At 30.1% G+C, this 144,179-nt stretch overlaps 3 protein-coding genes across 4 annotated transcripts; 1 reads left to right on the forward strand and 2 right to left on the reverse strand.

Moving 5' to 3' along the window:
* Window positions 1–6,482: 6,482 nt before the first annotated feature.
* On the reverse strand, window positions 6,483–19,902 carry LOC142239665 (uncharacterized). Its single transcript, XM_075311452.1, has 3 exons — window positions 19,529–19,902; window positions 6,923–6,983; window positions 6,483–6,614 (listed from the first exon to the last, which is right to left on the reverse strand). Exons 1-3 carry the CDS (start codon window positions 19,900–19,902, stop codon window positions 6,483–6,485), a joined length of 567 nt encoding a protein of 188 aa, XP_075167567.1.
* A 50-nt stretch (window positions 19,903–19,952) lies between these two features.
* Window positions 19,953–20,552, reverse strand: LOC142239666 (uncharacterized). The gene has a single exon (XM_075311453.1). It carries the CDS (start codon window positions 20,550–20,552, stop codon window positions 19,953–19,955), a length of 600 nt encoding a protein of 199 aa, XP_075167568.1.
* Window positions 20,553–25,087: 4,535 nt separating this feature from the next.
* Window positions 25,088–121,068, forward strand: LOC142238061 (tubulin beta-3 chain). 2 transcript variants are annotated; one of them, XM_075309582.1, is made up of 4 exons: window positions 25,088–25,484; window positions 108,900–109,008; window positions 118,307–118,551; window positions 118,615–121,068. In XM_075309582.1, the coding sequence occupies exons 1-4, from the start codon at window positions 25,428–25,430 to the stop codon at window positions 119,566–119,568; spliced, it is 1,365 nt and encodes a 454-aa protein (XP_075165697.1). In that variant the 5' UTR covers window positions 25,088–25,427; the 3' UTR covers window positions 119,569–121,068. The 2 variants fall into 2 exon arrangements, with proteins under 2 accessions (XP_075165697.1, XP_075165698.1); XM_075309583.1 differs by having other exon boundaries at window positions 118,310–118,551.
* The last annotated feature ends 23,111 nt before the right edge of the window (window positions 121,069–144,179 follow it).

The following is a 144,179-nucleotide window of genomic DNA, read 5'->3' on the forward strand; positions in this document are numbered from 1 at the left end:
GACGACTTTTCGCATGGTTATTAAATATCATATACTAATACCACGTACCAAATTTCAACCAGATCGGATGAATTTTGCTTCTCCAAAAGGTTCCGGAGGTGAAATCTGGGGATCGGTTTATATGGGGGCTATATATAATTATGGACTAATATGGACCAATTCCTGCATGGTTGTTAGAGACCATATACTAACACCACATACTAAAGTTCAATCAGATCGGATGAATTTTTCTTCACCAAAATGCACCGAAGGTCAAATCTGGGGATCGGTTTATATGGGGGCTATATATAATTATGGACTGATATGGACCAATTCCTGCATGGTTGTTAGAGACCATTACTAACATCACGTATCAAATTTTAACCGATTCGGATGAATTTTGCTCTTCCAATGGGCTCCGGAGGTCAAATCTGGGGATCGGTTTATATGGGGGCTATATGTAATTATGGACCAATATGGACCAATTCCTGCATGGTTGTTAGAGACCATATACAAACATCATGTACCAAATTTCAGCCGGATCGCATGAAATTTGCTTTTCTTAGAAGCTCCGCAAGCCAAATCGGGGGATCGGTTTATATGGGGGCTATATCCCTTTCCGACCGTGTACGCACAATTGTGCGGGTAAGTTTAAGTCTCTATAATTTCTTTAATATATGACGTACCGCGATAAGAGTTGCAAAAAAATAATGGTGTATGCCCTCTCTTTGTCTAAGAATGTGAAGAACCGTTATAAATATTTGCTTTTCATATTAATTTTGTAGTTTCAGCAGTGTACTTTGCGCATTTGTAAAAATGAGTGGAAGATTTAAGTTTGCAAATATATTAAAATTATTTAAATTGTGGAATATTTCATCAAACAAGTGTTTTCAATAAGAAAACATTTTAAATATTGTATGCAAACAGTAACTTCGTGATTATTTTGTGTTTTTTGATATTTTTACGTCCGGACTTTTACCGGAATTTAACGGACAGCAACAATTGTACGTATCCTGAAAAAACAGGATACAGGATCAAACTGAACAAACTTAATAATTTAAAATGTTCTATGTACACATAAATAACAGATTTGAAAAATTTAGGAAAATCTATCACGTGGATCGGCTATAGGTCGGAAAGGGATATATAATTATGGACCGATATGGACCAATTTTTGCATGGTTGTTAGAGACCATATACCAACATTATGTACCAAATTTCAGCCGGATCGGATGAAATTTTTTTCTCTTTGAGGCTCCGCAAGCCAAATCTGGGGATCGGTTTATATGGGGGCTATATATAATTATGGGCCGATGTGGACCAATTTTTGCATGGTTGTTGGAGACAATATACCAACACCATGTACCAAATTTCAGACGGATCGGATGGAATTTGCTTCTCTTTTAGGCTCCGCAAGCCAAATCAAGGGATCGGTTTATATGGGGGCTATATATAATTATGGACCGATAGGGCCCAAGTTTTGCATGGTTGTACCAAATTTCAACCGAATCGGATGAATTTTGCTCTTCCAATGGGTCAAATCTGGGGATCGGTTTATATGGGGGCTATATATAATTATGGACCGATATGGACCAATTCTTGCATGGTTGTTAGAGACCATATACAAACATAATGTACCAAATTTCAGCCGGATCGGATGAAATTTGCTTTTTTTAGAGGCTCCGCAAGCCAAATCGGGGGATCAGTTTATATGGGGGTTATACGTAAAAGTGTTCCGATATGGCCCATTTGCAATACCATCCGACCTACATCAATAATAACTACTTGTGCCAAAAAAAAAAAAATCTTCAAAAAAAAAAGGTTAAAATTTTGTATTTTTCGATATTCCAAATTGTGGAGTCTACACATAGGGACACAATTTTTTCTTATAAAATTCGTCAAATTTGGTGTTAAGAAAATAAAACGAGAATCCGTCCTAATACGGACCTTAAGGCCCAAAATACTGATCCCATTTTGTTAAAATTTTGCAAAAAAAAAAAAAAAATTGTGGGGCCCATATCTCGCGACCTGTATAAGATATAGAGGTGTACGCGTGAGCGGAATTTCAATCGCACTCACGACCATTCACGAATTAAAATATTCATTCACGCACGATACGTGTGGTAGCCACTCACACTCACGCACATTCACGAAATGAAAACCAGTTCTTACGGACGAACTACTTTTAAAGACTCATGCTCACGCACGATTCACGAAAATTCAAGTGACTCACGACAAATTCACGAGACTCACGACATTTTCCAACTGGGAATGAGCAAAGATAAAACAAGTATATACGGCCGTAAGTTCGGCCAGGCCGAAGCTTATGTACCCTCCATCATGGATTGCGTAGAAACTTCTTCTAAACACTGCCATCCACAATCGAATTACTTAAGTTGCGGTAACGCTTGCCGATGGCAAGGTATCTTAAAACCTCCTAACACCATCTTCTAAATTGTATGTAAGTCCATACGTGGTATATATTAAATCAAAAAAGATCGATCCAATACGTATATAATTCAGTTTGACAAAGTAGACATAACATTTTGACAAAATTTTCTACAGAAATAAAATTTTAACAAAATTTTCTATAGAAATAAAATTTTCACAAAATTTTATATAGAAATAAAAATTTTGACAAAATTTTCTATAGAAATAAACTTTTGACAAAATATTGTATAGAAATAAAATCTTGGTAGATTATTTTTGGCTCGAGTGGCAACCATGATTATGAACCGAATAAAATTTGAACAAAATTTTCTATAGAAATAAAATTTTGAAAATCTTTCTCAAAATTTTAACAAAATTTTCTATATAAATAAAATTTTGGTAGGTTATTTTTGGCTCTAGTGGCAACCATGATTATGAACCGATATGGACCAATTTTTGTGTGATTGGACCAATTTTGGTATGGTTGTTAGCGACCATATACTAACACCACGTTTCTATGGGGGCTATATATAATTATGGACCGATATGGACCAATTCTGGCACGGTTGTTAAAGATCATATACTAACACCATGTTCAAAATTACAACCAGATTGGATGAAATTTGCTTCTCTTGGAGACTTCGCAAGCCAAATCTGGGGATCGGCTTATATGGGGGCTATATATAATTATGAACCGATGTGGACCAATTTTTGCATGGTTGTTAGAGACCATATAGCAATATCATGTACCAAATTTCAGGCGGATCGGATGAAATTTGCTTCTCTTTGAAGCTCCGCAACCCAAATCTGGGGATCGGTTTATATGGGCGCTATATATAATTATGGACCGATGTGGACCAATTTTTGCACGGTTGTTAGAGACCATATACCAATACCATGTAACAAATTTCAGCCGGATCGGATGCAATTTGCTTCTCTTTGAGGCTTCGCAAACAAAATCTGGAGATCGGTTTATATGGGGTCTATATATAATTATGGACCGATGTGGACCAATTTTTGCATGGTTGTTAGAGACCATATACCAACATCATGTACCAAATTTCAGCCGGATCGGATGAAATTTGCTTCTCTTTGAGGCTCCGCAAGCCAAATCTGGGGATCGGTTTATATGGGGGCTATATATAATTATGGACCGATGTGGACCAATTTTTGAATGATTGTTAGAGACCATATACCAACACCATGTACCAAATTTCAGCCGGATCGGATGAAATATGCTTCTCTTAGAGGCTCCACAAGCCAAATCTGGGGATCGGTTTATATGGGGGCTATATATAATTAAGGACCGATATGGACCAATTTTTGCATGGATGTTAGAGACCATATACCAACATCATGTACCAAATTTCAGCCGGATCGGATGAAATTTGCTTCTCTTTGAGGCTCCGCAAGCCAAATCTGAGGATCGGTTTATATGGGGGCTATATATAATTATGGACCGATGTGGACCAATTTTTGCATGATTGTTAGAGACCATATACCAACACCATGTACCAAATTTCAGCCGGATCGGATGAAATATGCTTCTCTTAGAGGCTCCACAAGCCAAATCTGGGGATCGGTTTATATGGGGGCTATATATAATTATGGACCGATGTGGACCAATTTTTGCATGATTGTTAGAGACCATATACCAACACCATATACCAAATTTCAGCCGGATCGGATGAAATATGGTTCTGTTAGAGGCTCCACAAGCCAAATCTGAGGGTCCCTTTATATGGGGGCTATACGTAAAAGTGGACCGATATGGCCCATTTTCAATGCCATCCGACCTACATCGATAACAACTACTTGTGCCAAGTTTCAAGTCTATAGCTTGTTTCGCTCGGAAGTTAGCGTGATTTCAACAGACGGACGGACGGACGGACGGACGGACGGACATGCTTAGATCGACTCAGAATTTCACCACGACCCAGAATATATATACTTTATGGGGTCTTAGAGCAATATTTCGATGTGTTACAAACGGAATGACAAAGTTAATATACCCCCATCCTATGATGGAGGGTATAAAAAATCATAAATAGAATATAGTTCGACAGTTAAATTAATCTCAGTTAACATATGAGTAAAAACTAAATTTTGATTTTTTTCGTGAGAGTGATTTTGCAGAAATTTTTTATTTACGCACATTCACGAACCGATTTTATTTCTCACGCACGCACGTCATATTTTCTTTAGTCCCATTCACGAAAAGGCTTCAGATTTTGTTCACGACTCAGGTGATACATGCGTCAATCACACGTGTAACTTTCGTGTCACGCGCACACCTCTAATGAGATAATCGCACACACATACGTTCTTTTTGTAGCGTTTTATAAGTTCTTTTCAACAATCACCCAGCAAAAAAGCGTCGCCAAAAAAGTAATGAAAATGTTATTTTTGGATCCGGAAGTGGTGCAAAATTGACGGAGAAGCGATGAATTTAACATGGGCTTGTCATAGGATGGAAGTCCTCCATTTCAACAGCCGTTGCACTGAATTTGCATCACTTCTTTAGGTGTGATCCGAATTCAATGTTTTGGATGTAAATTAAAAAAGTCAAAAATTATTTTTATAATTTTTTAAAATTTTTAATGGATTCTAACGCTTGTCGGAAATGTTTGACCTCAAATATTTTCAAAAATTCACAATTTTTTTCAGATTGGATTTAGCATTTTTTTCGACAAAATTTAAATGATTTCTACCATTTTATGAATTCTTACCCTGCTTTTAACCTATTTGAAACAAAAAAAGTTAAAATTACCCATTAAAAGTATGAAAAACCAAGATATAAAAAATTGAATTAAAAGAACTTCCTAGGTAGTTAAAATAAAGAACATCATTGGGAGTGCATCTTCTGGAAGTGCTTTTAAAGTTGTGCCTTTGGAAGAACTTCCAATTTTTTTTTCTGGGCATCGAAATCGGTTCATAATTGCGGATTTAGCAGTTAAACCAAAATTTCATATACCCGAGGTGACTAACTTTCAACGCTTACAGGTCAGCCCTTGGACCCACTAAGGACCCACAAGTTGCAGAATTATTTCCAACAAAGCGATTTGGAATGTACAGTTAAAATCCCAGCGGATGTGAAAATTTTATTTTTTCTTTCATTCCGCTATTTTTATTTCTTTTCAATTATTTTGTGACATTTAATTGGAAAGAGTTTGAAATTGAAAAGACTATTTTTTTCTTGTCGAACTTTTAACTCATTCACAATATTCTGAAAAAATTGTCCATAAAACAAAAATTGTTCTTTTCTCTTGGGACACATTTAAAGTAACATTAGGAACATATACAAAAAATGGATAGGGATAATGATGGCCTTAAAATGTCAAAGTTTTCGTTGAATAGAAATTCTGGAAAATATTTAAGAACACTGTCGAAAGATACCATCAACCAATTTCTCAAATCTCATCATGTATGAATGAAAAGGCTGTGGATTAAGGAGCAGCTGGTTTACCTGTAGAGGTGGTGTAACTGTCAGTCAAATCAAAACATGGAGCAAACCGACAGACCGATGGAATATTTATTCTCGAAAATCATTAGAATATTTGTCAGCAATAGGGGCGTTTGTGGTAATGTTCATATTTTATTTTTTTGGGACCATTCAGAAATCTCATTTGTGCGAAAATAGTCTTGTGAAGAAAATGAAGAACTTGGTTTCGACTTTCCTTTCGCTATTCATGTTTGAGTTTCATTAGAAAAACAGGAAAAGTCATTACATTTCTATAAAAATAGAAATGATGTGCCATCAGTTGCACGATTAGAAAGAAGGATGGTGGGGAAGGGCAAATGGGAGGGAGGGCATATCACATGCATATAGCCGAGATACAGAACTTGGGGAATATCTACAAAATATGCCCCTACTTGAAATGATAATGTACACACTTGTATATGAATGTTTGAGATGGTGCCATGCTCCTCCAAATACATTCATTACATGTATGCGTGTGTGCATGTGTGTGTGTGTGTGTGGTCGCATCCGTATGTGAGTTTAAGTGTATCTAACCATCCAAGTGGATCTGTCGGATGCATTTTGTGTTAGCACAGGGAGTTTATCATCTCACCTATATTGGTGCATTTGCTGCCGATATGTGTGGGGATATTTTGGGATTCAATAGTCTGGGTAGGTTGATTTCGGCTAGCATTCTTGAATTTTGAGATAGATGGATGCGTTGTTGTTCTATTTTAGTCATAGTCTGTATTTTCGTTTTTTGGAGACAAAATTTATAATATCTACACTACAAGGAGTTTTGTTTAAGGTAAGGCTAAGGCAAAGTAGAGGCCTTGAAATTCTATTCGCACGCCGTATACATTTTACTAAGAGCCTCCAAAATTTCCAAAAATGACAATTCGTTTTTCGTTTAGTTTAACATAGTGTGGGCCATCACTCATTGATACGCGAGAAGTTTACTTTTTGCTTGCAAAATATTTATTCTTTGCTCTCAAATGAAAATCAACAAAAATATAAAAGTTAATTAAGAATATGTTAAACAATTTTACATACCATAGCGTTATCAAGCGGATAATTGTGACGCACGGCCGTAGTACGTAAATCGGGTTCTCCCCTGAACTGTTAATTTCCAGGACAGATGTTCAACGAAGTGGGTATAGAATGATTGTTGGGTATATTTTTATCTAATTTGAAAGAAGCGACTTCAAAATTTCATAAAAAAAACTTATAAAATTCACACTGAAAAAACAGGCATGCCCGGTCCCCATTGACGGAGCTAGGCAATTTCTCTCTTAGTCCACAGGAAATTTTGAGTTTTTAACTCAAAAATTTAAAACGAAAAAATTGGCGTGATAATTAAAATTATACACTCAAAAAAAGTTTACTTGGATCCAAAGATTTTGACCTTCCCTTAAGGATTTTGGTATTGATTCCGAGCCAAAGATGCGGCTTCTTTAAAATAAAGACATTTTTTAGCGACCTAATATATCTGGCTTTAAATCTAGGACCAATAAAATTAAAATTAGGATACAGATCTCATTTATCAAATTTTCAGTCTATTTTCGCGGTTTACTAATAAAGGTACTCACGTACAAACAAATGCCAGTTTAAAAATCCAAATTATAACGGATGCTTCAAAGCAAAAAATGTTTTCCTAAGACGCTAAATTCTCAAAATAAGTCTTAGCCTATATTTGAAACGTTTTTATCGTAAATCTAAAGTTTCGATATTTCAGTTAATTTAAGGATAATTTCTTTAAATCAAAAATGTGTTTTTTTTACTTTAAGGAAAATTAACCTTAGTTCAAAGACATACGACTTTAACGGAGTGGGTCCCTTACAAATTTAATTAACAAAACTTTTGAAGCAAAGATTATAAACTTTATTTTAATTAAAACTTTATTATTTTAAAGAAATTTGTCCTTAATATTTTGTAAATTTCGCATCCCAAAATTTAGGTTGCGTAATCTTTAATATCACGTAAATATTTTTCTCAGTGTACGTACATAATTTTTACACATAATGTGTTTAAGGAGAAAGTATCCAAAAATTGTACGTACACTGTTAGAAAAATATGTTTTTCATATGTTCCGATATAAACAAAATGTGTTTCGGGCAGAATTTTTTAAACACAATATATTTAAGTGCAAAAATGTAATGTTCCTAAACTAGCATTAAATGTTTGGGACATATATGTTAATATGTTAGAATATATTATGTTTGGGACATGAATGTTTCATAAAAATAATATGTGTGAATATAAACATATATAAACTAACTAATTTTAAGTATTTTTTTATTCAGAGAGCAACAGAGAGAGAGAGAGAGTATAGAGATGGAAACCGAGAGGGTTGATGAAAGACATAGACCTTTTAATACATAGATGATCCACTATTCTCTTTAAAAAAAAATGTGTCACTTCCAAAAATTAATTTTCTGACATTTCGTTTTGATTTTTTCGTAAAGAGTCAGTCCCAAACATTAAGTTTCGTGCATTTGCTTTTGTATTGTTCGTAAAGAGCAATGCTGCTGAAAATTAAATTTCGTATTTTCGCGATTTTCGTCACAATTTTTTGTTCAAATATGAACTTTTAATATATTAATTTATTTATTTATTTTAATTTATTTATTTATTGCATCATAAACGTTCTAATTTTGTGTAAAATTGGCAAACTACAAAAAGGAAAACGAAAGAGATTGTAAGCGTGCTCTTATTTTTCTCGTTTATTCTTAATCTTCGGAACTGTCAAACATCGTTTGACACCCATGGCTCATCTATGTATTAAAAGGTCTATGAAAGATATCAACATAACACAGCGAGAAAATCAAAAGAGAGCAATTCGAAAAACTGTTTTATGAGTTCATTTGTTTTGGCTATGTGCTTGGCATGTTAATAAGGCTTCGCCAAAAATTTGATATGCTTAAGTCTAAATATTATTTACTTTACCGAATGTCTGTTCTCTTTACTCCGAATACTCAGAGTAAAAAGAACTGACATTCGGAACCAAGAGAATAGACATTTGAAAAAACAACAAGTCTATACGGCCGTAAGTTCGTCCAGGCCGAATCTTACGTACCCTCCACATTGGATTGCGCAGAAACTTCTACGAAAGACTGTCATCCACAATCGAATTAATTGTGTTGTGGTATCTTAAAACTTCTTATCATCGTTTTCTAAATTGTGAGTTAGTCCATACGTGGTATATATATTAGGCAAAAAAAAGGTATGTATAGGTAAGTCTACAAATAATTACGAATCGATTACGAATTGAAATATGGGGGTCGCTTATATGGGGGTTATATACAATTATGAACTTGATATGTACCAATTTTTGTGTGATTGGGACACTTACAAGATGAATCTGAGAGCATATAAACGAGAACTGAGAAGGTCTCAACAAAACTCTTGGGATGATTACTGTAGCAGTATTGAGAATACGTCAGAGGCTTCCAGACTATGGAAGGTACTACCATCCACTAACACCGCTCCAGGTTTCATTAAAACATCGTAGGGAAATTGGACAACGTCCAGTGAGGAGATGTTGGAGGTACTTTTGGACACACACTTCCCTGGAAATCAGACGGTTGAACCATGTTCTGGCGCTGTAACAGAGGCTCAGCGGTCATTTCCTATCGAGGAAATTGTGTCGGAGTCTAGAATAAAATGGGCTTTAAATAGCTTTGGACCATTCAAATCCCCCGGACCTGATGGAATTACTCCGGCGGAATTACAAGCAGTGGCTGAAATAATTATCCCCTGGTTGACGGTGATATATAAACGATGTGTAAACTTAGCATATATTCCAGAAAAGTGGAGGGAAACAAAAGTCGTCTTCATACCTAAAGTGGGAAAAGCCTCTCACTCGAGTGCGAAGGATTTCCGACCAATCAGCTTATCCTCATTCCTACTTAAGACCCTGGAGAGGATGATAGACATGTATCTTAGAACTAGCGTGGATTCAAGTTTGCTCTCGAAACGACAGCAAGCATACTCGAAGGGCAGGTCTACTGAGACCGCATTGCATGAACTAGTCAGCTTTATTGAAAGCTCACTATCTGTCAAAGAATACACAATCGTGGCGTTTCTAGACATCGAATGTCCATCCGAGCTCGAATTAAATGGACTGACAACTCTGAATGTTGATCCAGGTATACTTAGGCTGTTAGAAGAACTTCTAATAAAGAGACGTATTTCAGCCACACTAGGGCAAGCAAACATACAAAGGTATGTGAACAGAGGCACTCCCCAAGGAGGAGTTCGATCACCTCTTCTTTGGAATGTTGCTATAAACAACCTTCTGGTTTCCCTTGAAAAAGAAAGGATAAAAGTGGTGGCATACGCAGATGATGTGGCGCTAGCAGTCAGGGGAAAATTCCCATCCACAATCAGAGATATTATACAGAGAGCTCTCCGGATGACTGAGAAATGGGCGAAAGATAATGGTCTTGGTGTAAATCCAGCAAAGACAGAACTAGTCATGTACTGCAATGATCGCAAAACTCCCACGGTTAGGCCCATTTCCTTAGGGGGTACTGAAATTCCCTTTGGTGAGTGTGCAAAATACCTTGGCGTTATTTTGGACAGGAAGCTGAATTTTAGGCTTAATATTGAAGAGAGGGCGAGAAAAGCCACGGTAGCGTTGTACTCGTGCAAAAAGGCAATAGGAAAAGAGTGGGGACTAAAACCAAAAATTGTGCATTGGCTATACACGGCAGTAGTTAGACCTATAATGCTATATGGTGTTGTAGTCTGGTGGCCGGCACTTCACCAGCCGACAAGTTTAGACAAAGTTCAGCGTATGGCGTGCTTGTGTATCTCAGGTGCATTCAGCAAGACAGGAACAAACTCCCTTAATGTCATACTGCATCTATTGCCTTTAGACATTTTGGCCAATCAGTCAGCTGCAACAACGGCTGTGCGGTTGCGCGAGCTATCGCTGTGGTCGGAAAAAATGTACGGTCATAGTTCGGTCCTCAAAGTAATGCCAGATGTGCCTAACGTAGTGGATTACACCGTGGCAAAACCACTTTTCGACAAAAAGTTTGAAACGCTTATTCCCAACAGTTAGGTGTGGTGTACACAGACCCCGGGGAATAAAAGATATATAGAGTTCTATACTGATGGCTCCAAATTGAATGGACAAGTGGGGTTCGGAGTATATTCTAAAGATCTGGAAATTCGAATAGCGAAAAGATTACCTAATCACTGTAGTGTTTTTCAGGCTGAAATATTGGCAATAAGAGAGGTGGTGAATTGGCTGAAAAGCAGCGTTGCCAATTTAGCTTTTTCCCGCTAGATTTGGCTTTTTTTGAAGACGTTTAGCGGGAAAAAAATTCATTTAGCTTTTAGCTTTTTTTCTGGCTTTTTTTCATGACCCTTTTAGCTATTTTTGGCTTTTTTTTATTTTTGACATGTTCCTATTGAAATATGGATAAGACTTCGTTTTTATCTGAATTGTGAAATGTGAATTGCTTTGTACACTGAACAAATATTTTCGTGAGGCCGAAGATTTCATGTCCTTAAAATATGAACGCGAATTTTGGTTATAAAGCATTGGTGAATTTCTCTTATATAAACTGTTTTCCTTGTCCAAAAGCCGATAAAGTCGTTTTGTCCTTATAGTTAAGTGATTCAACTAACAAATGGGTATCTTTTCATGAAACATGAAATAGGCTTTAAATATGTGGAGTTTTTGTATCTTGACCACAAACCAAAATAGCGTTCTAAAATAGAAGAGTTTTTTTTAACATTTTATTTTAAAAACGTAACATAGAATAATTTCTACTTAAAGTCGAGTCTGAATATGGAAATTTAAGTTGTCGTTAGCACGTTTTTAAAGCATGATAGCTCATGAAGAAAAAGCTGAAAAAAACAAATAAATTCAAATTTGACTCGGAATCAATACCAAAATCTTCCCAGCAAAAACTCTCATTACCCGGTAATCTTGTAGGTAAGCCTATTTAAAAATTAATAACCACTTATTAATTGGCATCGCTTCGGATTACATTTACATACGCATGTCCTAGGAGGGAAGTACTTCTTCCCATGCATACTATCGGCCATAAAATAAGTAGTGCATTTAAAGCATATAATCACCTAATATGTAATGACTTATTCGTAGATACACCAAAACTTGCAAAATAGCCACTTATTGTCTCAGGCAACCAAATCTCGAAAATATTGATTTCTATCGCCGATTACAATGGATCAAAATATGGCGAGTGGTGCTGTAATAGGAGAACTACTTGAATAGAGACGAATATTGTATAAATAAACAAAAATTCTAATAAATAATCTAAATAAGATTACACTCAAATTAATTTCACACTTAAAATAGAAATAAATGTAGGTTGTTTAAGGTAGTTGGATTCGTGAATTACGATACAATATATCCAATAGCCAATTCACATAAGGTTCGAAATCTACTAAAAGTGGATTTTAAGTCTCTTTTTTATAAGGCAAATGACATTTGAAATTTAGTTTAAACGCATTTTGGAAGTGTAATGTGAATGAGGTATAAGAAAGCATTTATTTAAAGCATAATATGATAATGTCATTAAACACAATTATTATGAAATATTTGTGATAAAAAATTCCTAACGGAAAAATCTTCAGAATTACCGTTACATTACATATTCTTTTTGATTTTTTATGTAAGTGCTCGATTATGTGAATAATTATATTAACTACAACTGCCTAAAAATTTGAGAATAACAATTCGAAAATTACCGAGAAGTATTTATTTTTGTCATTACAAGTTAGTCATTATAACTCGCCGCAATGTAATGCAACGTGTAATGACAGCTTTACTCCTGGTAATGTCAATTGTAATGAGATGTGGTTACCTAGTTTTTGCTGGGTTTAGTGTACAAAATCTTTGGAACCGAACATAGAAATTATATAATAATAATAAATAAATTAATAATAAAGTTTTGAATGTGGTATTATTTTTTTAACATAAAAAAATGCAATAAAAAAATTCGTAGTGATAAGATCAAAACAAATCTGCTATTTATTAATGGAAAGGATTTACATTTACGAAAATTGGACAACAATAGGTTTGTATGGGAAATTTTCGAATAAAAGTTATTCAGTATAAACTTGCAAGACAGTTAGAATGGGTTTTATTCTCTTGGGTAATATTAGGAGGTGTACACGTTCACGACTTTATCATTAATTCAGTTAAAACGAAATATATTGATATTTTCTAATGCAGTTCTATGTGACATTGTGCAATATATCGCATATTGGACTTGTTGATGATTAACTAGCTGATAATCGCAAGTTTATTGGGAAAAATGTGTTTACTAGGAAATATAAACGAAGGACTTCCAGTAAAAATTTGTGATAGTAATCAAAATGTATCGAGTACGCAAACATAGCTAATATAACTTAGATTTTCTTACAGTCTCACAGAAATGAAAATAAAATGAATACAATTAAAATAATATGCATTTTAAGTGAAATAAAGCCATTAAGTTTGTTAAATTTCAATCAAAAATGTGATTTTTGAAACAAAAAAAAAAATAGCTTTTTTTATACCCTCCACCATAGGATGGGGGTATATTAACTTTGTCATTCCGTTTGTAACACATCGAAATATTGCTCTAAGACCCCATAAAGTATATATATTCTGGGTCGTGGTGAAATTCTGAGTCGATCTAAGCATGTTCGTCCGTCTGTCCGGCTGTCCGTCCGTCTGTGGAAATCACGCTAACTTCCGAACGAAACAAGCTATCGACTTGAAACTTGGCACAAGTAGTTGTTATTGATGTAGGTCGGATGGTATTGAAAATGGGCCATATTGGACCACGTTTACGTATAGCCCCCATATAAACCGATCCCCAAATTTGGCTTGGGGAGCCTCCCGGAGCAGCAAAATTCATCCGATCCGGTTGAAATTTGGTACGTGGTCTTAGTATACGGTCTCTAACAACCATGCAAAAATTGGTCCATATCGGTCCATAATTATATATAGCCCCCATATAAACCGATCCCCAGATTTGACCTCCGGAGCCTCTTGGAGGGGCAAAATTCATCCGATCCAATTGATATTTGGTACCTGATGTTAGAATATGGTCTCTAACAACCATGCAAAAATTGGTCCATATCGGTCCATAATTATATATAGCTCCCATATAAACCGATCCCCAGATTTGACCACCGGAGCCTCTTGGAGGAGCAAAATTCATCCGATCCGGTTGAAATTTAGTACGTGGTCTTAGTATATGGTTTTTAACAACCATGCAAAAATTGGTCCATATCGGTCCATAATTATATATAGCCCCCATATAAACCGATCCCCAGATTTGAACTCCGGAGCCTCTTGGAAGAGCAAAATTCATCCGATCCAGTTGAAATTTGGTACATGGTGTTAGTATATGGTCTCTAACAACCATGCAAAAATTGGTCCATATCGGTCCATAATTATATATAGTTCCCATATAAACCGTCCCCAGATTTGACGTCCGGAACCTCTTGGAGGAGCAAAAGTCATCCGATACGGTTGAAATTTGGTACATTTTGTCAATATATGGCCTCTAACAGCCATGTAAAAATTGGTCCATATCGGTCTTTAGTTATATATAGCCGATGACTTATTACACAAAAATTGGTCCATATCGCCAAAAATAATCTACCAAAACTTTATTTCCATAGAAAATTTTGTCAAATTTTATTACTATAGAAAGTTTTGTCAAAATTTCATTTCTATAGAAAGTTTTGTCAAAAGTTTATTTCTATACAAATGTTTGTCAAAATTTTATTTCCATAGAAAATTTTGTCAAAATTTTATTTCTATAGAAAATTTTGTAATCTACCTAAACTTTATTTCCATAGAAAATTTTGTCAAATTTTATTACTATAGAAAGTTTTGTTAAAATTTCATTTCTATAGAAAGTTTTGTCAAAAGTTTATTTCTATAGAAATGTTTGTCAAAATTTTATTTCTATAGAAAATTTTGTAAAAAAATTATTTCTGTAGAAAATTTTTTCAACATTTTATTTCTATACAAAATTTTGTCAAAATTTTATTTCTATACAATATTTTGTCAACATTTTATTTCTATAGATATTTTTGTCAAAATTGTATTGCTATAGAAAATTTTGTCAACATTTTACTTCCATAGAAAATTTTGTCAACATTTTATTTCTATAGAAAATTTTGTCAAGTTTTTATTTCTATAGAAAATTTTGTCAAATTTTTATTTCTATAGAAAATTTTGTCAAAATTTTATTTCTATAGAAAATTTTGTCAAGGTTTCATTTCTATAGAAAATTTTGTCAAAATTTTATTTCTATAGAAAATTTTGTCAAACTAGATTATATACGTATTTAATCGGCCTTTTTTTGTTTAATATATACCCCGTATGGGCTAACTTACAATTTAGAAGACAGTGTTAAAAAGTTTTACGATACCTTGCCATCGGCAAGTGTTATCGCAACCCAAGTAATTCGATTGTGGATGACAGCCTTTAGTAGAAGTTCCTACGCAATCCATGGTGGAGGGTACATAAGATTCGGCCTGGCCGAACTTACGGCCGTATATACTTGTTTCTAGCTATTTTTTTAACATTTTTTAGCTTTTTTTGGCTAGTTTTTTGGACAAATCTAGCGGTTTTTGGTGAAACAATTCTGGCAACGCTGCTGAAAAGTAATGTTCCAACAAATATTGGCATTAATATATAGGTTAGGTTAGGTCATAGACTGCCGCAAATCTCTCAACGAGATGGCTGAGCAGTACAATATTCACCTAATATGGGTGCCTGGCCATAGGAACATACCGGGGAACTGCGAAGCAGATGTGTTAGCAAGGCTAGGAACTACCTTACATATTCCAGGGGAACTAGAATCTGTTGATATGACTCTGGCCACCTGCAAGCTCTTACTGCGTGCGAAGGCTGTTATGATGGCCAATATTCGATGGGAGAATTGCAAGGGTTGTAACGACACCAGGCAAATATGGCCCCATTTAAACTTAAACCGCACACTAGATATGCTAGTGTTCTCAAGGTGTCAGATAGCACTCCTGATATCTGCTATAACGGGTCGCTGCCTGATAGGCGAATTTGCAAAAACTATAGGTGCGAAGTATAATGACTATTGTATAAGCTGTCATGACGTGGAGGAAAAGGAATCAATGAAACACCTCTTGTGTGAGTGTCCTGCTTTTTGTGTAAGGCGTAAGCGAATTTTAGGAGCATATAGCTTTAGATTACTGGCGGACCTGGAAAACGTTAACTTAAGCAGTTTGTTAATGTTTTTGAAGCAATCTGGTTGGTTCCACAAAAGTAAATAATAGAGAAGGTTCAGTGGTTAAGACTAGAAGTGCCCATATGTAATAGGTACTTTTAGTTAAATGTGGTATCACAATGGACTGAATAGTCTAAGTGAGCCTGAAATTTAATCGGGCTGCCACTTTAACCTAACCTAACCTAACCTTGTGTGATTGGGGATCGATTTATCTGAGGGCTATATATAACTATAGGCCGATATGGACCTAGTTAGGCATGGTTGTTAACGGCCATATACTAGCACAATGTACCAAACTTCAACTGACTCGAATGAAATTTGATCCTCCAAGAGGCTCCAAAAACAAATCTCGGGATCGGTTTATATGGTGGCTATATATGATTATGGACTGATATGGACCACTTTTGGCATGGTTGTTAAATATCATATACTACCGTGGTGGTAGTACCAAAATTCCACCAGATCGGATGAATTTTGCTTCTGCAAAAGGAACCTGAGGTCAAATCTGGGGATCGGTTTATATGGGGGCTATATATAATTATATGACTGATATGAACCAATTCCTGCATGGTTGTTGGATAACATATACTAACATCACGTACCAAATTTCAACCGAATCGGATGAATTTTGCTCTTCCAAGGGGCTCCGGACGTCAAATCTGGGGATCGGTTTATATGGGAGCTATATATAATTGTGGACCGATTTCGACCAATTTTTGCATGGGTGTTTCAGGCCATATATTAACACCACGTACCAAATTTCAACTGAATCAGATGAATTTTGGTCTTTCAAGAGGCTCCGGAGGTCAAATCTGGTGATCGGTTTATATGGGGGCTATATATAATTATTGACCGATGTGGACCATTTTTTGCACGGTCATTAGAGACCATATACTAACACCATGTACCAAATTTCAGCCGGATCGGATGAAATTTGCTTCTCTTAGAGGCTCCGCAAGTAAAATTTGTGGGATCGGTTTATATGGGGGCTATATATAATTATTGATAGATATACACGCAGAGAAGGTTATCATATACCTTATCTGCGTGTATATTTATCGGTATGCCGATATTAGAATCCTGGGACTTCGGCATATGACTTTAATCTCCAAACAGCTCACCTAATATTATTCTCCATATTGTTATTACCATATTTAATTTTTCAACGGTGTATTATACATATTTTAGTTTTTAGTCTGCATCACAAGTGTTTGGTTTAATGTTGAACTATCTTCACTTTGTGGTCGACAATCTTCCCTGCTGCAGTTCGTTGTTTTTCTTGTTTATTTTTTTTTTTTTTGTAATTTGCCTTTCCTATGGGGTAATTGTTCCTGAAATGGAAATTTGTCAAAATGGAACAACAACTTTACAGAAACGAAATAACATCAATAAATTTTAATTTTAATACCTTAGGCGGGTAATAAAAAATAAATGGTGTCATCCTCTGTAGAAATTCTATTGCATTGTAGAACTCTTTTTCCCGATTATATAATGAATGTATAAAATATTTGAATAGAAAAGGTAAGAACCGAACTAAGTTCAGTCGTCATATAACCTCCACCATGGATTTGAGTCATAAGCAGGGATTCAAAGTGGCCAATTTTTTCCGCTCCGCTCCCGCTGCTTAGAATAACATTATGAAGCGATACATATGTATTAGACATATAGTAAATCTGAAGTATTTTTAAAGAAAATATTTCTACTTAGGGTGTACATATACGGGGTGGCTGGCATGTATTGGAACCAACTTCAACTTGCTATTATTTCTAAGCCGCTTGTCTAACAGCTGACAGACTAATTTGAATTTGATATATATGGGAGCTATATCTAAATCTAAAATAGATTTTATTTTAGATTTAGATATAGCTCCCATATATATCTTACGACCGATTTTGATTAAATGTGACCACCGGGAGACAAAATTTCAGTCCGATTTACTTGAAATTTTGCACTGTGGGTAAAATTACTACCTTGAAAATGTGTGCCAAATTTGGTTGAAATCGTTTAAGATATATACGTTCTCGTTCGATAAAAGCTTAAGACGTACCCTCAGTTGGTGTTCTATGAGAAAAAATCAAATAAATTGTGGAAAATGTGGAAAAAAATATTAAGAAAGAAAAAATGTACGTGCCCTTTCCTAAAAAATAGTCAAAAATCGGTAAAGATTTTTTAGGAAAGGGCACGTACACCCTTTCCTAAAAAATAGTCAAAAATAGGTATTTTTGAAATTCCAAATTGTGGAGACTACAACTTTTAATTTAAACCCCATAGGTACACAATGCGTAGAATTTTGTAGGAATGCAGTTTATAAAAGAAAAAAGGGATCCGCCCAAAAATGGTGCTTCTTGGTTCAAATTCTTGCCCCACTTTATTAAATTTTTGAAAAAAAAATCAAGTAAATATATACGGCCGTAAGTTCGGCCAGGTGGAATTTTGTGTACCCTCCACCATGATTTCTTTAGAAATAAAATTTTGACAAAATTTTCTATAGAAATAAAATTTTGAGAAAATTTTCTATAGAAATAAAATTTGTTGTTGATATTGTTGACCTTTTTATTTTAATTTTTATTATTTTTTATCTCATAATCTCGGCTATAGGTCTATAAATTAAACTTGAAATTGTTGGTTTCTTGTATTTTTATTTTCCGATATTTCGGTTGACTTCGTCAGAACCGTTTTCAAGGCTACAAATTACAAAATTGTATCGTATGCCGATATATTCTCGCGCAGTTCTCAATATCTTTCTTATAATTTATTCTCTCGTTAATTGGAGTGTTAATGATGTGTAACATCTCCAGAGTAAATCTTCGTCTGTAGTTGTTTTCCTTGCTTAGGATTTCTACGTCGTTTAAGTTAGGTTTGTGACCAGTCAAAGTACAGTGGGCCGCAAGTGCTGTTTTTTGTTCCATTGGCTTGTCTGTTGTTTTTAAATCCGATTTATGTGAAGACAATCTTATTTTTAATTTTGTCATTGTTGTACCAATATATGTCTTTTGGCATAAGTTGGATTTGTCACCGTTGCATTTTATCTTATATACTACGTTGTGTTGGTCTTCATCCGTTTACTGTATTAGTAGTTTTTAACGCGAGTTGGTATTTTTCTTTATTGTATATATTAGACTTGCACAGTCTCTCGGAGAAGTTTGGTATATACGTCACTGGTTTGTATAATTTTGAATCCTTATCATTAGTCAAGTTTTGTTTGTTATGCTGGTTGGCTTTTACTTTCGATAAAAGTTGAAATATCGTTCGTTGTGGGAAATTGTTGTCTTGGAGAATTCGTTCAATTTTATCTTCATTTTCAGAATGAAATTCTGGATCACTAATATTAAATATCCTTCGTATGAAATTTGTCGCGGTATTGATTATTATACGTTTATTGTGCTTAGAGTAAAAATTAAGCAGTCACCCCGAGGCCGTTGGTTTTTGGTACCAATTTAGTCTCAGTTGGTTTCCTTGTCTATGTCTATTGTCCTGTTCTAATTCCTTCGTGAATTGAATTTGTCTATTATATGAGTTTAAGGCCTTTAATGTTTCGTCGACTTCTGATGCCTTGATGATTGCGAAGATGTCATCAACGTATTTAGTTAAAATCGGTGGTTTTGTGATATTTTTAAATACGTCATCAAAAAGTTCCTCCATAATAATGTCTGCTACAATTGGTGAAGCGGGGGAACCCATGAGCATACCTTTTAACTGCTCATAAATCTTGTCCTCGAATTTAAAATATCTGGTGTCTTTAATGCAAAATGTAATTAAATCTATAAATAAATCCTTCGTCATGTTTGTATACTGCTTAATTGTGGTCCATTTTCTTTCAATCGTCTGAATTGCTAGTTTTTCCGGAATGCTTGGAAATAATGACACCACGTCAAGGATATTAAAACTTCATCATCTTGAATCGTAAAATTTTCCAATCTTGACTTAAAATCTACCGAGTCCTTCACATTATATTTTGAGTCAAGTGTAATATTTCTTAGTATACCTACTATGTATTTACATAAATTATACGATGGCGAATTTATCGAAGAACAAATGGGTCTCAATGGTGTGCCATCCTTATGTATTTTTGGAAGCCCGTAAATCCTTGGTGCTATTGCGGTCCTGCTTGTCAATTTGTTCTTCTCTTGTTCAGTAATAATATTGAGATTGTAAAGTGTCTCCACTAATTTGAGTCTAGAGGTGGGATCAATTTTTATTCGCTTATATGTGCATATATCTTGTAATATTTCTTTCATCTTTAAGTCATAGTCAATTTTGTTCATAGCAACCGTTTTTCCCCCTTTGTCAGCACGAAGAATTAGAATGTCATCATTTTCCTTTAAATATTGTCGTGTCTGGAACACTGTGCTTGATATGTATTTATCTCTCAAGCTCATTTGCGATTTTCGTAAATGATCGTCTATCAACGTTGTCAATTTTGTTCTCGCCATCTCTTATTCCTCTCTACTCACAATTGTCTGTACACAATCTTCTCCTTCGGCGATAACTTGTAATAGTGGGAAAGTTTTATTGGTGTGCGGGAGAGCATGTTTTGGACCTAGTGAGAGAATCCACTGCACTTCTCTCGGTATGTCTTTCTCCGTCTTATTCACAAACAGACAAAATTTTCTATAGAAATAAAATTTTGACAAAATTTTCTATAAAAATAAAATTTTGACAAAATTTTCTATAGAAATACAATTTTGACAAAATTTTCTATAGAAGTAAAATTTTGACAAAATTTTCTATAGTAATAAAATTTTGACAAAATTTTCTATAGTAATAAAATTTTGACAAAATTTTCTATAAAAAAAAAAAAAAAAAAATTTGACAAAATTTTCTATAGAAGTAAAATTGTGACAAAATTCTCTATAGTAATAAAATTTTCTATAGAAATAAAATGTTGGTAGATTATTTTTGGCGATATGGACCAATTTTTGTGTGATTGGCGATCGGCTATATATAACTATAGGCCGATATGGACCAATTTCTGCATGGCTGTTACCGGCCATATACTAGCGAAATGTAACAAATTTCAACCGTACCTTAACCTAACCTAAGAGGCTCCGGAGTTCAAATCTGGGGATCGGTTTATATGGGGGCTATATATAATTATGGACCGATATGGACCAATTTTTGCATGGTTATTAGAGACCATATACTAACACCACGTACCAAATTTCAACCCAATCGGACGAATTTTGCTCCTCCAAGAGGCTCCGGAAGTCAAATCTGGGAATCGGTTTATATGGGGGCTATATATAATTGTGAACCGATATGGCCCAAGTTTTGGATGGTTGTTAGAGACCCTATACTAACACCACGTACCAAATTTCAACCGGATCGGATGAATTTTGCGCCTCCAAGAGGATCCTCAAGCCAAATCTAGGGGTCGGTTTATATGGGGGCTATACGTAAAAGGGGTCCGATATGGCCCATTTGCAATACCATCCGACCTACATCAATAAAAACTACTTATGCCAAGTTTCAATTTCGGAAGTTAGTGTGATTTCAATAGACAGACGGACGAACGGACATTCTTAGACTGACTCAGAATATCACCACGACCCAGAATATATATACTTTATGGGGTCTTAGAGCAATATTTCGATGTGTTACAAAGGTAATGACAAAGTTGATATACCCCCCATCCTATGGTGAAGGGTATAAAAATAAATAAATAAATTGTGGGGCACATATCTCGCAAACTATAAAATATATTCGCACACGCACGTGAACTTTTTTGAAAGGTTTTACAAGTTCTATCCCGCAAACAAAAAATCATCGAAATTGTTCATAATTGCGGAGTTGACAGCTAGAACAAAATTTCATACCCCCCGAGGTGACCAACTTTCAACGCCTACAGGTCAGCCCGTAGACCCACTAGGGACCCATAAATTTGCAAACTTAAGGGAAATGTAAACCTAATCATAACAACATAATTTTGTGTGAAAGCTTTTTATCAAAATTTGCAGAATTATTTCCAGATAAAAACAGCGATTTGGAACCACTATGTAGTGCAGGGTATACAAATTAAATTGTGCTAATAAAAGAAAATATATTTAAATCTCTCAATTCAAAGTAACTCTCAAGATATAATTTCGGAAGCGAAGCATTGAGAATGTAGACATCTACCGCTGTGTGAAAAGCTCACGTAATATTCATAGGAAGCCACTTTTTGAGGGAATTTTTATCTTCTTATTCTTGTTCGCATATGGAATATCCTAGGCTTTTTTGGAAAAATCCATTTCTCCACCGAACTGCTCACTATGCTAAAAAGTTCCCAGTTACCACACAATCTTATATCTACAAGCTATCAAACATCAATCGCAACACTGCAATGAACAGTGTTGCCAGCATTTTTCTGGCTCTTGTCCCCAAATTATGATGTTTTCGTCCCCAAAAATCCCCAATTTAAATTTAAATTCCTCACAAAAATCCCCGATACATTTTTGAAAATTTTTTTGAAAATAAAAATAAAGCAAAAGACTCTGTTGAAGAAAATCGGTAACAATAACCACAACACCAAGGGACTGGTGATCGTCTTCCAAATACTGGAGATATGAAAATGCGAGTTTGGAGTTCCTTGTATTTATGAATGAATATAAGACACAAAATTTGAGAAAATTGTCTATGTAACAAACAATGTTTTTGTCAAAATGTTCTATATATAAATACAATTTTGACAAAATTTTCTATAAAAATAAAATTTGGATAACACTTTCTACAGAAATAAAATTTTGACAAAATTTTCTATAGAAATAAAATTTTAACAAAATTTTCTATAGAAATAAAATTTTGACAAAATTTTGTATAGAAATAAAATTTTGACAAAATTTACTATAGAAACAAAGTTTTGACAAAATTTTCTATAGAAATAAATGTTGGACAAATTTTCTATAGAAATAACTTCTTGACAAAATTTTCTATAGAAGTAAAATTTTGACAAAATTTTCTATAGAAATAAAATTTTGACAAAATTTTCTATAAAAATAAAATGTTGACAAAATTTTCTATAGAAGTAAAATTTTGACTAAATTTTGTAAAGACGTAAAATTTTGACAAAATTTTCTATAGAAACAAAATTTTGACAAAATTTTCTATAAAAATAAAATTTTGACAAAATTTTCTATAAAAATAAAATTTTGACAAAATTTTCTATCAAAATAAAATGTTGACAAAAATTTCTATAGAAATAAAATTTTGACAAAATTTTCTATAGAAATAAATGTTGGACAAATTTTCTATAGAAATAAAATTTTTACAAAATTTTCTATAGAAGTAAAATTTTGACAAAATTTTCTATAGAAATAAAATTTTGACAAAATTTTCTATAAAAATAAAATTTTGACAAAATTTTCTATATAAATAAAATTTTAACAAAATTTTCTATAGAAATAAAATTTTGACAAATTTTCTATAGAAATAAAATTTTGACAAAATTTTTCTATAGAAATAAAATTTTGACAAAATTTTCTATAGATATAAAATTTTGACAAAATTTTCTATAAAAATAACATTTTGACAAAATTTTCTATAGAAATAAAATTTTGACAAAATTTTCTACAGAAATAAAGTTTTGACAAAATTTTCTATAAAAATAAAGTTTTGACAAAATTTTCTATAGAAACAAAATTTTGACAAAATTTTCTATAGAAACAAAATTTTGACAAAATTTTTCGATAGAAATTAAATTTTGACGAAATTTTCTATAGAAATAAAATTTCGATAGAAATTAAATTTTTACGAAATTTTCTATAGAAATAAAATTTTGACAAAATTTTCTATAGAAATAAAATGTTGACAAAATTTTCTATAGAAATAAAATTTTGACAAAATTTTCTATAGAAATAAAATTTGGACTAATTTTCTATAGAAATAAAATTTTGACAAAATTTTGTATAAAAATAAAATTTTGACAACATTTTCTATAGAAATAAAATTTTGACAAATTTTTCTATAGAAATAAAATTTTGGCAAAATTTTCTATAGAAATAAAATTTTGACAAATTTTTCTATAGAAATAAAATTTTGATAAAATTTTCTATAGAAATAAAATTTTGACAAAATTTTCTATAGAAATAAAATTTTGACAAAATTTTCCATAGAAATAAAATTTTGACAAAATTTTCTATAGAAATAAAATGTTGACAAAATTTTCGATAGAAATAAAATTTTGACAAATTTTTCTATAGAAATAAAATTTTGATAAAATTTTCTATAGAAATAAAATTTTGTCAAAATTGTCCATAGAAATAGAATTTTGACAAAATTGTCTATAGAAATAAAATTTTGACAAATTTTTCTATAGAAATAAAATTTTGACAAAATTTTCTATAGAAATAAAATTTTGACACAATTGTCCATAGAAATAGAATTTTGACAAAATTGTCCATAGAAATAGAATTTTGACAAAATTTGCTATAAAAAAAAAACATTTTGTTTAAAAAGATTAAACCGATTGCTCGAAAAAATCCCCAAATTTACGGAAATTACCCATCAAATCCCCAAGTCCCCAACACGAAAAAATATCCCCAATTTCTGGGGAAAATCCCCAATACAGGCAACACTGGCAATGAATATTACAAATCTCTCCAAAAGATATATTCACCACTTGGTGAAAACCTCAGCCTCAAATACACCACCACAGTTAAATTCAAAATATTTTTGGAGACTTTTTTTGTTCATGTTGCCCCAATGCACAATATGTTCGTTCATTCTATCTGTGGTTCAAGCATTCATCGTCATCGTTTCATACAACATCGTAATGAATACACGAATGAGTTCGGTCATTTGTGGTAGTGGTATGATGTGTGTGCAATGCATGAAGTATGAATCCCATCAACACAACAGTAACGAACCGACGAACAACGCTTGAATGGCAACGAAGATGAGAACAGTGGCAACATCAAAAACAACAGCAACAACAACATGGGGGCATTGAAATTTATGAAGCCGGCAAAAATGCTTCTTTTACCAAAGCACATATCGTTGCGATCAGTTGAGTTTCGCTTGTCGAGTGGATATCAAGTGTGTGGCTGCCTTGCATTCTAGCTAGCTCTTTTGTCTCTGAGTGCTGACTGTGTGTGGAAATTAAAATACAAGAATCAGAACTTATCTGTAAAATTAACCAAAGAAGAAAAGGATTTATACAAAAATTTCCGCTCTTGTGAATTTTAAAGCAAACGAAAAGTGTTTATTCGCAAAAACTGTGATTTAAAATCTGAGCTAATTTTGCTTGTTTAAAAAAAAAAAGAAACGCCTAACGAAATTTGATCACTTTTTTTCTTTAAACCCCCAAAAAACTCGAAACCTTAAATATCAACATGAGGGAAATCGTCCATTTGCAAGCCGGTCAATGCGGTAACCAAATCGGTGCTAAGGTAAGTGGCTTTTTTCTCGTTCTCTCTTTCGGAACGATCTCCTGTCGCTATGGAGACATGGAGTGGAGTTTCAGAAGCTCTCATATTCTTTAGAATTTGCGCAGTCGCAGCGGTTGGGTTTCCTTATTTTGCAAAAATCAGCAGTTATGCGAACTATTGATCTTGTTGGTGATCAAGGGGAACGGCGAAGGGATCTGCCTCAAATGTGGCATTTGTCGAAGTGGTGTTGCTTTGTATTTTGGTGTTTTTTTTTCGCAAATTGAATTTTAATTTTTTTCTGAATTTAATTATAGTTTTTTTACGTTTGTTTGAAAAAAGGCGCTCCAAAATCTAAATGGGCGATTGTATTGTGAAAAAAACAAAAAGTAAAACTGAACCATAGTAAAAAGCACACCACATGGAATCCAGTTTGCAACGAGTTTCCTTACAGAAATGTTCCAATGAGTGATGGTGGTGGTGCTGATGTCAGCCTGTGGCCCATGGCTACCAGCCCCCACCCTACGTTTTGGACATCATCACTTGATACAAATATCAATGTCAGGGTAAACCAAAAATTTCAAAACTTAAATTTTGTGTTTGCCATGAATTCTCTGGCTACGTACGTCTACAGCGATCTTTTAAGGAGTTTTCAACTCAATTGAACAATTACACAAAAATTCTCAACAAAATCTCATCTAGAAACGAGACGTGAAAATTTAAGCACACCAACCTAATATGCTACTACGCTACTACCTCAAGTCCATTGTCTGATTTTTTTTATATCTAGAGAAAATTAAGCAATTTAAATTGATTTAGAAGAATTTGGACAAAAGGTTCAGTCGGTTTTGTATCACACTTATGCCTTGCCTCGCCTTGCGATACCGTCCAAGGTATCTTGTATCCCAACCACTATCAATCGGAAATGATGATTAACATTTGAACTCACACACGCACACAGCCAAATGTTACTTGTAAGTGTTGGAGATATGACAAAGGCCATCTATACGTCAATTTTATAGCGAAATGTCACAGATTATTAGCACTTTTTATAACTCCAATAAAGATTAGCACTCATTTTGTGTTTTGTGACATCTGATAAAAATTATTAATCATTGTCTGATTATGACATGAAATTTGACATTTACAGGGAATTGTGGTATGTGAAAATTTACCAAATGAAGGTTAGAAAGGATTGATCATATATGAGATCAAAGTGATGATTGATCTCATGTATGATTAAATTGGGTGTTGCGAGCTCTACCATATTGTGAAATCACGCAAACAAAAATAAATAAAATGTTTGGAAACATAAAAATTTTAATTCTAAAATCACACTTTACGCCGCAAGTATTGATACATCTTTATATGGCAAAAATAAAATTTTAATTTGGAAATTGTACCAAAAATTTGGAATATAGTATAAGCCCTCTAATCCGGATACTCCATAGTCCGGACTATCCAGTAATCCGGACAGCTAAAGTTTTCGGTTATTATTTTTTTTTAATTTTTCCTCTGTAATTCGCACAGTTATTTGTTTTTGTTTTTGTCGCAGCATTTGTCCGTTCGTTTGTTCACAAACTATAACAATATTAACAAAAGGCAAGGCAGAAGGAATGTCAATTTGCGTGTTGTCACCAAGGTTGCCACTCGAAAATTAATCTACCAAAATTTGGAGAAAATTTTAACTAACAAAAAAATATATTTCTTAGAAAATATTGTCAAAAGTTTATTTTATCACATTTTTTTTACCCTCCACCATAGGATGGGTGGTATATTAACTTTGTCATTCCGTTTGTACCACATCGAAATATTGCTCTAAGACCCCATAAAGTATATATATTCTGGGTCGTGGTGAAATTCTGTTGAAATCACGCTAACTTCCGAACGAAACACGCTATCGACTTGAAACTTGCTACAAGCAGTTGTTATTGATGTAGGTCGGATGGATGGGCCATATCGGACCACTTTTACGTATAGCCCCCATATAACCCGACGCTCAGATTTGGCTTGCGGAGCCTCTTGGAGCAGCAAAATTCGTCCGATCCGGTCGAAATTTGGTACATGGTGTTAGTATATAGTCTCTCACAACCATGTCAAAATTGGTCCACATCGGTCCATAATTATATATAGCCCCACATATAAACCGATCCCCCGATTTGGCTTTCGGAGCTTCTAAAAGAAGCAAATTTCATCCGATCCGGCTGAAATTTGGTATATGGTGTTAGTTATGGTCTTTAACAACCATGCAAAAATTGGTCCACATCGATCCATAATTATATATAGCCCCCATATAAACCGATCTCCCGATTTGGCTTGCGGATCCTCTAAGAGAAGCAAATTTTATCCGATCCGGCAGAAATTTGGTACATGGTGCTAGTATATGTTCTTTAACAAACATGCAAAAAATTCTGTAGAAAATTTTGTCAAATTGAATCGGCCTTTTGCACTCAAATCGATGATTTGACTGTGGCATAGGAAAAGAGATATGTTTGTACGAATTTATTTCGGCATAAGCCGGCTATCATGCAAAACCTTTTTTGGAAGGTTCAAGTGTGGTTCATTGTGGGATTTAATGATCTGTCTGAATTTATTCTGATAATTGGTTGATAGTTTTGCTGCAAGTAGAGGATGCTGATGAGGAATGTGGTAATTCCGAAACGTGCGTCCATCCAACCATCTTGCAGTCTATAGGGCTTTGCCCAAATAAATTTAACAAACATTTTTTTCCTCTGTTGGTTAAGCTACACTTGTAGTTTAGTCAATGCATGGTTTTAAGCTGAAATCAAAAAACAACAACAATGGCCTTTTTTTGTTTAATATATACCCCGAATGGACTAGCATACAATTGAGAAGATGGTGTTAAGAAGTTTTAAGATACCTTGCCATCGGTAAGTGTTACCTCAACCCAAGTAATTCGGTTGTGGATGACAGTCTTTGGTACAAGTTTCTATGCAATCCATTGTGGAGGGTACATAAGATTCGGCCTGGCCGAACTTATGGCCGTATATACTTGTTTTCTATTGAATTTCGTTAAAATTTTCTATAGAAATAAAATTTTGACAAAATTTTCTGTAGAAATAAAATTTTGACAAAATTTTCTGTAGAAATAAAATTTTGACAAAATTTTCTATAGAAATAAAATTTTTGACACAATTTTCTATAGAAATAAAATTTTATCAAAATTTTCTATAGAAATAAAATGTTGACAAAATTTTCTATAAAATAAAATTTTATTTTAGTTTTAGAAAATTTTGTCAAAATTTAATTTTTTTTTTATGAAATTTTATCAAAATTATACTTTATATAGAAAATTCTGTTAGAATTTTATTTCTATAGAAAAATTTTTCAAAATTTAATTTCTATAGAAAATTCTGTCAAAATTTTATTTCAACAGAAAATTCTGTCAAAATTTTATTTCTTTTTTGTTGGAATTTTATTTCTATAAAAATGTCAACATTTTATTTCTATGGAAAATTTTGTCAGAATTTTATTTCTATAGAAAATTTTGTCAAAATTTTATTTCTATAGAAAATTTCGTCAGAATTTTATTTCTATTGAAAATTTTGTCAGAATATTATTTCTATAGAAAATTTGCGAATTAACATACACTCAAAAAATGTTTTGAGTGTATGTTGTTTTCAGTTTTTATTGAAATGTCTTCCATATCGAAAATAATGGTACCAATCACAGTTTTAATTGGACATAAAAAATACTTGATTAAAAAATTAATTGATTTCATTTGCAAATTTCAATCAATGTTTTATTCAATTAAAAATAATTGAAATTAATTAAAAAAATAATTGTGGTACAGGGTATAATAAGTTTGTGCATTTGTATGTACAGAAGTACACGCAAAAAAATAATTCTTTCATCCCCAACGAAATTTTAGACAAACAAAGTTCGTATATCATTTGCTTTAAGGAAGTTTATTTGGAAGAAAAATATATACTTTTTGTGATAAACGGATGTAAAAACAATTTCATAAAGACTAACTCAAAAAAAAAACTATCTTTTCTGGCTAATTGCATTTTTCCTTACATCTTTCTCACTTCCACGAAGATTTTTAGTTCGTAGCACCTTTTTCTTCTGTAATACAAACAATGTAGAAGAAATTATTCGATTTTATAAATTTTTTACATTTTACCTTTCGCCTGGATGGAGAATCGAACCGCGGACCATGCAATTTCTAAGCCAACACACTATCCACTGAGCTATGCAGCTGTTATTGTCATCAATAGACATTTATCTATATAAGTTATATTTATATAGCATAAGCTTGCGGCGCCGACGAGCCGATTACACTGGCAGAAAAAATTTTCGTTATATTAATGAAATGTGTCATTAAAATTGAGCCAATGATACAAATTCATTGATATAACGAAATTTTTCGTTATTATAACGAATTTTCTGTTAGTCAATGTGTAAACAAACTTTATTTAACAGAAACATACATTTAGTTGGGCACCGTGGAGCAGTGATTGGTACGTCCGCCTTGCATACCAAGGGTCGTGAGTTCGATCCCAGCTTCGACCGAACACCAAACATTTTTTGTTTGTTTTTTTTTTTACATATATTCCAGATATGTTCGAAAGATTCCTAAAAAATGTTCCACATTACATACTACTACACGTTTTCCAAACATTTTTTTCTTCGCGTGTAAGATTTATCTAAAGGAATTCACTTAATAATCACTAATTTACACAAGTATGTCGTATGTAAAATGAGCCTAAGGTTCAATTTAACTAAATGTGAATTCTATTCCTCAAAAAGACAATCATCTCATCTGATTTGAATTGCTTCCATGGAAATGAGGATACTCAGATTGTGAACAGATATATGCATCTTTGAGTTCACTTCTTGTACAACGTATTATTTACAAGATATTTTCATATTGAGTTCTCTGGTGTAAAAATAACCTAAATGTATGAAATTGAAAAAAAAATCCGCCCTGGATTATTCTTTTCCATTGGTCCCTTATCAAGATTTTGAGAAACTATTTCATTATATATTTCATATATTTCATTATATCTACTAGTCTGATTGCAGTACGTGTTGATATTTGATGTGAAACATTTAAAATTTTTCAAATAATATCAAAATATTGCATAGATTTTGAGAATAAATTTCAACTTTGTTAAAGATAAATTTGTCAAAGTTTATTCATTCATTTGATTAATTTAAGCACATATGCATATTTAAGATAAGTTAATAAATAAATAATAAAATACCAAAAATAAAGATTAATCACATATTAATCATATGATGCACTTGAGATAAAAGGGTCATAGAAAAGTTACGTGTTCTAAAATGGTTTCTATTTTATCGTCATGTATTTACGTATGAAGTGTATCATTGGTATTCTTGGAATCAGAAAAAATGTTTTTCATATTATGCAGAAATAAGGAACTACACGTTTCATCCATCAGTGATAACGGTCACCATATACAAGAGCTGAACTCTTGTGGTGTAAAAATAATGTTTTAATATCATTAAGAGAGCAAATATATGGGCTTATTCATTACAATATTTTTATCATTTAATATTTTTTCTTAAGATTTTTTCTGTCCGCTTTTCGATTTAAAAATAATTTGGTTTTGTAAATATAATCAAAGTAGAGCGACAGTATTGCGGTTTGAATGATTGTGATTTTTACACCCATCGACACGATGAACTTGAGTTTGTAGTCATGTCTAGGTTATAAATAATTGAATTAAAATCTTGGGTAAATTCCAATGATTATACCAGAAATAAATGAATGGAATAGAGGGTTATGGGTTGGTAAGGGAAAGGCTGCACACGAAATTAATTGATCCGAATAAATTTTTTAATTGAAATGTCTTCAATCGCAGAAATAATGAGAAATGATAAAACACAGCAGTAAGTTCGGCCGGGCCAAATCTTAAATACCCACCACCATGAATCAAATATACTAGTTTCCTTTGAAAATGTCAGGGGAGGTTTGATTGCAGATATTTTCCCAAGCAGATTAGTTCAACCACACGCAAAAAAATAATTCTTTCCTCCCAAACGAAATTTTAGACAAACAAAGTTCGTTTCTCATTTGCTTTTCGCTGTAAGGAAGTGTATTTGGAAGAAAAGTATATGCTTTTTGATAAACGTTTATTCTTTTCCACGATTTCATAAAGACAAACTCAAAAATAAAAAAACATTGTTTTCTTGCTAATTGCATTTTCTCTTACATCTTTCTCACATCCACGATGTTTTTAAGTTCTTAACACCTTTTCCTGCAATACCAACAATGTAGAAGAAATTATACGATTTTATAAATTTTTAATTTTTTTTACCTTTCGCCTGGACGGAGAATCGAACCGCGGACCATGCACTTTGTAAGCCAACACACTAACCACTGAGCTATATACCTGTTATGGACATCAATAGATAAATATCCATATAAGTTATATTTATATAGCATAGCTTGCGGCGCCCACGAACCAAATAAACAAAGTTTATTTAACAGAAACAGACATTTAGTTTGACACCGTGGAGCAGTGGTTGCTACGTCCGACTTGCATGCCAAGGGTCGTGGGTTCGATCCCTGCTTCGACCAAAGTTTTTTTATTTTTGTTTTTTTTTTTGTTAACATATATTCCAGATATGTTCTGAAGATTCCGAAAAAATGTTCAACATTACATTGTAGTATATTAAATTTTGAACTGTAAAATGTGTCTTATTAAAGACCTAAAGTCAGAAAAGAACAGTGTTTGATATAAACGAAATGGACTGTGTTGTTGTTTCCAAAATAACTTTTTTTATTGAATAAATAAAAATTTTGTAACAAACGAATTTTTTTGGTGATAAAAGTTTAAAATTTTCGGAGCAATTCAAAAAACCCTAACAAAAGAAAAACGTTTTCGGTACACGTTTTCCAAACGTGTTTTTTCTTTGCGTGCAGTACGCTTCCCTTAGATAAATGTAAAGATTTTACCTATGAAGACTAGATCAAATTCTGAATTTTTCAAATCTATTTTTTGTTTGCGTTTTAGAGGAATCATAAACATCTCTTGTAAGTGTACAAGAAATTGATGAAATAACGCCTTGATTTAAAATCTAAAATATATAGATATTTACCCCTAGTATTTAAATGATTACGAGAAGTAAAATCTGGAAATTTTGCATTCAGTTACAAGTAATTTTCATGACCAGTGCACGTCAAGATCTAAAATCGGTCTATATGGAGGCCTCAACAATCGGACCGATAACAACTAAATCCGATACACTTTTTTGTTGGTCTAAAATGCCAGTATATTTTCTATTTGTGGCAAATCGGATAAAAACTACAATTTCTAGAAACCCTAGTAGTTAAATCGGGAGATCGGTCTAATGGGGACTATGCCAAAAACATTGAGGGATACACACAATATTCAGCACATCTAATTGTAGTTCTAGAATCTAGACCCCAAATCGGAGGGCCGTATTATGAGGGGACTATATCAAAAACTGTACCGATACACAATATATTCGGCTCACTTCTTTTCTAAAATTAGACAAAATGTTTCTTTTTGATGGGTTCACTATCTTTTTTTCAGTGTAGTATCAATTAAAAATTTAATTTAAAGTCAATTGAAAAATTAATTGATCCAATTAAAAAATTAATTTATACTTTTAATTTTTGTGCTTGATTTTTATTTCAATTAAACAAAAATTGTTAAATCAATTAAATTTTTAATTGAATATTTTTTAAAACTCAATTAACTTTGTGTCAATCGCACTGTCCTTTTGTCAGAGCTATTAGAGTAACTAGGGAAATTGAAAATCTTCACCACATATTTTTATGATTCTTAAGTGTTAGATGAAATGCATGATTTTTATATATTTATTGTATTGAGTGCATACACTCAAAAGAAAAAGATTACTAGGATCCAAAATTGTTCACCTTCACTTAAGGCTTCTGGTATTAATTCTGAGTCAAGGATGCGGCTTCTTTAAATAAATCAAAATAAGCTTACACAAAAAAAAAATATCACCAAAATATTTCCAATTAAAGGTTGATTCAAGTTGAACAATTTTTCAATTAATAAATTAATTTATACAATTAACTTTTTAATCAAGATAGAAACATTAAGTTAAATAAGTCAATGACTGAAACTTTTAACTAAAAATAATTAACTTTTTAATCAAACTCGGAAGACTAAGTCAGTTAAAAACAGTGATGGATTTTTTTTTTTAATTTTTAATTAAAATTTATTTCAAACAACCAATTTTTAATCAAATTAAAAATACTAAGTTAGTTAAGAAAGTAATTAAAAATAGTTACATTTTCAATTAAAATATTAATTGATTTTTGCATTCAACATCAATTAAGTTTTGAATTGAATCAATAAAAACAAGTATATACGGCCGTAAGTTCGGCCAGGCCGAATCTTATGTACCCTCCATCATGGATTGCGTGGAAACTTCTACGAAAGAATATCATCCACAATCGAATAACTTGGGTTGTGATTTCTTAAAACTTCTTAACACCTTCTTCTAAATTGTAAGTTAGTCCATACGGGGTATATATTAAACAAGAAAATACCGATTAAGTACGTATATAATTCAGTTTGACAAAATTTTCTATAGAAATAAAATTTTGACAAAATTTTCTATAGAATAAAATTTTGATAAAATCTTCTATAGAAATAAAATTTTGACATAATTTTCTATAGCAATAAAATTTTGACAAAATTTTCTACAGAAATAAAATGTTGACAAATAGAAATAAAATTTTGACAAAATTTTCTATAGAAATGACATTTTGACAAAATTTTTTATAGAAATAAAATGTTGACAAAATTTTCTATAGAAATAAAGTTTGACAAAATTTTCTATAGAAATAAAATTTTGACAAAATTTTATATAGAAATAAAATTCTAACAAAACTTTCTATAGAACTAAAACTTTGAAAAAATTTTCGATAGAAAAAAAAAACAATTTGGACAAATTTTTCGATAGAAAAAAATTGACAAAATTTTCTATAGAAATAACATTTTGACAAAATTTTCTATAGCAATAAAATTTTGACAAAATTTTCTATAGAAATAAAATTTTGACAAAAGTTTCTATAGAAATGAAATTTTGACAAAATTTTATATAGAAATAAAATTTTGACAAAATTTTCTATAGAGATAAAGTTTTGACAAAAATTTCTATAGAAATAAAACTTTGACAAAATTTTCGATAGAAAAAAAAAAAAAAACAATTTTGACAAATTTTTCGATAGAAAAAAAAAATTGACAAAATTTTCTATAGAAATAACATTTTGACAAAATTTTCTATAGCAATAAAATTTTTGACAAAATTTTCTATAGAAATAAAATTTTGACAAAATTTTCTATAGAGATAAAGTTTTGACAAAATTTTCTATAGAAATAAAATTCTGACAAAATTTTCTATAGAAATAAATTTTGACAAAATTTTCTATGTAAATAAAATCTTGACAAAATTTTATATAGAAATAAAATTTTGAAAAAATTTTCTATAGTAATAAAATGTTGACAAATTTTCTATAGATATAAAATTGTTGTAGATTATTTTTGGCTCGAGTGGCAACCATGAATATGAACTATAACTATAGCCCGATATGGACCAATTTTGGCATGGTTGTTAGCGACCATATACTAGCGCACTGTAACAAATTTCAACCGAATCGGATAAATTTTGCCCCTCCAAGGGGCTCCAGAGGTCAAATTTGGGTATCGGTTTATATAGGGGCTATATATAATTATGGACCGATATGGACCAATTTTTGCATGGCTGTTAGAGACTATATACTAACACCATGTACCAAATGTCAGCCGGATCGGATGAAATTTGCTTCTCTTAGAGGCTCCGCAAGCCAAATCTGGGGATCGGTTTATATGGGGCTATATATAATTATGGACCGATATAAACAAATTTGGGCATGGCTGTTAGAGACTATATACTAACACCATGTACCAAATTTAAACAGGATCGGATGAATTTTACTCACCCAAGAGGCTCCGCAGGCCAAATCAGAGCGTCGGTTTATATGGGGGCTATAAGTAAAAGTGGCCCATTTGCAATACCATCCAACCTACATCAATAAGTAGCGTGATTTCAACAGACGGAGGGACGGACAGACATGCTTAGATCGACTCAGAATTTCACCACGACCCAGAATATATATACTTTATGGGGTCTTAGAGCAATATTTCGATGTGTTACAAACGGTATGACAAAGTTAATATACCCCCATCTTATGGTGGAGGGTATAATGAAATCAGTTAATTTTTTAATCAAGTATTTTTTTTTGTTGTGCCCAATTAAAACTGTGATTGATATTATCATTTTTGTGATTAAAGACATTTCAGTTTAAAAATTAATTGGATCTGATTGATTGAATCAGAAAAAAAAATTGTGTAGGATCCCAACAAAAAAATTTGGAAGTGCTTCTGATGGCATGACTTTAAAAGCACTTCCAAAAATTTCCTCCCAAGGTTGTTCTTCATTTTAACTACACCGGAAGTTCTTTTAATTCAATTTTTTTATAACTCGATTTTTTCATATTTTAATGTGTAATTTTAATTTTTTTCTTATAAATAGGTTAAAAACAGAATAAGAATTAAAGAAGTGGTAGAAATTATTCAACTGTTGTCGACCAAAAATGATAGGTTAGGTTAGGTTAGGTGGCAGCCCGATGTATCAGGCTCACGTAGACTATTCAGTCCATTGTGATACCATATTGGTGAACTTCTCTCCAAAATGATAAATCCTTTCTGGGACAAATAGGATTTAGCCTATATTTGAAGCGTCTTTGTCTTATATTCAAAGATTCAATATTTCAGTTAATTTAAGAACGATTTCTTTATTTTAAGGAAAATGTGCCTTTATTCAAAGACATGCGACCTTAACGGAGGGCCGCAAATTTACAAAATTTGTGTCCTAAACTTAATGAAAATAAAAATTTGAAGCAAAGATTATAAATTTTATTGCAATTAAAATTTCATTATTTTAAAGAAATTTGTCCTTAATATTTAGTAAATTGTGCATTATAAAATTTAGTTAGCGTAATCTTTCATACCCAGCAAAAAAATTTGGAAGTTCTTCAAAGGTACAACTTTAAAAGCACTTCCAGAAGATGCTCTTCCAACGATGTTCTTTATTTTAACTACCCAGGAAGTTCTTTTAATTCAATTTTTTATATCTTAGTTTTTTCACACTTTTAATGGGTAATTTTAACTTTTTTGTTTCAAATAGGTTAAAAACAGAGTCAGAATAAAATAAAATGGTGCAAATTATTTTAATTTAGCAAAAAATGCTAAATCCAAAAATCACTAAATCCTATCTGAAAAAATTGTGAATTTGTGAAAATATTTGAGTTTAAACGTTTCCGACAAGCATTAGAATCCATTAAGAATTATAAAAAATTATAAAAATTATTTATTTGACAAAATATCACGGAATTTTTTAATTTACATCCAGAACATTGAATTCGGATCATACCTAAAGAAGTGATGCAAATTCAGTGCAACGACTGTTGAAATAGAGGACTTCCGTCCTATGACAAGCCCATGTTAAATTCATCGCTTCCGCGTCAATTTTGCACCACTTCCGGATCCAAAAAGAACATTTTCATTACTTTTGCGGCGACGCTTTGTTTGCTGGCTAAATTTGTGTAATCTTTAATATTATGAAAAAATTTTGTTCAGTGTACATTTAATAAACTTCCCATCGTAAAAAATTTCTAGAAAATTTTTGAAGTTTTTTTTTCTTAAATTTCATTGTCGTATTTGTTGTTTTCATATTCATGAATCAGCTATTTACAAAATAGAAAACACACAAAGTAAAATAGTTTTTCCACCTCACTCCGTTTTGGACATGGAATAAATAGTTTGGAATTTGACAACAGTACCATCAGATATTGTATCTTCATTAAATATTTCCCATTGTATGAAAATGCATTTAACGTCGTCACTACTAAAACACAGGGACCAGTAGTAGTAGCCACTCAATTCACTTCAATTGCTGGAAAACACAATCGTCAAATCATAAAAAAAAGAAATTTAATATTTTTACTCTACATGTGATGTGACAACAAATATGCATTAAACACAACAGAAAAAAAGAATTAAATATAAAACCACTTCAAAAAACGAGTAAAACAAAAAAAAACGTAAATAAATAAAAAGATAGGAAAAATTCTCACCCTTACCTCTCTTCATACATAATTACCAACTGTCAGTTAGTTTTAAACATTCATAATTTCAGGCTTTGTCTGTCTGTCTTTTTTGTGGCTGGTTGCCTGATTTAGCGGTTTTTATGGCGCTTAGTTAACCAAAGCTGATAACAAGCCTATGAAATGGCTAAAATCTACAAAGCCCACCTCCCCCCACCCCAAAAAAAAAAAAATTAATTAGCTAAAGTGTCTTCAATCAACAAGTGTTGGTAATGGGCCAACCCATGAAATCCCACGATCATAAGGCTATGAAAATTGTGGACCCACTTGCAATGAGATTTGGCCAATTTCGTTATGTGGATTCATAAATTTAATTATATACAATTGAATTTGGATTAATAAAAGTTTTGTATTTAATTCGTTTTTCGTTTGGTTTGGAAAAAAATTGAGGAGAGTCGCAAAGAAAGTCCATTGAAAAAACACAAAGCAATTTTGTTGCATGAATGAATTTGCTAATTAATTTCTTTTGAACATTTCACGATTTATGTGATCACGAACTAGGCAACATTTTGCATTTATAAATTTTTCCAGATCATAAATAAGATAGAGTGTATGATTTACTTAATAAAATAAGAAATTGTATTTTTTTTTTTTTTTTGGATTTAGAAGAATAATTAATGATTTGTCTTTTTCAAACAAATTCAAGTAATTTTTGCCAACAGTAGTAACATACGTGAAAAACAAAGGGAAATTTCGTTTATCTAAAATTTTGTTACGGAGGAAAATATGTGTTGGTTGTGTGTAGAGATATAGAATAACTACTGGCCCCATAAAGAACTCTCTACCATCTGTGGAGAAATTTTTGTTTTGAAAGAAAATGGATAAATGACGACATCAACTATTTATTTATCAGCAAACAAACTTTAGCAGAAGTTAAATTTTTTTTGGGGTAGGAGCACGATTACCACTCGAGCCACAAATAATCTACCTAAAGTTGGAAAAAATTTTACCAAACAAACAAAATTTTGTTTTGTCAAAATTGTACTTCTATAGACAATTATATCCAGATTTTAATTCTATAGAAAATTTTGCTAAAATTTTGTTTGAATAGAACATTTTGTAATAATTTTATTTCTAAAGAAAATTTTGTTAAAATTTTATTTCTATATAAAATTTTATTTCTATAGAGAATTTTGTAAAAATTTTATTTCTATAGAAAATTTTGTTAAAAGTTTATTTGTACAGAAAATTTTGTCAAAATTTTATTTCTATAGAAAGTTTTATAAAAATTTTATTTTTACAGAAATTTTATCAAAATGTTATTTCTATAGAAAATTTTATTAACATTTTATTTCTATAGAAAATTTTGTTAAAACTTTAGTTCTATACAAAATTTTGTTAAAAGTTTATTTGTACAGGAAATTTTGTCAAAATTTTATTCCTACAGAAAATATCAAAATTTTGTTTCTATAGAAAATTTGTTAAAATTTTATTTCTTTTGAAAATTTTGCTAAAATTGTATTCTATAGAAAATTTTGTTAAAACTTTATTTCTATAGAAAATTTTGTTAAAAGTTTATTTGTACAGGAAATTTTGGCAAAATTTTTTCAAAATTTTATTTCTATAGAAAATTTTATTAACATTTTATTTCTATAGATAATTTTGTTAAAATTTTAGTTTTATAGAAAATGTTGTTAAAATTTTTTTTCTATGGGAATTTGTATTAAAATTTTATTTCTATAGATAATATTGTTAAAATTTAATTTTGTAGACAATTTTATCAACATTTCTGTAGAAAATTTTGTCAAAATTTTATTCTATAGAAAATTTTGTTAAAAGTTTATTTGTACAGGGAATTTTGTCAAAATTTTATTCCTATAGAAAATATCAAAATTTTGCTTCTGTAGAAAATTTTGTTAAAATTTTATTTCTATATAAAATTTTGCTAACATTTTATTTGTATAGAAAATTTTGTCAAAATTTTATTTCTATATAAAATTTAATCAAAATTTTGATAAAATTTAGTTTTATAGAAAATTCTGTGATAATTTTATTTATATAGAAAATTGTGTTAAAATTTTTACGAAATTTTCTATAGAAACAAATTTTTCTATATAACATAAATAAAATTTTCTATAGATATACAATTTTAACAAAATTTTCTTTATAAATAATATTTTGATAAACCATTTTTATAGAAATATAATTTTGATAAAAATTTCTAAAGAAATACATTTAGTTTTACATATTATATTAATATTATCAAAATTTTATTTCTATAGAAAGTTTTATAAAAATTTTACTCCTATAGAAAATTTTGTTAAAATTCTATTTCTATAGGAATTTTTATTAAAATTTTATTTCTATAGATAATTTTGTTAAAATTTAATTTTATAGAAAATTTTATCAACACTATATTTCTATAGAAAATTTTGTCAAAATTTTATTCTATAGAAAATTTTGTTACAATTTTATTTCTGCAGAAAATTTTGTCAAAATTTTATTTCTATAGAAAATTTTATTAAAAGTTTATTTGTACAAGGAATTTTGTCAAAATTTTATTCCTATATGAAATATCAAAATTTTGCATCTATAGAAAGTTTGGTAAAAATTTTATTTCTATAGAAAATTTTGTTAAAGTTTTATTTCTATAGAAAATTTTGTTAACATTTTATTTCTATAGAAAAAATTATCAAAATTTTATTGCTATAGAAAGTTTTATAAAAATTTTATTTTTATTTTTACAGAAAATGTTATTAACATTTTATTTCCATAGAAAATTTTGTTAAAATTTTATTTTTATAGAAAATTTTGTTAAAATTCTATTTTTATAGGATTTTTTTTTAATTTTATTTCTATAGATAATTGTGTTAAAATTTAATTTCTATAAAAAATTTTATCAACATTTTATTTCTGTAGAAAATTTTGTCAAAATTTTATTCTATAGAAAATTTTGTTAAAATTTTATTTCTGTAGAAAATTTTGTCAAAATTTTATTTCTATAGAAAATTTTGTTAAAAGTTTATTTGTGCAGGAAATTTTGTCAACATTTTATTTCTATAGAAAATATCAAAATTTTATTTCTATAGAAAATTTGTTAAAATTTTATTTCTCTTGAAAATTTTGTTAAAATTTTATTTCTCTATAAAAAAATTTTATTTCTATAGAAAATTTTGTTATAATTTTATTTCTATAGAAAATTTTGTTAAAATTTTATTTCTATAGAAAATATTATCAAAATTTTATTTCTATAGAAAGTTTTATAAAAATTTTATTTCTATAGGAATTTTATCAAAATTTTATTTTTATAGAAAATTTTATTAACATTTTATTTTAATAGAAAAATTTTTTAAACTTTTAGTTCTATAGAAAATTTTGTTAAAATTCTATTTCTATAGAAATTTTTATTAAAATTTTATTTCTATAGAAGACATTTTATTTCTATCGAAAATTTTATCAACATTTTATTTCTGTAGAAAATTTTGTCAAAATTTTATTTATATTATTTAAAATTTATATTATTTAAAATTTTGTTACAATTTTATTTCTGTAGAAAATTTTGTCAACATTTTATTTCTATAGAAAATTTTGTTAAAAAATTATTTGTACAATAAATTTTGTCAAAATTTTATTCCTATAGAAAATATCAAAATTTTGTTTCTATAGAAAATTTGTTAAAATTGTATTTCTCTTTAAAATTTTATTAAAATTTTATTCTATAGAAAATTTTATTTCTATAGAAAATTTTGTAAAAATTTTATTTCTATAGAAAATTTTGTTAAAATTTTATTTCTATAGAAAATTTTGTTAAAATTTTATTTCTATAGAAAATATTATCAAAATTTTATTTCTATAGAAAGTTTTATAAAAATTTTATTTCTATAGAAATTTTATCAAAATTTTATTTTTATAGAAAATTTTATTAACATTATATTTTAATAGAAAATTTTTTTAAACTTTTAGTTCTATAGAAAATTTTGTTAAAATTCTATTTCTATAGGAATTTTTATTAAAATTTTATTTCTATAGAAGACATTTTATTTCTATCGAAAATTTTATCAACATTTTATTTCTGTAGAAAATTTTGTCAAAATTTTATTTATATTTTTTAAAATTTATATTATTTAAAATTTTGTTACAATTTTATTTCTGCAGAAAATTTTGTCAAAATTTTAGTGCTATAGAAAATTTTGTTAAAAGTTTATTTGTACAGGGAATTGTGTCAAAATTTTATTTCTATAGAAAATATCAAAATTTTGTACCTATAGAAAATTTTGTAAAAATTTTATTTCTATAGAAAATTTTGTTTAAGTTTTATTGCTATAAAAAATTTTGTTAACATTTTATTTCTATAGAAAAAAATTATCAAAATTTTATTTCTATAGAAAGTTTTAGAAAAATTTTACTTCTATAGAAATTTTTATTAAAATTTTATTTCTGTAGAAAATTTTGTTAAAATTTTGCTATTTACTGAATATTAAAAACAAATATATTTAGAATACTAATAAAAAAATGTTTATAATCTTTGTTTAAAAAATATTTTCATTAAATTTAGGACTCGAATCTTAGAAATTGCGTCCGTTAAAGTCATATGTCTTTGAGTCGTATGTCCTTGGAGTACAGAAAACATTTTTGATTTTAGGAAATCGTGAACCCTTTAGTGACAGTAAACCGAGTTTTGCTCTATTTTAGTTCATGGAATTATTATGCTTTAAGAAAGTTGCCTTGTTTTTTATAATAATAGCCAATTCGAAAATTTTATATTATTTCCAAAATTTTTTGCTTTTGAACAAAAAAATGTATACATAACCACCAAAAAAAGCGTAAAGCAAAAAAGTGGTGAAATGTTCTTTTTGGATCCGAAAGTGGTGCAAAATTGACGGAGAAGCGATGAATTTAACATGGACTTATCATAGGACGGATGGCCACCATTTCAATAGCCTGTGCTCTAAACTCGCATCACTTTTTAAGGTGTGATGCAAATTTAGAGTTTAGGATGTGAATTAAGAAATTTTGTGATATTTTGACAAATAAATAATTTTTTTAAATTTTTTATGATTTTGAATGCAGTCTAACGCTTGTCTGGAACGTTGACATCAAATATTTTAAAAAATTCGCAATTTTTCTAGAATGGATTTAGCATCTTTTTCGGCCAAATTTAAAAAATTTGTACCATTTTATTAATTCTTAATCTGTTTTTAGACTATTTGAAATTAAAAATTTTAAATTTCACATTAAAACTATAAAAAAACAGTTATAAAAAATTGACTCAAATGAACTTCTTGAGCAGTTAATATAAAGAACATCTTTGGGAGGACATTTTTGGAAGTGCGTTTTGTGCATATAGAAGAACTTCCAAATTTTTTTGCTGGGTAGCCATTTACTTTATTGCCTTACATATCAAATATTTAAAAATATATTTAATTTGCTTTATTTTTATTTTTATCATTTCAGGTGAGCGATTTTAATTTGACAATTACTTAGATTTATTTAAATTGTAAGTATCAGAAATTAAAACCAAATTTATGAAATTGTATAACACGTTATGTTAAAAATATGCTTATATGTACTTTGATGTAGTACACAGAAAAACATTGTTTTTGTTTTCAAACGCGAAATAAATTGATATCAATTTCAAGTAAAAAAAGTAAATGGTAAAATAAAAAAAATTATTGACACAAATCAGTTTTGTCTTTGATTTTGTTTTAATTAAAAAAAATAGTTGACTCAATTAATTTTTGTAGTTTTTATTGAAATTTTGAAAATTCAATCAAAATCGAGCACAAATTCTTCCTATGAGATAAATCCCCCAATTAGCATCTATGGCTTACCCTGCAAAATCTCTCATTACACTGTAATTTTGTATGTGAGCCTACTAAAACCATAAAAACCATTTATTAACTGGCATCCTAGGAGGAAAGTCCTTCATTCCAGGCATACCCTCGGCCATGAAATATGTACTGTATTTAAAGCATATGATCACTTAATGTGTAATCACTTATTTACCATATCACCTATTAGTTTAATTATTTGTACTAAGTGAAAATTAAGTATGAATCACCCAAAAAGACAGTTTCTTGTATTCGTCATAATCGTCGTCACTACATCCAAAAATTTACAATGAAGCCATTTAAATGCTCAAAAGGTATTTCCACTTCCTTCTTCGCCTTCGAGTGTAGTTGCAATGCAAGGCTTTGCATTTCCGTTCTCTTAAAGTTTCTTTTACTTCCTTTTGAACATAATTGATGTAGCTGCTTAGGAAGCCTTTCATGTCATGATTCATGCCGTCGAAATGACACAAACCCTTGAAATTTACTAATCAAACTGTTGTTCAACCGAAAAATGTCAAATTTACATTATGGAAATGAATTATATATTAAATATCTCTTTGGTAACTCGATAACCTCTATCCAAACACTCCTTCAGAATATTTGTCCTTGATGTTTCGTTGGTTTCAAGTGCTACGCAGGTATTTTTTTCAACTGCCCAAATAAGGAAATTTTTGAAGTCAAACACATTTCGTCGTATTGGTCTTATTTCTCATTGTGGTTTCAAATTACCCATCATTGAGGTTACTTGCATGCATGCAATGCGAAGAGGTTCTTGTATTTGCCCTAAGGATAATAAAAGGATATACACAGATGTGTGATGAATCACATGTGTCTGATGTTCCAAATAAATGTATTCAAAATGCGATTATGGCTTCCTTTTAATCGTTTCTATGGTAAAATGGAATGTGGGTCATTTGAACTTAAAATAAGTAAATACGATCTCCATTATGGTTCCCAGGATACATTTTGCTTTATAGATTATTGATGTCAAAGAAACTAATTAACAGTTGATTTTTGTGTAGTGCCATGGATTTACAAATGCCATGTTTTATGTACTGAAATTAAAAGAGAAAATGAATTCTTAAAGCATGCTCAAAAAAATCAAACTTTTTTATAGAAAATTTTGTCAAAATTTTATTTCTATAGGAAATTTTGTCAAAATTTTATTTCTCTAGAAAATTTTGTCAAAATTTTAGTTCTATAGAAAATTCTGTCAAAATTTTATTTCGTTTTGTTTGTTATTGTTGGCTTCTCTTCAATCGTTATTGTTGTTTTTGATCTCAGCTTAAAGCCATGCATTGACTAAACTAAAAGTGTAGCTTAACCAACAGAGGAAAAGTATGCTTGTCAAATTTATTTGGGCAAAGCCCTCTAGACTGCAAGATGGTTGGATGTACAGCTGTTTCGGAATTACCACATTCCTTATCAGCATCCTCTACTTGCAGCAAAACTATCAACCAATTATCAGAATAAATTCGGGTAATTCACTCAACCCAAAGTGAACTACACTTGAACCTCCCGAAAAAGGGTTTGATAGTCGGCTACTGCCTAAACAAATTTGCCAGCATATCTCTTTTCCTTTGCCAAACTCAAATTTTATTTCTATTGAAAATTTTATTAATTTTTTTTTAGGAAATTTGATCAAACATTTTTTTTACATATAGAAAATTTTGTCAGAATTTTATTTCTATAGAAAATCTTGTCAAAATTTTATTTCTATGGAAAATTTTGTCAAAATTTTATTTGTATAGGAAATTTTGTCAACATTTTATTTCTATAGGACATTTTATCAAAATTTTATTTCTATAGAAAATTTGATCAAAATTTTATTTCTATAGAAAATTTTAACAAAATTTTATTTCTATTGAAAATTTTAACAAAATTTTTTTCTATAGAAAATTTTAACAAAATTTTATTTCTATTGAAAATTTTGTCAAAATTTTATTTATATAGAAAATTTGGTCAAAATTTTATTTGTATAGGAAATTTTGTCAACATTTTATTTCTATAGGACATTTTATCAAAATTTTATTTCTATAGAAAATTTGATCAAAATTTTATTTCTATAGGACATTTTATCAAAATTTTATTCCTATAGAAAATTTGATCAAAATTTTATTTCTTTAGAAAATTGTATCAAAATTTTATTTCTATAGAAAATCTTAACAAAACTTTATTTCTATTGAAAATTTTAACAAATTTTTAATTTAACAAAAATTTAATTTCTATAGATAATTTCGCAAAAATAAAACATTTCTATAGAAAATATTGCAAAATTTTATTTCTATAGAAAATTTTATCAAAATTTTATTTCTATAGAAAATTTTGCCAAAATTTTTTTCTATAGAAAATTTTGTCAAAATTTTATCTCTATGGAAAATTTTTCAAAATTTAGAAATAGAAAATTTGGTCAAAATTTAATTTATATAGAAAATTTTGCAAAATTTTATTGCTCTAGAAAATTTTATCAAAATTTTATTTCTATATTATAGAAAATTTTAACAAAATTTTATTTTTTTAGGAAATTTTATCAAAATTTTATTTTATATAGAAAATTGGATCAAGATTTTATTCCAATAGAAAATTTTGCAAAATTTTATTTCTATAGAAAATTTTGTCAAATTTTTATTTCTATAGAAAATTTTGTAAAAATTTTATTTCTATAGAAAATTTTGTCAAAATGTTATTTCTATGGAAAATTTTGTCAAAATTTTATTTATATAGAAAATTTGGTCAAAATTTAATTTGTATCGAAAATTTTGTCAAAATTTTATTTTATATAGAAAATGTTGTCAACATTTTATTTATATAGAAAATTTAGCAAAATTTTATTCTCTAGAAAATTTTATCAAAATTTTATTCCTATAGAAAAGTCTGTCAACTTTTTATTTCTATAGAAAATTCTGTCAAAATTTTATTTCTATTGAAAATTTTAAGAAAATTTTATTTTTTTAAAGAAATTTTATCAAAATTTTATTTTATATACAAAATTTTGGTAAAATTTTATTTATATAGAAAATTTTGTCAAGATTTTAGTTCTATAGAAAAATTTCTTAAAATTTTATTTCTATAGAAAATTTTATCAAAATTTTATTTTTATAGAAAATTTTGTAAAAATTTTATTTTTATAGGAAATTTTATAAACATTTTATTTTATATAGAAAATTTTGTCTGAATTTTATTTCTATTGGAAATTTTAGCAAAATTTTATTTCTATAGAAATTTTATTTTTATAGAAAAATTTGTCAAAATTTTATTTTTATAGGAAATTTTATCAAAATTTTATTTTATTTAGAAAATTTTGTCAATGTTTTATTTCTATAGAAATTATATATATAAATTATAAATTTTGTTAAAAATTAATTTCTATAAAAATTTTTGTCAAAATGTTATTTCTATTGAATAGTTTGTTAACATTTTGTTTCTAAAGAAAATTTTCTCAAAATTTTATTTGTATAGAAAATTTTTTCAAAATTTTATTTCTATAGAAAAATTTGTCAAAATTTAATTTCTATAGAAAATTTTGTCAAATTTTATTTCTATTGAAAATTTTATCAAAATTTTATTTCTATGGAAAATTTTGTCAAAATTATATTTTTGTAGAAAATTTCGTCAAAATTTTATTTCTGTAGAAAATTTCATCAAAATTTTATTTCTATTGAATATTTTGTTAAAAGTTTATTTCTATAGAAAATTTTTTCAAAATTTTATTTTGATAGAAAATGTTCTCAAAATTTTATTTGTATTGAATAGTTTGTTAAAATTTTATTTTTATAGGAAATTTTATCAAAATTTTATTTTTATAGGAAATTTTATCAAAATTTTATTTTATATATTAAATTTTGTCAGAATTTAATTTCTATAGAAATAATTGTCAAAATTTTATTTCTATAGAAAATTTTGGCAAATTTTATCTCCTTTGAAAATATTGTCAAAATTTTATTTCTATGGAAAATTTTATTTTATATAGAAAATTTTATCAAAATTTTATTTTATATAGAAAATTTTGTTACAATTTTATTTCTATAGAAAAATTTGTCAAAATTTAATTTCTATAGAAAATTTTGTCAAATTTTATTTCTATTGAAAATTTTGTCAAATTTTTTTTAGAAAAGTTTATCAAAATTTTATTTTTATAGAACATTTTGTCAAGATTTTATTTCTATGGAAATTTTATCAAAATTTTATTTCTATAGAAAATGTGATCAAAATTTTATTTCTTTAGAAAATTTTATTAAAATTTTATTTCTTTAAAAAATTTTTACAAAATTTTATTTTTATAGAAAATTTTCTCAAAATTTTATTTCTATAGAAAAATTTGTCAAAATATTAAATTTTGTCAAAATTTTATTTCCAGAGAAAATTTGTATATAATACCACAAAAGCTATCTAACCTGTGGGGCCTCATTTGTGGGCCATATTTTATTAAAAAAATGTATTGTATCCTATTTCACTAAGCCAAACCACACTTCAATCCTTTCCCACATCTTTGAAAATGTTTGCATTTCACTTAAAACAAAAAGGTGTTGACAATGATAAGACACTTTATTTTTGTTGCTGATTGAAATATGATGATTGTTTTTTGTAAACATAAAAATTTGTTTATCAACAAATATTTATTCACAAGTATTGAATGATGGGCAAATGGTTGGGTAAATAAACAAACTAGCCACGCATAGTAGCAAACTCAGCAAAAGTAAATTTTGGGGGGAAAAATTTGGTTTTTTTGGTGGCTTTCGTTTGTTTATGGTCACGCACATTTTCATAGGAAATAAAAAAATATGCTGAGAAAGTTTTTGCACAATCGTTTTTAACCTTGTACACATATTTTTTGGATTTTTTCGTATTACTTCTTACCAAGAAGGTTAGGCAAAACGGTTCTCAAATGGGCCATTGCGTGAACTAGGTAATTGTGGAAATACCCATTTAAAATAGACAAAATTTATGAGTTTAGCAAAAGTATTTATTAGCCACCTCATTCAACTATGAGTAATGGTATTAATGATGGATAAAATGTTTAAGTAGAACAAATATTGGAACGAATATAAATTGCCATTATGGATTAATTGAAATAAAGTTGTTGATTGATTTTTGATTTAATTTTGAAAAGTTTTTTTTTTTCAATCACTGGTTCTAGTGGGCTTTAATGGAATCAAATATGTTGCAAATTATAAAACAAAAAAATCATTGCAGTGACACAACAAATAAGCTTTCCTTTTATGAACGGAAAATAAGTTTAGTATTAGGTTTAGAGCTAATATTGTACAATAGTTAGCACCCCAAATATGACGTCATTTCCATAATCCCATATAAAATCCAATAAAATACACTGAACAAAATCCGTAAATTTTACTTATTTCTTTGGTTTTCTTTTTTAAACTTTTTTTTTAATATCTATTTATTTATATGCAAACTATACAAAGATAATAAGCAATTTTGATATACAATATTGAGGTACATGATAAATTTACAAATGACAGGTAGTATTTCATTTCAGAAAATGAAATCACTAACATTAATATATTTTACAATATTTATATTTACATCAACGGAAAGGGATGTCCAAAACGTGCAATCTTTTTAATCGTCTTATTTCATTTCTGTAATCTAGGAGACATATTGCAAGTATATTAGGATGATTACTTAGCCTTGTTAGGTACTTCGCGGAGAAGCGTTTGATTTCATCTTTTACTTGTAGAACGTTAAGATCGTTGTGGATAACATCGTTTTTAACATACCATGGCGCGTTCAGAATATTCCGCAGTGGTCTATAGAAATAAACTTTGGAGAAAATGTTCTTTTGAAATAAAATTTTGACAGAATTTTCTATAGAAATAAAATGTTGACAAAATTTTCTATAGAAATAAAATTTTGACAAAATTTTCTATAGAAATAAAATTTTGACAAAATTTGCTATATAAATAAAATTTTGATAAAACATTCTATAGAAATAAAATTTTGAAAAAATTTGCTATATAAATAAAATTTTGGCAAAATTTGCTATATAAATAAAATTTTTATAAAATTTCCTATAGAAATAAAATTTTGACAAAATTTGCTATATACATAAAATTTTGATAAAATTTTCTATAGAAATAAAATTTTTATAAAATGTTCTAAATAAATAAAATTTTGTTAAAATATTCTATAGAAATAAAATTTTGACAAAATTTTTTATAGAAATAAAATGTTGACAATATTTTCTATAGAAATAAAATTTAGACAAAATGTTTTATAGAAATAAAATATTGACTATATTTTCTATAGAAATACAATTTTGTAAAATTTGCTATATAAATAAAATTTTGACAAAATTTTGAGAAAATTTTCTATAGAAATAAAATTTCGAGCAAATCTTCTATAGAAATAAAATTTTGGCAAATTTTTCTATAGAAATAAAATGTTGACAACATTTTCTATAGAAATAAAAGTTTGAGAAAATTTTCTATAGAAATAAAATTTTGCCAAAATTTTCTTTAGAAAAAAATGTTGACAAAATTTTCTATAGAAAAAAATTTTTGACAAAATCTTCTATAGAAATAAAATTTTGACAAAATTTTCTATACAAAAAAAAAAAATTGGGAAAAATTTTCCATAGAAATAAAATTTTGAGAAAATTTTCTATAGAAATAAATTTTTGAGAAAATTTTCTATAGAAATAAAATTTTGAGAACATTTTCTTTGGAAATAAAATTTTGACAACATTTTCTATAGAAATAAAATTTTGACAAAATTTTCTATAAAAATAAATTTTTGAAAAAATTTTCTATAGAAATAAAATTTTGAGAACATTTTCTTTGGAAATAAAATCTTGACAAAAGTTTCTATAGAAATAAATTTTTTAAAAAAATTTCTATAGAAATAAAAGTTTGAGAAAATGTTATTTTGAAATAAAATTTTGACAAAATTTTCTAAAGAAACAAATTTTTGATAAAATTTTCTATAGAAATAAAATTTTGATAAAATCTTTTACAGAAATAAAATGGTGACAAATTTTTCTATAGAAATAACATGTTGACAACATTTTCTAAGGAATAAAATGTTGAGAACATTTTCTTTGGAAATAAAATTTTGACAAAATTTTCTATAGAAATAAAATTTTGACAAAATTTTCTACAGAAATAAAATTTTGACAAAATTTTCTTTTGAAATAAAATTTTGAGAAAATTTTCTATAGAAAAAAATTTTGACAAAATTTTGCTATATAAGTAAAATTTTGATAAAATTTTCTATAGAAATAAAATTTTGACAAAATTTTCTATAGAAATAAAATTTTGCCAAAATTTGCTATATAAATAAAATTTTGACAAAATTTTCTATAGAAATAAAATTTTGACAAAATTTTCTAAAGAAATAAAATTTTGACAACGTTTTCTATAGAAATAAAATTTTGACAAAATTTTCTATAGAAATAAAATTTTGACAAAATTTTCTATAGAAATAACATTTTGACAAAATTTTCTATAGAAATAAAATTTTGAAAAAATTTTCTATAGAAATAAAATTTTGAGAACATTTTCTTTGGAATTAAAATCTTGACAAAAGTTTCTATAGAAATAAATTTTTGAAAAAAATTTCTATAGAAATAAAAGTTTGAGAAAATGTTCTTTTGAAATAAAATTTTGACAAAATTTTCTACAGAAAGAAAGTTTTGACAAAATTTTCTATAGAAATAAAATTTTGACAAAATTTTCTATAGAAATAAATTTTTGAAAAAAATTTCTTAGAAATAAAGTTTTGAGAAAATTTTCTTTGGAAATAAAATCGTGACAAAAGTTTCTATAAAAATAAATTTTCGAAAAAATTTTCTATAGAAATAAAGTTTTGACAAAATTTTCTATAGAAATAAAATTTTAACGAAATTTTCTATAGAAATAAAATTTTGACAAAATTTTCTATAGAAATAAAATTTTGACAACATTTTCTATAGAAATAAAATTTTGACAAAATTTGCTACAGAAATAAAATTTTAACAAAATTTTCTACAGAAATAAAATTTTGACAAAATTTTCTATAGAAATAAAATTTTGACAAATTTTTCTATAGAAATAAATTTTTGAAAAAAGTTTCTACAGAAATAATTTTTTTTCTATAAATTTTCTATCAATTCAGTGTATTTAAAACTTTTATTTTCGTGTTATTGCATACTATCAAAATCCATTGTTAGTTCTCCTTTTTGGTATGTTAGGTTAGGTTAAAGTGACAGCCCGATTACATTTCAGGCTCACTTAAACTATTCAGTTCCCTTGAGGATACAAGTTAAAAAAAAACATTGAAAATTCGACCCATTTACAAGTCAAGCGATATTTATGGTATATACCCAAATTTGAGCCTAGTAGTAGTATAGTACATAAACTGCTAAAATATAATAATAAAACATTTTTTTTTCGAAGAAAAATTTTTTTTCATTCTAACCACAAAATTTTTTATCGAAAATTTTCAAAATAAGATTTTTTAAATTTGGGAAATTGTCTACAAATGTTGGTAGATTATTTTTTGGTACGTGTGACAACTGTGAATACAATCCCTCATATGAGTCAAATATAGCTTCCTATTTACCCGAGACAACACCCAACTTATCTTGCTATTCAGCAACAATTCGCTCACAATCATTATTTCAAAAAAAAAAAAAAAACAATATCTATATTCCACACAGTATAAATACAGCTGGGCAAAGGGGCATAACAAATAATCCATGACATTTCAAGATTTATATAATTAAACCTACATGCCTGCTGCCTTGTTGTATTTCTGCCTGATTCGTATCCATATGGAAGAAGATGGTCACATTGTAAATGAGTAACGATTGTTCCTATCAATTGTTCCAGCTTTTGTGCCCACATTGATGATATCCCAGCGTACCACACATTGCTAACATATTGAAGAACCAGCATATGAGTGAAGCATGAAGCATATGTACGAGGTGCAATTGGGAATTGTAGAAATTACACTCAATTACTGAGAAAATGTGAGCGGTTTTAGAAATGTAGTTCGCATTGATCTTCATTGAGTTTTCAGATATTGAATCGCAAAAACAAATTTAGTTTTTTTTACTACAATGCGTGGACAAAAATAGAAGGAGGCATCGTAGGAAAGCGAAACTTTGAAGGGACTTGTTGATGGTCAAATCTACACAGAAAAAAAATATCACCAAAATATTTCCAATTAAAAAGTTGATTAATTAATGTTGAAATTTTTTTTCAATTAATAAATTAATTGATACAATTAAGATAGAAACATTATCAAGATAGAAACATTAAGTTAATTAAGTCAATGGTTGAAAATTTAAAATGTTTTAATTAAAAAATTAATTAATACTATTAACTTTTTAATCATACTAAGCCAATTAAAATAAATGGTGGATTTTTTTTTTAAATTTTTAACTAAAAATTTATTTCAAACAATCCAAATTTTAATCAAACTACAAACACTAAGTGCATCAGCCAGAAAGTAATTGAAAATAGTTACGTTTTTAATGAAAAAAATAATTGAGGTTTGCAATCAACATCAATTAAATTTTTAATTAAAATTAATTAAAAAATTAATTGGAATTTGCTAATGAAATCAGTTAATTTTTTAATCGAGTATTTTTTTAATGTCCAGTTAAAATTGCAATTGATACTATCATTTTTAATGTCCAGTTAAAATTGCAATTGATACTTCAATCACGAAGATTGAAGACAGAATTTTTTTTTGTGTGTAAGAAAAATACAAAGTTATCAATACTATCTGATTGCATAGAGTGGTGAGATAACACAAATAGCAAATGTCCGTTCGTTGGTTATAGATTGATCTTGAAATTTGCAAATCATGGTGAGTGAAATTTTGCAAAATTGACGCTACATTTTCAAAATTAGCAAAATATCAATAATAGCAGAATTTTTGGAGTTTCATCCAATACCTCCACAATAAACCAAAAAAATAGTGTGAGAACAAATTTGAGAGATATAATTTTTTTGACGTCCTTTGTAAAATATCCTTTGTAAAATATTTTTGGGTAGAAAAATCCCAAAAATTTAAAAAATTTTCAACATTTTAATTTACTCAAATTTATTTTTATACCCTTCACCATAGGATGGGGGGTATATTAACTTTGTCATTTCGTTTGTAACACATCGAAATATTGCTCTAAGACCCCATAAAGTATATATATTCTGGGTCGTGGTGAAATTCTGAGTCGATCTGAGCATGTCCGTCCGTCTGTTGAAATCACGCTAACTTCCGAACGAAACAAGCTATCGACTTGAAACTTGGCACAAGTAGTTGTTATTGATGTAGGTCGAATGGTATTGCAAGTGGGCCATATCGGACCACTATTACGTATAGCTCCCATATAAACCGACCCCCAGATTTGGCTTGCGAAGCCTCTTGGAGGAGCAAAATTCATCCGATCCAGTTGAAATTTGGTACATGGTGTCAGTATATGGTCTCTGACAACCATGCAAAAATTTGTCCATATAGGGCCATAATTATATATAGCCCCCATATAAATCGATCCCCAGATTTGACCTCTGGAACCTCTTTGAGGAGCAAAATTCATCCGATTCGGTTGAAATTTGGTACATTGCGCTAGTATATGGCCGCTAACATGCTATGCAAAAATTGGTCCATATCGGTTTATAGTTATATATAGCCGATGGCCAATCACACAAAAATTGGTCCATATCGCCAAAAATAATCTACCAAAATTTTATTTCTGTAGAAAATTTTGTCAAAATTTTATATTTATAAAAAATGTTGTCAAAATTTTATTTCTATAGAAAATTTTGTCAAAATTTTATTTTATAGAAGATTTGGTCAAAATTTCATTTCTGTAGAAAATTTTGTCAAAATTTTATTTGTATAGAAAATTTGGTCAAAATTTTATTTCTATAGAAAATTTTGTCAAAATTTTATTTTTATAGAAAATTTTGTCAAAATTTTATTTCTATAGAAAATTTTGTCAAAATTTTATTTCTATAGAAATTTTTTGTCAAAATTTTATTTGTATAGAAAATTTTATCAAAATCTTATTTCTATAAAAAATTTTATCAAAATTTTATTTCTATAGAAAATTTTGTCAAAATTTTATTTCCATAGAAAATTTTTTCAAAATTTTATTTCTATAGAAAATTTTATCAAAATGTTATTTCTATAGAAAATTTTATCAAAATGTTATTTCTATAGAAATTTTTGTCAAAATTTTATTTGTATCGAAAATTTTATCAAAATTTTATTTCTATAGAAAATTTTATCAAAATTAGATTTCTATAGAAAATTTTGTCAAAATTTTATTTCTATAGAAAATTTTGTCAACATTTTATTTCTGTAGAAAATTTTGTCAAAATTTTATTTCTATAGAAAATTTTGTCAAAATTTTATTTCTGTAGAAAATTTTGTCAAAATTTTATTTCTATAGAAAATTTTGTCAAAATTTTATTTCTGTAGAAAATTTTGTCAAAATTTTATTTCTATAGAAAATTTTGTCAAAATTTTATTTCTATAGAAAATTTTGTCAAAATTTTATTTTATTCAAAATTTTGTCAAAATTTTATTTCTATAGAAAATTTCGTCAAAATTTTATATCTATAGAAAATTTTGTCAAAATTTATTTCTATCGAAATTTTTGCCAAAATTTTATTTCTATAAGAAATTTTGTCAAAATTTTATTTCTATAGAAAATTTTTTCAAAATTTTATTTCTATAGAAGATTTTGTCAAAATTTTATTTCTGTAGAAAATTTTGTCAAAATTTTATTTGTATAGAAAATTTGGTCAAAATTTTATTTCTATAGAAAATTTTGTCAAAATTTTATTTTTATAGAAAATTTTGTCAAAATTTTATTTCTATAGAAAATTTTGTCAAAATTTTATTTCTATAGAAAATTTTATCAAAACTTTATTTCTATAGAAAATTTTGTCAAAATTTCTATTTCTATAGAAAATTTTGTCAAAATTTCTATTTCTATAGAACATTTTATCAAAATTTTATTTCTATATAAAATGACAGTCTTTAGTAACATAGAAGTTTCTACGCAATCCATGGTGGAGTGTACATAAGATTTGGCCTAGCCGAACTTACTGCCTTATATACGTGTTTTTACTTCAAAAACCCTCACCAATACCTACACAAAATATTGAACTTGTCTAAAATCGGACCCTTCGTTCTTTTTTACCCCATTTTCGACAAAAAAATAATATTCTAATATTTTTTAAAAATAGTTCTAGTCAATTATAGCAAAATTTATTTTTGCATTCAAAGGTCGATATCACAAAAACAGAAGTTAGAATAAAAATCGGAACACATATTTTTTGCCGCTTTCGAAGCACTGTGCACCGTGTCTTCTCTTAAGCATTTCATATTTCTTGCAACCCAAAAATGTTAATACTACCATCGTTGATTCTTAACCCACTCTCCTACATGGCAAAGCCCCAAATGAACCCTACATCAATTCGATTTCATCCAAAACCTTACTAAAGATTTTATTTATCTACATCTGTATGTTCTACATGTTTCTAAACATTTCCATGTGCCTTGCGTGGATGGACTCTAGTTGAAGGTATCTAAGGAAGAACTTCCTACCTTTGAATGTTGATGATGTTGTTAACATCTGGATATGTATGTTTGTAATTTTTTTTATTTTTGTACTATAAAGGGAACAGGAATAGTGAGTGTGATTCTAATTGTTATTATTGCCTTTTACCAAAAGGTTACCCTTAAATTTCAAACGAGTTATGTTTTTTTGGTGATTTCTTCTTGTTGTTAGTTTTAAGCAACAGCTGGCATAAAAAGTTACCGCGGCCGACGAGAATGGAACGTGCCATTCAGCTTTAATAGGTAACGCAGCAGGGGTTTGTTTGAAATGGTAATGTGGTGTTAGAGTAGCATTTAATTAAAAGCTTCCTGAATTGAGTAAACTCTGATGAAATTCGCAGGAATTGTTAAATTTTAGAAATAACGCAGGGACACCCAGAAAAAAGTGCCTTCGAAACTAAAGGAAAAAATTTTCATCAATATAGTTTATCCATTTTATTTCCATTAAGGTAAATTTTTGTGAAAAATAATAAAATTTACTCGTTTCAGTAAAAAAATCCTAAACTGCAAGCAGTTAGGAATAGTTCATTAACTAGAATAAGGCATGGAATTTTACTCATACTATTTTCTTCGCTGGGTATAAGAATTTACTACTGAAAAAGAAAATTTTATTCACCGATAACAAAGCATTCGTAAAAATAAACAAAAACCGAACTAAAACCAAGTTTCCTCAAAATTAGTAAAATTTCTTATAAAATGATAATTGCGACTTCCTTTATAATAGAAAGTTTTTCATACATACGAACAACACTTGGCATAGAAAAATATTTTAGTTCATTCGTACTAAGAAGTATGCAATCCTTTCAAAACTTAAGGTAACACACTTGTTAGAATATAGGAAATTTTCCTAAATTTCTATTGTCTACCTGTAATCGATACCTGTCATCGTAATCGATGTATTTGCGCGTGGGTGTAATCGATATATTTGCGCGTCGGTTGTTTTTTTAGTTGGAATCGCGTTGTTTTGGTATACGGAGAGATTGTTAAAAAATAATATGGTAAAATAATATAATAAATAACAAATAAAATATATAAAATATTTGTTATTTTAAATTAGTGAGAAAAATTTTCGGGTTTTTAAATAAATCTATCAATGTGCGTGATAGTGTATAAAGAAAGAAAACACCAGCAGAATAACAACCCTTTCATTTGTCTTCATTTTGGAATCTTCAATTATCAGGTAATATTCAGTGACGCTAACCTTTTGGAACAAAAATGTTTTATGATTTTTTATATTTGTAGGTATTGAAATTGTAAAAGGAGGACAAAATCGTTAGGCAGCAACTTATTAAAAGTGAAAAGTACAAGAAGAAGAAAAAGTGCGTTTTACAGTTGATAATATCACACGGAAATTGGAAATAGTGGAATAATAAACTAATATTTCAAAGAGATTCGATGCTGTTGATTCTTAATAAATATATTCAATATATTAATAAAACATGTCTTTTATTGAAGATAAAATTGCTTATAGAAATAAATAAAATTGTATTTAAAAACGAAGGTAAGCAGTTCTAATTATGAAGTAAAAGTTTTACCACAAATGTGTAAGATTTGTCGAAATGAATGAAAAAATTTCAATAAAATCATTCCATATATGAATTCAAATTAGTTAAATTTTTTCATTCTGTAGTATAGTGGTATATAAATATAGGAAAATGTTAACTAATATATGGAATGCATTATTCCTAATTTCTACAAAAATCACATCGTTCAAACAAATAAAAATGTCTTTGGCGCTATACGAAGTTCAACTTTCTTCACAATGAGTTCATTTTAACTTAAAGAAGGGGTCACTTTTTTCTGGGTGGATGCAATGATTTGTTTGTATGAATGAGGCGAGGATGATTAACTCATGCATTAAAAATCTAAATGAGGTTTCCTAAATAAGCATTATAGAAGTTTTAAAATGGTTTAAGCTCCTGCGCCTTTACTAGCATCAATGATCTGATAATTTAGTACACTCCAAAAAACTGAATTCTATATGGCACTAAAGCCAATTTAATTCTATTTTAGTTCATCGAATTATTATGTTTGAGAAAATGTTCTTGACATTAATAATTTTTTTGTACGTTATACACAAAAAAATATTTTTTGTCTTCAATTACGAAATTAATTGATCCAATTAGTTTTTAATTGAAATGTTTTCAAACACAGAAATGATAGTGAAATTAAAAAATTAATTGAATGTCAGTTAAAAATATTAATTGATACAATTTAAAAATTAAGTGATACAAATAATTTTAGTGATGGATTATTGTTTCAATTAACAAATTTGTTAATCAATTAAATTTTTAATTGAATATTTATACCCTAAACCACATAGTGGTCAGGGTATAATAACTTTGATCAACCAAAGAATGTGCCTACCAGAAATATTGATTTTAGACCCCACCTCCTGAGTCGATCTAGCGCTTGGTGTCCGTCCGTCTGTCTGTCAAACCTCTTTCAATGATACCCCACAAATGCTTATGTTTAATAATTCAGTAGCGGTGGTTTAGGGTATGATATAGTCGGCCCCGCCCGACTTTCTACTTTACTTACTTGTTATACCCACCACCATAGAATGGTGACGGGGGTTTTGTTTTGAAAATTATCATAAACTTTAATTGGACAAATTTTCGTGAAAGTGAAAATAGTAACGTCTTTATTTAAACAAATTATTTATAAAATCACATTTTTCAGTGAAAAATTTCGGGACTTTTATTAAACAATTAATTGTTCCAATTAACAATTTAATTAAAAACAAGTATATACGACCGTAAGTTCGGCCAGGCCGAATCTTATGTACCCTCCACCATGGATTGCGTAGAAACTTCTACTAAAGACGGTCATGGCAAGGCATCTTAAAACTTCTTAACATCATCTTCTAAATTGTAAGTTAGTCCATGCGGGATATATAGTAGACAAAAGAAAGGTCGATTAAATACATAAATATTCAGTTCTTGACCACTGTATATTGGGAAGAAATAATTACGGACCGATATGAACTTTTGTGCGGTAATTATGGAGGCAGAATTGAAATATAATACAATAACACCCTAAAAAAATCGCTTCTGTAACATATACCCCACAAGTGGACAATTGTGACGCCTGAAAATACACAGAAAAAAATCACGAAATTTTTTTCAATTAAGATTTTATTTGAATTTTTAAAAACATTCAATTAAAAATTCGATTGATTTTATACAATTTTTAATTGAAACAAAATTCATTCACAAAAATTAGTTGTATCCATTAGCGTAGCGTATCCATTAGCGTAGCGTAAAAACTATAATCATACTTCAGCTTAACTAGACAATTAATTTATAATAAAGCAACTAAAAGTAGTTCCACACTTTTCCCAGAAAAAATTGGGAGTTGTTATAAAGGCACAACTTTAAAAGCACTTGCAAAAATGTCCTCACAAAGAAGTTAATTATTTTAACTATACGGGAATTTTTTTTATTCAATGTTTTTTAACTCGTTTTTTTTCATATTTTAATGGGGAATTTTTCTTTCAAATAGAATAAAAACATAAGAATTAATAAAATTATACAAATTATTTAAATTATGTCGACCAAATGCTAATTCCATTCTAGAAAAATGGCGAATTTTTGAAAATATTTTAGATCAAACGTTCCCATTTCCCATTATTTATTTGCGAAAATATCACAAAATTTTTTAAAGGTGTTTTAGTTATTAAACTAAACATAAATTTAGGAACTTAACATAAATCATAAGTTCAACCACAGTTTTATTTCATAAGTATGAGACTTCAAATATTCACTTATATAAAAATAAAACTATATATTGCCATCGGTAACTGCTACCATGAAAGTCTTCAGCGGAACTTATTTACTTGTTTAAAATTATATAAAAACAATGGAAAGTCGTAAATAGGTTTTCAAATTCTTGGGAGCTAACATTTTTCTGGGGGACTAAGCCTCCTCCCCAAAGGCCTTCCTACGCTTATGGATGTATCAATTAATTTTTTTATAAGCTTTTGTGATTGATACTATCATTTTTGTGATTGAAGACATTTCAATTAAAAATTAATTGGATCAATTAATTTCGTGATTGAAAAAAAAAATTTTTGTGTAGGCAAAAAAAATCCTGTAATGTAAAAAGTCGTAGATTCGGTTGTCTTAAATTCCGGATTATTTGCTCTTAAAAAAGGGCTGTTTCGTTTGTCTAAAATTTCGTTTCAGTGCAAAGTAGTTTTTCTTTGGGAAAATAAAAGGTAATCTTAGTTCGTGTTGTACCACATGGTGGTTTCATTAGCTAAGAGAGTGGGGATTCCCGGTAAATTAATTTTAACTTGTATTCAGTGTTACCGTTGTGCCACTTGGGTTGCGGTAAAACTTGCCGATGCCAAGGTACCTTAAAACTTCCTAACACCGTCTTCTAAATTGCAAGGTAGTCCATATGTGGTAAGTTTGACAAAATTTTCTATAGAAATAAAATTTTGATAAAAGTTTCTATAGAAATAAAATTTTGACAACATTTTCTATAGAAGCAAAATTTGGACAACATTTTCTATAGAAGTAAAATTTTAACAAAATTTTCTATAGAAATAAAATTTTAACAAAATTTTCTATAGAAATAAAATTTTAACAAAATTTTCTATAGAAATAAAATTTTGCCAAATTTTCTAAAGAAATAAAATTTTGACAAAATTTTCTATAGAAATAAAATTTCGACAAAATTTTCTATAGAAATAACATTTTGACAAAATTTTCAATAGAATTAAAATTTTGACAACATTCTCTATAGAATCAAAATTTTGACAACATATTCTACAGAAATAAAATTTTGACAAAATTTTCTATAGAAATTTTGGTAGATTATTTTTGGCTCGAGTGGCAACCATGATTATGAACCGATGTGGACAAATTTTTGTGTGATTAGGGATCGGTTATTAGCGGCCATATACTAACACCACGTTGCAAATTTCAACAGGGTCGGATGAATTTTGCTTCTCCAAGAGGCTCCTGAGATCAAACATGGGGAACGGTTTATATGGGGGCTATATATAATTATGGACCGATATGGACCAATTTTCGCATGGTTCTTAGAGACCATATAACACCACGTACCAAATTTCAACCGAATCGGATGAATTTTGCTCCTCCAAGAGTTTCCGGAGGTCAAATCTTTGGATCGATTTATATAGGGGCTATGTATAATTATGGACCGATTTGGACCAATTCTTGCATGTTTGTTAGAGACCACATACTAACACCACGTCCCAAATTTCAACCGGATCTGGTGAATTTTGCTCCTCCAAGAGGCTCCGGAGGATAAATCTGGGGATCGGTTTATATGGGGGCTATATATAATTTTGGACCGATATGGACCAATTTTTGCATAGTTGTTAGAGACCATATACTTACACCATGTACCAAATTTCAGCCAGATCGGATGAAATATGCTACTCTTATAGGCTACGCAAGCCAAATCTGGGGGTCCGTTTATATGGGGGCTATACGTCAAAGTGGACCGATATGGCCCATTTGCAATACCATCCGACCTACATCAATAACAACTACTTGTGCCAAGTTTGAAGTCGATAGCTAGTTTCGTTCGGAAGTTAGCGTGATTTCAACAGACGGACGGAAGGACTGACGGACATGCTTAGATCGATTCAGAATTTCACCACGACCCAGAATATAAAGGGTGGTTAAAATTTCAAGGGCCGATGTTGATTTTGAATAAAACACAAACTATTTACCAAATTATTGTAATTTTATTTTATTATGATATATTGGTATTACTCAATTATGTATGGAACAAAATATCGGCCAAATGGGCGCCGCGACCTCGGTGGCACACCTTCATCCGATGGTCCAAATTTTCGATGACGCTGAGGCATAATGGAGGTTCTATGCCGTTAATGTGCCGAATTATCTCATCCTTTAGCTCTTGAATTGTTGCTGGCTTATCGACGTACACCTTTTCTTTCAAATAACCCCAAAGAAAAAAGTCCAACGGTGTCAAATCACATGATCTTGGCGGCCAATTGACATCGCCATTACGTGAGATAACACGGCGATTGAATTTGTTGCGCAAAAGAGCCATTGTTTCGTTAGCTGTGTGGCAAGTGGCACCGTCCTGCTGAAACCACATATCGTCCACATCCATATCTTCCAATTCGTTATCATCTCACGATAGCGAACACCATTCACAGTAACTGCCTGACCGGCCTCATTTTGCAAAAAATACGGCCCGATGATGCCGCCAGCCCATAAACCGCACCAAACAGTCACTCTTTGTGGGTGCATTGGTTTTTCGACAATCACTCTTGAATTCTTACTCGCCCAAATGCGGAAATTCTGTTTATTGACGAATTCACTGAGGTGAAAATGTGCCACATCACTGAAGATGATTTTCTTCGAAAATTGATCATCCACTGTTGCCATTTCTTGGAACCATTCTGCCCATTCACGACGTCCATGGTTCAAATTGAGTAAGTCTGAAATGTAAGTCTGATGTGTTACAAACGGAATGACAAAGTTAATATATCCCCCCTCCTATGGTGGAGGGTATACAAATATCAAAAAACAATTTATCTGTTTATTATCTCCAACTGCATGCACTCGAAATAAGAAAATTGAATTCAATTTAATTCTTTTTACAAAATAGTTGAAGATTTTTATATTGAAGATTTTTATAAATTCAAACTCCAAGTTTTTTCTTTGATTTACGAGAAATAATTATTTTATTATATAAGATGATTTACATTTATTTTATTCTGTTAAATATATTTAATTTTCGCTTGATTTCATTTCCAACGTTTGCCACTGAATTTGAAAATGATTTTTAATTCTTTCCATAACTAAATTGAAGAAGTTGCGTAATTTATTTCTTGTGAAGGAAATAATCATAAATTTAATTCTTCGAAATTTATGACCTTTGCTTGCTAAGAGTTTTATTAAGTTTATTGCAAATATAATCTACTTTAATTCACATCCAAGACAAATGCTTTAATTTATGATCAATTTCTTAAAACTTCCTTCACATACTTCTTTTTTTTTTTGCATAAGCCCACATAGCGAGTCATCACTTCAGACAGTTAAAGATATTCCTCAACAGTATCAACTCATGTGGGGCAATTAATGCAAATAATTATCGTGGTAAAATGGGGAATTGTAAATTAAACGGATGACATTAAGTTGCTGTGGCTATTTTAAGATTTGTTTTTAAATTATACATTAGGGTGGGTTTTAGGGATTCAATTTAAATATATGATTCCACTTTTTGTGATTTTCAAAATTGATACAAAGTGGATCTAATCACCTCCTAATGTATTCCCAAACATGGCTTTAATGTTTGCTTACCTGTCGTCATATCCCTAAACTCAAGAGACCACATCAGGGCACGCGTTTTGAGTCAATTGAGGAGATAGAAGTTCAATCGCCCTGATTGCTATATCAGAAAGGGAATATTTAGCATGTTTCAAAGACAGGAAAAGACTTTGAGTAGGTGTAGCCAATCGAAGGTGTAGATTTTTAGCTAACCTCTTTGACAAGTAAACCCGATAATTTTGCTCCTCAATTTGGAATGGCTTCTCTTTGGAGAAAACCAAATTTTTGGAACTTCAAAATATTTATTGCATCTCGCATCTCACGAGTTAGTTTTCTACCATTGCGGCTTGAATTTCGATCAAATCTGGCCTTCACTTTTCGGATCAATTTTGATGTTGTTGTAAGATATTGGGGGTATACTGACTTTGTCAGACCCCAAAAAGTGTATATATTCTGGGTCTTGGTTGTGATTGTGAACTGATCTATCACATTGTGATCTGATGATATATAAATCACTCAAACGAAAGAAGCTATCGTCGCTATGTAGATGCCGTATTGTATATAGAAAATGGGCAGACCAGTTTTAGGTATAGCCCCATACCCGTTTGATATAAACCAATCCCAAGATTTGATTTTCGGAACTTCCTGTAGATACACATTTCATCCAATCCGGTTGAAATTTGGTAAGTGATGTTAGTAAAGGGTGATACGGTCAAAATTTGGTCAATATAAGCTTGACGTATTTCTTTCAATTTTGCATTTAAAAAACCTGAACACCCCTCATTTTGAAGGTGTGTGTGTGTAGAATGTTGCTCCTATTTTGATTTTGGAATTCACTCTTCAGTTGTCAAAATGCCGTCCAAGCAAGAAGAGCAGCGTATCAAAATTTTGCTCGCGCATCGCGAAAATCCGAGCTACTCGCACGCAAAGCTGGCAAAATCGCTAAAAGTTCCCAAATCAACCGTTACAAATGTAATTAAAGTATTTGGGGAACGTTTGTCGACAGCCAGGAAGTCTGGATCGGGGGGAAATCGAAACGAACCGAAAACCGGAAGCAGCTGAGACGACAAAGAGAGTTGCCGGTAGTTTCAAGAAACCCTAACATCTCTCTCCAAGGTGACGCAAATAAGTTGGGTGTATCGTCTACAACCGTGCATCGAGCCAAAAAACGAGCCCGACTATCGACTAACAAGAAGGTAGTGACTTCAAATCGCGATGATAAACCAAATACGACGGCCAAAGCGCGATCCCGGAAGCTGTACACGACGATGCTGACGAAGTTTGACTGCGTGGTAATGGACGACGAAACCTACGTCAAAGCCGACTACAAGCAGCTTCCGGAACAGGAGTTTTATACGGCAAAAGGAAGGGGAAAGGTAGCAGATATTTTCAAGCACATAAAACTGTCAAAGTTCGCTAAGAAATATCTGGTTTGGCAAGCCATCTGTACCTGTGGATTGAAAAGCAGCATTTTCATAGCTTCCGGGACTGTCAACCAAGAAAATTACATGAAAGAGTGTTTGAATAAACGTCTGCTGCCTTTCCTGAAGAAACACGGTTGTTCCGTACTGTTTTGGCCGGATTTGGCATCTTGCCACTACGGTAAAAAGGCCATGGAGTGGTATGCCGCCAACAACGTACAGGTGGTTCCCAAGGACAAGAACCCTCCCAACACGCCAGAGCTCCGCCCAATTGAGACATACTGGGCTATTGTCAAGCGGAACCTAAAGAAGACCAAAAAACTGCTAAAGACGAGCAGCAGTTCAAGGCAAACTGCGGCGAAGAAGGTGGACAAGGTGGCTGTACAAAATCTGATGGCAGGTGTCAAGCGTGAGGCCCGACAATTCGGATTTGGAAAAGCGAAAGCCTAACTGAATATTTTTCCTGAATTTTATATTAATTGAACTTGAAAAAGAAATTTAATTTGATTTTTTAAATAAACGATTTCACCGATTTACACGCGTTTTCCCTTGACCAAATTTTGACCGTATCACCCTTTATGTGGTCCATGCAAAAATCACCATGCAAAAATTGATCCATATCAGTCCATAATTATATATAGGTTAGGTTAGGTTATGTGGCAGCCCGATATATCAGGCTCAGTTAGACTATTCAGTCCATTGTGATACCACAGTGGTGAAATTCTCTCTTATCACTGAGTGCTGCCCGATTCCATGTTAAGCTCAATGACAAGGGACCTCCTTTTTATAGCCGAGTCCGAACGGCGTTCCACATTCGAGTGAAACCACATGAGAAGCTTTGAAACCCTCAGAAATGACACCACCATTACTGAGGTGGGATAATCCACCGCTGAAAAATTTTTTGGTGTTCGGTCGTAGCAGGAACCGAACCCACGACCTTGAGTATGCAAGGCGGGCATGCTAACCATTGCACCACGATGGCTCCCATAATTATATATAGCTCACATATGAACCGATCTCCAGATTTGATTTCCGGAGCTTACTGAACGTGCGAATTTTATCCGATTCTGTTGTAGGTTGACACGTGACGTCAGTATATACTTTCTACTTATCATACAAAAATTGGTCCATATCGGTTAGTAATTATATATAGCGTCCATATGAACCGACCCCAAAATCTGACTTCTGAAGCCTCATAGAGGAACAAATTTCATCCTATCCGAATAACGGATCTACGAATGGCGGAGGGCTCTAACGATAGCCACTTGTGGTTTTCCAGCCATATATAAAAAAAACTTACAATAGATCGAAATGCTTTTGTAAACTTGTAAATAATAAAATGAACTGTCACTGGAATAAATCTTTCAGGTGAGCGATTTTGAAATGATAGCAACTCGAAGTCGGTTGCAATACATATAAGTCACTTGCACTTCTTAACGAGGAATTCGACTTTTCAATGTAGGCTGTATATTTAAATGAGTACCTATTACGATTATATTCAAATAAATTAAAGCCGTAATGGCTACCTATTACGATTTTGGCACGGGGTAATGCAATGTGTCTGTCCTCTTCTCCGACTATACCGATGTCTTCCCCAGTTTTTTGTTGCCGTGTTTGCCACAGGCTGTTTGACAAAATATGTCCAATTAAAATGTTGATTGAAATGGAAAACGAAATCAATTAAAAAATTAAATTAACTCAATTAAAAATTTTAACTATATTTAAAAAAAATCCAAACAAAAATATAATTGAATTTTTTTCGGAAATAATTAGTTTCAATATACAAAATAGAACTATTAAAATTCAACTCAGAAAGAAAACAATAAATAAAATTTAACCACTGTGGTAATACTCGTAAGTATACCTTGCAGAATATATTTGCAAATATTTTTAACACCATAGTTTTTATTTTTCTTATTTTGTCGTTTTCTTTTTCGCGTTATTCTTTTGGCGATATCAGATTTATCAACTACAGACATCTTTATATGCTTCCGACTATTTTTGTGAGGATTGTCGATTGGCCACCCCACAGGCCTGCTTCTCAGACTGCCAACAGCATAAATGCCGGTCAACGACCCTCCGTATTAAGAGAAATTGATTTAAAAACTTACAACAACTAAAACATTGCTGCTAAGACCAAAACACAAAAATACCTTCAGTTCTGTATTAACAAAAATTAGGTAGGATTAAAAAATTACAACAAGTTCTAGGTAACATAAGAACGTTTTTTTTTTTTTGTGTTTTCTGTTCTAATGGTCAACAGTGGAGAATGGAAAAATAGAAATTATTTAGAAAATTTAAAATGGAAGGTCGTTCTTCATCCATTATTGGAACCATTTAAAACAAAAGAATGTCTTAGCATTCTTGAGCCCTCCCACTACACTCTGCATGAACTCTAATATTTATGTAGTACCCGATAGGACATTGCAGGAAGTTTTAACAGACATTCATCGAAAACCAAGAGTCCAAAAATATAAGAAATTTAATTGAAATAAAATTTCTTTAAAAATTATTTTAACTAAATTCAAATTTTAATTTTATTTTATGTTTAAGTTAACATTTTGATATAACTTTTATTTTAAATTTTAATTAAATTAAAATTTTATTTTAAATTTTTTAGTTTAAACTTTTTTTTATTTGTAATTTTTATTTGTAATTTTATTTTAAGTTTTAAAATTTAAATTTTTTTTAAATTTTAACTTTGATATTAATTTAATTTTAAATTTGTAATTAATTTTTTATAATTTTGTTTTTGGTAAATTTTCAATTAATTTTTTTTTACTTTTTTCGTGTTTTTTGTTAAATTTTTATATTTTATATTAATTTTATTTTTAAAGTTATTTTTAATTTTAAATGTATTTTTTTTATATTTAGTTTTTGTTATATTATAATTTAATTTTAAGTTTTTCTTTTAAATTTGTTTTCATGTTTTTTATACCCTCCATCATAGGATGGGGGTATATTAACTTTGTCATTCCGTTTGTAACACATCGAAATATTGCTCTAAGACCCCATAAAGTATATATATTCTGGGTCGTGGTGAAATTCTGAGTCGATCTAAGCATGTCCGTCCGTCCGTCCGTCCTTCCGTCTGTTGAAATCACGCTAACTTCCGAACGAAACAAGCTATCGACTTGAAACTTGGCACAATTAGTTGTTATCGATGTAGGTCGGATGGTATTGAAAATGGGCCATATCGGTCCACTTTTACGTATAGCCCCCATATAAAAGGACCCTCAGATTTGGCTTGTGGAGCCTCTAACAGAAGCATATTTAATGCGATCCGGCTGAAATTTGGTACATGGTGTTGGTATATGGTCTCTAACAACCATGCAAAAATTGGTCCATATCGGTCCATAATTATATATAGCCCCCATATAAACCGATCCCCAGATTTGGCTTGTGGAGCCTCTAAGAGAAGCATATTTCATCCGATCCGGCTGAAATTTGGTACATGATGCTGGTATATGGTCTCTAACAATCATGCAAAAATTGGTCCACATCGGTCCATGATTATATATAGCCCCCATATAAACCGATCCCCAGATTTGGCTTACGGAGCCTCAAAGAGAAGCAAATTTCATCCGATCTGGCTGAAAGTTGGTACATGGTGTTGATATATGGTCTGTAACAATCATGCAAAAATTGGTCCACATCGGCCAATAATTATATATAGCCCCCATGAAAACCGATCTCCTGATTTGGCTTGCGAAGCCTCAAAGAGAAGCAAATTGCATCCGATCCGGCTGAAATTTGGTACATGGTACTGGTATGTGGTCTCTAGCAACCGTGCAAAAATTGGTCCATATCGGTCCATAATTATATATAGTCCCCATATAAAACGTTCTCCAGATTTGACCTCCGGAGCCTCTTGGAGGAGCAAAATTCATCCGATCCGGTTCAAATTAAGAACATGGTGTTAGTATATGGTCGGTAACAACCATACCGAAATTGGTCCAATCACACAAAACTTGAAACTAGAGCCAAAAATAATCTACCAAAATTTTATTTCTATAGAAAATTTTGTCAAAATTTTATTTCTATAGAAAATTTTGTCAAAATTTTATTTCTAGAGAAAATTTTGTTAAAATTTTATTCGGTTCATAATAAAATTTTCATCATTGTCAAAATTTTATTTCTATAGAAAATTTTGTTCAAATTTTATTCGGTTCATAATCATGGTTGCCACTCGAGCCAAAAATAATCTACCAAGATTTTATTTCTATAGAAAATTTTGTCAAAAGTTTATTTCTATAGAAAATTTTGTTAAAATTTTATTTCTGTAGACATTTTTGTCAAAATTTTCTTTCTATAGAAAATTTTGTGAGAATTTTTATTTCTATAGAAAATTTTGTGAAAATTTTATTTCTATAGAAAATTTTGTTAAAATTTTATTTCTGTAGAAAATTTTGTCAAAATTTTATGTCTACTTTGTCAAACTGAATTATATACGTATTGGATCGATCTTTTTCGATTTAATATATACCACGTATGGACTTACATACAATTTAGAAGATGGTGTTAGGAGGTTTTAAGATACCTTGCCATCGGCAAGCGTTACCGCAACTTAACTTCCACTTGTGGGTGGCAGTGTTTAGAAGAAGTTTCTACGCAATCCATGATGGAGGGTACATAAGCTTCGGCCTGGCCGAACTTACGGCCGTATATACTTGTTTTTTTGTTAAATTTAGATTTTTAGATTCTTAATTATTTGTAATATTTATTTAAAAATTTAATTTAATATTTTAATTTTAATTTACAGGTTTAATTTTAATTCTATTATATTTTAATTTATATATTAATAGTTATTTTACTTTTAATTTAAAATGTTTAAAAAAAATTTTAAATTAAAATTTTATTTCATTTTTTTTTTACTTAAAATTTAAATTTTAAAATTTTTTAGTTTAAATTTAATTTTTATTTGTAATTTTATTTTAAGTTTTAAAATTTCAACTTTTATTTAAATTTAAATTTTAACTTTAATTTTAAATTTTTTATTTATTTATTTATTTTTTAATTTTCAATTTAAATGATTTTTTTTCTAATTTATTTTCATGCTTTTTCATACCCAACACCATAGAATGGTGTCATTCCGTTTGTAACACATCGAAATATCGATTTCCGACTGTACAAAGCTCTTGATCAGGGAGAACTTCTAAGACGATATAACTATGTCCGTCTGTCTGTCTGGATGTCTGTTGTTATCACGCTACAGCCTTCAATAATAAAGCTATTTTGCATAATTGTTGCACAAACTAGTTTTTTGTCGCCAAGCAGGTCAAGTTCGAAGAAGGGCTATGTTGGTCCATGTTTTGGTATAGCCCCCATATAAACCGACCCCCCGATTTGAGGTCTTGGGCTTCTAGAAACCGTATTTTCTATCCGATTTTCCTGAAATTGGAAACCTAAAGGTATTTTAGGACCAAAAATAGGGGTGTCGAAAATGAGGTGTATCGGTCCATGTTTTGGTATAGCCCGCATATAAACGGACCCCCCGATTTGAGGTCTTGAGCTTCTAGAAACCTTATTTTCTATTCGATTTTCCTGAAATTGGAAATCTATAATTATTATAGGACCAAAAATAGGGGTGTCGAAAATGAGGTGTATCAGTCCATGTATTGGTATAGCCCCCATATAAACGGACCCCCCGATTTGAGGTCTTGGGCTTCTAGAAACCTTATTTTCTATTCGATTTTCCTGAAATCGGAAATCTATAGTTATTTTAGGACCAAAAATAGGGTTGTCGAAAATGAGGTTTATCGGTCCATGTTTTGGTATAGCCCCCATAAAAACGGACCCCCCGATTTGAGGTCTTGGGCTTTTAGAAACCTTATTTTCTATCCGATTTGCCTAAAATTGGAAACCTAAAGGTATTTTAGGACCTCAAACAGGTGTGCCGAATATGGTGTATATCGGTCTATGGTTTGCTATAGCCCCCATATAGCTTGAGCTTCTAGATACCATAAATAGATGTTCCGAATAAATTGTGTATCGATATGGATTTTGATATATCCCCTTATAAACCCGCGCTCCGATTTCGGGTCTAAATTCTGTAGGCTTTTCAGAACCACAACTAGGTGTGCTGAATTTTGTGTATCGGTGCATAATTTTGGCATAGCGCCCATATAGACTGATTTAACTCCTTGGGCTTATATAAACCGTAGTTTTTTATCCGATTTGCCTGAAATTGTAACGGATTTAATTCCTATATATTATCATTCTATACATTATCAAGTAAACCGGTATATATTATCAAGTAACACGCTACGACGAAGTGTTTTCAAAGGTAACTGTTATACTTGATTCATGGTGGTGGGTACTTAAGATTCGGTTTGGCCGAACTTACTGTTATTTATATTTATTTTGTTAAATTTTGATTTTTAATTTTAATTTCAATTTTAATTTTAATCTTAATTAAATGTATTTTTAATTTAAAATTTTGATTTTCATTTACAGATTTAATTTTAATTTCAATTGTAATTTTAATATTTATTTTATTCTTAAATTTAAATTATTTTTTTTTATATTTTACCTTCGTTAAATTTTCAATTTAAATATTAATTTATTTTTTTTTTTAATTTGTTTTCATATTTTTTTGTTAAATTTTTAATTTAATTTATTACAATATAATTTAAAAATAATATATATTTATTTATTTGGTGTAACTCTTTGAAACCTATGCTCTTTTTGTGCTCATCAATGTTATAGTTTATCATGATTTTGAGATTCATACACTTGAGTGGTTACAACGCAACTCGTTGGCGATCGTCTTTTCATTCATGCAATCACAGAATTTTGCTGTTCCCCTGCATATTGGCTGAATGGGTTCATCGGACGTTCGTTGGGTTAGTCGCATGTTGTGGAAGATGTGTCTACGTACTCTTTCCCATTAACATTTTTTACAGTTTACTGCTTGGCCATCATCAGATTCTCTGTTTTTCGTTTTATCAACTCGGAAATTGGAGTTTTATTTGTGAAGAATAAACGGCAAATTCGAAATTTTATGGAGAATACTGTTGCTTGTTAGGGATGTCATACACAGAAAACAAAACGTAAACTGTTTTATGGGAATAATGAATTTAAAATTTTGTTTCAGAGAATAAAAATTATTTTTTTGCATTGAAGTCCGGGGGTTGTCTACACAGTGTGAGGTACCACTTACAGAGATGAGTATTGAAGTTGAAATCTGAATGTCGTAAAATTGTTGGTGTTTGCCTACATCCAGGATTGAATCCATGCCCCTATACATATGTGCTAGAAAGACATGTTTAACAATGCAACACGCTGCCGTTCAATGTCCACTAGCGAAGTAAACATATGGCGCAGGAGGAACTTGTGAAACATGTGTTTGTGAGCATAACAGCGATTTATTGACGTCTAAAACTCCAAGAAATTTCCGGAGTGGCATTTCTGTTGAATACTGACTGAGGCAAGCAATAGAAGTAAAAGTACTTTCAACTCGAGAACAACAACACAAATGATTTAATTTAGCTAGCTGGAAAAGTATTCAGTAGAAATATGGCCAAAATCAAACAGAAGCAAAATTCTGCCATAACATGGAGTGTAATAAAATAAGGGCTCTCAGGCAAAACTTCAACCAAAGTCACTACTAAATCACTCATATGTGAGCACAGATATACGAGTGTATGGTCGAAAAAAAACCATCCATTCTTCAAACAGTCATCGTCGTTGTCGTCCACTTGGCATAGTCGGGTCGGCATGACAGCCAAAATAATTTAGTGGCAATCTTAAGACAACAAGAATTTTGTTAACCAGCAGGCTGACTGGCACTCAGTCAGTCATTCAATCACCCCATTGGGGCACCACGCATTTAACAAAACAAAAAAAAAAAAATAGCCAACTTCACCAATATTTGTTGCTGCGAAAACTGCAAATTGTGGCTTGCATGAATTCCATGGTACTCCTTGAATGTTTTTGAAGAACAACAGAGTTCTTTATGTTCACTGGCCCTCCTAAGAACAATGAGAAGAAGACGAAGAATGGTTACGCCATTTCATTTTGAAATTGGATAAAAAACTCCAAGCCTAGTTGCAATGTTTTGGTTATCTCTAAAAAAATCTAAAAATTTTATTTCTATAGAAAATTTTGTCAAAATTTATTTCTATAGAAAATTTTCTGAAAATTTTGTTTCTAAAAAAGTTTTTGTAAAATTGTATCTTGTTAGAAAATTTTAGCAAAATTTTATCTCTATAGAAAATTTTTGCAAAATTTTATTTCTATAGAAAATTTTTGCAAAATTTTACCTCTATAGAAAAGTTTTGCAAAATTTTATCTCTAGAAAATTTTTGGAAAATTTTACCTCTATTGAAAAAGTTTTGCGAAATTTTATCTATATAGAAACTTTTTGCAACATTGAATTTCTATGGAAAATTTTGCAAAATTTTATCTCTATGGAAATGGTATGCAGAATTTTATCATTATAGAAAATTTTCTAAAAATTTTATTTCTATAGAAAATTTTCTGAAAATTTTATTTCTATAGAAAATTTTCTGAAAATTTTATTTCTATAGAAAATTTTCTAAAAATTTTATTTCTATAGAAAATTTTCTGAAAATTTTTTTTCTGCAGAAAATTTCCTAAAAATTTTATTTCTATAGAAAATTTTCTGTTTGCTTTTATTTCTATAGAACATTTTCTGAAAATATTATTTCTATAGAAAATTTTTCTGAAAATTTTATTTCTATAGAAAATTTTCTGAAAATTTTATTTCTATACAAAATTTTCTGAAATTTTTATTTCTATAGAAAATTTTCTGAAATTTTCTAAAAATTTTATTTCTATAGAAAATTTTCTAAAAATTTTATTTCAATAGAAAATTTTCTGAAAATTTTATTTCTGGAAAAAATTTTCTGATTTTTTTATTTTTCTATAGAAAATTTCCTGAAAATTTAATTTCTATATAAAATTTTGTAAAAATTTGCAAAATTCTATATGAATAGAACATTTTTGTTTAGAAAATTTATTTCTATAGAAAATTATGTGAAACCTTTATCTCTATGAAAAGTTTTCGCCAAATTTTATTTTTCGACAAATTTTTGCAAAAGTTTATCTCAATAGAAAATTTTCTACAAATTGTATTTCTACAGAAAAATTTTATTCCTATAGACAATTTTCTGAAAATTTTATCTCTATAGAAAATATTTGCACAATTTTTTCTCTATTGAAAATTTTTGTAAAATTTTGTTTATATGGAAAATGTTGCAAAATTTTATCTGTACGGAAAAGTTTTGCAGAATTTCTTTATAGAAAAATTTCTGAAATTTTTATTTCTATAGAAAATTTTATTTCTATAGAAAATTTTCTGAAAATTTTATTTCTATAGAAAATTTTATTTCTATAGAAAATTTTATTTCTATAGAAAATTTTCTGACAATTTTATTTCTATAGAAAATTTTCTAAAAATTTTATTTCAATAGAAAATTTTCTGAAAATTTTATTTCTGTAAAAAAATTTTCTGAAAATTTTATTTTTATAGAAAATTTTCTGATTTTCTATTTTTCTATAGAAAATTTCCTGAAAATTTTATTTCTATATAAAATTTTGTCAAAATTTGCAAAATTTTATATGAATAGAACATTTTTGTTTAGAAAATTTATTTCTATAGAAAATTGTGTGAAAATTTTATCTCTATGAAAAGTTTTTGCCAAATTTTATTTCTCGACAAATTTTTGCAAAACTTTATCTCTATAGAAAATTTTCTACAAATTTTATTTCCACAGAAAAATTTTATTTCTATAGACAATTTTCTGAAAATTTTATCTCTATAGAAAATGTTTGCAAAATTTTTTCTCTATTGAAAATTTTTGTAAAATTTTATCTGTATGGATAATGTTTGCAAAATTTTATCTATATGGAAAAGTTTTGCAGAATTTTATCTTTATAGAAAAAATTTCTGAAAATTTTATTTCTATAGAAAATTTTCTAAAAAATTTATTTCAATAGAAAATTTTCTGAAATTTTTATTTCTGTAAAAAAAATTTCTGAAAATTTTATTTTTATAGAAAATTTTCTGATTTTTTTTTTTCTATAGAAAATTTCCTGGAAATTTTATTTCTATATAAAATTTCTTAAAATTTGCAAAATTTTATATGAATAGAACATTTTTGTTTAGAAAATTTATTTCTATAGAAAATTATGTGAAAATTTTATCTGTATGAAAAGTTTTTGCCAAATTTTATTTCTCGACAAATTTTTGCAAAAGTTTACTCTATAGAAAATTTTCTACAAATTTTATTTCTACAGAAAAATTTTATTTCTGTAGACAATTTTCTGAAAATTTTATCTCTATACAAAATGTTTGCACAATTTTTTTCTCTATTGAAAGTTTTTGTAAAATTTTGTATATATGGAAAATGTTGCAAAATTTTATCTATACGGAAAAGTTTTTTTTTTATTTTTATAGAAAATTTTCTGACAATTTTATTTCTATAGAAAATTTTATTTCTATAGAAAATTTTCTGAAAATTTTATGTCTATAGAAAATTTTCTGACAATTTTATTTCTATAGAAAATTTTATTTCTTTAAAAAAATTTTCTGAAAATTTTATTTTTATAGAAAATTTTCTGATTTTCTATTTTTCTATAGAAAAATTTCTGAAAATTTTATTTCTATATAAAATTTTGTCAAAATTTGCAAATATTTATATGACTAGAACATTTTTGTTTACAAAATTTATTTCTATAGAAAATTATGTGAAAATTTTATCTCTATGAAAAGTTTTTTCCAAATTTTATTTCTCGACAAATTTTTGCAAAAGTTTATCTCTATAGAAAATTTTCTACAAATTTTATTTCTACAAAAAAATTTTATTTCTATAGACAATTTTCTGAAAATCTTATCTGCAAAATTTTATCTGCTATTGAAAATTTTTGTAAAATTGTATCTGTATGGAAAATGTTTGCAAAATTTTATCTATATGGAAAAGTTTTGCAGAATTATATCTTTATAGAAATTTTTTTTGTATAGAAAATTTTCTGAAATAAAATTCTATAGAAAATTTTCTAAAAATTTTATTTCTATAGAAAATTTTCTGAAAATTTTATTTCTTCAGGAAATTTTCTGCAAATTTTATTTTTATAGAAAATTTTTTGAAAATTTTATTTCTATAGAAAATTTGGCCAACAATTTATTTCTATAGAATTGAAATAATCATTGGGAAATGGTGTTAATTTGTTTTTTTTGTATGGAATTCTTAAAAAAACGAACCGTTTGTTTTAATAGCATCTCCATAATATAGAGAGGAATACTTGGTGCATTCACAAGAATAGATTGCTCTATTCATCTACATATCAAACACAGCACAGTACAGGCCTAGGAATGAGTGAGACTATCAATCTTGGAAGTTACTCTTCACTTAAACGCTCTTGAATATAGCTTACACAGCAACAATACAAGACGGATGGATTGACGGACAGACGGACGGAAGTTCCATGTATTACATCACAGACTACTACATTCAATTGCCAAATATGAAGAACAGAGGAAAGCTTATCCATTTGGGTTTGCTATAAACCCATTTAGTCGTTTACTTTCCATCCATGGCCATAGACTTTGGAAGTGCACTAATTACATTCTTTGCTCTATGCTTTTTGTTGCCTTTTTTTGTAGGGCATTAGCCTTCAAACATACTCACATGCAATAGTCGTGCGTTTTTGTGAGATTCAGTGAAACTTTCCCATGAGATAATTCACACTCACGTTCTTATATTTCTACCCAGACTAATGATTTAAACGTTGAGAACTTTGAAAGTCTTACAATTGAGAAAGTGCTAATATATGCACAGTCGACAACATGGAAGGACAAAATTAGGAAAAATGATCGATTTTTGAAATTTGTAAAAGTCAGCTTCAAAATATTTGCAATGGTACACAATTTAGGCTTTTAATTCTTTCCTATATGATAGAAAATTACAAATATTTCTGAGATTAGATGGGAGGTTACAAAAAGAAAAAGAAAAAGAAAAAAAAACAAAATAATAAAATAATCAGTTTAATTAAATCGAATTAAATACATTTAAGGGGGTACACTTTCCAAGCAAAAATTAACCAGATTGGATTTACATTACAATCAAATAAAAAATCGAAATTAATTAAATTCTACAAAACCACAAGGAAATAAATTATTTTATTATATTAAATTCAATCAATTTCAATTATAATAAATTAACTTAAGTTAATTTAATACTTAAAAGACGTAAAATTAAATAACTCAATTTCGTCTCGCATGTGGACGAATTCTTGATGGTCATTAAGTTAAAATAAATTCACATTAACTGGCTTAAATAAAACTAAACTCATTTACGTTATATTGCTATAAATAAAATATAGTTAAATTAAACGAAATTATAGTAAATTATGTTAATTCAACTTAAAAGCAAATTATATTCTATTAAAATAATAAATAACAAATAAATTTGACAAACATTATTTTCCAAAACATTCTTTTCCTTGTAGTTTAGTCAATGTATGGTTTTAAGCTGCAATAAAAAACAACAACAAAAATTAAAATAATTTAAAAATTAAGCTAAAAGAAGTAACATTAATTTATAACATTTCTTCTCTCTTTTGGATGAATAATAAAAATAAATTACTTTAATTTAGATTGAATTAAATCAATTCACTTCGGCTGTCTTAAAAATATATAAAAAATACTTTTTAAAGAAAAGGTTGTCAACATTTTATTTCTATAGAAGATTTTGCCAAATTTTATTTCTACAGAAAGTTTTGTAAAACTTTTATTTCTATAGAAAATGTTTGTCAAAATTTTATTTCTATAGAAAATTTTTATCAAAATTTTATTTCGATAGAAAATTTTACGAATTTTTTATTTCTATAAATATATATTTATTTTACGACAAATTTATTTTTATAAAAAATTGTATTTCTATAGAAAATTCTGTTTCTATTGAAAATTTTGTCTAAATTTTATTTCTATAGAAATTTTTTGTCTAAATTTTATTTCTATAGAAAGTTTTTGTCAACATTTTATTTCTATAGAAAATTTTGTCAAAATTTTATTTCTATAGAATATCTTGTCAAAATTTTATCCACAGAAATTTTTTTTTTTTAATTTTATTTCTATAGAAAATTTTGTCGATATTTTATTTAAATAGAAAATTTTACGAAAAATTTATTTCTATAGAAAATTTTCTCAAAATTTTATTTCTATAGCAAATATTGTCAAAATTTTATTTCTATAGAAAATTTTCTCAAGATTTTATTTCTATAGAAAATTTTCTCAAAACTTTATTTCTATAGAAAATTTTGTCAACATTTTATTTCTACAGAAAATTTTTATCAAAATTTTATTTCTACAGAAAATTTTTACCAAAATTTTACTTCTATAGAAATTTTTACGATTTTTTTATTTCTACAAAAAGTTTTACGAAAAATTTATTTCTACAGAATTTTTGCGAAAAATGTATTTCTATACAAAATTTTATTTCAATAGAAAATTTGCTGAAAAATTTATTTCTATAGAAAATTTTACGAATTTTTTACTTCTATAGAAAATTTTGCGAAAATTTTATTTCTATTGAAAATTTTGTCAAAATTTTATTTGTGTAGAAAATTTTGTCAAAATTTTATTTCTATAGAAAATGTTGTCAAAATTTTATTTCTATAGAAAATTTTCTGAAAATTTTAATTCTATAGAAAATTTTGTCAACATTTTTATCAAAATTTTATTTCTATAGAAAATTTTACGAATTTTTTATTTCTATAGAAAATTTTACGACAAATTTATTTTTATAGAAAATTTTATTTCTATAGAAAATTTTATTTCTATAGAATATTTTTTCAAAATTTTATTTCTATAGAAAATTTTGTCAAAATTTTATTTCTATAGAAAATTTGTCAAAATTTTATTTCTATAGAAAATTTTGTCAAAATTTTATTTCTATAGAAAATTTGTCAAAATTTTATTTCTATAGAAAATTTTGTCAAAATTTTATTTCTATAGAAGATTTTCTGAAAACTTTATTTTTATAGAAGATTTTCTGAAAAATTTAGTTCTACAGAAAATTTTTATCAAAATTTTATTTCTACAGAAAATTTTTACCAAAATATTACTTCTACAGAAATTTTTACGATTTTTTTATTTCTACAAAAAGTTTTACGAAAAATTTATTTCTATAGAATTTTTGCGAAAAATTTATTTCTATACAAAATTTTATTTCAATAGAAAATTTGCTGAAAAATTTATTTCTATAGAAAATTTTACGAATTTTTTACTTCTATAGAAAATTTTGCGAAAATTTTATTTCTATTGAAAATTTTGTCAAAATTTTATTTGTGTAGAAAATTTTGTCAAAATTTTATTTCTATAGAAAATGTTGTCAAAATTTTATTTCTATAGAAAATTTTCTGAAAATTTTAATTCTATAGAAAATTTTCTGAAAATTTTATTTCTATAGAAAATTTTCTGAAAATTGTATTTCTATAGAAAATTTTCTGAAAACTTTATTGGTATAGAAGATTTTCTGAAAAATTTAGTTCTATAGAAAATTTTCTCAAAATTTTATTACTATAGAAAATTTTCTCAAAATGTTGTGTCTATAGAAAATTTGGTCAAAATTTTATTTCTATAAAAAATTTTGTCAAAATTTTAGTTCTACAGAAAATTTTTATCAAAATTTTATTTCTACAGAAAATTTTTATCAAAATTTTACTTCTGTAGAAATTTTTACGATTTTTTTATTTCTACAGAAAGTTTTACGAAAAATTTGTTTCCATAGAAATTTTTGCGAAAAATTTATTTCTATACAAAATTTTATTTCTATAGAAAATTTGCTGAAAAATTTATTTCTGTAGAAAATTTTACGAATTTTTTACTTCTATAGAAAATTTTGCGAAAATTGTATTTCTATTGAAAATTTTGTCAAAATTTTATTTCTGTAGAAAATTTTGTCAACATTTTATTTCTATAGAAAATGTTGTCAAAATTTTATTTTTTTAGAAAATGTTGTCAAAATTTTATTTCTATAGAAAATTTTAATTCTATAGAAAGTTTTCTGAAAAATGTAGATTAAAATTTTCTCAAAATTTTATTACTATAGAAAATTTTGTCAAAATTTTGTGTCTATAGAAAATGTGGTCAAAATTTTATTTCTATAGAAAATTTTATCAAAATTTTATTTATACAGAAAATTTTTATCAAAATTGTACTTCTATAGAAATTTTTACGATTTTTTTATTTCTACGGAAAGTTTTACGAAAAATTTATTTCTATAGAAATTTTTGCGAAAAATTTATTTCTATACAAAATTTTATTTCTATAGAAAATTTGCTGAAAAATTTATTTCTATAGAAAATTTTACAAATTTTTTACTTCTATAGAAAATTTTGTCAAATTTTGTCAAAATTTTATTTCTGTAGAAAATTTTGTCAAAATTTTATTTCTATAGAAAATGTTGTCAAAATTTTATTTCTATAGAAAATGTTGTCAAAATTTTATTTCTATAGAAAATTTTCTAAAAATTTTATTTCTATAGAAAATTTTGTGAAAATTTTATTTCTATAGATAATTTTGTCAAAATTTTATTTCTATAGAAAATTATGTCAAAGTTTTATTTCTGAAAACTTTTTTTCTACAGAAGATTTTCTGAAAAATGTAGTTTAAAATTTTCTCAAAATTTTGTGTCTATAGAATTTTGGTCAAAATTTTGTGTCTATAGAAAATTTGGTCAAAATTTTATTTCTATAGAAAATTTTGTCAAAATTTTATTTCTACAGAAAATTTTTATCAAAATTTTATTTCTACAGAAAATTTTTATCAAAATTTTACTTCTATAGAAATTTTTACGATTTTTTTATTTCTACAGAAAGTTTTACGAAAAATTTATTTCTATAGAAAATTTTGCGAAAAATTTATTTCTATAGAAAATTTTATTTCTATTGAAAACTTTGTCAACATTTGATTTCTAAAGAAAATGTTAATTCTATAGGAAATTTTCTGAAAATTTTATTTCTATAGAAAATTTTGTCAATATTTTATTTCTATAGAAAATTTTGTCAAAATTTTAGTTCTATAGAAAATTTTGTCAAAATTTTAATTTTATAGAAATATTTGTCATATTTTTGTTGTTGAAATTAATTAGTAAATGAGATTGCCCGCAGTTAAGATAAATCATTGTTCTTTGGATTACTTAATGATACTGTATATCGATATATTCTTTCTTTACTCAGATGTTGTGCTATTTCGACCTATACCAAAACACTGTATTGATGGCAATGTTAGGCCAAGTAGTGATAACATGGAAGTTAAAGATGTTGATGACTTCATTGTCTCTATCAAACGAGTATATTGGTTCACTGTAATTGTGCAGACCACACTGAGCTATACAGACTCATACACATACATACAGAGTTGCATTTTGTTATGGTTCGATTATTGAAGCGTAACGAAAATAGAAAAGAATTTGAATTTCAATTCGCATTTACGGGGAAAAAAATCTTATTCTTTAATTGATTTTTATAATAATAAAATGCAGAGAAATTCTTGAAGTTTTAGTGATAGAATAAGGCTACCAAGACATATGGTAAAATTTATTATAAAAACATTAATACGTAGAGAAAAAGACAACTTGATGTGTGTTACATTTCTAATAAACAATAAATTTCTTTTCATTACAGGTAATCTATTCTTAAATTTTAATGATTCGTCATCATGTAGGTAAGCTAACATGTGGTAATAGAAATTTTCCCCAAGACAATGAAAATGTGACAATATAGGATAAAAAGTAAAAGCCTTGAACAGGATTTAATGTGAACATTTTCGACCAGATAAGAGATAAATCATTGTTGAATATTGAAAAAACATTGCCATCGTAGAAAGGCGTTATAATATTTGTGCCATTCCTTTTTAACACCTTATAAGTGGTATATATTTGTGATCAGAGTGAAATTCTGACACGATGTAACGGCATTCGTCTTCCTATTGTAGTCGCTCTAAATCCTTCAATTACGGATTGCAATAAGGATCAAAAAGTCAACTTTCCATCTTTACAAAAGTGGACTCAGTTTTGTCAGTATTTTTCTGGATGTTGTCCCCAAAGTAGGACTCTTTCGTCACCGAAAATCGCCAATAAATTTTTGACAAGTTTTTAGGGAAAAAAATTGTCTCTGCTCTAGAAAATCAGTAATAATTCACAAATTGAATTTGCGAGCTGCTTCCAAATGATCGAGAAATGATAATGCTAAATACCCAAGCAATAAAATTGAGTGGTAGATCAATATGAAAGAGAACCATCTCCATCTTTTCTATCATCAGTTTTCATCACAGATGTTGCAATGTTTAGGTCCAAAGTCCAACGAAATGATTTCACAATTTGATGAAAAATTTTCTAGAGTAAAATTGTAAATAATATCCTGTGTACGTTTCTAGTCCCTTAATTGCTCCAATAACACCCTTTCGTATGCAACGGAATAAAGAGGGTCATCGAGCCCTAATTTGGTATATGAATCTACACTGCGTCCTCTACAGTTTTTGATCAGTGATCCCTTTTGACTTTTACTTTAACTCGATGATCACTTAAAGTGGAAATATCTAGAATTCTGGCAAAGAACCTTCTGAAATTTCAGAACTAGATTCAAATCGTCGAGACCTATAATTTGGTATATAAATGTACATTCCACTCTCTATAGTTTTTGCACAGTTGTCGCTTTCCTAAGGACTTAACAGAGCTCAGTTAACGCTCTATTAATGCTAAATATTCATTAGGAAGGCAATGTTAACATACATTTTAAAGTTAGATTTCATGCCCATGAACATGAAATACCTTAACAACTCAAGTCCCCAAGTCTTCAACTAAGAATATTTATCCCCAACCACGAACTGCTTGCACTGAGTGGATTTTCTATTTATTATTAAACGACGACTTTCGAATTTTTGTATTATTGAAAACTCGGAGAATTTTAGTTTTTTGACTCCTCCCCCTCCCTGACTAACTATCGAAAAATTGAGTATCGAATATTTGCCGAAAATTTCAAGCAAATTGGAGAACATATGCCCAACTTTCAAAAAGTAGTGCAAATGGGAGGTCTTCTCTCGGCCATATCAATTTCATATCTTACCCCCACTTCCCTTGTACATTTCAAGAAAATCGGAGAAGTTTAATTTTTTCACTGTACTTTAAGAAAAAGTCAGCAAATAGGAGGACGCCTTCAAATATTAATTTCATTACCTCCCCCAAGTCCTGTGTACATTTCAAGTAAATCGGAGAAGTATACTTTTTTCACTGTACTTTAAAAAAATTAGGGAAAGGTCTCTCTCCACGATCCAAAAAGTACAAAAAAAAAACATTTTACATTAAAGTTAGGACACAAATTTTGTAAATTTGCGTCCCTCCGTTAAAGTCGCATGTTTATACCCTTCACCACTACTGTGGTAAAGTGTATAAGTTTATGCATTTATATGTAACGCCAAGAAGGAAAAGTCTGAGACCCATCGTTTAGTATACCGATCGTCTTAGAATTAAATTCTGAGTCGATTTAGCGATGTCCGTCTGTCTGTCTGTCCGTCCGTCCGTCTGTCTGTATATGTAATTTTGTGTGCAAAGTGTAGTTTAAGTCCGATCATCCTCAAATTTGGCACGGAGTTTTACATTGGGTCAAAGACGATCGCTATTGATTTTGAAAAAAATCGGTTCAGATTTAGATATAGCTGCCATATATATATTTATCACCGATCTGGTCATAATTGACGTATTTACCAACGTATTTTCTCAAAATTTCGGGCAGCCAAATATTTTGGGGTTTTCGTAAGATATGCAAAATATCAGCCAAATCGGTTCAGATTTAGATATAGCTCCCATATATATCTTTCGTCCGATTTGAACTTATATGGTCGCAAAAGCCAGAGTTTCGCTCTGATTTGCTTCAAATTTTGCACTAGGCGTACGGTTAATAGTATCATTTCGTTGAAATCGGTTCAGATTTAGATATTGCTCCCATATATATTTTTTGTCTGATTTTCACTTATATGACCAAAAAAGCCAGAGGTTTGTCCTTATTTGCTTTAAATTTTGCACAAGGAGTACGTTTAATAGTATTGTTAATTGTTCTAAATTTGGTTGAAATCGGTTCAGATTTAGATATAGCTCCCATATATATCTTTCGTCCGATTTCGACAAATATGGCCTCAAAAGCCAAAGTTTTGCCTTGATTTGCTTCAAATTTTGCACAAGGAGTATGTTTAAAAGTATCATTCAGTGTGCTTGAAATCGGTCCAAATTTAGATATAGCTCCCATATATATATTTCGCCCGATTTACACCCATATGACCACTGAGGCCAAAATTATTCTCCCATTTTTTGCTGAGCTAGCAGGATTATTATTCTAACTATGCATGTCAAATTTGGTCAAAATCGGTTCATATTTAGATATAGCTCCCATATATATGTACGCCAGAGTAGGGGAAATATAATATAAAATATAAAATCGACACTGTTGAGTAGCAAAAATTGTAAATAAAGGGTGATTCTTTTGAGGTTAGGATTTTCATGCATTAGTATTTGACAGATCACGTGGGATTTCAGACATGGTGTCAAAGAGAAAGATGCTCAGTATGCTTTGACATTTCATCATGAATAGACTTACGATCTGCCACAACGTCGAATTTTCAGTGAATGGGCCCTAGAAAAGTTGGCAGAAAATCCGCTTTTTTATCGACAAATTTTGTTCAGCGATGAGGCTCATTTCTGGTTGAATGGCTACGTAAATAAGCAAAATTGCCGCATTTGGAGTGAAGAGCAACCAGAAGCCGTTCAAGAACTGCCCATGCATCCCGAAAAATGCACTGTTTGGTGTGGTTTGTACGCTGGTGGAATCATTGGACCGTATTTTTTCAAAGATGCTGTTGGACGCAACGTTACGGTGAATGGCGATCGCTATCGTTCGATGCTAACAAACTTTTTGTTGCCAAAAATGGAAGAACTGAACTTGGTTGACATGTGGTTTCAACAAGATGGCGCTACATGCCACACAGCTCGCGATTCTATGGCCATTTTGAGGGAAAACTTCGGAGAACAATTCATCTCAAGAAATGGACCGGTAAGTTGGCCACCAAGATCATGCGATTTGACGCCTTTAGACTATTTTTTGTGGGGCTACGTCAAGTCTAAAGTCTACAGAAATAAGCCAGCAACTATTCCAGCTTTGGAAGACAACATTTCCGAAGAAATTCGGGCTATTCCGGCCGAAATGCTCGAAAAAGTGGCCCAAAATTGGACTTTCCGAATGGACCACCTAAGACGCAGCCGCGGTCAACATTTAAATGAAATTATCTTCAAAAAGTAAATGTCATGGACCAATCTAACGTTTCAAATAAAGAACCGATGAGATCTTGCAAATTTTATGCGTTTTTTAAAAAAAAAAAAGTTACCAAGCTCTTAACAAATCACCCTTTATTACTCAAATTGTCCTGTATCTCGAATACATACTCGTTTGCATCGCCCGATAAATCATAAATGCTCTTTTGTTCAATTGCATCAAAATTGCTCTAGCTTTATATTTCCCATATTTTTTATACCCTCCACCATAAAATGGGGGTATATTAACTTTGTCATTCCGTTTGTAACACATCGAAATATTACTCTAAGACCCCATAAAGTATATATATTCTGGGTCGTGGTGAAATTCTGAGTCGATCTGAGCATGTCCATCCGTCCGTCTGTTGAAATCACGCTAACTTCCGAACGAAACAAGCTATCGATTTGAAACTTGGCACAAGTACTTGTTATTGATGTAGGTCGGATGGTATTGCAAATGGTCCATATCGGTCCACTTTTACATATAGCCCCCATATAAACGGACCCCTAAATTGGGCTTGCGAATCCCCTAAGAGAAGCAAATTTCATCCGATCCGGCTGAAATTTGGTACATAGTATTAGTATATGGTCTCTAACAAGAATGCAAAAATTGGTCCACATCAGTCCATAATTATATATAGCCCCCATATAAACCGATCCCCCGATTTGGCTTGCGGAACCTCTAAGACAAGCAAATTTCATCCGATGCGGCTGAAATTTGGGACATGGTGTTAGTATATGGTCTCCAATGACAATGCAAAAATTGGTCCACATCAGTCCATAATTATATATAGCACCCATACAAACCGATCACCAGATCCGACCTCCGGAGCCTCTTGGAAGTCCAAAATTCATCTGATTCAGTTGAAATTTGGTACATGGTATTAGTATATGGTCTCTAACAACTGTGCAAAAATTGGTCCACATCGGTCCATAATTATATATAGCCCCCATATAAACCGATCCCCAGATTTGACCTCCGAAGCCCCTTGGAAGAGCAAAATTAATCCGATTCGGTTGAAATTTGGTACGTGATGTTAGTATATGGTATCCAACAACCATGCAGGAATTGTTTCATATCAGTCCATAATTATGTATAGACCCCATATAAACCGATCCCCAGATTTGACCTCCGGTGCCTGTTGGAGAAGCAAAATTCAACCGATCTGATTGAAATTTTGTACGTTTTGGTAGTATATGATATTTAAGAACCATGCCAAAAGTGGTCCATATCAGTCCATTATCATATGGACTAACTCACAATTTAGAAAACGATGTTAAGAAGTTTTAAGATACCACAACCCAAGTAATTCGATTGTGGATAACATTCTTTCGTAGAAGTTTCTACGCAATCCATGGTGGAGGGTACATAAGATTCGGCCTGGACGAACTTACGGCCGTATATACTTGATTTAATTTTCATCTCTCTGAAAAATACAATGACTTCATCATTAAAGATTTTAATACACGCACAACCCCTCCTCAGTTATAAAGGGTGATTCTTTTGAGGTTAGGATTTTCATGCATTAGTATTTGACAGATCACGTGGGATTTCAGACATGGTGTCAAAGAGAAAGATGCTCAGTATGCTTTGACATTTCATCATGAATAGACTTACTAACGAGCCACAACGTCGAATTTTCAGTGAATGGGCCCTAGAAAAGTTGGAAGAAAATCCGCTTTTTTATCGACAAATTTTGTTCAGCGATGAGGCTCATTTCTGGTTGAATGGCTACGTAAATAAGCAAAATTGCCGCATTTGGAGTGAAGAGCAACCAGAAGCCGTTCAAGAACTGCCCATGCATCCCGAAAAATGCACTGTTTGGTGTGGTTTGTACGCTGGTGGAATCATTGGACCGTATTTTTTCAAAGATGCTGTTGGACGCAACGTTACGGTGAATGGCGATCGCTATCGTTCGATGCTAACAAACTTTTTGTTGCCAAAAATGGAAGAACTGAACTTGGTTGACATGTGGTTTCAACAAGATGGCGCTACATGCCACACAGCTCGCGATTCTATGGCCATTTTGAGGGAAAACTTCGGAGAACAATTCATCTCAAGAAATGGACCGGTAAGTTGGCCACCAAGATCATGCGATTTGACGCCTTTAGACTATTTTTTGTGGGGCTACGTCAAGTCTAAAGTCTACAGAAATAAGCCAGCAACTATTCCAGCTTTGGAAGACAACATTTCCGAAGAAATTCGGGCTATTCCGGCCGAAATGCTCGAAAAAGTTGCCCAAAATTGGACTTTCCGAATGGACCACCTAAGACGCAGCCGCGGTCAACATTTAAATGAAATTATCTTCAAAAAGTAAATGTCATGGACCAATCTAACGTTTCAAATAAAGAACCGATGAGATTTTGCAAATTTTATGCGTTTTTTTAAAAAAAAAAAAGTTATCAAGCTCTTAACAAATCACCCTTTATTTCATCCCAAACTTTGATTGGCTGTCAACAGACAACTTCCAGAAATGTATTCAACCGCGATCAGTTTCTCCAGCTAATATGGACAAAACATATGTTTCATATCAGACAGACGTATTAACATAAATGTTCTCTTTAGATGTAAGTCTGCAAGAAGTAGAAGCCAGCATAAATGGTTGATGTGGCCATAGAGACCATCCTCCAGTCAGTTGGTGCTAGTCATTGTGATCTTTATGATCTTTAACTGGAAATTGTAATAAATTAAGCTTTAAAAAGAGAGTTCAACCCCAGTGTCGAGTGTGTAATGTATATTTACCATTGTAATTTATTTTTGTAATGGGTTTGGGATTGCTAAAAGTGTGCCATGATTATTTTATTTTCAATTGCTTTTTTTTCTGTGTTATTAGCAGAGTTATTATGTCGGTTTGATGGATGTGTAATTGCTTTCCCCCTAGTTAATAATAGCCACTTGCAATGCATAGTGCATTGACTGTAGGGGCCAACTTTCGGTTAAATCTTAGACTTGGCATGTAAAGTTATAAGATTTCGTGTTATTCATGGTAATTTCGATTGTAATTTCTTATGTATAGTAATTATTTTCATTTCGCTAATAGTTTTGTGTGTATTCTGAAAAAATACTTAAAATATTAAGACTAGCTTAATTGCGGCTAAATCATAGTCATTTGTTAATAGATGGAAAATTGGATTTCATATGAAACGGCAAATCTGCAATAAAAACTGTATACAAATGATGTTTTCATTTCTTCTATGGAAAATATAATCTAATAATTGTTAAAAAAATAAAATAAAAAAAAAACTTTTTAAATATTCGAAGATTTTTTTGGGACACATATTGAATTTTGTTTTAACCTTTAAATTCACACTATATATCCTTTAACATGCAACCAGAAAAAAATTCCTACGTCTTAATATGTTGACCGAATTCTACGAATTAGCTGCATTTAAAACATTATAATGCAATTTTAAAAATATATTTTTTCGGAAAGTCTATAGTACTTTTGTACTATAAAATCAAATTTTGCCTAACAATTCAAAAATCTACAAATTTTAAGATAATTCATATTTACCAGAGATAAAATTAGTGTTAGTAAAAAATTTATATAGTGTAACAAAAACGTTTGTAAAGGTGTGGTCGTATGAAGTTGGAATGTTATTCATAATTTTATAGGCTACATTGATTTGGTACCATTTGCAATAGTTCAAGAGCTGTAGTCGAAAAACGGAAAAAATCGGTGAAAAAGTGGTTATTTTCACACATTTTTGGGGTTTTGAGCATGAAGATGAAATTTTTCCAACTTAATATATCCAGCATTTGTTGGCCGAGTCCAGAGCTACAACTTTGCTAAAGATTGCACAAAAAAAATGACAGCCTTTTCGAGCTATGGCCATGCGAAAAATAGAAAAAAAATGCAAAAAAGTGCTCAAAATTTGGCGAAAAAATTATAGAGGCTCATAAAAACGGGCGGCAATCAATTTAGAAAAACCAAGAAATTATTTTACTCCTTTCATCGAGTACTTTTGGCTGGCATAGGGCAGTTTTTGTTTGGAATTTCTGTGTTGTGTTATTATAGCCACCATGTAATCGATCCCCAAATTGAATTTCTAGACCCTCATGAAGGAACAAATTTGATTAGATCCTGTTAACATTTGGCCTCTAATTACCATGTATAAATGGGTCTATATCAGTTCATTATTATACAGGATGGCTGGTAGATAATGCAATAAAGTAAAGCGCTATATATATTTTTTTTTATTATTATTATTTTATTCTTCACAAGCAAAAACTATGGAAAATAGCATCAAATTTTAGATTTGGTCGAATTGGCTACCTTTTCCATGAATTATGGCCAATAAATGTTAGGTTAGGTTAGGTGGCAGCCCGATGTATCAGGCCCACTTAGACTATTCAGTCCATTGTGAAACCACATTGGTGAACTTCTCTCTTATCACTGACTGCTGCCCGATTCCATGTTAAGCTCAATGACAAGGGACCTCCTTGTTATAGCCGAGTCCGAACGGGGTTCCACATTGCAGTGAAACCACTTGGAGAAGCTTTGAAAACCTTAGAAATGTTAATGAGGTGGGATAATCCACCGCTGAAAAACTTTTTGGTGTTCGGTCGAAGCAGGAATCGAACCCACGACCTTGTGTATGCAAGGCGGGCATGCTAACCACTGTACCACGGTGCCTCCCAATAAAGTCATCACACTCTGCACAAACGTGGCTTTGCAGTATTTTAGACCATTCTGGAGATGATCTACCAAATTAAAAAAAAAATCATTTTGATGTTTTTTTTTTATCAAATTTTCGATGTTTGCATGATAAATATTTTTTTCTCCCACATAAATGCTTTCTAGTTAATTTCCAAAGGGCGGTACTATGTTCGCTTTTCGCGTTGAACATAGTACCGACCTTAAACTAAGATGATCTTAAATAAAAATTAAGGTTTTTAATGATATTGACTTAATAGTTCAACATGTTAATTTTGTCAAAATTTCATTTTATTAAAAAATTTCATTCAAATCAATTTTTTCATTATCAAAATTTTATTTCTATAGAAAATTTTGTCAAAAATTTAGTTCTATAAAAAATGCCAACCTTTTATTTCTACACATTATTTTATCAAAATTTTATTTCTATGGAAAATTTTTGTCAAAATTTTATTTTTATAGCAAATTTTGTCAAAATTTTATTTCCATAGATAATTTTGTCAAAATTTTATTTCTATAGAAAATTTTGCGAAAATTTTATTTCTATAGAAAATTTTGTCAAAAATTTAGTTCCATAAAAAATGCCAACCTTTTATTTCTACACATTATTTAATCAAAATTTTATTTCTCTAGAAAATTTTGTCAAAATTTTATTTCTATAGAAAATTTTGTCAACATTTTATTTCTATAGAAAATTTTGTGGAAAATTTATTTCTATAGACTATTTTGTGAAAATTTTATTTCTATAGAAAATTTGGTCAACATTTTATTTCTATAGAAAATTTTGTCAAAATTTTATTTCTATACAAAATTTTGTCAACATTTTATTTCTATAGAAAATTTTGTCAAAATTGTAATTCTTTAGAAATTTTTTGTCAAAATGTTATTTCAATAGAAAATTTTGTCAACATTTTATTTCTATAGAAAAATTTTTGAAAATTTATTTCTATAGAAAATTGTGTGAAAATTTTATTTCTATAGAAATTTTTTGTCAACATTTTATTTCAATAGAAAATTTTGTGAAAATTTTATTTCTATAGAAAATTTTGTCCAATTTTTATTTCTATAGAAAATTTTCTGTAAGTTTTATTTCCATAAGAAATTGTGTCAACTTTTTATTTCTATAGAAAATTGTATCAACATTTTATTTCTATAGAAATTTTTTGTCAAAATTGTATTTCTATAGAAAATTTTGTCAATATTTTATTTCTATAGAAAATTTTGTGAAAATTTTATTTCTATAGAAAATTTTGTGAAAATTTTATTTCTATAGAAAATTTTGTCAAAATTTTATTTCTATAGAAAATTTTATTTCTACAGAAAATTTTGTGAAAATTTTATTTCTATAGAAAATTTTGTGAAAATTTTATTTCTATAGAAAATTTTGTGAAAATTTTATTTCTATAGAAAATTTTGTCAAAATTTTATTTCTATAGAAAATTTTGTCAAATTTTTATTTCTATAGAAATTTTTTGTCAAAATTTTATTTCAATAGTAAATTTTTTGAAAATTTTATTTCTATAGAAAATTTAGTCAAAATTTTATTTCTATAGAAAATTTAGTCAAAATTTTATTTCTATAGAAAATTTTCTGTAAGTTTTATTTCCATAAATTTCTTATAGTCAACTTTTTATTTCTATAGAACATTTTGTCAACATTTTATTTCTATAGAAAATTTTGTCAAAATTTTATTTCTATAGAAAATTTTCTGTAAGTTTTATTTCCATAAGAAATTGTGTCAACTTTTTATTTCTATAGCAAATTTTGTCAAAATTTTATTTCAATAGAAAATTTTGTAAAAATTTTATTTCAATAGAAAATTTTGTGAAAATTTTATTTCTATAGAAAATTTTGTCAAAATTTTATTTCTATAGAAAATTTTGTCAAAATTTTATTTCTATAGAAAATGTTCTGTAAGTTTTATTTCCATAAGAAATTGTGTCAACTTTTTATTTTTATAGAAAATTTTGTCAAAATTTTATTTCTATAAAATTTTTTTGTCAAAATTTTATTTCAATAGAAAATTTTGTGAAAATTTTATTTCCATAGAAAATTTTGTGAAAATTTTATTTCTATAGACAATTTTGTGAAAATTTTATTTCTATAGAAACTTTTGTCAAAATTTTATTTCTATAGAAAATTTTCTGTAAGTTTTATTTCCATAAGAAATTGTGTCAACTTTTTATTTTTATAGAAAATTTTGTCAAAATTTTATTTCTATAAATTTTTTTTGTCAAAATTTTATTTCAATAGAAAATTTTGTGAAAATTTTATTTCTATAGCAAATTTTGTCAAACTTTTATTTCAATAGAAAATTTTGTGAAAATTTTATTTCAATAGAAAATTTTGTGAAAATTTTATTTCTATAGAAAATTTTGTCAAAATTTTATTTCTAAAGAAAATTTTGTCAAAATTTTATTTCTATAGAAAATTTTGTCAAAATTTTATTTCTATAGAAAATGTTCTGTAAGTTTTATTTCCATAAGAAATTGTGTCAACTTTATATTTTTATAGAAAATTTTGTCAAAATTTTATTTCTATAAATTTTTTTTGTCAAAATTTTATTTCAATAGAAAATTTTGTGAAAATTTTATTTCTATAGCAAATTTTGTCAAAATTTTATTTCAATAGAAAATTTTATTTCAATAGAAAATTTTGTTAAAATTTGATTTCTATAGAAAATTTTGTCAAAATTTTATTTCTATAGAAACTTTTGTCAAAATTTTATTTCTATAGAAAATTTTCTGTAAGTTTTATTTCCATAAGAAATTGTGTCAACTTTTTATTTTTATAGAAAATTTTGTCAAAATTTTATTTCTATAAAATTTTTTTGTCAAAATTTTATTTCAATAGAAAATTTTGTGAAAATTTTATTTCCATAGAAAATTTTGTGAAAATTTTATTTCTATAGACAATTTTGTGAAAATTTTATTTTTATAGAAAATTTTTGTCAAAATTTTGTTTCAATAGAAAATTTTGTGAAAATTTTATTTCTATAGAAAATTTTGTTAAAATTTTATTTCAATAGAAAATTTTGTCAACATTTTATTTCTATAGAAAATTTTGTGGAAAATTTATTTCTATAGAAAATTTTGTGAAAAATTTGGTCAATATTTTATTTCTATAGAAAATTTTGTCAAAATTTTATTTCTATAGAAAATTTTGTCTATAGAAATTTTTTCTATAGAAATTTTTGTCAAAATTTTATTTCAATAGAAAATTTTGTGGAAATTTTATTTCTATAGAAAATTTTGTCAAAATTGTATTTCTATAGAAAATTTTGTCAAAATTTTATTTCTATAGAAAATTTTGTCAAAATTTTATTTCTATAGAAAATTTTGTGAAAATTTTATTTCGATAGAAAATTTTGTCAAAATTGTATTTCTATAGAAAATTTTGTCAAGATTTTATTTTAATAGAAAACTTTGCCAAAATTTTATTTCTATAAAAAGTTTTTCCGAAATTTTATTTCTATAGGAAATTTTTCCAAATTTTATTTCTATTGAAAATATTGCCAAAATTTTATTTCTATTGAAAATATTGCCAAATTTTCGTTCTATGAAAAATTTTATCAATATTTTAATTCTATAGAACATTTTTTGAAAATGTTGTCTAAATTATATTTGCAAAAAAAAAAATTGAAGCACCTCTTAATTGAAGATGATTTTTTTACAAAATTTTGCAATCTATCAAACATTCTAGGTTGATGCGTATTGACCTCTTTGGAAAGTAACTCCGATCATTTTGTTTGTTGAAAAAATGCTACGTAGTGCCATCCATACATAGGGTCATTTATTACTCCCATTCATGTTTAAGGATATAGTAAAAAACGAACGCGAATTCGATTTTCGATAATTGGACTGCTCGACTTTTTGATATTTTTGAAAACTGTCCCAAATCGACTTTTGAGATTTTCAAATTGGTGAAAAATTGCAGTGTCGAGAAGGGGAGTTCCAATGCTCCCATCCAAAGGTCTTTAATATGGAATTCTTAAATAGTTTCTATCCCAATACTTTCGAATGACTTTAGTTTAAATTTTTGGGATAACATATGAACGATTTGGTCCCAATCTATAAAGGCAAAAGTAAAAATGACAATTTTTCATGTGCTGTCTTATTTTTTGACACATAACGCTTGACTTGATTTCATTCCTTTCTTTTTTTGGGTAGAACGAGTGGAGCAAGTCATGTAGCCAAAGTGGGAATCTCTCTATCCAACAATGGATGTTGCATATGCAATGTTACATACAAAATTGTTGGGTGCAATGCATATGCAAATGTATGCGTAGTGTTTCTGGTTGGACGCGCTCCTGGGGATCATAATGTTGTGACACTACACACTACATGGCTGTATGGGTTACAATTTTTGTTATATTTTCGTTTTTTTGGACACAGATATGTTTGTTTTCTTATTTTGGACTGATTTCTTGTGGGGCTATGGGTTGGTTCCTTGCTGTGCACAAAAATATCTCAAAAGGGAAATATTAAATTTAACTCATGCAAAGCTGCCAAGATATTTCAACTAGATCAGAATAGGCTCGAAACAAAAAAAAACTTCAATTATAAATTTAGAATTTTTTGTGTATCTCTTTGCCAGAGATTTTAGAAAGCAGAACAACTCGGTTATAATCTAGTGTATGATAAAAAGGCATAATGAAACATTCTGATATTATGAATCATCTTGGAAAGAATGGGTGTAATTTACTCATCGCCAAAAATTTTTTTTTTCAAAATTGGACATGCTTACTTAACTCTTGAAGTTGGTCGGCCTTTGAAGATAAATTACAAAATTTCTATCTATATTTGGCTAGAATTGCATTGGATTTGCTGAAAAAAAAACTTAAATGCTTGTTATATATTCTAAACCAAAAATTAATATTAAGCAAATAAAAAAATATAGTATACAACATTAAGAACACTTTCACTTAAAATAAATAAATTAATGTTTGTCAAGCTCGAGGAATACAAGTTAGTTAGGAAAATAAGTGAAAGTTTTCGCGGTTTTTATTAAACAATTAATTGTTCCAATTAACAATTTAATTAAAAAATTTAATCTATGTTGATTGCAAAACTCAATTAATTGTTTAACTGATTTAATTAAAAAGTTAATTGGAAATTGGATTGAAGTTTAAATAATTAAATTAATCAATTAAGAAACTGATTGAGAATTAAAAAATAATAGAAATGATCAAATCAATTAATGTTTATACACAATAAAAACTGTGTTTGGTACTATCATTTTGGTGATTGAAGACATTTGAATTAAAACAAGTATATACAGCAGTAAGTTCGGCCGGGCCGAATCTTAAATGAATTTCACCACGACCCATGAATCTAATATTATAGTTTCCTTTGCAATTTCAGAGGGTTTGATGACAGATATGACAGTTCAACCAGTACACTTCCCGAAGATAAATTTAAAGATTTTACCTATGAAGAAAATATCGGATTCTGGGTTTATAAGAACCATTTTTGTTTGAGTTTTACAGGAATCATTAACATCTGTTATATGTGTGCAAGAAAATTATGAAATAACGCCTTGATTTGAAATCTAAAATCTGTAGATTTTCACCCCCATTATTAAAATGATTACGAGAAGTAAAATCTGGAGATTTTGCATTCAGTTTTAAGAAATTTTCATAAAAAGTACGCCTTCTGTACCCTCAAGAAGTGAAATCGGTCTTTATAGGGGCCTACCAAATAGACCGATAAAAACTATATCCGATACACATTTTTTGAGCCTAAAATACCAGTATATTTACAATTTCATGCAAATCGAAGAAAAACCAAAGGAGTTAAATCGGGAGATCGGTCTTATGGTCTATACTAAAATATGGACCGACACTTACCGTTTCTGACACACCTCTGTATGGTCGTAAAATACTTCTAGATTTCAAATTTCAGGCAAATTGGATAAAACCTACGGTTTCTATAAGCCCAAGGCCCCAAATCGGGTGGTCGGTTTATATGGGGACTATATCAAAACCTGGACCGATATAGCCCATCTTTGAACTTGACCTGCCTGCTGACAAAAGACGAGTGTGTGCAAAATTTCAGCACGATTGCTTGCCCAAGACTCCAAATCGGGAGGTCGGTTTATATGGGGACTATATCAAAACCTGGACCGATATAGCCCATCTTCGAACTTGACCTGCCTGCAGACAAAAGACGAGTCTGTGCAAAATTTCAGCACGATTGGGTCATTATTGAAGACTGTAGCGTGATTACAACAGACATCCAGACAGACGGACATCGTTATATCGTTATATCGTCTTAGAACTTCTCCCTGATAAAGAATATATATACTTTATATAGTCGGAAATCGATATTTCGATGTGTTACAAACGGAATGACAAACTTATTATACCCCCGTCACCATTCTATGGTGGTGGGTATAAAAATAATTGGTTCAATTAATTTCGTAATTGAATTATAATTTTTTTTGTGGACTATTATTTATAGTAAATTGTATAAATATATTGTAGCCTCCTTAGTAAGCGATTCAATATAGCAATTATTTAATTTTTATACCCCCCACAATAGGATTGTCATTGTCATTCCGTTTGTAACACATCGAAATATTGCTCCAAGACCCCATAAAGTATATATATTCTGGGTCGTGGTGAAATTCTGAGTCGAACGAAACAAGCTATCGACTTGAAATTTGGCACAAGTAGTTGTTATTGTGTAGGTCGGATGGTATTTCAAATGGGCCATATCGGTCCACTTTTACGTATAGCCCCCATATAAACCGATCCCCAGATTTGGCTTGCGGAGCTTCTAAGAGAAGCAAATTTCATCCGATCCGGCTGAAATTTGGTACATGGTGTTAGTGTATGGTCTCTAATGACCATGCAAAAAATGGTCCATATCGGTCCATAATTATATATAGCCCCCATATAAACCGATCTCCAGATTTGACCTCCGGAGCCCCTTGGAAGAGCAAAATTCATCCGATTCGGTTGAAATTTGGTACGTGATGTTAGTATATGTTATCCAACAACCATGCAGGAATTGGTTCATATCAGTCCATAAATATATATAGCCTCATATAAACCGATCCTCAGATTTGACCTCCGGTGCCTTTTGGAGAAGCAAAATTCATTCGATCTGGTTTAAATTTGGTACGTGGTGGTAGTATATGATATTTAACAGCCAAGCCAAAAGTGGTCCATATCAGTCCATAATCATATATAGCCCCCATATAAACCGATCCCGAGGTTTGGTTTTGGAGCCTCTTGGAGGAGCAAATTTCATCCGAGTCAGTTGAAATTTGGTACATTGTGCTAGTGTATGGCCGTTAACAACCTAACTAGGTCCTTATCGGTCTATAGTTATATATAGCCCTCATCCAGCCCTGATCCCCTATCACAAAAAATTGGTCCATATCAAGTTCATAATTGTATATAGCCCCCATATTGCAATTCTGGCTCTTTACCACGTATGGACTAACTCACAATTTAGAAAACGATGTTAAGAAGTTTTAAGATACCACAACCCAAGTAATTCGATTGTGGATGACAGTCTTTCGTAGAAGTTTCTACGCAATCCGTGGTGGAGGGTACATAAGATTCGGCCTGGCCGAACTTACGGCCGTATATACTTGTTGTTTTTAAAATTTTACAGAAAATTGAGAAATCTATATCTTAATTCCAATTTTATGGAAACTTTATTTAACCCTTAAATGCACAAGATCACCGAATCCTCAAAAAAATATATAATATGCGAAATGGTAAAAAAGAACATCTGCTTACCACATTAAAACAATTATTTTTGTTTTGAAAAAAATAGTGGTTGTATCTGAAAAAAATACAGTGCACATTAAATTATGTTTTTATTTACAAATAAACAATTTTAAGTAGAAAATAGAGATATTTTTTACACTACAGAGTTTTTTTTATCAACATTATTTTCAAATCTGGTAAATATTATTTAACTTCAAATTTGCAGTTTTTTGATTTTTTGCTCAAAATTTGATTTTCAAATTTTACTGCAGTTTACTCAGAAGAACTACCAATTTTCTCGAAAAGCATATTTTTAAAAACAGCGTTATGATGTTCTAAATACAACAAATTTGGTTTCATATAATTCGGTCAAAATTTTAAGACGTAATAATTTTTTGCTGGTTGTATCTTAAAAGATACAGTGTGCATTTAAGGGTTAAAGTGGAATTGCTTTCTGAAAATATACATATTTCAAAGTGCCTCATTTTTAGCTCTGCAATGACATTACTCAGCATTACCCAAAAATGCAGACAGAATGTTCTTTTTGCATCCGATAATCTCTCAGAAGCAGTGAGCTTGTCATAGGGTGGAATTCCGATGTGATGCTTCGGATTTCAAATAAAATTAAAAAATAATTTAGTATAATAACTGTAACTGTAAATACCTTCGATATCAATTGTAAATTTAACTTCCAATAGAATATCGAAGGGGTTCTCACTTATCTAGCTATATTGATAAATCTATACCTACATAAAAAAAAACAAGTAAGGAAAGTCTAAAGTCGGGCGGGGCCGACTATATTATACCCTGCACCAATTTGTAGATCTAAATTTTCGATACCATATCACATCCGTCAAATGTGTTGGATGTGATAAAGGTTTGTCCCAAATACATACATTTAAATATCACTCGATTTGGACAGAATTTTATAGACTTTTACAAAATCTATAGACTCAAAATTTAAGTTGGCTAATGCACTAGGGTGAAACATAATTTTAGTGAAAAAATATGGCAAACATTTAAATCTGAAGCAATTTTAAGGAAACATCGCAAAAGTGTATTTATGATTTATCGCTCGATGTATATGTATAAGAAGTTTAGGAAAATTAGAGTCATTTTTAAAACTTTTCGACTAAGCAGTGGCGATTTTACAAGGATAATGTTGGTATTTTGAGCATTTTTGTCGAAATCAGAAAAACATATATATGGGAGCTATATCTAAATCTGAACCGATTTCAATCAAATTTGGCACAAATGACTATATTACTAATTGTACTTCTAGTGCAAAATTTCAACCAAATTGGGCCAAAACTCTGGCTTCTGGGGCTATATAAGTCCATATCGGGCGAAAAATATATATGGAAGCTATATCTAAATCTGAACCGATTTCAATCAAATTTGGCACACATGACTAAACTACCAATTGTACTCCTTGTGCAAAATTTCAAGCTAATGGGGATAAAACTCTGGCTTCTGGGTCCATATAAGTGCATATCGGGCGAAAGATATATATGGGAGCTATGTCTAAATCTGGGAGCTATGTCTGAATCTACATTGCTAAATCTACTCCTTGTGCAAAATTTCAACCAAATTGGGCCAAAACTCTGGCTTCTGGGGCCATATAAGTCCATATCGGGCGAGAGATATATATGGGAGCTATACCTAAATCTGAACCGATTTCAATCAAATTTTGCACACTTGACTATACTACTAATTGTACTCCTAGTGCAAAATTTCAACCAAATTCGGGAAAAAATCTGGTTTCTGGGGCCATATAAGTCCATATCGGGCGAAAGATATATATGGGAGCTATATCTAAATCTGAACCGATTTCAATCAAATTTTGCACACTTGACTATACGACTAAGTGTTATGTTTGTACAAAATTTCAAGCAAATCGGTATAAAACTCTGGCTGCAGGGTCCATATTAGTGCATATCGGGCGAAAGATTTATATGGGAGCTATATCTAAATCTGAACCGATTTCTTCCAAAATCAATAGGGTTATATTCAGACCCAAATTAGGAACATGTGCCAAATTTGACTTTGATCACAAAAATGTGTTCACAGACAGACAGACGGACGGACGGACGGACAGACGGACATGGTTATATCGACTCAGGGACCCACCCTGAGCATTATTGCCAAAGACACCATGTGTCTACCTCGTCTCCTTCTGGGTGTTATAAACATATGCACTAACTTATAATACCCTGTTCCACAGTGTGGCGCAGGGTATAATAAAGAATGAACTACTTCGTACGAAAATTGAACTATACAGTACAGTAGTTAAAGTTTACTATTTTTGGGAATCGTGCGGAAAATTTCTTCTACTTTAGTTCATATTAAACTTATGTTTACGGTCATTGAACTTTATACGCACGTTTAGTTTATGAAATGTTTGAGACATACATAATGAAGGGAAAATTCCATTGGGCTGTGGAAAATTATGCAAAAAATAATAAAATTTAACCACCAGCAATAAAAATAAGTTTAAATAAACGTTAATTTAAATACGGATTTTTTTCAGTGTAGATTATTTATTCTATTTTATTTGCAAATTTATTATAATTAAAATTACAATAAATAAAAAGAAGATTTAAGTACTAGCGACTAAAGCTATCGGTGTAGATATTTTCTCACAATAACCCTATACAAAGTTAATTATAAACATAGAAGATAATAACCACTGCCTAACCTAAGTCTTTTTGTAAAACTAAAGCTTGGGAAAATAGAGAAATTCCTTTTAAAATAAAAGCGAACCTTAATGGCACAATGCAAACAATGGCATACAAAGATTTTGAGATTTTTCACGCAAAGTAATTGAAGGTCAGCCAGATCCAAGTGCTACTCACAATGTGATCAAAATCAGTTACCATAATACATCCTCTGGATAAGAAACATTTTTTCGCCTTTGCCATTGTTGACTTAGTGGATGGGTAAGCGGATGAGTCTGGTGGCGGGCGGGATGGTGATCTTAAAGATCACCAAGATGACTAAACGAGCCGGCCCATGTAATGCAGAGGATTACCATAATAGAGAGGATTATGGTGATGATCATCATTTGCTTTATCGGTACTTGACTATAAAAGGAAACAACAACAAAAACACAACATCAGCACCAGCAGCCACATCAAAAAAATAACAACAATAACATTCTATTCGTATAAAAATATTACAATAACAAATATGCAGTAGCAACAAATTGAAAGATTTATTAGGTTGCGCTTCATTGACGAAGAAGAGACTCCGTATCTGGCTATTGTCCATAGCCATTATGGTAGGCTTAGATCCCTGGTGCATGAATGAAGTTCAGCCATAACAACATTGCCGCTTTAAAGGAGGGGCACTGACGGCTATGCCCCCATGCCTAGGCGCATTCAGAGATATGCGTTAAGGAATGTTGTTTGGATGTGATATTACATGTGCCACTTCACAGTTTGTGGAACTTCCAAACCATCAACACTCCAGCACTCCAGCTACGAAACGATCGATGTGCAACTCTGACTAATGGGTAAAAGCAAAGGCAACTGCATTTGCTACATCAACTTGCATTATATTGTTAATGAATTTATTTATTGTAAAATACAATCATAGGACAGAAAAAAAGAGTCATTACACAAAGAGAGACAAAACCAGAGAAGCACGAGGAGGAGCAGGAAAGAAAAATAACAAGAAACTGTGCTGTGATGTGGAACCATAGTACAGCCCATGAGGCCCATACATAGACTGATTGATGTTGGAGTGCTGCTGGAGTCGAGTTAGTGATCGATGGAAATATTGACTTTTGTCCCCCGGCAGTGCTATCTAAACATTTTCATCACATCCCCATATCTTTTTTTTTTTGCTTGCATTCAAAAAGTAAAATTTATAAACTCGGCCATTGATGACACTCGCCCTAATGAACACCAAGCAGTCTCCCGATTCAAAATTAAATTGACAGACCGACGGGAGGGAATACCATTGGGCTTCCAAAAGATAAGGATTTTAATTGTGATCGTGCATTTTCTGGGATTTGTAATGATTGCATTGATAATGATAAGAAATTTTAATTACTTTTATAGGAATATACCAACATTAATAACATAAAATTGTGTAGAAAATTTTGTCAACATTTTATTTTGATAGAAAATTTTGGCAAAATTTCATTTATATAGAAAATGTTGTCAAAATTTTATTTATATAGAAAATTTTGTCAAAATTTTATTTCTATAGAAAATTTTGTCAAAATTTTATTTCTATAGAAATATTTGTCAAAATTTTATTTCTTTAGAAAATTTTGTCAAAATTTTATTTCTATAGAAAAATTTGTCAAAATTTTATTTCTATAGAAAATTTTGTCAAAATTTTATTTCTATAGAAAATTTTGTCAAAATTTTATTTCTATAGAAAATTTTGTCAAAATTTTATTTCTATAGAAAATTTTGTCAAAATTTTATTTCTTTAGAAAATTTTGTCAAAATTTTATTTCTATAGAAAAATTTTTCAAAATTTCATTTCTATAGAAAATTTTGTCAAAATTTTATTTTTATAGGAGATTTTGTCAAAATTTTATTTCCATAGAATATTTTGTAAAAATTTTAGTTCTATAGAATATTTTGCCAAAATTTTATTTCTGTAAAAAAAATTGTCAAAATTTCATTTCTATAGAAAAATTTGTCCAAATTTCATTTCTATAGAAAATTTTGTCAAAATTTTATTTCTACAGAAAATTTTGTCAAAATTTTATTTCTATGGAAAATTTTGTCAAAATTTTATTTATATAGAAAATTTGGGTAACAATTTTTTTTCCATAAAAAATTTTGACAAAATTTTCTATAGAAAAATCTATAGAAATCTATAGAAAAATTTTGTCAAAATTTTATTTTATAAATTTTTTTTTTAATTTTAGTTCTATAGAAAATTTTGTCAACATTTTATTTCTATAGAATATTTTGTCAAAATTTTAGTTCTATAGAATATTTTGCCAAAATTTTATTTCTGTAAAAAAATTGTCTAAATTTCATTTCTATAGAAAAATTTGTCCAAATTTCATTTCTATAGAAAATTTTGTCAAAATTTTATTTCTACAGAAAATTTTGTAAAAATTGTATTTCTATAGAAAAATTTTTCAAAATTTCATTTCTATAGAAAATTTTGTCATAATTTTATTCCTATAGAAAATTTTGCCAAAATTTTATTTCCATAGAAAATTTGGGCAACAATTTTTTTCTATAGAAAATTTTGTCAACATTATATTTCTATAGAAAAATTTGTCAAAATTTTATTTCTATTGAAAATTTTGTCAAATTTTATTTCTATAGAAAATTTTGTCAAAATTTTATTTTATAGAAATTTTTTTTATAATTTTATTTCTATAGAAAATTTTGTCAAAATTTTATTTGTATAGAAATTTTGACAAAATTTTATTTCTATTTTATTAATATATAATTTTTTTTTAATTTTATTTCTTTAGAAAATTTTGTCAAAATTTTATCTCTTTAGAAAATTTTGTCAAAATCTTATTTCTATAGAAACATTTTTTAAAATTTCATTTCTATAGAAAATTTTGTCAATTTTTTTTTCTATAGAAAATTTTGTCAAAATTTTATCTCCATAGAAAATTTGGGCAACAATTTTTTTCTGTAGAAAATTTTGTCAACATTTTATATTTATATAGAAAAATTTGTCAAAATTTTATTTCTATTGAAAATTTTGTCAAATTTTATTTCTATAGAAACTTTTGTCAAAATTCTATTTCTATAGAAAATTTTGTCAAATTTTATTTCTATAGAAAATTTTGTCAAAATTTTAGTTCTATAGAATATTTTGCCAAAATTTTTTTTCTGTAAAAAAAATTGTCAAAATTTCATTTCTATAGAAAAATTTGTCCAAATTTCATTTCTATTGAAAATTTTGTCAAATTTTATTTCTATAGAAAATTTTGTCAAAATTCTATTTCTATAGAAAATTTTGTCAAAATTTTATTTTATAGAATTTTTTTTTTTTTGAAATTTCATTTCCATAGAAAATTTGGGCAACCTTTTATTTCGATAGGAAATTTTGTCAAAATTTTATTTCGATAGGAAATTTTGTCAAAAGTTTATTTCTATAGAAAAATTTGTCACAATTTTATTTCTATAGAAAATTTTGTCAAAATTTTATTTCTATAGAAAATTTTGTCAAAATTTTATTCTATAGAAAATTTTGTTAAAATTTTATTTCTATAGAAAATTTTGTCAAAATTTTATTTCTATAGAAAATTTTGTCAAAATTTTAGTTCTATAGAATTTTTTGTCAAAATTTTATTTCTATAGAAAAATTTGTCAAAATTTCATTTCTATAGAAAATTTTGTCAAAATTTTATTTTTTCCTCTGTTGCTTAAGCTAAACTTGTAGTTTAGTCAATGCATGGTTTTAAGCTGAAATCAAAACCAACAACAATGATCAAAGAAAACAGCCAACATAACAAAACAAAACGAATGAAAATTGTATTTTAATTGAACATTGTGTCAAAATTGTATTTCTGTAGAAAATTTTGTCAAAATTGTATCTCTACAGAAAGTTTTGACAAAATTTTATTTTTATTTTATTTCTATAGAAAAGTTTGTCAACATTTTATTTATATAGAAAATTTTGTCAAAATTTTATTTTAAATGAACATTTCGTCAAAATTGCATTTCTGTAGAAACTTTTGTCAATTTTTGTTTTCTATGGAAACTTTTGTCAATTTTTGTTTTCTATGGAAACTTTTGTCAATTTTTGTTTTCTATGGAAACTTTTGTCAAAATATTATTTCTATAGAAACTTTTCTCAAAATTTTATTTTTATACAAAATTTTTTCAAAATTTTATTTTTATAGAAATAGTTGTCAAAATTGTATTTCTGTAGAAACTTTTGTTTTGCTATAAAAATTTTTTCAACATTTTTTTTTCCACAGAAACTTTTGACAAAATTTTTATTTATTTTATTTCTATAGAAAATTTTTTTCAAAATTTTATTTCTATAGAAAATATTACGAGAAACAAAAAACATTTAAATACTGGAGGGCTTGAACTATAAAAAAATATAATGCAATCACACTAGCACGATTGGATAGCCTCGCGAATAACTTTATTTCTGTAATGCAATGATCAAAATGCTAAAAAAAAAATAATCATTTTAATTATGAGAAATTACATCGTATTGACGAATTTTTCATTGGTTCAATTTTAATGACAAATATACTTAGTATAATGGAAACTTTCCTCCGAGTGCAGGAAATTGATTCACCCTAGTGTTGCGATAAATGTACATTTTCATTTTGCTTAGGATCTATAAAAAGAAACTCCATGTGCATTTGATACAAAATGTTTTTTAATTCTTCTTTTTTTTTTGGATATTGCTAAAAATATTTGCTAAAATTGTAGTTTCTGTTATTTTGGCAAGACGAAATCACCCAGGTCAGACAGACAAATAGTTGGACGAAAAAATGTTTGTCGACTGTCAAATTGAACAAGAAATGCAGCAAGAGCAGCAACACCACAAAATGAATGATCGCTAAAAATGCTTTTACCATTTTTGGCCAAGAAACATACACAGCTGGAACATTATTATCAATTTGGCAAATAAACGATGTATGTATGTGTAAGAGACTGTGTGTGTTTGTATTGAGGATTATCTCATTATGCATCATGGGGCACATTAAATTTTATTAACCGCATCAAAGCGAAACAAATCTACAATAATGTAGCATTAAATTTCCAGTTAAATATTGGGATTAATTGTTATTTTTTTATTTTATTTTTTCTCCAATACAAGCGAATGATTGGTGGGAATTTTCTGGGATTTATTTATTTTATTTGTAGCAGATGGGGTAATTACCATGTATGGCATGGTTGCAACTACTAAAATTTGGAGATCAATTTACCAAAAAACTACCAAACAAAAAATCTTAAATTGCAATATTTTATTTCTATAGAAAATTTGGTCAACATTGTTTTCTATAGAAACGTTTGTCAAAATTTTATTTCTATAGACAATTTTTTCCAAATTTTATTTTTATAGAAAATTTTGTCCAAATTTTATTTCTATAGAAAATTTTGTTAACATTTTATTCCTGTAGAAAATATTGTCAAAATTTTATTTCTAGAAAAAATTTTTGTCAAAATGTTATTTCTATTGAATATTTTTTCTATAGAATTTTTTTTTTTCTATAGAAAATTTTGACAAAATTTTATTTCTATAGAAAATTTGGTGACAATTTTCTTTGTTAAAATGTTATTCCTTTAGAAAATTTTGTCAAGATTTTACTTTTAAAGAAAATTTGTTCAAAATTTTGACAAAATTTTATTTCTATAGAAAATGTTGACAAAATTTTATTCTATGGAAAGTTTTGACAAAATTTTATTTCTATAGAAAATTTTGGCAAAATTTTATTTCTATGGAAAATTTTGTCAAAATTTTATTTTTATAGAAAACTTTGACAAATTTTTATTTCTATAGAAAATTTTGTCAAAATTTTATTTCTATAGAAAATTTTGTCAAAATTTTATTTCTATAGAAAATTTTGACAAAATTTTATTTCTATAGAAAATTTTGACAAATTTTTTTTTCTATAGAAAATTTTGACAAAATTTTATTTGTTTAGATTTTGTCAAAATTTTATTTTTATAGAAACTTTTACCAAAATTTTATTTCTATAGAAAATTTTCATAAAATTTTATTTCTATAGAAAATTTTGCCAAAATTTTATTTCTATAGAAGATTTTATAAACATTTTATTTTTATAGAAAATTTTGTCAAAATTTTATTTTTATGGAAAACTTTGCCAAATTTTTATTTCTATAGAAAATTTTGTCGAAATTTTATTTCTATAGAAAATTTGGTCAACATTTTATTTCTATAGAAAATGTTGTCAACATTTTATTTCTATAGAAAATTTTGTCAAAATTTTATTTCTATAGAAAAATTTGGCAAAATTTTATTTCTGTGGAAAATTTTGGCAAAATTTTATTTGTTTAGATTATGTCAAAGTTTTATTTTTATAGAAAATTTTACCAAAATTTTATTTCTACAGAAAATTTTGCCAAAATTTTGTATCTATAAAAAATTTTGCTATAATTTTATTTCTATAAAATATTTTATCTAGTTAGAAAATTTTGTTAAAATTTTATTTCTATAACATTTATATAGAAATAAAATTTTAACAAAACTTTATTTCTATAGAAAATTTTGTCAGAGGATTCAGTTTTCCTTGTCTTATGTCGGCTGACATACACCTATGCCAGTATACGGCTTGTTGAGCACTCTAACTTCTTCGTCTATCCATCGTATCCTTAGGTTAGGTTAGGTTAGGTGGCAGCCGGATGTATCAGGCTCACTTAGACTATTCAGTCCATTGTGATACCACATTGGTGAACTTCTCTCTTATCACTGAGTGCTGCCCCATTCCATGTTAAGTTCAATGACAAGGGACCTCTTTTTTATAGCCGAGTCCGAACGGCGTTCCACATTGCAGTGAAACCACTTAGAGAAGCTTTGAAACCCTCGGAAATGTCACCAGCATTACTGAGGTGAGATAATCCACCGCTGAAAAACTTTTTTGGTGTTCAGTCGAAGCAGGAATCGAACCCATGACCTTGTGTATGCAAGGCGGGTATGCTAACCATTGCACCACGGTGGCTCCACTTCTTACCCTTCTTTGATTTCAGGAACTCTATGTCTTTAACAAATTCCCAGTCACTGTTTCAAGCTGGGCCAGGTCCCGAATCAAATTTTTACCCATATGGTCTTTGCCTTGTAAAGGCAGCGTGGTGACAAAGGTAGTTTTCCAAGGTCTCATCTTCCTCAAAACACGCCCTACATGCACCATCCTCCTGATGATCGTCCTACCCTCCTTGAGTAGTTCCACAGTCTTTTGCTTTTCTGGGTCACCATATATTATTTTCGTCGCTACTTTGGTCCACATCGATTTATGTGTCTCCCGTTTCCCATTCATCCAACTCTGGCCGCTTTGTCTCTATTGGGTTTGGGTTCTCTAAGTTCACTTCCCAATGTGTCCTAGCTCTTATCGCCAGTTCATTTGCCTTTAGTTAGTCTTCCTATTCCGGCACCCATATAATGCAGATCCTGTATTGCATTGCAATACGGATTGCGATCGAACCCTAATGTCTATTCACGTTTTGTGGCCTCGTTGTATTTCCAAGCCATTTTACACATTCCGTTATGGCATGGACTTCTGCCAGCAGGATTGTGATGTGGTCCAGTAATCGAATAAGGATCTCGGTGTCTGGGTCCTCCACATATACTCACAGTTCCGTCCTCTCATCCATCGGTGTAGCAGTTATTTCCTTTTGGAATCTGTTCTGGAGTCCCATTCTCAGCTATGACCACCTCAGCTATGCGATCATGGATTGTTGCGCCAACCCGCCATTTCACCCACCTGTTCTGGAGTCCCATTCTCAGCTATGGCCACCTCAGCTATGCAATCATGGATTGTTGCGCCAACCCGCCATTTCACCCACCATCTCCCCTATTATCCATGGTCATGTTTTCGTTCATTCTACCAACTTCAACAATTTCATTGCAGCGATGGCGTCTAAGCTTTTTATCTGAAGCTTTAAAGGTCGTATGTCCAGTATCGTCTGCAAGGCGTCGGTTGACGGGGGTTTCATCGCCCCAATAAGCCAAGACAACATTTCCGTTGGAACCGTTGTAAAATTTCTATGTTGCACTTCCTCTCCATTGTCCACCAGACTATCGACGAGTGTATCAGGTTTGGCTCTATTAGGCTTTCATATATGCATTGCTTCACCTTTAGATTCAGGCCCCATTTAGAGCCCGCCGCTCTTCCTCTCCATTCTTGTCCACCAGACTATCGACGCGTATGTCACGAGTGGCCTTATTACGCTCTCATATATCCCGTGCGTCACCTTTGGTTTCAGACCCCATTTAGAGCCCATTTCCCTTCTGCACATTGTCCAACTTCTGTCCTCTCTTTGATGGGGCTCTTCCAATACAGTTTTCTGTATAGGGTTACACTTAAGTACTTTATTTTATCAGACAGTGGTATCGCCTTGCCAAAAAAAAAAATCGTTTCGATATTCGATAAAATGTTAACATTCAGGTCCCTGGGTCTTGCCTAGTCATATGCCATTCACAAGATCCTTTCTGCCCTCCTGAAGAGTCTGTTAGGATCCGTTCCTGAATTCCAAAATTTGTCTGATCTAGAATATTATGATTTATTGGCATTTGTCCTACCATGATATCAGTGAAAGAGTTTCTAAAACCACATGCGTCGTATTGATTATTTCAAAATATGGACCAATTCCAAATATGTTTCACATTTCATAGCGGCTTATAATAGTTCCATACCATAAAATAAAAATCCATTTGTATAACATTCCAGCTGCGATACACATTCGAAACTGTAGCAATAAATATTAAATAGTTTTATACAATATAATTATAAACAAAACCTCATTAATTGAACAATTCTATCTTTTTTTTTTTTATTCTTTACAGTTCTGGGAAGTCATCTCCGAAGAGCATGGCATTGACTCTAATGGTATCTACAAGGGTGATAGTGATCTCCAATTGGAACGCATTAGCGTCTACTACAATGAAGCATCAGGTATTTCAAAGAAATTCATATTCCATAGTGTTGATGAACCGAAAGAGGAAATTCCTCTTCAGACATAGTTGAAGCTGCATCCTAATCCCCGATACCATTAACAACAAATCCAATTTAGAGTAAACAACCCACTACAAATAACTTCATATATTAGTTTGTTGCATGCTATTTAGATCTTGATACAATGTTGTTGCCTAGCAAGTGTAGTGAAGAATCGCTGGTTATATTGTGAGGTACCTCCTTTGAAGAAACTAAATTTGCTATAAACTTTTATTGTTCGTCTATTGCTGAGTTGTGCAGTGCCAATTTGTTGCATTTGCTGCCAATAGATGATTTGAGTTGGCTAAAGTATGATTAGAAATGGAAGAATTCCACAACGTTAACTCCTTCGATCATTAATCGACATTCCCGCACGCTTTACATTTACAAGTCCACAAGTTGGCTATGAATCATATTTAGTTGTAATTTCTTTCATTTTATGATAGCTTTTCTTCTTGGTTAACACACGCCTATTAGAAGAGTAGACTATGTGAGTGAATTTAATTTTATAAAAAAATCGCTATATAAGTTTTCTCTAATGGGCTTGCAAGAGTATTAGGAGGAGTATGATAAGTTTGGTGGCTAGCTTAGGTTAGATTAACAGACACGGACGGCGTTATGAGGTTAATCAAGGCGGAACTTGCCCCTGGCGTTTCAACTTTCGAAAAAGATGACATAGTAGGTATGGGTAGATAGTCCCTCAACAGCAGCAGGCGTTGGATCTGTTATGTTAGAGTGAGTGCCGTTATATACTTGCAGCAGGTCGATGACTCTGCATCAGATGAATGCCCAGCAGATATACAAGCCTTAAGATCGACAAGCCCAGAATCCATTGCTTCATCTATCACTTTCACCAATCAAGCGCTGAGTTTTGTCTGATTCGACCCGGAAACTACATCCCAGCCCGACTTTCCTTCAATGGAGTCTTCGTGGAAGTTCTCTTACGTCGCCGACACGGTGAAGCTAACAAAGTTTGAAAAGTCGAAATATCTTTCAAACAATTTCGAAAAATTAGAGAAATTCATTAACCGTGTCCAGATATTACGAGTCATCATCATCATATCCTAACTTCCCACAACGGGATAACACGGTCAGGATTTTTTTCCTTAAAAAAGGCAGTGTTTTCTTTGGGTGTGTAATGAAAGTAGCGCCGTATTGTTCAAAATACACTTTATTAAGATTAATACCATCCAACTTCTACCAACGTTAATAATCTCTTGATAACACAATCCCTTCTTCGAAACTTAGCGTACTACTGAGCGATTTTGTTTTTTTCAAAATCTTCTTCGTTTCACAAGCACTACGAGTTCGATCTGGCTGTAAGTTTTGCAGTAACCTTCTACGAGATCGAAACAGTTCTATATTCAAAAAACTTGAGTTGCTAATGAGTTAATCGGACTTGGGATTCCAAAGCTGGAAATAGACTTTTCGACTAATCGACATTAATTGGAAAAGTGGAGGTCTATACAGTGACCAATATCGACTTTTAACGAAAACGTCGTAAACTCGAAGTAGAACTCAAAGGGGATGGTGATGTAGGTCTTTTTCTGCTGGCAACTCAATAAAAAGTCAAAAGTCGACTTTTCACTAATCGCAAAAGACAATTCGATTTGACTTGATTTTGAAAAAACTCAAAAGCCTATTGTAAATTTTGAATAAAGATTAAAAAAAATCTACCATTACGACATTTCCACTTTTTTTTGACAAAAAAAAACTATTAAGCAAAACCACGATATTCGCAAAGAGATCAAAGAATAGGGCCCATGTAAACTTTTTCGTTACCTCTACGAAATTTGAGTTGAGTCGCCGCTGCATTGAGTATGAGAGTTTCCAATCTTTAACATACTTCGAATCTTATCAATACCAAATGAACTCGTTATAAGAACTAGGCCACACATATGAAACTCACTGACCTGCCTTTACTAGATTAGGTAAGATTATGGAGGATGAAACGAATTCGTACAAGACAGATGTGTGTCAACATAGGTCATAGTTGGCCGTAGTTCTCATTGCACCAGCCATATAAACAAGAGCTGTTTATCCTGTGGAATTTCTATATATGATTGTGAAAGCTTCGTAATGGTCCATCAGACCTGGCGTTCATAGGTAGCTACTGGTCTTATAACCGCTGTAAAAAGGCAGTGAAAGAGGGATGGCGTCATCCTCCAGCATTCCCCGACACACGCACGGTGTAGCATGGACCTTCTTTAGACAAACTCTCCTATTTTCCAGCCTGTTTAGTCTGGAGTCCAAGACCACTCCCAAATACTTGGCCGATTTCGAGAGGGTCAATCTCGTTCCTTGAAATTGGTGGTCCTTGTATCCGATGGTTTTCCCTCCTTTTAGTGAAGAACACTAGCACAGTTTTCTTTGGGTTAACGCCCAAACCACAGTTCCTTGCCCAGTCGGATATAAACTGAAAAACCTCACTCATTATATCAGAGATTGTGTCCAGAAATTTTCCAGACACCATCAGAACAATGTCATCCGCATACGCCACTATCTTTATCCCTTTGTCTTGAAGAAAAGTTTGAATCTAATCTGCTATGAGAAGCCAAAGTAAAGGCGATATCATACCCCCTTGGGGTAGTCCCCTTTTCATAGTCGCGTTCTTCGTAGAGTTTACAAGTACCGATTCCATATTTCTATGAGATAACATCCCCTCAATCCGATGGATTATAAAATCACTCACACCATTCCTTTCCAATGCACACCATTCCTTTCAGTTCTTGAGTTATTAAAGGCGCCTTCAATATTAAGAAAAGCCGCCAGTGTATGCTCCTTGCGTGTCATGGATCTCTCAATATAATGCACTACAGAGTGTAGCGCTGAATGCACAGATTTGCCCTTTAAATAAGCATGTTGCCATTTTGATAATCTGCTGTTCAGTTTATTCCAAATGTGATTATCCAAAATTCTTTCTAGCGTCTTTAGCAGGAAAGACGTTAAGCCAATAGGTCTGAAATCCAAGACCACTCCCAAGTACTTGGTCGATTTCGAGATGGTCAATCTCGTTCCTTGAAATGGTTGGTCCTTGTGTCCGATGGTTTTCCCTCCTTTTAGTGAAGAGCACTAGCTCAGTTTTCTTTGGGTTAACGCCCAAACCACAGTTCCTTGCCCAGTCGGATATAAACTGTAAAGCCTCACTCATTATATCAGAGATTGAGTCCAGAAATTTTCATGACACCATCAGAACAATGTCATCCGCATATGCCACTATCTTTATCCCTTTGTCTTGAAGAAAAGTTAGCGTCTCATCTGCTATGAGAAGCCAAAGTAAAGGCGATATCACACCCCCTTGGGGTAGTCCTCTTTTCATAGTCGCGTTCCTCGTAGAGTTTACCAGTACGGATTCCATATTTCTATGAGCTAACATCCCCTCAATCCAGTGGATTATAAAATCATTCACACCATTTCTTTCCAATGCAAGCAATACATTTTCAATTCTTGTGTTATTAAAGGCGCCTTCAATATCAAGAAAGCCGCCGGTGTATGTTTCTTGCGTATCATGGATCTCTCAGTATAATGCACTACAGAGTGTAGCGATGAATATACATATTTGCCCTTTAGATAAGCATGTTGACAGTTTGATAATCCCCCGTTCACTTTATTCCGAATGTGAGTATCCAAAATTCTTTCTAGCGTCTTTAGAAAGAAAGACGTTAAGGTATTAGGTATGAAATCCTTAGCCGTTCCATGTACTTTCCTGCCCGCTTTTGGAATGAAGTTCATCTTAACTCCTTGCCAAGTCTTTGGTATGTACCCATACTTCAATGAAGCCGCGAATAATTCAATATAAGATTCACATAGGAGCTCGAAGGATTCCTGCAACATGCAGGGATAGATTCGGTCCATCCCTGGAGATTTGAAGGGACCACAACTATTCGGCGCCCATCTAATGCTATCCCTGGTTACAATTCTTGAGATTTCTCCTTTTGCCTCCACGTGGTTTTTTGAAACCACATAAGGCTAGTGCCTTATTGAACTCACACTCGGGGAAGTGTGTTGCCAGTAGCAAGTCTATCGTTTCCTCCGGTGATTCTGTCCAGCTACCAGCTGCATTCTGCAAATTGACAGTAAACTTTGGCTGTTTGGACAGAAATGTTCGTAGTCTTGCCGTATCCTTTGTGCTAGACAGCTCCTCCCTCACGCGAATGAAGTCATACCTTTTCGCTTTTCTTGTTTCCCTTTTGTACTCTTTTAGGCAGAGCTTATATTCGTTCCATAGCTGTTCTGTGGCATGTTTCCTATCCGCATGGTACAACTTCCTCGATTTCTTCGTCAAGTTCATTAGATCCTTATGCCAACATTCATTGTGCTTACGGTTTCCTGGCCGGCTAATAGGACATTATTTAGTGAAAGAGCGTGTCAACCAATTCTCCAAATCATAAGCCGTCCTATCAATTTTATCAATACTGGCAAGATTCCTGTCTTTCCCCAATTTCAGCGCCTCCTTAAGTATGTGTCGACATTTGCACGAATCCGTTCTCCTTAGGAACCCTAAACTCTTTCACAGAGGTTTCCTCACCTGTCTTCACTTAGACAGGTGAGGAGTAACTAATCTCGTTGGACACCTTCCGCAATCTTCCTTGCAACGTCAAATCGAGCACTTCCTTCCGTGAACGAGTCTCGAAGGTGTAATTCTTGTGTTTTGTGTGTTTTCCCAGAGTATTGTGCCCTGTTATGATACCTATTCGCGGCCTCATCTCCTCTCTTTGTATCGTCCAGAGTTTCTAATATTATTTTCGTCCCAGATCAGATTTGTTTGCTGGCAGCCCGAAGAAGAAGCCAAACGTCCCTTCCATTGTTCATATTTGCCATTGATTTTGAGGGAAAACGTCCCTAGCGACGTTATTTGTGAAGCTTGCGCCTTCCTTCTCCGGTACATCCTTAGCCTTTACTAGGCAAAAAGTAATCGGAAAAGAGACGATTCGGGACATGGCCCAGGGACTGGAAACAAATTAGAGTTCATGGAATAAAAGAAGGCCACGATAGAAAGAAGGCGTTAGAGCGCACGACAGGCCGAATACTGGCTTAGGTCAGCCGACATGAGACAGGGCAACATGAATCCTTTTTTCAACCCAACATAACCTATCAATACCTTTATTATTTCGGTTTACATTTTTATTTCTAAATGTTATACAAATCCACTTAAACATGAGTAATTACACATCACGAGTCCTACATTTCAATTGTAGTATGGCAGATATTCAATTTCTTTCCAATTCACGAATATGGATCTATTTGCCCATATAGGTACTTCTCATGCAGGTGCCACCACATTATAGTTTGGTTAATGAATATTAAGTCATAATAAAAATGTACTTAGCACCATTCTAATATGGCTTGTATTGAATACACCTAGCTAAAGAATCATATACATTATTGACCGCATTATTAAAACTGCGTCACTAAAGCAATTGCAAAACTCACTCTCTCTCTCTCTCCACATCATAAGTGGTGTGTCGTGCATGTTCGACGAATTCACAAACTTGTCGTCATTTGCCTTGTGGGGCCGCCTTTGCATTCCCTTTTTGGTAGCGAATAGTATGAGTGGTTCTTTTGTTGCCACTTCAAGAATGGCTTGGATGGGTGACTGACTGACTTCCTTCCCATTTTTGTAGGTACGCATCGAGCGCATGCGCACCATGCACGTGCCATGCATTCGAATGAAGTTACAGCAAGTGTTGATGGCCGTTGATCGTGATGGCAGCTATGATTTATTGAAATTGATATGACAGCCGTCAGAAATTGTGGGGAATATGGAGTTTTCGAAATTCTTTAGAAAAACCAACCGAAATTTTGAACATCACCCATAGCTCTTTATGGATTTAGTTGTATGTTTTTAATTTAATTGTTGGGGGCAAATTGAAATTCGCTTTTAAAATTTACAGTAATTCCTTTTTTGTTTATGGAACGAAATAAATTAAGTATTTCGGGGAGGAAATGGCAACGAAAAACAATTTTTTGTAACAAAGATGCAATAAATCAACGATATGGGCATTCACAAAAATACCAACTTCAGTTAAAGACTTCATTTTGGAAATGATTTTTGGAATATTACCAATAAAAGTATGAACATCCAGCTAAGGAAAGATGGTGCCATTCGCTTTAGGGGTTTTAATAGAAATATTTCTAGTTTTGGCGGAACCTTCTCAAAACCCCAAATTTTATCGTCATCAATGGGACCAGAAACGTGTCATATGTTATATTCTAGTAAACGTTGACGATGACTATGACAGTGTCAAAAAGTAAACTTTATATCCGAAATTGCGAAAAGTTTGTATCGCATTTTGATATAAGTAACCTTGGAGATGCGAAACCCTATTTGGGTCTCTAATTTTTTCAAAGATGGAAAGTAAATTTTCGATACGCTACAAGAAGAATCAAAATTTCCGATGGATCCTGGATACGGAATATCTGAGTCGAATCTATTCTTATAAGCAACAACAAACACCAAAATTTGATAGGAACGCTTTTATACCTCAAGGTGGGTACTACTATGTTCGTTTTTTAACCAAAACTCTAAAAGGAAAGATTGCAAATATATGGATGACGACGATTATATATTTATTCAATCTTGTCAAACTTTTGGTGAAATGAATAGTATGAGCGTGAACGTCAATTTCTTCTTCAGGTGTTGAAAAATGTTGACCTCTCATTTTTTATACCCTCCACCATAGGATGGGGGTATATTAACTTTGTCATTCCGTTTGTAACACATCGAAATATTGCTCTAAGACCCCATAAAGTATATATTCTGGGTCGTGGTGAAATTCTGAGACGATCTGAGCATGTCCGTCCGTCCGTCTGTTGAAATCACGCTAACTTCCGAACGAAACAAGCTATTTGGTACATGGTGTTAGTATATGGTCTCTAACAACCATGCAAAAATTGGTGCATATCGGTCCACTTTTACGTATAGCCCCCATATAAACGGACCCCCAAATTTGGCTTGCGATTGCTCTAAGAGAAGCAAATTTCATCCTATCCGGCTGAAATTTGGTATATGGTCTCTAACAACCGTGCAGAAACTGGTCCATGTCGGTCCATAATTACATATAGCCCCCATATAAACCGATCCCCCGATTTGGCTTGCGGTGCCCCTAAGAGAACCAAATTTCATCCGATCCGGCTGAAATTTGGTACGTGGTGTTAGTATATTGTCTTTAAAAACCATGCCAAAATTGGTCCATATCGGTCCATAATCGGTCCGGTTCATAATCATGGTTGCCACTCGAGCCAAAAATAATCTACCAACATTTTATTTTTATAGAAAACATTGTCAAAATGTTATTTCTATAGAAAATTTTGTCAAAATTTTATTTCTATAGAAAATTTTGTCAAAATTTTATTTCTATAGAAAATTTTGTCAAAATTTTACTTCTATAGAAAATGTTGTCAAAATTTTATTTCTATAGAAACTTAATTATATACGTATTTAATCGGCCTTTTTAGTTTAATATATACCACGTATGGACTATGTGGTATATATTACAGTGTTAGGAAGTTTTAAGATACCTTGCCATCGGCAAGTGTTACCGCAACCCAAGTAATTCGATTGTGGTACATGGAGGGTACATAAGATTCGGCCTGGCCGAATTTACGGCCGTATATACTTGTTTTAATATACTGCGGATGACCCATCAAATCTGCTCTTTACATTCGGGCACATATGCGTAAATCCACGATTCATCACCTGTCCCTATGTCGTAGATGTGTTTCGTGCACCTCATTTCATTTTTCTCATTCTTTTGCCAATCGACACGAGCCTGTTTTTGAGCTATTAACAAATCGTGTGGGATCCAAAGCGAATAAATGTTTTTAACCATCAAATGTTCATGCTATATTGAATGTATACTGGTTCCACTAATGCCTAAGTATGTCTCACTATACGTCACATGTCCTAGCTGCATTGTACAACTTCCTCGATTCCTTCTTCAAGTTCATTAGGTCCTTATCCCACTATTCCTTGTGCAAACTGTTTCCTGGCCGGCTAATAGGATAATGATTTAGTGAAAGAGCGTATCAGCCAATTCTCTAACTCATAAGCCGCCCTATCAATTTCATCAATACTGATAAGCTACCTGTCATTCTCCAAATTCGGCACCTCCTTAAGATGGTGTCGAAATTTGCTCCAATCCCTTATCCTTGGATTCCTAAACTCTTCCACAGAGGTTTTCTTACCTGTCTTCAATTAGAACTCTATGTATTTATGGTCAGAGTAACTAATCTCGTTGGACACCTTCCAGTCTGAGACTTTAATCTTCCTTGTAAAATTTCCTAACGTCAAATCGAGCACCTCCTTCGCGCCTGCTCATATGTCACTATTGAATGCATGCTGGCCTCACTAATGCTTAAGGTTGCCTCAATCTCACGACGATCTGGCAATGTCAGTTGGCGCTCAGCCAGAGAGAATAAAAAGACAAGAGGACGAAAATTTATCTTCTACAAAAACAACAAATGTCAACCGAATAGATGTCGCACAATGCCTGCAGCTTTGGTATTACCGACGTTGCGCTGTTTTGATAAATTCTTTATAATGGCATCGGCAGTTGTAAAATCAAATTGTCTGCCAAAAAAATTAATAGAATGAAAAGATTTATATAAAACAACATTTGTTATTACAAAGTAGGTTCTAAATCCTATTTTGCTTACGTTTCGTAAAGCCGGCAGAGAACTGAACTTGGTGACGCCGACGCAAACTGTATGATATTTGAGAGAAGCGCCGACAAAAACTGCATGATATTAGAGACATTTTCCTCATGACTGCCACATACTGACGCAGTTTCGCTTCACAGTTTCGTCCTCTTGTATTTTTATTCTCTCTGGCTCAGCCTCAATGGTTTCCTGATAAACAACAGATTTTGAAGCACCTTCAGGAAATTCATCTTGGATTGAAGTAAGATCTCGGTCGAATTCACCCACCATAGCATCGATAAACACTGCCATCGGTGGTCCTTCATCGCCAAAAATTTAATTAAGTTCATTGATGCAAAAATGATGAGAAAAATAAATGTTTTTGTGTGGATATTATCCCTGACCGACTGATCTAAAAAAATAAGAATTTTTTTATTTTATTTTGCAGCTAATTATCTATTATGCACCTACATGTTTATCCAGCCTTCTTTTTAGTTAAGCATCTTTTTTTTATATTGAATCCTTTGTAGTGTATTTTGGTATTTGTAAAGCATGAACCCGTAGATCCCATCCCTATATCTTCACACTGATCTTTTTCAATTGTATGCTTCAATTTCAGCAGCATCTAGCTCATCGGGTGGCAAATATGTGCCTCGTGCCATTCTCTTAGATTTGGAACCGGGTACCATGGAAGCTGTACGTTCTGGACCCTATGGCCAACTGTTTCGTCCAGACAACTTTGTCTTTGGACAATCGGGAGCCGGTAATAATTGGGCTAAGGGTCATTACACAGAAGGTGCTGAGCTGGTGGACAATGTTTTGGATGTGGTGCGCAAGGAATGTGAAAATTGCGATTGTTTGCAAGTAAGTGAAAGTCAATGATTTTTTAAATATTGGATTTCAATGTTACTTTTCTTTTACTTTCAGGGTTTCCAATTGACCCACTCTTTGGGTGGCGGTACCGGTTCTGGTATGGGTACCTTACTTATCTCGAAAATTCGTGAGGAATATCCGGATCGTATTATGAACACCTATTCAGTGGTACCTTCACCCAAGGTCTCCGATACTGTAGTGGAGCCCTATAATGCCACTTTGTCCATCCATCAATTGGTGGAGAACACCGATGAGACCTATTGCATTGACAATGAGGCCCTTTATGACATCTGTTTCCGCACTTTGAAAGTTTCAAATCCCACTTATGGTGATTTGAACCATTTGGTCTCTTTGACCATGTCGGGTGTTACCACCTGTTTACGTTTCCCTGGTCAATTGAATGCCGATTTGCGGAAATTGGCCGTGAACATGGTGCCTTTCCCACGTTTGCACTTCTTTATGCCTGGCTTTGCCCCTTTAACATCACGTGGTTCGGAGAACTATCGCACCTTGTCGGTACCGGAATTGACACAACAAATGTTCGATGCCAAAAACATGATGGCTGCTTGCGATCCCCGTCATGGCCGTTATCTAACAGTGGCTGCCGTTTTCCGAGGCCGTATGTCCATGAAGGAAGTCGATGAGCAAATGTTGGCTGTACAAAATAAAAACAGCTCCTATTTTGTGGAATGGATTCCCAATAATGTGAAGACAGCCGTTTGTGATATACCACCCAAGGGCTTGAAAATGTCATCGACGTTTATTGGCAACACCACAGCCATACAGGATCTCTTCAAACGTATTTCCGAACAATTCTCAGCTATGTTCAGGCGTAAGGCTTTCTTGCATTGGTATACCGGCGAGGGTATGGATGAAATGGAATTCACTGAGGCTGAGAGCAACATGAACGATTTGGTCTCCGAATATCAACAATACCAAGAGGCCACAGCCGATGATGAATTCGATCCGGAAGTGAACACCGAAGAGGTTGAGGGAGATTGTATTTAATCTACAAGTCAGAGGAATGATGAGGAGCGTGCTTTGGAGAGACGTGTTGAGAGGGAGAGACAAATTGCTGCTGAAAATGCCGAAGGATTGGCCCACGAAATACGTGCCTTGTTGCATACTCTAAGATGTTTTTTGTAGAAAACAAAAAAAAAAAAAAAACAGCAAGACAACACGGCTCAATTATAGCTAATTCTCAAAGCCTAGTTGTAAAAATCCCTCAATGCACAGTTATATCACTCTTAGCTTTGTTACCCCACCATCACAAACACCACCATTGATAAAGCTTGGCAATATAGACATGTGTGTGTCTGTATATCAACACTCACTCTCCTAGAATAAGCAGCATAAACACTCCCACCCAATCCCCCCACAACAAAATCTTAGTTGTACGCATTTGAATAGAAAGAGAAAAAGAGAGAGAGAGGAGCGTAGAGAACAATTAAAACGGAAATGTTCCATTGATATCAATTGGCTTCTGTTAATAGCAGAAGCTCTTTTTTTTAACACACATTAAGTATAATGTAATGTATGAAACAACAACAACACTAATCATCATCAACTCTCTTCTTTGTAATGTCTAATCATAAGTATTCTCATATCTTATATTTTTATTATTATAATAACTATTAATTAAAAGAAAAGAAAAGCGAAAAAAAATATTTAAACTATAGTAGAAACCCTCCATTGGCATGCAATGACATAGTGAACTCATGACGGCATGATTACTAGTAAGCACCTCTTAAGCATTTCTCTGTATGTCGATAAGTCATTATCTTGAGGTTATTTTTTTTTTTTGATAATGTAACTTTTTCTATATTTAATCATTATTATTTTTTCTTCTTCTTCTTTTTGTTCTATTTATCTCATCTTATTTCATCTCGTTGATAGGAGTATTATAAATTTGACCATTGAAAAAAAAAATTAAAATCGCATAAACACAAATCATTCAAAATTGTGGATAATCTCTTTTTCCTCCCACATCCATATATATATACACACAATCATCATTAACTAAGACTGACCTTTTGACCTTTGTTTTGTAATCTCATTAATTGACATGGATTTTCTTACTTTTCCCTTCTTCACTTCTTTTCCTTTCTAAGTAAAATTTATTATGATTTTTTTTTATATACTAAAAATGTGGCAATATTATAATGAAAACCAGCTTTTATCCAAAGATTGCAATGCTTTTGTTTAAACAATTGATTTTTCATTTGAATGAATTAATCGTATAATTTTTCTTGTCTTTCTTTTTATAATTAACACCATTTTATCGTAAATATTCAAATTTCAAACTTTCTTATTTATAATTTTTAGACAAAAAAATTGAATTGAATTAAAATGCATTTTTTATAAATATATTTCTAAATAACTTTTCTACATTGGACACAAAGAAAATCTGTAATTTTTTTTACATTATTAAGCAAATTTGTAATTTTATTATTTCTCAATTCGAAAATTTATATTGAAATAAAATTTTTGTTAAAAATTAAAAATAAATGTGTTTTTTTATTTAATTGATATGGCTAGAAATATTTTCTGGGGCGGAAGTCCATTGAAATTTATAGAAATATATTCCCCGTCCAAAAATAATATTATGCCCTTAAGGCTGGTATGCACCTCTAACGAAATTTCCGGTACCCATAAGAAATGCATTTGTATTTTTACTACCAAAAATTTAGTGAAGAGTTGTTATCGATTGTTTACATTTTGCTCCCATAAGAAATGTATGTGAAAACTTATTATCGCCAGGTAAAAGGAATTTTCGCAAGTGCTGTCTACACACCCAGAAAAAAAGCGTCGCCAAAAAAGTAGTGAAAATTTTCTTTTTGGATTCGGAAGTGATGCAAACTTGGCACATTTCAAAAGCCGTTGAACTGAATTTGCATCACTTCTTAAGGTGTGATCCCAATTCAGTGTTCTGGATAAGAATTAAGAAATTTTGTGATCTTTTGACATAAATAATTTTTAATTTTTTTTTATGATCTTTAATGCATTATAAAACGCGTCTAGAATGTTTAACTTAAAATATTTTAAAAAATTCGCAATTTTTCTAGAAAGTATTTAGCATTTTTTTCGAAGAAATTTTAATAATTTAATAAAATGGTATTATTTCTTAATCTGTTTTTAACCCATTTGAAACAAAAAATTTTAAAATTTCCTATTAAAAATAGGAAAACAGCGAGTTATAAAAAAAAATTGACACAATTGAACTTCCTCTGTAGTTAAGATAAAGAACATCTTTGGAAGGACATTTTTGAAAGTGTTTTTAAGTTATGCCTTTAGAAGAACTTCCAATTTTTTTTTGCTGGGCAGTTGGTAGAATTCTATCAAAAAAAATAGTTTTTTTACAGTTTGGTAGATTGGTAGAATTCTTGGTGTTTTGGTAGACTGCAAAATATTCCTCTCCAAGAAAGACGTACTTCAATTTTGTATACACCCAGAAAAAAGTGACCCCTTCTTTAAGTTAAAATGAACTCATTGTGAAGAAAGTTGAACTTCATATAGCGCCAAAGACATTTTTATTTGTTTGAACGATGTGATTTTCGTAGAAATTAGGAATAATGCATTCCATATATTAGTTAACATTTTCCTATATTTATATACCACTATACTACAGAATGAAAAAATTTAACTAATTTGAATTCATATATGGAATGATTTTATTGAAATGTTTTCATTCATTTCGACAAATCTTACACATTTGTGGTAAAACTTTTACTTCATAATTAGAACTGCTTACCTTCGTTTTTAAATACAATTTTATTTATTTCTATAAGCAATTTTATCTTCAATAAAAGACATGTTTTATTAATATATTGAATATATTTATTAAGAATCAACAGCATCGAATCTCTTTGAAATATTAGTTTATTATTCCAATATTTCCAATTTCCGTGTGATATTATCAACTGTAAAACGCACTTTTTCTTCTTCTTGTACTTTTCACTTTTAATAAGTTGCTGCCCAACGATTTTGTCCTCCTTTTACAACTTCAATACCTACAAATATAAAAAATCATAAAACATTTTTGTTGCAAAAGGTTAGCGTCACTGAATATTACCTGATAATTGAAGATTCCAAAATGAAGACAAATGAAAGGGTTGTTATTCTGCTGGTGTTTTCTTTCTTTATACACTATCACGAACATTGATAGATTTATTTAAAAAAACGAAAATTTTTCTCACTAATTTAAAATAACAAATATTTTATATATTTTATTTGTTATTTATTATATTATTTTACCATATTATTTTTTAACAATCTCTCCGTATACCAAAACAACGCGATTCCAACTAAAAACAAGTATATACAGCAGTAAGTTCGGCCGGGCCGAATCTTAAATACCCACCACCATGAACCAAATATTAGGGTTTCCTTTGAAATTTCAGGAGGGCTTGAGGACTTGAGGACACTACCCGAAGATAAATTTAAAGATTTCACCCGTGAGGACTATATCAGATTCTAGATTTATAAGAACCATTTTTGTTTGAGGATTAGAGGAATCATTAACATCATTAAAATTATAAAATAACGTCTTGATTTGAAATCTTAAATCTGTAGAAGTAAAATCTGGAAATTTTACATTGAGTTTCAAACAATTTTCATGATCAGTGCGCCTTCTATACCCTCAAGAAGTGAAGTCGGTCTATATGGAGGCATTACCAAATGGACCGATAAAAACTTAATCCGATACACGTTTTTGTGAGCCTAAAATACCAGAATATTTACAATTTCAGGCATATCAGATAAAAACTACGGTTTCTAGAAACCCAAGGAGTTAAATCGGGAGATCGTTCTTATGGGGGCTATACTAAAATATGGACCGATACTCACCATTTTCGGCACACCTCTTTGTGACCCGAAAATACCTCTAGATTTCCAATTTCAGGCAAATAGGATAAAAACTTCGGATTATAGAAGCCCAAGAAGTAAAATTGGGAAATCGGTCTATATAGGGGCTATACCAAAATATGGACCGATACTCACCATTTTCGGCACACCTCTTTATGGTTCTAAAATACCTCTAGATTTCCAATTTCAGACAAATTGGATAAAAACTACGGTTTCTATAAGCCCAAGACCCCAAATCGGGAGATCGGTCTATATGGGGGCTATACCAAAATATGGACTGATACTCACAATTTTTGGCACACGTATTTGTGGTCCTACAATACCTCTAGATTTCCAATTTCTGTTAAATTGAATAAAAACTGCGTTTTCTATAAGCCCAAGAAGTAAAATCGGGAGAACGGTCTATATGGGGGCTATACCAAAATATGGACCGATACTCACAATTTTTGGCACACGTATTTGTGGTCCTACAATACCTCTAAATTTCCAATTTCAGGTAAATTGAATAAAAACTGCGGTTTCTATAAGCCCAAGAAGTAAAATCGGGAGATCGGTCTATATGGGGGCTATACCAAAACGTGGACCGATACTCACCATTTTTGGCACACCTCTTTATGGTCATAAAATACCTCCAGATTTCAAATTTCAGGCAAATTGGATAAAAACTACGATTTCTATAAGCCCAAGACCCCAAATCGGGAGGTCGGTTTATATGGGGACTATATCAAAACCTGGACCGATATAGCCCATCTTCGAACTTGACCTGCCTGCAGACAAAAGACGAGCTTGTGCAAAATTTCAGCACGATTGCTTCATTATTGAAGACTGTAGCGTGATTACAACAGACAGACAGACAGACGGACAGACGGACAGACGGACAGACGGACATTGTTATATCGTCTTAGAATTTCTCCCTGATCAAGAATATATATATATACTTTATATAGTCGGAAATCGATATTTCGATGTGTTACAAACGGAATGACAAACTTATTATACCCCCGTCACCATTCTATGGTGGTGGGTATAAAAACAACCGACGCGGAAATATATCGATTACACCCACGCGCAAACACATCGATTACGATGACAGGTATCGATTACAGGTAGACAATAGAAATTTAGGAAAATTTCCTATATTCTAACAAGTGTGTTTCCTTAAGTTTTGAAAGGATTGCATACTTCTTAGTACGAATGAACTAAAATATTTTTCTATGCCAAGTGTTGTTCGTATGTATGAAACACTTTCTATTATAAAAGAAGTCGCAATTATCATTTTATAAGAAATTTTACTAATTTTGAAGAAACTTGGTTTTAGTTCGGTTTTGGTTTATTTTTACGAATGCTTTGTTATCGGTGAATAAAATTTTCTTTTTCAGTAGTAAATTCTTATACCCAGCGAAGAAAATAGTATGAGTAAAATTCCATGCCTTATTCTAGTTAATGAACTATTCCTAACTGCTTACAGTTTAGGATTTTTTTACTGAAACGAGTAAATTTTATTATTTTTCACAAAAATTTACCTTAATGGAAATAAAATGGATAAACTATATTGATGAAAATTTTTTCCTTTAGTTTCGAAGGCACTTTTTTCTGGGTGTAGAAATACAATTTTGAGAAAGTTTGCTATAAAAATGAAATTTTGACATGTCTTTTTTTTATTTATACAATTTTGCAAAATTTTCTATAGAAATAAAATTTTGGCGAAAATTTCTATAGAAATAAAATTTTGGTAAAATTTTATATAGAAATAAAATTTTGACAACATTTTCTATAGAAATACAATTTTGGCAAAATTTTCTATGGTAATAAACATTTTACAAAATTTTGTAAAGAAATAAAATTTTGCCAAATTTTCTAGAACAATAAAATTTTGATAAAAAAAAATTAATTTGGTAGTAAATAAATATATAAAATATAAATAAAAATTTTACAAAATTTTGTAGAGAAATAAAATTTTGCCAAATAAAATTTTGATAAAAAGATTTTTTTTTTAATTTAGTAAATTTTTGGTAGAATGTTCTTCAAATTTCGATAAATTTGTTTAGCACGAGTGGCAACCGGGACTGTATACCGGGCTTCAATGGTTGCAAGTGTATTTGACTTTTCATCTGTCCTAATGTTATATGATTTAGTTATAAATCCGGCAAAGGTAAATGCTTTCGGAGCCTCCTATCCTCCTCCTACAACAACGGTTGTCTGGTTCACAGGTCTAAAATTAGATTGTTTTATCTTAGTGCTGGATTATTAACCTCAAAATGAAATTTTTTTATAGAAATACTTAAAATTTTGCCAAATTTTCTATGGAAATAAAATTTCGGCAAAATTTCCTAGAGAAATAAAATTTTGGCAAAATTTTGGAGAGAAATAAAAATTTGCCAAATTTTCTATAGAAATAAAATTTTGCCAAATTTTCTATAGAAATAAAATTTTGGCAAATTTTCTATAGAAATAAAATTTTTACAAAATTTTCTATAGAAATAAAATTTTTGCAAAATTTTCTATAGAAATAAAATTTTGGCAAAATTTTGTATAGAAATAAAATTTTGCCAAATTTTCAATAAAAATAAAATTTTGGCAAAATTTCCTATAGAAATAAATTTTGGCAAAATTTTCTATAGAAATAAACTTTTAAAATTTTGGCAAAATTTCCTATAGAAATAAAGTTTTAGCAAAATTTTCTATATGTTGCAAGTGTATTGGACTTTTCATCCGTCCTAAGGTTATATGATTTAGTTATAAATTCTACAAAGGTAAATGTTTTCGGAGCCTCATGTCCTCCTCCTACGACAACGGTTGTCTGGTTCACAGGTCTAAAATTAGATTGTTTCATCTTAGTGCTGGATTATTAAACTCAAAATTATTTTTTTTATAGAAATAAAATTTTGCCAAATTTTCTATAGAAATAAAATGTTGGCAAATTTTCTATAGAAATAAAATTTATACAAAATTTTCTATAGAAATAAAATTTTGGCAATATTTTGTAGCGAAATAAATTTTTACAAAATTTTGTAGAGAATTAAAATTTTGCCAAATTTTCTATAGAAATAAAATTTTGTCACAATTTTCTATAGAAATAAATTTTTACAAAATTTTGTAGAGAAATAAAATTTTGCCAAATTTTCTATAGAAATAAAATTTTTGGCAAAATTTCCTATAGAAATAAAATTTTAGCAAATTTTTCTATAGGTTGCAAGTGTATTAGACTTTTCATCCGTCCTAAGGTTATATGATTTAGTTATAAATTCGACAAAGGTAAATGTTTTCGGAGCCTCATGTCCTCCTCCTACGACAACGTTTGTCTGGTTCACAGGTCTAAAGTTAGATTGTTTTCTCTTAGTGCTGGATTATTAAACTCAAACTGAAATTTTTTTATAGAAATACTTACAATTTTGCCAAATTTTCTATAGAAATAAAATTTTGCCAAATTTTCTATAGAAATAAAATTTTGGCAAAATTTTCTATAGAAATAAAATTTTTTCAAAATTTTCTATAGAAATAAATTTTTTTTCAAAATTTTCTATAGAAATAAAATTTTTGCCAAATTTTCTATAGAAATAAAATTTTGTCAAAAGTTTGTAGAGAAATAAATTTTTAGAAAATTTTGTAGAGAAATAAAATTTTGCCAAATTTTCTATAGAAATAAAATTTTGGCAAAATTTTCTATAGAAATAAAATTTTGGCAAAATTTTGGAGAGAAATAAAATTTTGCCAAATTTTCTATAGATATAAAATTTTGGCAACATTTCCTATAGAAATGAAATTTTAGCAAAATTTCCTATAGAAATAAAATTTTGGAAAAATTTCCTATAGAAATAAAATTTTGGCAAATTTTTCTATAGAAATAAAACTTTTGCCAAATTTTCTATAGAAATAAAATGTTGGCAAAATTTTAATCTGTCCTAAGGGTATATGATTTAAACACAGAGAAAAAAACAATGCTTTTTTTTTAGAGTGTAAAATCCCCTTAAATTTTGTCCTTGTGAAAAGAGTTTTCTGGCACTGGAAATTATAGGGTGTCAATATATATTTAAATGGTCCTCAAATATAGCAAAATCAGGTTCTATTCCAAATTAAAATTATAGAATATGAGACCATTACATGCTCGGGAAAATCATGTCAATGTTTTGTGTGAGCATTCAAGTTTTTTTTTCAATTTTTAGAGTATTTGTACTGTTTACAAAAAATACTTCTTAAATTTGTGGCATACCTTTTGGAGTTCCTTTAGTCACAGCTGTCGTTGTGATTAAGTTCATAGCATAGTTTTTGGATTGGAAGAATAATTGCTTTTAATAATAGCAATTCTAGGTATAGATGGCAATCAAAATATATTTGAGTCTTTATAGCGCCATCTATTAATGCATAGACTCATCTATTTGAGTTTACCTAAAAGCAAGCACATTAACAACTGTTAGATGGCGCCCATCATAGAATCTATGATATTAGAGAGAAGATGACAAACAATTGATAGCGCTGGGTTCCTACTGGTCGTTAACGCGTATGGATCGACATCTCATCAAAACAATTGGAAGTTGTTCTAAAGGCACAACTTTAAAAGCACTTCTAAAAGTGTCCTCCCAAAGATATTCTACACAGAAAGTTATTTTAGTTAAATTTTTATAACGCGTTGTTTTCAAATTTTTAATGGATAATTTTAACGTTGTTTTGTTTCAAATCGAATAAAAACAGATTAAGAATTAATAAAATGGTAAAAATTATTTAAATTTTGCTAAATCAATTCTAGAAAAATTGCGATTTTTTTAAAATATTTGAAGCCAGACGTTTCAGACAAACGTTATAATGCATTAAAAATCACAACAAATTATATAAATTATTTATTTGGTAATTTTTTTTAACTCACATCCAAAACACTGAATTCGGATCACGACTTAAGAAGCTAAAACATTTTTTTACTTTTTACATTTTTTTATTTTCGAATCTAAAACAAAAAAAAAAACAAGTATATACGGCCGTAAGTTCGGCCAGGCCGAATCTTATGTACCCTCCACCATGGATTGCGTAGGAACTTCTACTAAAGGCTGTCATCCACAATCGAATTACTTGGGTTGCGATAACACTTGCCGATGGCAAGGTATCGTAAAACTTTTTAACACTGTCTTCTAAATTGTAAGTTAGACCATACGGGGTATATATTAAACAAAAAAAGGCCGATTAAATACGTATATAATCTAGTTTGACAAAATTTTCTATAGAAATAAAATTTTGACAAAATTTTTTATAGAAATGAAACCTTGACAAAATTTTCTATAGAAATAAAATTTTGACAAAATTTTCTATAGAAATAAAAATTTGACATAATTTTCTATAGAAATAAAAACTTGACAAAATTTTCTATAGAAATAAAATGTTGACAAAATTTTCTATGGAAGTAAAATGTTGACAAAATTTTCTATAGCAATACAATTTTGACAAAAATTTCTATAGAAATAAAATGTTGACAAAATTTTGAATAGAAATGAAATTTTGACAAAATTTTGTATAGAAATAAAATGTTGACAAAATTTTCTACAGAAATAAATTTTTTACAAAATTTTCTATAGAAATAAAATTTTGACAAACATTTCTATAGAAATAAACTTTTGACAAAACTTTCTATAGAAATGAAATTTTAACAAAACTTTCTATAGTAATAAAATTTGGCAAAATTTTCTATGGAAATAAAGTTTTGGTAGATTACAAAATTTTCTATAGAAATAAAATTTTGACAAAATTTTCTATGGAAATAAAATTTTGACAAACATTTGTATAGAAATAAACTTTTGACAAAACTTTCTATAGAAATGAAATTTTGACAAAACTTTCTATAGTAATAAAATTTGACAAAATTTTCTATGGAAATAAAGTTTTGGTAGATTATTTTTGGCGATATGGACCAATTTTTGTGTAATAAGTCATCGGCTATATATAACTAAAGACCGATATGGACCAATTTTTACACGGCTGTTAGAGGCCATATATTGACAAAATGTACCAAATTTCAACCGTATCGGATGACTTTTGCTCCTCCAAGAGGTTCCGGACGTCAAATCTGGGGACGGTTTATATGGGAACTATATATAATTATGGACCGATATGGACCAATTTTTGCATGGTTGTTAGAGACCATATACTAACACCATGTACCAAATTTCAACTGGATCGGATGAATTTTGCTCTTCCAAGAGGCTCCGGAGGTCAAATCTGGGGATCGGTTTATATGGGGGCTATATATAATTATGGACCGATATGGACCAATTTTTGCATGGTTATTAGAGGCCGTAAACTAACATCAGGTACCAAATTTCAACCGGATCGGATGAATTTTGCCCCTCCAAGAGGCTCCGGAGGTCAAATCTGGGGATCGGTTTATATGGGGGCTATATATAATTATGGACCGATATGGACCAATTTTTGCATGGTTGTTAGAGACCGTATACTAAGACCACGTACCAAATTTAAACCGGATCGGATGAATTTTGCTGCTCCGGGAGGCTCCCCAAGCCAAATTTGGGGATCGGTTTATATGGGGGCTATACGTAAACGTGGTCCGATATGGCCCATTTTCAATACCATCCGACCTACATCAATAACAACTACTTGTGCCAAGTTTCAAGTCGATAGCTTGTTTCGTTCGGAAGTTAGCGTGATTTCCACAGACGGACGGACAGCCGGACAGACGGACAGACGGACGGACGGACAGACGGACGGACGGACGGACAGACGGACGGACGGACGGACATGCTTAGATCGACTCAGAATTTCACCACGACCCAGAATATATATACTTTATGGGGTCTTAGAGCAATGTTTCTATGTGTTACAAACGGAATGACAAAGTTAATATACCCCCATCCTATGGTGGAGGGTATAAAAATATATGTAAAAAATAGTAAGAAAATGATAATATCGGCCAGAGTATTGATTATAGACGTACAATTGTCAGTTGGATTTCACATAACCATATTAAAATCGGGGTTATTTATTTACATGCCTATACACTAAAAAAAAAAAATGAACTCACTATTTCACTAAAGCCAATTTAACTATATTTTAGTTCATGAAATTATTATATTTGGAGAAAGTTTCGTTTATTCTAATAATTTTTTGCGTACGTTAGTTAAATGAACTAAAAGACGGGAAAAAATTATACACAAATGAAGTAAAAAGTTTTACTAAATACGTACTTCTCACAAAATAGTTCATTATTTCTTTAAATTTGTAAATTTTACTACAACAGCGTCCATCATGAACTTCGTATGTCACTAAAGACATTCTTGCAATTTTGAACTCCAACTTTTTCCTTCAAACTACAAAATTTTCTTTAAAAAGTGAAAAAAATTATTTATGTCTAATAAATTTTCTTGAATTTGTCGAAAAATATTTACTTATTTTTGTGATATCGGCGTGATGCCAGCGCTTGTAATACTGTTTAGTTAAAAATTTCTAAAACTATTCAAAATTTTCTAAAATTAATCAAAAGTTTTCTTCCTGGTGGGTTCACTGTTTTTTCAGTGTACGTTGTAGGTTAGTCCGATTTTTGCCACAACAGTTTTCAAAGTTTCAACAACTTTAAAACGCTTTGCAATCAATCGTTTTTCATATGCCTGCAAATTATGCAAATTTTGAGCAAAAATTTAAAAATTTATTATAATAAAAAATTCTAAAATACACTGAAAAAAACAGTGAACCCACTAGGAAGAAACCTTTTGGTTAATTTTTGAAAATTTTGAATATTTTGAGAAAAATTTAACCAAACAGTAGTACAAATTAAAGAAAATTTATTGGACATTTTAAATGGATAAAGAAAATTTTGTAGTTTGAAGGAAACAATTGAAGTTAAAAATTGCAAGAATGTCTTTAGTGATATTTGTAGTAAAATTTAAAAATTTAAAGAAATAATGAACTATTTTGTGAAAACTTTTTTAGAGATAATTCCATTTTTTGTATAACCCCCATAATAATAAAAGCGAATTTTGACAAAAAAAATGTGTTTTTCTTTGTTAGACCGGGGACTTATAAGCCAACCTCTTAGACCGATCTCTCGATTTTACACTCAAAAAAAAGTGAACTCTCTATTTCACTAAAGCCATATTAACTTTATATTAGTTCATAGAATCATTATGTTTGGAAAAAGTTTATTTTAGTCAAATAATTTTTTGCGTATGTTAGTTAAATTAACTAAAAAACGGGAAAAAGTTATACACAAATAAAGCATAAAGATTTCCTAATTTCGTATTTCTTACAAAATAGTTCATTATTGCTTTAAATTTGTAAATTTTACCAAAAATGTGTCCATCATGAACTTCGTATGTCACTAAAGACATTCTTGCAATTTTGAACTCCAAGATTTCTCTTAAAACTACAAAATTTTATTTAACTACTGAAAAAATTTAGTTATGTCTAATAAATTTTCTTGAATTTGTCGAAAAATATTTACTTATTTTTGCCATATCGGAGTGATGCCAGCGCTTGTAATACCGTTTAGTTAAAATTTTCTAAAAAAGATCCAAATTTTCTAAAATTAATCGAATGTTATCTTTCCTGGTGGGTTCACTGTTTTTTCAGTGTACTTCTTGGGCGTCTAGAGACTATATTTTCTAGCCGATTTGCTTGAAATTGAAAATCGAGAGGTATTTTAAGATCACAAATAGGTGTGTCGCAAATGGTGCCTATTGGCCCATATTTTGGTATAGCCCCCATATAGACCGATCTCCCGACTTTATTTCTTGGGCTTCTAGAATCCGTAGTTTTTATGCATTTTGCCGGAAATTAGAAATATAGACGTATCTTAGGACCATAAAGAAGTGTGTCGAAAATGGTCCGTATCGGTCCATGTTTTGGTATATCCCTATTTTACTTCTTGTGCTTATAGAATTCGTAGTTTTCACCCAATTCGTCTGAAAGTGGAATTCTAGAGGTATTTGAGGAACATTAAGTGGTGGCGATTATTGGTGCATGGGTTGGTATAGCCCCCGTATAGACCTAACTCACGAATTTATTTCTAGGACCCTCAAAAATCTGTATCGCATTTATTTTTACCGGTCCATTTGGCAGGGCATCGATATAGACCGACTTAACTTCTTGAGGGTACACCCAAAGGAAAAATATTTTCCTCCGGAATGAAATTTTAGACAAACGAAATTCCCCTTTGCTTGTCTAAAATTTCGTTCCTCAGAAAAGAAAATACTTCTTTCAGAGTATAGCAGGCGCACTGATTATGAAAATTGCTTGAAACTGAAAGTAAAATTTCCAGATTTTACTCATCGTATTCATTATAATAATGGCGGAAAATCTACAGATTTAAGATTTCAAATCAAGGCGTTATTTCATTATATACACTATATGTTTATGATTTCTCTAAAACTCAAACAAAATTGGTTCTCATAAATCCAGAATCTGGTCTGGTCTTCATAGGTAGAATCTTTAAATTTTTTCTTCGCGAAGCGTACTGGTTGAACCGATTTGCTTGGGAGAATATTTGTCATCAAGCCCCCTAAAATGCTATATATTATCAAGTAACCCGCTACGACGAAGAGTTTTCAAAGTAAACTATTACATTTGATTCATGGTGGTGGGTATTTAAGATGCGGCCCGATCGAACTTACTGCTGTATATACTTGTTAATTTTATCTAAATTTGATTTCTGCACTTTAGTTTTTTTTTTTGAAAATAATATATGGGCCAATCATTCACAATTACATTAATGAAATAATTACATTACAAATAATTGAAAGCATACTTCGTGGTGGTTAGTGAAAATTTAAAATAAACTTAAATTTAAACTGTATAGTATACTTTGGGGGACTTTATGAATTGATTTACGATCAGTGCGAGGTATAGATGGCGCTGATAGAAATAACACATGGTCATCTAGAATTGCATAGGCACAATTAAGTTATTCGGGTGACATCTAGAGCTGAATAGTGAAAGAAAATCGGGTCTGTGTGATAAGCTAAGACACGAACCACATTGAGGACTTGAAAGCTACTCTGTTTTAGCGTTTTCAAACACAACAAATAACTCAATTTGTAACTTCATTGCTCATTTTTCAAACGAGTAAAATAAAAACAGGTGAAATAGAACAAATAAAATTCAATACTCAAACACAAATAATTGTGTTTGATGTCGAAAAAAATTGATAAAAGTCAAACGGCACAGGTTCAAAACCCAGCGGGGATGATTTTTTTTTAATTTTTTATTGATTTTCTATTTATTTGTTTTTCTGAAATTTAATTGTTAAATAATAAAATTTTCACTTAAAATAGTCTAATTGCGTAATTTCTAATACTTGTCCAAAAGATCTGCATCAAAGGTGAAAAAAAGGCGATCCCTGAATGCGCTTTGTGGACTTGTCTAAAAGGAGTGCATCGGAAGTGGAAAAAATTGATAGGAGATTCGCTTAAAAAAATGTTTGTGGAACACCTTTCAAATTTTTATTAACTTTGTCATTCCGTTTGTAACATATGGAAATATTGCTCTATAAAGTATATATATTCTGGGTCGTGGTGAAATTCTGAGTCGATCTAAGAATGTCCGTCCGTCCGTCTGTTAAAATCACGCTAACTTCCGAACGAAACAAGCTATCAACTCGAAACTTGGCACAAGTAGTTGCTATTGATGTAGGTCGGATGGTATTGCAAATGGGCCATATCGGACCACTTTTACGTATAGCCCCCATATAAACCGACGCTCAGATTTGGCTTGCGGACCCTCTAAGAGAAGCAAATTTCATCCGATCCGGCTGAAATTTGGTGCATAGTGTTGGTATATGGTTTCTAACAACCATGCACAAATTGGTCCACATCGGTTCATAATTATATATAGCCCCCATATAAACCGATCCCCAGATTTAGCTTGCGAAGCCTCTACGAGAAGCAAATTTCATCCGATTCGGCTGAAATTTGGTACATGGCCTAAGTATATGGTCTCTAACAACTATGTAAATACTGGTCCAAATCGGTCCATAATTATATATAGCCCCCATATAAACCGATGTCCAGATTTGGCTTGCGGAGCCTCTAAGAGAAGAAAAATTCATCCCATCCGGCTGAAATTTGGTACATGGTGTTAGTATATGGTCTCTAACAATCATGCAAAAATTGGTCCACATCGGCCCATAATTATATATAGCCTCCATATAAATCGATCCCCAGATTTGAACTCCGGAGCCTCGTGGATGGGCAAAATTCATCCGATTCGGTTGAAATCTGGTACGTGGTGTTAGTATATGGTCTCTAACAACCATGCAGGAATTGGTCCATGTTGGTCCATAATTATATGTAGCCCCCATATAAACCGGTCCCTAGATTTGACCTCCGGAGCCCCTTGGAAGAGCAAAATTCATCCGATTCGGTTGAAATTTGGTACGTGGTGTTAGTATATGGTCTCTAACAACCATGCAAAAATTGGTACATATCGGTCAATAATTCTATGTAGCCCCGATTTAAACCGATCCCCAGATTTGACCTCCGGAGCTCTTGGAGGAGCAAAATTCATCCGATCCGGTTGAAATTTGGTACGTTGTGAAATTTGGTACATTGCGCAAGTATATGTCCGCTAACAACCATGCCAAACTTGGTCCATATCGGTTTATAGTCATATATAGCCGATCCCCAAAAAAATCTACCAACATTTTATTTCTATAGAAAATTATGTCAAAATTTTATTACAATAGAAAATTTTGTGAAAATTTTATTACAATAGAAAATTTTGTGAAAATTTTGTCAAAATTTTATTTCTATAGAAAATTTTGTCAAACTGAATTATATACGTATTTAATCAGTCCTTTTTTGTGTAATATATACACCGTATGGACTAACTTATAGTTGAGAAGACGGTGTTAAGAAGTTTTAAGATATCTTGCCATCGGCAAGTGTTACCACAACACAAGTAATTCGATTGTGGGTGACAGTCTTTAGTACAAGTTTATATGCAATCCATGGTGGAGGGTACATAAGATTCGGCCTGGCCGAACTTACGGCCGTATATACTTGTTTTTTATTAAAATTCCGGTACATTAATCATAAGACTTTAATCTTGTTGTACAGGATACGCTTAAATAAATAAATATTCGCTACACCTATTTACGGGCCGAAAATACCTCTAAATTTTGAATTTCCGCCAAATCGGATAAAAATTACGGTGTCTCGAAGACAAATCGAGGTATGTATATCCAAATCGATCGATAGGTCCCATATTTTGAATTTCAGATAAATCGCATAAAAATTGGGATGTTACACACTTAAGAGATCAAGTCTGGAGTTCGCTCTATATGATGTAAATACGAAAACATGAACCGATAAACACCATATTCGGTGTACTTAGACCCAAAATATCTACAGATTTTGAATTTCAGGTAAAAATTTGCGGTGTCTGGAAGCCCAAAAAGTCAAATCGGTAGATCGGGCTATATGGGGGCTATATGAAACCATGGATCGATACACACAATATTCGGAACACTTATTTGTGAACCCAAAGTATCTCTTGATTTTGAATTTCAGGCAGATCGGATAAAAGTTCGGGTGTCTGGTCGCTCAAGAAGTCAATTCGGAAATAAGAGCTATATGGAGGCTAAACTAAACCATGGGCTGATACACACCATATTCCGCACACCTATTTGTGGTCCTAAAATACCTCTAGATTTCCAATTTCAGACAAATCGGATGAAAACTACGGTTTCTAGAAGCCCCGGAAGTAAAATCTAGAGATCGGTCTATAAGGGGGCTATTCCAAAACATGGACCGATTCACTCTATTTTCAACACACCTGTTTGTGGTCCTAAAATACCTCTAGATTTCCAATTTCAGACGAATCGGATAAAAACTACGATTGCTATTCCAAAACATGGACCGATTCACTCTATTTTCGGCACACCTATTTGTAGTCCTAAAATACCTCTAGAATTCCAATTTTAGGCAAATCGAATAAAAACTACGGTTTCTGAAAGCCCAAGACCGCAAATCGGGGGATCGGTTTATATGGGAGCTATATCAAAACCACCGTGGTGCAATTGTTAGCATGTCCGCCTTGTATACACAAGGTCGTGGGTTCGATTCCTGCTTCGACCGAACACCAAAAAGTTATTCAGCGGTGGATTATCCCACCTCAGTAATGCTGTTGACATTTCTGAGGGTTTCCAAACTTCTTTAAGTGGTTTCACTACAATGTGAAACGCCGTTCAGAATCGGCTATAAAAAGGAGGTCCCTTGTTATTGAGCTTAACATGGAATCGGGCAGCACTCAGTGATAAGAGAGAAGTTCACCAATGTGGTATCACAATGGACTGAATAGTCTAAGTGAGCCTGATACATCGGGCTGCCACCTAACCTATATCAAAACCTGGACCGACATTGCCCATTTTCGAACTTGACCTACGTGCAGACAAAAGACGAATCTGTGCGAATCTGACGAAAGCGCGATTATTGAAGACTGTAGCGTGATTACAACAGACAGACAGACGGACATGCTTATATCGTCTTAGAAATTCTCCCTGATCAATGATATATATTTACTTTATATAGTCAAAAATCGATATTTCGATGTGTTACAAACGGAATGACAAACTTATTATACCCCCATCACCATTCTATGGTGGTGGGTATAAAAATTACAAAAGTTACGACACAATATTTAAAAAAGCCATTGTCTAAAACTGTCCTTCTGGTATCATTAATATTTTTATTGTTAAGAGGTTATTCAACTGTTATCAGTTGAACAGACAGAACTGCACCATTCGACCAAAGGTAACAACAACAAAAATACAGAAGAGCGAAAACAAAGTTTGTTGTCTAAGTCTTTTGTTTTATTGGACTTGCATGCACATTTTCAAATCACACTTCACTTGCATTTTCGATCACTGGTCTTGTTGCTTTGTTTTTTTTTCTATTTTAATTTTTCAGTTTTCGTCTTCTTTCATTGTTTCTTTGTGGTTACTGTGAGGAATACAAAACAAACTGCAGAAAAAAAACCAACAGAAAATCAAATCTGCACTTCATCGTACTGACCCACATTTGAAGTAGCCAATAAATGAACGTAGTAGTGAACGAACATACCATACCATCAGCACCGTATCAACTAAAAAACCAGACAACTAACAATTTTGCCAATCGGACGATTGACTATATACAGTATTCTGAGTTTGAAATAAAATAGAGGAACAAATTGGAATTGGCCAAAGAAAAATAATTTATTTTGCAAAATATCACAAATATGTTTAATTCACATCCAAAACACAGAATGCGGATCACTCCTTAAAAAGTGATGCAAATTCAATACATTTCTAAATTTAGTGAAAACTGCTCCTTCACTCAAAAAAGTGACTTTTGTACTATTTCAAAAATCGGATTTCCCATCCCTGAAACAAAATCGTTTCATAGTTTTCCTCATTTCTTTTGAACTCGTTACACTGTTCAATTGCTCCGCCATCAGTATCACTATAGGATCAATCATTTGGTCTATGCAAGTTGAGAATTTGCGATGTGATTTTACTGGCTTCTGCAGTTTAGTTTTTTCTTTACTTTGTTTCGCTTCAATGAATTGCAAATAAAAAATACTACTGTGAATATCTTCAATGCAGATATACATACCATTCTTTTGTTAAATAATTTATTAAGTTAATATTGTTGTTTTTTTTTTTCAACAAATTGTCAAGTTTTTAAATGTTTTCACTGACCATCTATTGTCTACGGTATCATGAATATTATGGCTTTTATATAATGCGACAAATTTTGGAGGCTCATATATAATGACCACGAATTGCACACTGACTGACGACAAGAATGACCATTAATGATGAGAATTGTAGGTTAATTTATTGATATTAACCATTTGAATTTTCTGGAATTCTAATTGCGAAAAATAATGAGCGGGGGGTTTTTATCCTCAAATATTGACCGCATTGTGGGTTAGGGTATGAATGGAAATAGGAGCCAGCATTTCAATGTTCGATTTTATCCTCATTGCACTTTTAAGTAGCGCTCTAACAATCGCCAATTGTGATGGAAAATATACAAGAAAGTATTTTGCTATCACTATTGTAAAAATTGCTATTTTGATATTTCATTAAATGCGAAAATAAAATATCTCTAGAATATATACATAGTATATATGATGAGCATTCAAGACTTTGTTGACCATAAAAAACTCAGTAATCATTGGCTAATCATTATTTTATTTTTATTTCTATAGAAAAATTTGTTAAAATTTTATTTCTATAAAATATTTTCCACAATTTTATTTCTATAGAAATTTTTTTCAATATTTGATTTCTATAGAATTTTTTTTTTTTTCAAAAATTTTATTTTTATAGAATATTTTGTCACAATTTCATTTCTATAAAAAATTTTGACAAAATTATATTTCTATAGAAAATTCTGTCAAAATTATATTTCTAAAGAAAATTTTGTCAGAATTTTATTTCTATAGAAACTTTTGTTAAAATTTTATTTCCATAGAATATTTTATCACAATTTTATTTCTACAGAAAATTTTGTCAAAATTTTAGTTCTATTGAAAATTTTGTCAAAATTTTATTTTTATAGAAAATTTTGTCAAAATTTTATTTGAACAGAAAGTTTTGTCAAAATTTTATTTGAACAGAAAGTTTTGTCAAAATTTTATTTCTATAGAAAATTTTCTCCAAATTTTATTTCTATTGAAATTTTTGTCAAAGTTTTATATTTATAGAAAATTTTTTAAAAATTTTATTTCTATAGAAATTTTGTCAAATTTTAATTCTATAAAAAATTTTGTCAACATTTTATTTTTTATAGAAAATTTTGTCAAAATTTTATTTCTATAGAAAATTTTGTCAAAGTTTTTTTTTATATAGAAAATTTTTTTAAAAATTTTATTTCTATAAAAATTTTGTCAAATTTTAATTCTATAGCAAATTTAGTCAAAATTTTAGTTCTATAGAAAATTTTGTCAAAATTATATTTCTAAAGAAAATGTTGTCAGAATTTTATTTCTATAGAAAATTTTGTTAAAATTTGATTTCCATAGAATATTTTATCATAATTTTATTTCTATTTTTATAGAAAATTTTGTCAAAATTTTATTTGAACAGAAGGTTTTGTCAATATTTTATTTCTACAGAAAATTGTCTCCAAATTTTATTTCCATAAAAAATTTTCTCCAAATTTTATTTCTATAGAAAATTTTGTCAACAATTTTATTTTTATAGAAATTTTGTTAAAATTTTATTTGAACAGAAATTTTGTCAAAATTTTATTTCTATAGAAAATTTTCTCCAAATTTTATTTCTATAGAAAATTTTGTCAAAGTTTTATTTTTATAGAAATTTTTTTTTTTAAATTTTATTTTTATAAAAATTTTGTCAAATTTTAATTCTATAGAAAAGTTAGACAAAATTTTAGTTCTATAGAAAAATTTGTCAAAATTTTAGTTCTATAGATAATTTTATCAAAATTTTATTTCTATAGAAAATCTTCTCCAAATTTTATTTCTATAGAAAAGTTTGTTAAAGTTTTATTTTAATAGAAAATTTTTTAAAAATTTTATTTCTATAGAAATTTTGTCAAATTTTAATTCTATAGAAAATTTTGTCAAAATTTTAGTTCTATCGAAAAATTTGTCAAAATTGTAGTTCTAAATTTTTACAAAATTATCTTTCTATAGAAAATTTTGACAAAATTACATTTCTATAGAAAATTTTGTCAAAATTATATTTCTAAAGAAAACTTTGTCAGAATTTTACTTCTATAGAAAATTTTGTTAAAATTTGATTTCCATAGAATATTTTATCACAATTTTGTTTCCATAGAATATTTTATGACAATTTAATTTCTATTTTTATTTTTATAGAAAATTTTGTCAAAATTTTATTTGAACAGAAAGTTTTTCAAATTTTTATTTCTATAGAAATTTTTCTCCAAATTTAATTTCCATAGAAAATTTTGTCAAAATTTTATTTCTATAGAAATTTTGTCAAATTTTATTTCTATAGAAAAATTTATCAAAATTTTAGTTCTTCGAAAAAATTTGTCAAAATTTTAGTTCTGTAGAAAATTTTGTCAAAATTTTAATTCTATAGAAAATTTTGTCAAAATTTTATATCTATAGAAAATTTTGTCAAAATTTTATTTCTATAGAAAATTTTTTCAAAATTTTGTTATTATAGAAAATTTTTTAAAAATTTTATTTCTATAGAAATTTTGTCAAAATTTTATTTGAACAGAAAGTTTTGTCAACATTTTATTTCTATAGAAAAATTTCTCCAAATTTTATTTCTATAGAAAAATTTCTCCAAATTTTATTTCTATAGAAAATTTTGTCAAAGTTTTATATTTATAGAAAATTGTTTAAACGTTTTATTTCTATAGAAATTTTGTCAAATTTTAATTCTATAAAAAATTTTGTCAAAATTTTAGTTTTATAGAAAAATTTGTCAAAATTTTTGTTCTATAGATAATTTTGTCAAAATTTTATTTTTATAGAAAATTTTGTCAAAATTTTATTTGAACAGAAAGTTTTGTCAAAATTTTATTTTACAGAAAGTTTTGTCAAAATTTTATTTCTATAGAAAATTTTCTCCAAATTTTATTTCTATAGAAAATTTTGTCAAAATTTTATTATTATAGAAAATTTTTTAAAAATTTTATTTCTATAGAAATTTTGTAAAAATTTTATTTGAACAGAAAGTTTTGTCAAAATTTTATTTCTGTAGAAAATTTTCTTCAAATTTTATTTCTATAGAACATTTTGTCAAAGTTTTTTTTTTATAGACAATTTTTTAAAAATTTTATTTCTATAGAAATTTTGTTAAATTTTAATTCTATAAAAAATTTTGTCAAAATTTTAGTTCTATAGAAAAATTTGTCAACATTTTAGTTCTATAGATAATTTTGTCAAAATTTTATTTCTATTAAAAATTTTCTCCAAATTCTATTTTTATAGAAAATTTTGTCAACATATTATTTGTATAGAAAATTTTTTAAAAATTTTATTTCTATAGAAATTTTGTCAAAATTTTATTTCTATAGAAAAATTTGTCAAAATTTTAGTTCTATAGAAAAAAATTTCAAAATGTTAGTTCTATAGAAAATTTTTGTCAACATTTTATTTCTATAGAAAATTTTGTCAAAATGTTATATCTGCAGAAGATTGGGTCAAAATTTTATTTCTATAGAAATAAAAATATATAAAAAATATAAAAATTTTATTTCCATAGAAAATTTGGTCAAAATTTAAGTGCTAGAGAAAATATTGTATTTTGTTAAAATTTAATTTCTGTAGAAAATTTTGTAAAAATTGTTGTGCATACCTCTCCCATTGTGCTAGGGTTCAAAGCACTTTATGTTTGTTTATAATCTAGAATTATTCACGTGATTCTTTAGAAAACACATTCAATCCTCAGAAACAACATGTGATTATTCTTATACGAGTCTACGTATAGAAGTACACTGCGACAGCCAATTGGCAACTGCACAACGATTGAAATCAGATTTAAATTTAACGGCCTAAGTACTCAGAAAACCTCAACTGCTATATGTAGATATGACCTTACCTCCGTTATGTCCCCTTTTGATGGAAGGTTGTTATCCAAAACCGAACAATCAACTTAGCTGTACAGAGATCTAATTCTTTCTGTAGAACTGTTGTCGGCAAATGTTGTCTTTATTTATCCATCCGTGTGTCTGTCGCTTTTCAAGAACTTTACCGGCACGCGTTTCATACTTGTTTCAAATGTTTTTTATTCTAAAATTCTGGTCGATTTTTCTCTGACTTTGTGTTTTTGTGTTGTTGTTCATATTTGGTTTTTGTTTTCATGAATTGTTTTTATGAAAAAACAAAAAAATGCAGTTTTTTTGTTTGTTTTCAACATTCATCGTTCATTCAATGTAGACGGCGTTAAAAGTGTTTTTTTTATGGAACTTTAGTGAGTTGTTTGTTAATTTTGAAATTCAGAAATATTCAGAAAATTCAATTATTAATCTTAATTCGGTAATTCGTGAGAATAATTGATGGGTATTTAAAGGGAGTGAGAATTACCACCAAACACATTGGCTAGTTGTTGTAAGTTACTTCAGTAATCGTTGCACAATGGGTTAGTTATTGAATAGAAGAGGAGTGTATCTCATACATCCAAAAAAAGTGAACCCACCATGAAAGAAAATGTATGTTTATTTTAGAAAATTTTAACTAAAATAGTTTTCTAATTGTTCGGCCAGGCCGAATCTTATGTACCCTCCACCATGGATTGCGTAGAAACTTCTACTAAAGACGGTCATCCACAATTAAATTACTTGGGTTGCGGCCGATGGCAAGGCATCTTAAAACTTCTTAACATCATCTTCTAAATTGTAAGTTAGTCCATGCGGGATATATAGTAGACAAAAGAAAGGTCGATTAAATACTAATATATTCAGTTCTTGACCGATATATATAGGCAAGAAATAATTACGAACCGATATGAACTTTTGTGCGGTAATTATAGAGCCAGAATTGAAATATGGGGATAGCTTTATGAACACGAGTCTACAAATAATGGCTGATTTTTTACTGTTTGGTAGAATCCTTGGTTTTGCAAAATATTCCTCTCCAACTATGAAATGCTTCATAAATTTTCTATAGAAATAAAATGTTGACAAAATTTTCTATAGAAATAAAATTTTGACAATTTTTTTTATAAAAATATAAATTTTTGGGGGTTATATATAATATAGATCGATACGGACCAATTTTGGCATGGTTGTTATCGCCCATACACTATCGAAATGTACAAAATTTCAACCCGATCGGATGAATTTTGCTCCTCCAAGAGGCTCCGGAGGACTAATCTGGGGATATAATTATGGACCGATATGGACCAATTCTGGCATTGTTGTTAGAGACCATATACTAACACCACGTACCAAATTTCAGCCGGATCGGATGAAATTTGCTTGTCTTAGAGACTCTGCAAGCCAATTCTGGGGATCGATTTATATGGGGGCTATATATAATTATGAACCGGAGTGGACCAATTTTTGCATGGTTCTTAGAGACCATATACTAACACCATGTTCCACATTTCAGCCGGATCAGAAGAAATTTGCATCTCTTAGAGGCTCCGTAAGCCAAATCTGGGGATCGGTTTATATGGGGGCTATATATAATTATGAACCGATGTTGACCAATTTTTGCATGGTTGTTAGAGACCATATACTAGCACCATGTACCGAATTTCAGCCGGATCGGATGAAATTTGCTTCTCTTAGAGGCTCCGCAAGCCAAATCTGGGGATCGGTTTATATGGGGGCTATATATAATTATGAACCGGAGTGGACCAATTTTTGCATGGTTGTTAGAGACTATATACCAACACCATGTTCCACATTTCAGCCGGATCAGATGAAATTTGCATCTCTTAGAGGCTCCGTAAGCCAAATCTGGGCATCGGTTTATATGGGGGCTATATGTAATTATGAACCGATGTTGACCAATTTTTGCATGGTTGTTAGAGACCATATACTAGCACCATGTATCGAATTTCAGCCGGATCGGATGAAATTTGCTTCTCTTAGAGGCTCCGCAAGCCACATCTGGGGATCGGTTTATATGGGGGCTATATATAATTATGAACCGATGTTGACCAATTTTTGAATGGTTGTTAGGGACTATATACCAACACCATGTTCCACATTTCAGCCGGATCGGATGAAGGTTGCTTCTCTTAAAGGCTCCGCAAGCCAAATCTGGGGATCGGTTTATATGGGGGCTATACATAATTATGGACCGATGTGGACCAATTTTCG

Source organism: Haematobia irritans, chromosome 5 (genome assembly GCF_050003625.1).
Source record: "Haematobia irritans isolate KBUSLIRL chromosome 5, ASM5000362v1, whole genome shotgun sequence".
NCBI lineage: Eukaryota > Metazoa > Arthropoda > Insecta > Diptera > Muscidae > Haematobia > Haematobia irritans.

Bases quoted from the DNA above. Each gene is read 5' to 3' on its own strand.
- LOC142239665 (XM_075311452.1), bottom strand. From the start codon at position 19,902: ATGACGAAGGATTTATTTATAGATTTAATTACATTTTGCATTAAAGAC. The intron at 6,984-19,528 runs GTGACTGCTTAA...TTAACAGTTCAG, and splicing joins CAAAAACCAACGGCCTCGGG to GGGAGAACCCGATTTACGTA. The intron at 6,615-6,922 runs GTATGTAAAATT...ACGAAAATACAG, and splicing joins ATCCGCTTGATAACGCTATG to ACTATGACTAAAATAGAACA.
- LOC142238061 (XM_075309582.1), top strand. From the start codon at position 25,428: ATGAGGGAAATCGTCCATTTGCAAGCCGGTCAATGCGGTAACCAAATC. The intron at 25,485-108,899 runs GTAAGTGGCTTT...TATTCTTTACAG, and splicing joins GTAACCAAATCGGTGCTAAG to TTCTGGGAAGTCATCTCCGA. The intron at 118,552-118,614 runs GTAAGTGAAAGT...TTTTACTTTCAG, and splicing joins AAAATTGCGATTGTTTGCAA to GGTTTCCAATTGACCCACTC.
- LOC142239666 (XM_075311453.1), bottom strand. From the start codon at position 20,552: ATGGCGAGAACAAAATTGACAACGTTGATAGACGATCATTTACGAAAA.